This window comes from Corvus hawaiiensis, chromosome 1 (genome assembly GCF_020740725.1).
Source record: "Corvus hawaiiensis isolate bCorHaw1 chromosome 1, bCorHaw1.pri.cur, whole genome shotgun sequence".
Taxonomy (NCBI): domain Eukaryota; kingdom Metazoa; phylum Chordata; class Aves; order Passeriformes; family Corvidae; genus Corvus; species Corvus hawaiiensis.
Window position 1 is genome coordinate 50,740,119 of NC_063213.1, and position 144,179 is coordinate 50,884,297.

The following is a 144,179-nucleotide window of genomic DNA, read 5'->3' on the forward strand; positions in this document are numbered from 1 at the left end:
AATATCTGGAAACAATAACCATGCTTTCAGTGAAGCCTAACACTTTGAGATCTTGTGCAAAGTGCTACACATAGCAACAGACATGCAAGATAAAAACTGAAATTTTGTCTTTTGGAGGACTTTCTAATCTCTTTAGATAGGCAAAGAACCTATGTCTATTTCTGTAAACAGTGACTTCAATAATTAGAGACAGTTATTGGTGACTTTAGGAGAACAAAGCCTGCTATCCTACCTGAAAAGAAAAACTGTCTCAAGAGAACTGGTATTCCACTTCCTTCCTTACAGCTCTCGATGTTCATTTTATGGCTTGCCACCAATGAAGCAATAATCTATATATCTGGATAAAATTAGTGAAATACAAGCCTGCAAACACAAGATTCTGGTTAAAAGCCTGCACAACTGCTCAGAATGCTACAGATACCATGTTAGTTTCAAGAAGGGCTCTCAGATTTTTAACACTTTTAGTTTTATGTTGTCCTTTAGAGATCTTGCACTTCCACAGTGGGAAATATTGTGGATTTTTTTGTAATTTTGCTTTTACAATTTACTTTAACTTGAGTGCATGCATTTTCCTTTAAAACACACAATACTGAACCTTGCTGCTTGTCAGGAAAAGGCAAATTCATCTTATTTTGCCTGCATTAAAAATAAAATGCTTTAAGAGCTTAGAGATTACTTTGAAAATAGGATAATTTCTCAGTTAATTTATACCACATCTACAGAAGACTCAACTGCAATTTTAAATTAAGAAATCTTATTCTTTCACGAATTTTCCCACAACCTTCCAGAATGATTTCTACCACTCCCATAACTTAATGTTCTCTGACAACCCTATTACGAGTTTCAGTCATAGAAACAGATGATTTTTCCCCCAGCAGTCAAATTGTCAGGTGAATTTCACTACTGTAATTTGATTCTAATTTGTACATACCTTCTTTCTTCAATTAAAAAAAAAAAAAAAAAGAAAAAAACACCACTTTTCTTTTCAAACATATGATTGGCATATTTACTGCATAATTGCAAACTACAACTATGGTTTCAGATGTTATACCCCTGCACAGAAATGATGGATTAGCCTGCTCTTTACTTGCTTTGAGGTAAATGCTGCCTCTGTCCCTTTTTATCCAACCAAAAACTGTGCAAAATTTTTCTTCCAATATGTGTGAATTTACATTTTACCCACTTCCAGTGTTATATGCATGCTCCAATATGAGCATGCATATATATGCACAGCAACTGAAATACTAGATTGATTCAATACAAAATGTATAATGGAATGGAACAGAAGATAAATTATGTATTCACAAAATGTTGCGGCATTCACAAAGTGCTTCACTGCATGTTACTAACAAATGAATATTAAAACAATGTAACCCCCCAAATCCCAGTTTTCTTAACCCACGTTAAAACATAATATAAATGAATAAGAATGTTAAATATGCTCTTCCTTCCACATCCCTGCCTAAGAAAACAGAAAAAAACCAAGGAGAAATAGCAGTAACAAGTATAACCAACATCCCAAAAATCTGACTGGCTTCTGGAAAAACTAACAGGTGCTATCAACACCAGACAAGAATCTTTTGACTCCATAGGGACTATGGAAAGCATGAAACCTTCTGAAGCATTTGATGTTCAAGTGCAGCCAAAAGCAGCTTCAAAGTGCTTTTTGGCTGGATTGTAAAATCTCACCATAAGATACAACAGATTTGATGACACTGAAGTCTGCATCCATCAAAGTCCATCCATCAAATATAATTTATGCTGGATTGATCAAGTCTCATATCCCTAGCATAGTAAGGAACATGGACTTCAGAACAAGAACAGAACCAAATTGGCATATGCTCTTTCTTCCTTCACAGAATAACTTAATATTAATGAAGAAATGAAGTGGGGAAACACTAGCTGGACAAGAGAGAAGGTACTGGGCACAACAGATTGTGGGTGTAGGTGAAGACATGTAAAACCACAATGTCAAGAAGGAAGGGGGAAATAGTTCTGAAAGCTGTTTTGGTGTTTGGTAATGTCTTACTTACCTACCCCTCAGAACTCATGTACAGTGTGAGAAGCCATGGAACTAAACAGAACTTATTTTGTTCCTTATAGAAAGGCAAACAAGAGGTGTGGTCTTTATGAATGAAAACATGAAGATCTGAGACAGGAATTCAGAATATCTGTTACACTGAAAAAAATGAAAAAGTGGGAATGCTGCAGAATAAGGTGCCATGAATGCATTTGTATAGAACTGCTGCAAGAAAAGATTAGAATCCAAGATGACTGTGGATACTGGAGGTGCCTAGCTTGAGAAGAAAAATTTATTTTGGGCATCTAATAATAGTGAAGTGATGCTGACTCACAGTACAAACTTGTCAAGTCCCGAAAAGAGACAACACAAAAATACATGCCATCAGTCAGAAATCAGGTAGTGAAATACTTTCCAAGAAAAGAAAATAAAAGACCTGATGAAAAAGAACATAAACAGTTTAATATAGTTGCTGAGCCAATGGGTTTAAAAAAAAAATCCCACATGCTAAACTGTCCTGAAGACAATGAGACCAACACTTGCTGGGAGGAAGGCAGTTCAATTTCTAGCTAATTCCTTCTCTGGTGAAAAGTCTCAATTCCAAAAGTTTTTCAGCAATCTGTATAAGTCATACATTTTCCTCTTGTATACATGCCCCTTTTCAATACCCATAATATATTTGTTCCTTACAGAAGCTTTTGAGACATCATTATCTAGAAGGCTCACCTGTATGTTTGCATTCAAAATGTCTGACATTAGTCCCTCTCATGTTTCACTGCATGGTACAAGTTGATGTGATTTTTGCTCATTGCCAGAATTGTCAAGACACCTCTGCATGTAAAGTGCCTGTGGTTGTCCATGACTTTCCTACTACTGCAGGTATCAAGAATATCTGTGAAGTCTTGTCTTTGCTAGGAAGGATGACTTGACTCCTGTTGTATGACTCCTACTTATGATGCCTCTGCAAGCCTGTTATCATTTTACCCCAGTCCACAGCTGGCACTGACAAAGCAGCCCAGCTGGCACATAAACTTTCATGCTGCTCTTTTGATCAGACTTACTCCTCAGAAAGGTCTCTGTGTTTTTCTTAGACTGCTCTTAACACAGCTAAAAGAAACCTGAAAAGCTGTAAATAAGCTATCTTCTCAAAGACATAAAGAAATTGTGCAGACTCTAAAGAATTTGGTCATCTTAGGATAGCCTGCATATAAGACACTGAATTTTTCCTGAAATAATGTCAAAGAGGCATAGGCCAGGGCCCTGACTGCATCCACCTTCAAGCTTGGATGACTGAGTTAAAGCATCTAACTTGAAAAGTGCAAACTCAGCTCTTCCACTAGTAAGAGCTGTTATGAAAAAAGCTAGAAGCAACCCTCTTCTCAACCGTCCTTTCCTCGTTTTGCTTTGGGAGCTACTTTTAAGCAGTCTTTACTGTTGGTCCCCTATGTCTGCACCTGGTCTGATGCCTTCCTGACCTTGACTCGCACTCACTGGCTCACCTTCCTGGCTTGCCCGGAGACCTGCCACCTCACTGAGGTGATCACCAGACTGTGTCTCCCCTACCATTTAATGGGTATCAGCCCTGGGAATTTTCCGAACAACATGTCTCAGCCATCACTGCTTACAGTAACACCATGAGATGAGCTGGAACACCCCAGTTCCTGCCAGTGAATTGACTACTGCTATGTTTTACCTGTGGATGCTGGTTGATAGTGGCTGAACAAGAGCCAGGTGGCCAAGAAGGCCAATGGCATCCTGGCTTGTATCAGAAATAGTGCGGCCAGCAGGACCAGAAAACTGGTGGTTTTGCTGTACTTGGCACTGGTGAGGCCACACCTTGAGTGCTGTGTCCAGTTTTGGGCCCCTCACTTCAAAAAAGATATTGAGGTGCCTGAGCATGTCCAGAGAGAGGCAATGGGGCTAGGGAAGGGTCTGGAGCACAAGTCCTATGAGGAGCAGCTGAGGGAGCTGGGGTTGTGTAGCTTGGAGAAAATGAGGCCCAGGGGAGACCTTATTGCTCTCTACAACTCCCTGAAAAGAGGCTGCACTCAGGTGGGGCTCAGTCTCTTCTCCCAGGTAGCAAGGGACAGAACAAAAGGAAATAGCCTCAAGTTGCACCAGGGGAGGTTTATGTTGGATATTAGCAAAAATTTCTTCACTGAAAGGGCTGACACTGGGACAGGCTGCCCAGGGAAACAGTGGAGTCGCTATCCCTGGAAGTGTTTAAAACGTTGTGTGCATGCAGCACTTGGGAAATGTAGTTTAACAGTGATTACAGACACGCTGGGTTAACGATTGGACTCAATGACTTAAGAGGTCTTCCAACCTTAAGAATTCCAATATGATGCTATTCCAATCTCCCTCTCCTAGGATGAGCGGAAACAACCACCACGTTTCAGCAGGTGGCCCCAGACAGCCTCTCGGGCTCTCACGCAGAGGCAAGGCCCACGGTTCAGCCCGCTTTTCCCCCGGCGCCACACGCGCGGCGTTCATCTCCTCACTGGGCCAAGACCCCCCCGCCCCGTTCCGCGGCTCCTGGCGGGCCAGGCGGGACGCGCCTCCCCCGCCCCTCAGTGCGGCCCCGCCCCGCCCCCGGCATTTAAAGGGCCCGTGGCGGCGGTGCCCGGGCGGTGTCCCTGTGTGCCCGCTATGGCCGTGTCGTGCTGCCCCGGGCGCTCCCCGCTGCGGCCCGGTCGTTCCCGCGGGGCTGCTGGGGCTGGGGGAGCTTCTGCGGGGGCTTGCGTAGTGCGGGGGGGGGCGAGCGGTAGGGCCCGGTGCGCGCCGGGGGCGGGCGGGCGCTGGATTCTTTGGATCGCGGACGTCGTGGGCGAATAAAGCAGGCGGGCGGGCAGTTGTGCTGTTCCTGCCGCGGGGGGCGCGGAGCGGAGCCGCCGCCGGGCCCAGCGCAGATGGAGCTCGGCAGCCCCGGCGCCGCGCCCGGCGGAGTGTCGGTGTCGGCCGTGCTGCCGGCGGGTGGGAGCGGGGAGCGCCTGGGCGGTGCCACCCCCAAGCAGTTCTGCGCCGTGCAGGGGAGGCCGCTCGTCAGCTACGCGGTGCGGGCCATGGAGAGGTAACGAGCCCGGCGCCGCTCGGCTCCCGACCGCGCCCCGCGGGCTCCTGCCGGCCCTCGCCGTGCCCCGGAGAGTCCGCAGGCAGTCCCCGCTGGTCCTGGCACCCCCGGCGGGTCTAGTTTGCGTTGCGGTGTGTCTCCGTCCCTCCCCTCCCGGTCAGACCGGGCAGGGAACGAGGTGTGTCTAGGCCCCCTCACCTGGGAGGAAGTCCCGGGCGGGAGCTGGCACTTTCCCCACCCCAGCCTGGCTCCAGCGCCGCCATCCCGGGTGGCTCTCCGCCCTCCTTCCCCAGCCCTGCCCATGCTTCGAGGGTATGCCGCATTTCTTGGCTCCTGGAGATCATCTGTTCGAGGCCCCTCAGCCTCGAAGCTCGAGGGTTTGTGTAGCTACAGTGGCTGGTTTGGTGAGCTATGAGCCCACCGCAGCTGTTGGAGACAGTCATAGCATTATCCATCAGCCCTGAAAAGAGATCTCTACTGCCTCTGCCACTGGAGATGATCTTTATAATGTCCAAAGGCCTCGAAAAATGATCTACTCCTCATGATGGGATGAATGAATTCACTGGTGTACAGCACTGCATTATACTCCACTGTTGCCCATGGTAAAATACCTTGCATCAGCAGGAAGTTTAAAGCACGAATGTTTAAGTTATAGTTGGACTAGAAGCTGATGGCTTATGTAGAGTGAAGCTTCATTTGTAACTTTTCCATGTTTATGTTGTAGTGATACCACAAGGAGTAATGGGTACAAATTGAAAGATGGGAAATTTAGGTTAGATATTAGGAAGAAATTCTTTAGTGTGAGAATGGTGAGGCATTGGAACAGGTTTCCCAGGGAGTTGTGGATGCCCAAACCCCGGTAGAGTTCAAGGCCAGGCTGGATAGGGCCTTGAGCAACTGGGTCTAGTGGGAGGTGTCCCTGCCCATGGCAGGGGGGTTAGGGCTAAATGGTCTTTAGGGTACCTTCCAACCCTTAACATTCTATGATTCTATGTTGGAGCAAAGTATTAAAGTAATGGGATTTCTTAGCAGCCAGGCTTTTCCTTTTCATAAGGCTGTTGAGTTCTAGGCATGTGACTGACAGTTAATATATTATTGTCAAATGTTAACATAATGTAAGTCTTGTATCTAGTGTCACTTGAAACACCGCAGGTAGGAGCAGGGTGTCAAGGGGAATTCTGAATATGTTGCAGTAACTTGTAGGAAAACAAACCTTTAGTTTAGAGAGAATAAATGGGGAGGAGTGGAGATTGGTGAAAGAAATAAAATTGCCAGCATCTCCCAAAGTTCTTAACACATGGAAACTTGTACAACATCAAAATTGGGACTCTTTTTCCATTCCCACCCAGAGAGGCTTCCCTCAGGTCACTTGTTACTTTATGAAAGAAATACTGCTTGTTTTCTTTATTTAATTTTCAAGAGTAGCCAGTGGCAAAGCTAAGCATATCAGTAAGCAAAGAGTCCAATCCAAAGCTTGCCACAGCTGTAATTTCTGCCAAAATGTCATGGGAATCTACAGAGAAGAATTATATCCTCACTCAGTGTATTGGAGACCTGGAAAGGAGAACGGAGGGAGGTTTGGGAAGGAAATGTTATGCATCTAAAAAAAACCAAAACTCTATTTTTACTGCCAGTAAGCTCTGAGAAAATAGCCATACTTTGAGCAACAGTATTATACTTGTCCTAAAGCTGCAAAAAATTAGAAGGTTGATTTCTAGTTGTACAGTTTAACCAAGTTGATTGTGAAGGTAACAGCTTGATGCTTTTGCTTAGAAGTGCAATAACTGCTGCCAGTGCTCTGGCAGGCAGAGCTTCCTGCCACCTCTGCTGAGTTAGAGTGTTGACTGGTATAGATGTGTATGAGCAGCTGGGAACAGATGTACTCCAAAGCTTGGGATGGCTTTCATTTTCATCTCAACACTTTTACTTCTGGCACTGAAACTGCAAAGGATGTACCTTGTTCTTACTTTGTGCGAATGTAAGCGCAGAAATGTAAAATTGAGGAACTGCAGTTCATCCCATAATCTGCCCAGAAGTGGCAGATTTTGTGTTTAGCTTGATTCTATCTTCTCATGTCTGATGTAATTGAATGGGTGACCCATTAGTCTGTAATAACTTCAACTGAACTGAGTATCTCAGCTACTGCTGCTGTTTTTGAGCTTCCTTAAATCTGAAAAAAAGGTAGCAGTGTATAGACATGAAATACATGAACAGTTCAACGATGTGCAGCTGCTTTGCATGTGGTTTTTAAAGATCAGTAGAAAAAGATTTTTATGCTGTTCAGCTGCAAGTAGTGAGACTGAATATCAATGTGGAAAAATGGGCGGATGAGACAAGGGCAGACATGAACGAATAAGCAGTGCATCCTGTTGCATAGGATAACAGCATGTAGAACACTGGCCTGCCAATAATAATCACAGATGATACCCTGAGGAAGAGGAGGTGAGCAGAACTAGGGTAAGGAAAAATCATTGGTTTTAACTGCCAGTGCAGTGGCACTGATAGGAAGGTCAGGCCCTACCTTCGGACTAAAATTAAAGTGTGTTAGAAAACTTAAATGTCTCTTTTTCCCACTGGATTTGTTGCTGCTTTTGTTGAACTATGCAAGGCTTTTGCAACAAGTTCAACTGATTTAGAATGGCATTCCTTGTTTTTGCTTCTGTAGCAACTATCAGAATTCTTTCTTCATTTGATTTTTTTTTTTTTTTGGTGTGTGTGTATGTTTGTTTAGAATAGAACGTTTTCAGTTCCTTTTCTGAGACAGGGAGGAATCCTAGCTCTGTATGCACATGTGCATGCATATTTTACTAAAGCTATAGAGAGGAAAACAAACTAAGGTAAAGACTGATTTTTAAAATCATTGTGGAACAAATATGCTGTTGCTATTCTTGCTGTGCTCATATTTCACCAGTTGTTGAAAGTACAGTGAGTAGTTATAAAAGAGGAAAAGCAGAGTTAATATCTTCACTGGCAGAATTAAAATTTTTCGTAGAGGTTTCAGGCAGCTTTGTTTATTACTTTATTGTAGTATCTCAAAACAGGTGGGTGTCTCTTAAGTCCCCTGGGGAACCTCCCAAAGGAGCACCTCTTTGGAAGTGTCTTGCATAGTTTATTTGCCAAGTATTTTTCTCCATTGATGCATATTCACTGGCTCTATAGGTCACACAATTACAGTTTTGTTAAATGCCTCTACGCTGATAGTTCCTTTTGTTCCATTATCATAAGCTTATTTTTGAAATAGCTTATGAGCGAAAAATAGTTATAGCAAATTTATGGAGGTCTCTTTTTTATCATGTCTGACTCATAGGGAGCATTTTATTTCTGGAAAACATTGGATGGCTTCTGTATATGAGATCCTCCAAACTTTCTTAATATACCATAAAAGCTTCCTGCTTCCATTTTTGTACTGTAAGAGATATATTTGTATTAATATATTTTTTCATATGTCAATAAATTCATAACAAAGCTGTTATGGAGCAAAAAGAAGTTATGCTTGCATTCTGCAAATGCATTTTGTTCTTGATACTTCTTTTTCTCATTTGTTTTTTGATAAGGTTAGCAAAAGTAATATAATGATTTATCTTGCACCTGTGAAAGTTTCTGTGGCAGCGAAAGATCCCGTCTAACACTGCTAAAGCCATCTCAGCAGTAACTGCCTGGTTCTGGCCTTGTTTTGCTGGTCTCAGTAGATTATATTGAATAGTTTGTTGCAGGAGATGGAGTGTATTTAAGCCTTATGTCAGATTTCAGCACTGGTTTCTATGCGAGTAAACTGATAGAGGGTTAAACCTGGGTCACATTTGGACTTCAGCATGCCATTTAGGTGATACAGTTTCAAAGTGGGTTTATTTCATTTCCTCTGCAGTCTGTGTTTTCAAGTAATAGCTTAATCTGTTGCTGAGTTAATGAGCTCCTCTACTTTCAGTTCTAACTCAGCTAGTGTAAGTGTTTGTACTTTGTTTGAAATTTAATGGAACAGTACTATTTTCTACTAGGCAATAAATCTGTCTGTAGGTGATGACAAGAAGGATAGCTGCAGGAAACAAACATATAGTCCTTTTCTGCCTCACTGTTTGCTTTCTGCTAGTATTGGGGTCCTCCCAAGGCAGTTGTAAAGTGATTGTAACTGGACTTGTCATTTTGCTTCATTTGGTCAGACTTGATTCTCCACTTTGGAACCACAGCCTGTGGTGTATTGGAAGCACTAGAATTGTGTGTTGTTAAAGCACGTTGGGGTACAGCATGGTGATCTTTTTCATGTGTTGTGCTGATTCTTTCTGAAGCTTGATCCAATATTACAGTTATAAAATTGAAATTGTGTCTTTAAATTGTATTTGAGCAGGTCCTGAGTAGGTTATTATTTTAGTATGAAATCTTTCTAAACAAAAGGATATGACAAATTGAGGGAGAGAAATAAGATTCATTTACTGCCAGATTGAGTGTATGCTGATATCTTTCTAGTTCTTTAAAACATTTTGCGACATTTCCATAAGCAGATCTTCGGAAGAGCAAGCAACCTGTGTGGTGCACAGCTCTCATTTATTAAGATTTGTGGCATACTTTACTGGATTAGTACTTTCCATGAGTTTTAGTGGGACAAAACCTAAGCTGTTCTGTATGTAGTCAATCTAGAGGATATGCTTATGCTCTTACATGAATATGTTACATCCCTAAATCCCAGCTCTAATTACAGAATGTGGGTCCGGAATGAGTTTAAGGAGGACATACTCAAGTTTACAAATGTGTTTATGCAGACACAGGGTGGAGCTGTGACCGCATCCTGTCACTTTTTGGTGTATTGTACCACTGGAGGCCTTGAGCCATTCCACCCCTCTGTGTAGAGATTTGTCACAGGCTGGCCAGTACTTGTGTTATCTTCCCCTCTTCTCAGAAGATGCTGTGTACTACTACCCAGTTGCCTCATAAACTGTTTCATTTAACTCCAGAAAGGGCAATGTCAGTACTCTTCTTACACAGTCACAGTGACTGTGCAGACCGTCCAGTTTCTGGGTACTGTGTAAGGCTACAGTCTTTCTGGAAATAGAAGTGCAGAGCTCTTGTTCTCACTTAGTGTGAAATAGCTCTTCTTGAATTTTGCTTTGTTTAAATGACTGACTCTCAGTATTTAAAAGAAGAACTGAGATGAATCCAGTTAATTTGCCCTAGTTCCAAGCTAAAGTCATGCAGAAGTGCTACATTTTGTAGCTAAATGTATGCCAGAAATCATATGAGAGATTTTTAAACCTTTTGATGGACCTGTGGTGAGTGACAAGTTGAAATGAAACTTGAAATCACATGACTTCAGATTTTACATTTGAGCAGCTTCAATACTTAAAGAATGCTGAGAATATATTGGTTTGGCTGTATTTTCTGCCTTTGCTAATACTAAAATGAACATAAGGACAAGTATTTTTCTTTTGAAGAATGGTAATAGCACTTTATTTTAAATAGTTATTTTACAATTAGTTGAAATAGTTTTCCATGTATTACTAATTGCAACCCCCCCTCTCCATACATAAGGTGGAAGATGCTCTGTTGTTACACGTAGTTCTAAGGGACTGGTTCTAACACTGATACTTCGCTTTTGAAGTAAGGATAGTTCCCAGGCAATGCCTACTCATGTGTTATTGCAGAAATCAGTATCTTGAGCCTGTGTATTTCTGAACTGTGAATTTCTTACTCTGATTTTTCTAGCTGGAAATATTTAGTTCTTAGTACCTTAGTTCTGCTGGTGTCTGCAAAATTAGTTTCAGTAGTTTTGCTAGTTTTATTTGCGACAGTGTGTTGTACTTGTCTCTCTCCATAGTTGGATGTGTAAGCTACCCATGGGTAATTTTAACATAGTAATTTTTTTTTTAAAATCATTGCTCATCTGATGAGTTTCTTGTCTGACTTGCTAAAAAGCTCTTCTGCCATCTGTGGAGACAACAGAAAGGGAACACAGGTTTTTTTTTTTTTTTATGTTCTCTACATAGGCATTTAGAAAATAAGACACTACAATGGATTTGAATTACGGTATTTCTGTTGTTTTGAAGTACAGTATGCCACATATGACTAGAATTTGTATTCCTAGATACTTTGACAGAAGTATGATTTCAACCTAGCTTCAGTTGTGACTGGTTTTAATCTTGTGGTCTGTGGGTCATCCACTTCTTCCCACACAACCCCTCAGTTGTAGAGCTCGACTGATACCAACAGTAGAATCTTGGAGATCTCTAAAAATGTACTTTTGATATGATATTCTTAACTAGCACAGCTATGTTTTTACATTTTTCTAGCTTCCTAAAGCAGAAACCTTTGTGTTTATAAATACATGTATTTTTTTCAAACTACCAGTATAATGTTTCCTGTCAATATTAAAGTGTTACAGTTTTCATTCACTACCATTCTGTCAATTACTGCTCATGCCTGTCTTGATAGTGATCTTTTTTCAGACTTTTTCTTGATTGTCTTATTCCCTTGTACACTGTGTACTTCACTGGAACGTGGAGTATTCCAGGTCACAGGATTTACCAGTTTATTAGAAACTGATTAGCAAACTGTCACTGTTTGATTTAGAAGTTCTGCTTGAAGTTAGGAATGATGCTGGAGTAAGAAATGTTTTGAAGGCTTTTGAAGAGTTATCAGAATGTGCCCCTCTGCAAAGTGGTTGTTGGAAGGAAGTCCCTTCACAGAACTCCAGTGTTATTGGTATAAATCTGTTATAGCTCTCCCTTAAGGAGTGGAGTACAAAAACATGGATTTGAGTATATTGAGAGATGTTTTATTTAGTCACCTTGAATATTTGTTGTAATGAATTTCTTTGTTTCATATAGCTCCACTTTTATTTGGTCATTCATATCTACTTTCTCTGGTTTTGTACTGGTTTTTCTAGGATAAGTTGGATATCTGACGTTATTGTGGTGGTCTCTCCTGAAAATACTGAAACAATGAAGACTATCATTGAAAAATACGGCCACAAAAAAGTTACAGTAGTAAAAGGTGGAATAACTCGTCACCGGTCAATATTCAACGGACTGAAAGTATTTGCAGAGAATGAATTTTCCAGCCATTTGCTCCAGAAGCCAGAAGTAGTGATTATCCATGATGCTGTGAGGCCTTTTGTTGAAGAAGATATTGTTGCAAAAGTGGTTATGGCTGCTAAAGAACATGGGGTATGTACTATACAGCAATGCAACTCTGCAATGTGCTTTATACTGTACAGCATAAAATAATGTTTGATAAATAAGGTATTTTCTAGCAATTTTATTAATGTGTGATGGGTTTTTTCTAAGTAGAACAGATCCAGGTTCCCTATTATGCAGAGAAGTCAGGTGGGGGAGGTTGACATTTTTAAATGCCGCAGGTATTATTTTGCTACAGGGAATAATTATTGCCGTAGAGACTGTCAGTGAGAGATTGAATTAATCAGCAATTTGTTAGTTGAAAGGTAGATGATGTAATGATAGTTTACCTTTTTTTCCATGCAGAATTATCACCTAATGCTAGAGCAGTTCTGTTAGTGATTACTAATATAGCCAAAGAGTGTACTGCATTGGTTGACTTGTAAGCTTTGTGTTTTCGTCTCAAACTTATATGCAAATCCTGAATAAGCAGCAAGAAAACTGTCTCTGTATTAATGCTAAGTTGTTTTAGAACCTGTGAGCATTGCAAACTGCTGGTAAGTAGGAAGCCTCCAGCTGTAGGTTGGATATTCTTCTGTTTATCACTGCATCTGAGGACTGGGATTACTCATAGAAACTAAAAAGATTTCTGAGAAAGTAAGTGAAATATGAAGGAGAAGAGTTGATAGAAGTTGTGTTACGCAAGTAGAAGGGTAGGAGAGGCATGTACCAGCAACAGGAGGAACTGTTAGATAAACTGGCTAAGTCAGAGATGTAAGAAATCACAGCTAAGCCACAGGCTTGTTTGCAAAATTTGCTATTTTAATTTGTTCTTGAATTCTCCATTAATAAGATAGCATAATGCTTCCCTGCTTCAAGGACATGGCTTGAGGTAGAAGTCATTAGTGATAACAGATTGTTTGGGTACTAGAAAACTAGGAAAATGTACCACTGCTTGTCTTTTCCAGAAAATGCGGTGAAAGATAAGCTAATTGACAGGTGGTTCACAATTTTGACAGTGGAATAATGAGTCTGAAGAATGAACCGTGGTGTTTCCTTAGTGCTCCTACACTTTTTTTTGAAAGTTCATAGTGTGGGAGGGCAATGTATAGCTTTTTAAAATTTTTATTATGAAAATTGAATTATGTCAAGCCTCTCGGAACACTCTGTTGGAAATCTAAATATATTGAGCCTCTTCCTAGTAGGCCTGTAGTTTTGTAGATAGGCTCAGTAAGAAATGGCAATAAAATATAAACTCTGCACTATAGTTTTCAGTGATACAGAACATAAGTTTCCAGTCATTAAAACTTAAATTCTGTTTGAATTTTAACAAGGTTTTTGACCTTTCTCATATAAAATAGGATTCCAGAATTGATTCTTTGCCAAAGACTTTAAAATAAATCCTCTTTGTAAATCAGTTTTAAATGTGATTCTTTGAGAGTGGTAGAAGAATGGAGGTAATTGTACTGGTTTTGGGTTGAAATGAGAATAACTTTCCTGAATGTGTTTGTGTTGTCTTTGCATGTTAAGGTATATCATATCTCATTTGAATTTGTGTTTAACTTGTTCACTTTTTTCTTTAAAGTTTTGCGATTTTAATGCAATATTTTCTCCTGGTTTTCTTTTTAAAAGAAAGGTAAGGTGTTTTCAGTAAAAATGTAGGGGGAACCAAGGTAATCTCCATTGACCTTCTCACGTCCATGTACTCTAGTTCATCTGAACTTCTGACTGGTAAATATTTCCTTACCTAGATCACTGAAGTTTCATTTGATCTCAAAAAGGTGATTGTGTACATGTGTAATAGTCTTTTCCACTGTATAATGTTTGTCTGAAATGTGTGTGGTATTCCTTTGCTTTGTGGTGGCTTTCTGTGTTGGCTTAGATCCACTGAATTCAGTAAGGCTGGGCCTTCAGAGAGATGTGTGGTCTAAATCTCTGAGAGCTGGGTGCTATTGATGCTACCTGGCAAAGTAATGGAATTAAGGAACATGAGAAGAATTCCATTTTATATAACAAATTGGAAAACCACCTTCCCAGAGACAGGTGGCTGTCTCCACTTGAGAACTACAGAATTCTGAAAAACTGAATGGAAAGCTAGGACTTTTCTCAAAACTCGTATGCATGGTTTTGAATATCAGAAAAAAAATTGATCAAGAGCAGCTATCATGTTTAGTTCTTCCTATGGTCAAATTCTTTGCATATCTAAAAGGATGTCAGTTCTTCAATCTTTCAGTACAAAAAGTAATTACTTCCTCTTGCGTTATGTAGAAAGGTACAGAACCTGGCAGAAACATCATATTGAATGACTTGTGTTAATAGGGCTAATGCTGTATTGTTATATGTCTGCATACCATATAGATAACATAATTATGAGAGGCTTTAATGTTCTTTAAAATGGCAATTGATCAAGTAAGTTATTGCACTTCTAGCTGCCAATTGTCAGACAAATAAACTGCTTTATTACACTAACTAATCAGTTTGTTATTTGCCTGTGGGAATAAAAATGTGTACCTTAACCAGAGCTAATAAATTATGCCTTAAACCCCCTAAACAATTCTTTGATTATGTCAAAATATTACTTTGTAACCAATTAAATTCAGTTTATGTTTTTGCAGTAATTTTGCTCTTAAAATTATATGTTTCTAGAAACAAATTCTTTACAGCTAGTAAAAGCTGGGAAAAGTGGAAGCTTCAGAAGGCATCAGTCCAAAGCCTCTAGCAATATCTCATTGCCAACATTGCATTTTAAACAACATAACTAAAATGAAAAATACTTACATGAAAAAGAAATCAGGAAGGTGGGGGGGGGAACTTGTCAGTTCTTCTATTGAAAGTTTACAAAAAGAAGGCACATCCAAAGATTTTTTTCTCTAGTTGACATAAACTAGATTTGAAAGTACAGTCTGTTATGTTGAAAGGACTAAGTCGAAATGGCATTCTTAAAAGCTGGTTTCTGGAAGCTGTCTAACATCATTACTTTATTCTGAGCTTTAGCAAGGACCTGAACAAAGCTTACATGCCAAAAGAGCTGTACAGTGCTACTCAGTCTCATGGACTCCTACTCACAGAGGCAGTCAAAATAACACTCCCAGACAGAAAACACTGTGTGTTGTGCTCAGTCTGTTCCTCTCGTGCTGCCATTATGACTCTTACTGTAGCGGAAGACTGGAGCAGAAGACACAGATCCCTGTGGATCCTGTTCTTTCCCACTTATTTTGCTATCTATGGTTGCTGAGTTACATTAGCAAAACTTGGTGGGTGGCAAACCAAAAGCCACCTCTTTCTCTCCACTGATGGTAAAGGAAGACTTGGGTGGATAAATAGGAAGTTCTGGTGTGGTGTACTTGAATGGGAACAGAATGCTGGCATGGTTCTGCCCACTCTGACCTTTCTTTGCACTTTTTCTCTTGGAGCAATTATCTTTTTGTTTTATTATCTCCTCTGGTTTTGCCATGTATAGAATATTTTACACATGGTCTTTGTCTTCTTTGTTATATTCAAAGACTGATTTTAGCCAGCTGCAAAGGCTGCATCAGTGACAAGACTGTTTTTGATTAATATTTATACACTGGGTCATCTGAAGTTATCCTCTATGTTCTTAGAAGTTCTGCTTTCATTGTATGCTTGGGGCTTTGGGGAGCTCTCACTGTCCTGTCACACTCCTGTACAAAAACAGAATCAAGAACTGATGACGTATTACCATTACCATCTTGACGTGAATGGAATGAGTTTTGTACTTTAGGAGAATGACTAATGTCAATGTAAAAATAATTATTAATGAGTTGTAAGGTGTTATTTATCAATTTGAGAATAAAATAATATTTTAGACCTACATCCTCTTAGCCTACTAAGGCACATGGAGGACAGGGAGGGGATTAGCACCATTATGGCTTCACCAAGGGCAAGTCCTGCCCAACCAACCTAGAGGCCTTCTATGATGGAGTGACTACATCAGTGGAACAAGGAAGAGCTATGGATATTGCCTCTCTGGTCTTCCCTAAGGCCTTTGACACAGTCATCTAAAATATCCTTCTCTCTAAATTGCAGAGAGAAGCATTTTATGGGTGGACAGTTCAGATTGTTCAAATGAGGAATTGGTTGGATGACTGTGTCTAGAGGGTAATGGTTAACACCTCAGTGTTCAGGTGGAGATTGGTGACAAATGGTGTCCCTCAGGGGTTCATATTGGGACCAATACCCTTTAATACCTTCATCATTGACACAGACACATTGGGATCAGGTGCACCCTGAGCAAATACATAGATGATGCCAAGGTGAGTGGTGTGGTTGACATGCCAGAGGGGTGATGCTATGCAGAGGGACCTGGACAAGCTCAAGCAGTGGTCTGGTGGTGAGCATTGAGGTTCAGTATGGCCAAGTCCAAGCTCCTATGGCTCTACTGTGGTAATTTCTAGTATCAATAAAGGCTGGGGGATGAAAGGATTGAGAGGACACTTTGGAAAAGGACTTGGGTACTTGTGGATGAAAAGCTGGTCACGAGCTGACAGGTATGCACTTTTGGCCAGAAAGCCAGCTGTGTTCTGGTCCAGGAGAGGTGTGGTCAGCAGGTCCAGGGAGGTGTTTATGTCCCTCTACTCCACTTTTGTGAGAACCCACCTGAAGTACTGCATCCGGCACTGGCGCCCTCAGCACAAGAAAGATGTGACCTGTTGCAGCAGGTCCAGCAGAGGGCCGCAAAAATGATCAGATGGATTGAACATCTATGATGAAAGGCTGAGAGAGTTCGGGTGGATTAGCCGGGATAGGAGAGCTCTGGAGAGACCTTATTGTGGCCTCTCAGTAGTTGAAGGGCACTTATATGAAAGATGGGGACAAACGTTTTAGCAGGGTCTGTTGAAATAGGGCAAGTGGTAATGATTTTAAACTAAAAAACAGTAGATTCAGACTAGATAGAGGTAAATATTTTTTTACACTGGGGGTGGTGAAACTGAGGAAGAGTTCCCAAAGAGATGATGTGTGGGGTATGCCCCGTCACTGCCCTGGAGGCACTTCTGCTGAGATAAGGAAGATTGCTCAGTCTCCCAGCAGGACCCCCCGGGAAGGCAGCTACTCTTCAGTTATGAGGACAGACCCAGAATCCTCTGGGAGACCCTATGCAGATCCTTTGTAACCCATTGGCCTTTACCCTCTGACACCCACCCCCTGTATCCCTATAAAGCTAGCCCCCTGCCCCTGCGAGGGCAGAGCGATGCTCGTCCCTGGCCTCCCCTTCGCTGGAGTACAGACCAATAAAGCTGCCTTGTGCAGAACAGCTACACGAGCCTCTCATCTCTCCCTGGTCTGGCCTGGAGGCTGCTCTGCAGACCTGAGCTGGAATCACGAGTTAACAATCACTAAAGAGCTGACAGCTTCTGCATGGGCCCTCCTAGCCAGCAGCTGAGGGAAAGCACTGGGCCTTGGGAAGGCGATCCTCCACCGGACCATCTCTCTGGACTGGTCACAGCTTCCTCAGTCAGAACTACTGACCCCACACCAGCTGCCATAAAGATGGATGCCCCATCCCTTGAAACAGTCAAGGTCCAGTTGGACAGGGCTCTGAGCAACGTGATCTCACTCAGAGTTTAAGACATCTCTGCTCAGTGCAGCAGGGTTGGACTACGTGACCTTTAAAGGTCCCTTGCAACCCAAACTATTCTATGATTCTATGTTATTGTAAAGATCAGAAGCTCCTTAGTAGCCTGAATGTGTGAAGAAATGAAGTGTGGTTTTGCTGTTGTACAAAAAACAGTTATACAATGCATTTTTCCTTTTTAATGGATAACTGTCGAAAGCATAATGATGTTTCCATAGCTTATGGCATTTTTGGTCCCATGGAAATTAAAACCTTCTCAGCCAAGTTGCTAGCTGTTTTCTGTATTGAATGGAGAACTGATGCATTGTTGGTAAATACTTGTAGTCTAGTCCTAACAAGATGTAATGTTTGACAGTGGGAGGGCATTGGTAAAGGGAGAAACAGCTCTGTCATTTCCCATTCTCAATTTAAGTGATTTAGATGATTCACTGCATTTATTAGAAAGGATGCAACTCAGCCAACTGAAATACCTAAATCATGGACAGAAACCTGAAGTATAATTTCCTTTTTTTCTTTGCAGCATTTGTATGTTGTACTATCAGAACCAGCCTAGTACTAAAACAACTAGTATTTTTAAAAGCTTAATCCACCGCTTTTTAGCTTCTGAAAGTCTACATACATTAATTTTTACCTTCCTTTTTTTTTTTTAGATAGGGTTAGTTTATCCTGAAAATAAATTCTGAGCATAGTTTCCTGTATTTAAGTGGTTGTTAGTGTAATTTTTTGTTATGTTTATAAATATGCCTCCTTCAAATTTAGAGAAATGACATAGATGGTACTGCTGTTGGTTTGAGGCTCGTTAAAATCTATGTGCTTCATCTGAGAAAACAATATTATGTTTGGGAAATGAAGCAACCTTAACCAAAGATGTGCAAAAAAACTCCCTCAGATTTCTCCTTCCTGCAGCAGATCAAAGTTTTAAAGAATAGTTCCTTAAAATAAGGGAAATCTCATCTTGTCCAGCATCCATGAGAAGCTGAATAAAGACCTTGGATCATTCTAGCAACTCCTGCGTGGCAATATCTGGAAGAGGTTCTTAGCCATACTTCTGTGACTAAGCGTTAGGCATGTAAATTTTACCCCTTTTCACCAAATATTGCCCTGAAAAGAAAGATTATCTGAGTTTTCAAGCAGAAATGTTCCCAGCTGCATTTTGGCTGAGTTTGTGATCTGGGTGGTTGTGGCAAGGACAACACCAGCCCTGCAGGTTAGGTGAAGCTTCAGAAAGCCAAATTGGCCTGTCTCATATGCTGTAATAGTTTGCTGGACTGGTTCTGTGCTTATCCTCCTGTTTCCAAGAAGTAAGTGGGCTGTGGTACAGATAGAACTAGAACTGCCTTAAGGAGCCTTGGAGCATGTAGGAGAGAATTCATGAGGTATGAAATCCACACATACATGTATTAAAGCCACTATTTGAGCCAAACTGTCATGGTAAGGCGTAATGATCCATTTTACAAGGCCCTTGATAACAGAAGGTGTTAGATGAAGCCTGTATGAAGAGGTGACTTGAAATTTTGAATCTAATGGGCTGTGAGGGAAAAAAGCTCAGGTCCAAGGTTTCCTGCAAGGAGAGGCTCAAGCAGTTCTGAGAGAAGCAGCTGAGCAAGTTCATAAGGCAAAGGCATTTGATAAGCAAGTGCAGAGTTGCTTAGGGCACTGCCTGACCACAAACTCCAGTGCCTGTGGGTTTGGTTGCTCAGGACTGTATGTGTGGGAAAGAGTTATTAATTAAACATTGCAGTTTTGCATTTGGTTGATTAAATTGTGCAAGAGTCTTCCTACAACACGTTGAGATTTTTTTCTTCTTTATAAAATGATGCAAATCATGTGTTTAATGATATGCAGTGGATCAGTAGCCTTCACATCATGAGGTTGATTTTGTAATGATGCACGCTGTCTGGAGGTAAAATATTCTTCTTAAAGCATAAACTTCTTAAAAACAATTTTCACTCCTGTGGCAGTTATGTCAAGATTTCTGCTCCACTGAATACAAGTGCTAACTCATCCTTCTATTGATTTACTGTAATATGCAAAATCCTTTGTGGTAGAGTGCATGCTCACTGATAGCTTTTTGCAATGTAAATCAGTATGTGGGGTATGAAAGATGTCTTGCTGCCTGTAAGCTGTGCTTCGTTACTTGTTTATGCAAGGGGAGACTATGCAGTCAAAGTAAAATAAACAGTCTTGTTAATTTTAGTGGCAAAAATTATTGGTTTTGTGTTTCATTAATTTTAGAGCAAATGTTTTGTTTAAATTTTGCTACCTAGATTTGCAGTATAGGATGAGTTAGAACAAGAAAGTGCTGGTATCTCACCTTAGTGTCAGTTATTTTGAGTGACTGCCAAAAAGTAAAGCTGTAAGTATGCTTTAAAATGCTTCAAAAAGTATTGAAAACTGATGGTAGGATACTGGCCATGTGATTTGCTTTGCAATGTTTGAATTGCTTAGACTGAATTACACATCTTATAGAATCCATCGTAATTGTGTATAATGTACAGCTATTGCTGACAACTGAAAGGAATAAATAGGTCATAAGAAAGTCTTGAAGCTCTGCACCAGTGTGTGCTGCTCTTTACATGGGGGATGCCATGTGTGGTCTGCATCATATGCTTAATATGGATCTTCAGTAGCATTATACAGACTCTATATCACAAACTTTAAAATATTTTTTAAAAACTTATCTAGAGGAAAACAAAACCTTATTAAATGAGAGCATGTTGTTAAACATTAGCAGTTATTGCATCGTGACAAAAAATAGTTAAATAGGTTGACTAAGATAATAAGACCTTTTTTGGCTAATAATATGACAAAATTTATTTTATGTAATGTTCTGTACTATTGTATCTATGAAAAACACTGATGTCCTTCACCATTCTTGAATTCTCACAAGGAATGCACAGATAAAGAATGCAGTAGAAGAAATGCTATATAATTTGTATGACACATTAAATATGTATATATTGGTTTAATCCTAACTTTTGTAATTTTATGCTTTATTGTTTTAAAAATTTGTCATTAATTCATGATACGAGAACAATGTAAATGGCATTCTTACGACTTACTTTCAGTCTGCTTTTTTAAAAAAAATCCAATTTTATTATGAAATCAAATGTTCACATAAATGTTGTGTCATTGTTTGCAGTACCATTCTTTTCTTTTTCTTAGTGCTTATGTACTTGGCTTTGCTTCTTTTCCACTTATGCTATGTTTTTGAGCTAGTTTTCAGTGCTGTGTGTTGAAAAATTGCGGCCTGTGATACACCTAGTTCTGCTTCTTTCCTCTACTTTAAACATATATATGTATATTCAGTTATGTATTCCTATTGTTCTCTCTTTTTGAGGGGGATCTTTTCTATTTTCTCTGAGAAATCTTAGTTGTTCCACAGAATAACATTTAAAATTTAGCATGTGGTTGATAATACCAAAAAGTATTTAGTTCTACGCATCAGTAAATATTGTTAACTATGAAAGAATGGAAATTATGTAAAGTAAAAAAGAATATGTGCACTCTTAATTTTTGAGCAACAGTTTCTGTTATCTTCCTTAGTTTGCTCTAGCTGATTGGGGCTCTGACATGTATTGATGTACATGTGCTATCCCCAGTTACTCAGATAGTATGTTCTGATAAAAGTGACCTCATTAGAAGAAATGTTTTCTTTTTCTTAAACAGTGTCATAAATATACATTACATTTGTTTAAGGCATCCTATGTCTTTGAAGTCATTTCAATGTACAACACAGTGTCAGCTCATTAACATTGGATCAAAGTGTATATTAAATTTCTGATTAAACATCCCCTCTCTTTCAGCTAGGAATAAACACAATTATAACTTCTTCCTTCCTGGTGTTGGTTTAAGATTAACATGTGCCCAATTTTAGTGAGTTTGACTGTTGCTTCTAGCCAGCTGGGTAAACAGACTTTAAGGAAATTAGGTGAAGTTTAGCATACAAGCCTTTTTTTCATAGTGTTCAAAACTCCTTACATGTGTTCTAATTAACCTTCTTTTTGTTTAGCTGATGATTAGGTTTAATATCTGTGTAAGACTAGGCTTGTTTAACATTTCAACCAGTTCTGTCCTTGGGCAGTTAAAAGCTGCCAGTGCAAATGTGTGAAGATAGCTGAAATTGCACTGGCTGGTGATACTGCCTACATAAAAGAAATTTTAGTGCTCAGTAATGAGAATCAAACATGCTGTACCCATAAAGATTATGAATTTTGTTGGGGTTTTTTTCCCAACAAAATTCAAAATAAGATAATTTAAGAATTATTCTTTTTGTTAAAGAATATACAGACAGAAGATACCCTTGCAGAAAGAAGGTAGTCCTTTTTCGTCAGCCTTAATTTCTAATGGATACCCAGCCCAGGTTGCAGATTGTGCTTGTTTGTCAGTAGAAGGAATAGGTAGAAGGAATCCTGGTCCCACCACAGCACAGTCACATAAGTTATGTATCTGCTACATGGGTGAGTGTGGGTGTGGGTGTGAGTGTGGGTGAAAGTATGTGATGCCCTGGACTCAAATTTGTGTTTCTGCATGCTAATGACAGTACCTCTACCTTTATTGTGGTGCGCTGTTCTTTACTGAGTCATCTTGCTGGTCCTGTAGTCCTGACTGACTGCTTGCAGTATCTGGTCCTTCAAGAGAAGTGTACAGCTGGTTTGGGGGGTCTTTTGGACATGACATTTACAGAATGAGTTATGGGGGCAGACTGTGACAGGTTTGAGTTGAAACCATGCAACCAAGCTGCTGCCTTGCCATGCTATCCAGAAAGTAGGTGGGTTCTGGGTGCCGAATGAGGTTATGAACTCTGAGGACTATGTCCAGGCTTGTATTAGTTTAGTTTGGAAGCTTGGCTAGTTTGGGCTTGAACAAGTGTTCACACCTAAGTTTAGAAAACTTTGCTTGTGTAGTTGAATTGTTGTTTTCAACTGCTCTTCTGCACAGGAGTGGTGGCTTACGGTTTGTGTCATGACTTTGTTTCTGCCTCCCTCTTGTCCGTTGAAATAGAGTTGTTTTGCTAGGATTTCTGTAGATTGGAGGAGGAAATACTCTAAATCTTCCATCTCAGCACTGGAATCATAAAACTCATAGATCAAAACTTTTGGTTATAGAAAAAGAAAATGTATCCCTAGATAAGAGCTGGATACAAAATACAGAAAATGAAAAGCAAAAAAACAAAAACAAAAACAAAAACAAAAGAATCAAGAAGATAAGGTGAAGATAAGGTTAAGATATGGTATTTTAATGCTATACCTTAAATGTGCATTAGAAGTAATTCTCTAATTGCTTTATTTTACAAAAATGGTTATATGCCGTTGTTTTATTACATACAGTAGAAATTTAGAAGAACTTCCTCTTAAATATGTGAAATATTTAAATCTTATAATTAAATTTTTGAATTTTTCCTTTGAAGGTTCTGTTTGATAAATTTGAAATAGGAAATCTTTCAGTTGAGACTATTCTTCTAACTTAAATGGTAATTACTGAGTGTGGCTGAAGTATGTTGATTACTGTAGATACAATTAGTTTGAATGCAGATGTCTGAATAGAAATGCAAGTTTCTACCTGTTTCATGAATCAGAGATACTGTGTTTATTTCTGTATTTTTTTCATACTGTAGATGACTGTGAGTGCCCTTCCTGGAAAGTAGTTTGATCTGTGTAAAAGAATACTTTCCCTGTAGGAACATGTGGAAACAGTTTGATGGAATAAAATGAGAAGAAATTAATCATAGTTATTCTGAGCTGCTTCTGCTGGTTCACAGCCAGACCTAATTTAGACTGAAATCCTTATGAGATGGTAATGTTTGGAAACATATAAATAATCTTTCACCCAACAAAAACCATTCCAGGACATATTTGTAAACTGTTAGATACCTAGCATGTCTAGATTACCATTGATTGTTATTGTTATGTAGTTCACCAGTGTCCTAATGCAATCCTTGTCTTCATGGAAAAGCAAGATAAAATTGCTTGTATGTTTACCAAGTTCACAATTATAAAACTGACTTTAATGGAGTTCCAAGATGGATACAGTTGTCCTACTAAGTGTGACAAGCCCCACCATCTCCATCATACAGTTTCAAAGAAGTTAGCTGCTTTGAAATTATGAAAATGTATTTCTAATGTACTTCTATTTTCAGTGTATATATGCAAGCCAAGTTTATTTTTTCTAAGGCAGGGTGGCTAAATTATTTGTGAGCCTTGCTTCAGTTCTATTTTGCTTGTCAGAGGTGAAAACAACTCTGAATAAAGAATTAAAATTTATGAATACAAATATTGAGAAAACATGTAAAGGCTTAAGAGTAGGAACATTCTTTTAAGCTTAGCACTCATAGGCTTGCTTTTCTATGTCTCATATCAGGCCTATTCCTAAGTAATATTAAAACATCGAATTGTTAGTTGGGATGATTAAAATATAAAATAAAGAAAACATAAAATATACACTTTCTTAATGCTACTAGAGGGCTGGGAAGATAGCATAAGGAAAATGAATTTCAGGGGAGACAGAGGCTATGAATGGAGACAAAAAGTATTGTTGGTGTAATTAAAAAGTAGAAAAGAAGTCGTGTTAGAGAGGTGGAAGGCTTTGCCTGTTTATGACTAGACTCTCTACAGTTTTAGGCTGTCATTCCCACTCACTTGAAGTTGAGGGTTCCAGACTGGCTGTGTGAGTGGACTTTGTGGGTCTGCATTAGTACTTGGGGCTTACTGTGGACAAGGGCATGCCAAAGACAGTATACTTTTTTTAGTATGCCAGCCTGGAGGATCTGTGGTTGTCTGAGTTTGTTACCACACTGTTCTAAAACAAAAGGAATTGTAGTTCTGACATTTTTTGGAAGGATTTTGTGCCACTACAACTTTTTTTTCTTCCTAGTCCATGTCATTCAACTTGTTGAGCTTTGCAGCTATTTAGCATTGTTCTGTTTCAACTCTGGCTGCCCAAGAAGACCAAATCAGTGATGCAGTTGTGTCGGTTTTCATGCTCTTTTGGAGCTTTTGGGTCTTTGATAACTTGTTCTTGGTGTGTTGTGATGTAAGTGGGGTGTGTTTGTCCCAGGGGAATATTGCACTGTGCTTTGGATATCTGTAAGCTGGATAATTTGTTTCTTGTGATAAAAGCTCCATCTCACTACCTAATCCTTATGATAATTTTAATGGGTTCTGTTTGCATTTTATTACCTAATATTACCTTATTATAAATAAAATGAGGATTTAAAACATTTATGAATATTCAGTAACAGCAAGCTACACTGCATTATGTTAGCCAAGTTGTTATGCTGTGTGTCAGCTTCTGTGATCTAAAAATTCATATTTCATTTTGTAATAAAAAGTGTCATTAATACTTTTTGGATCCAACATTCGTTGAACTGACTATGTTGTCTGATCGTAAAGCACACCCTGGTTACGGATTCACTGGATACACACATCTAAACAATTTCTTGTTAGAATGGAAGTATGATAAACTGAGAACAATATGTTACTGTTTAGTGAAAAGGTGGGTTAGTACACCTTGTATCCATTGAAAATACCCTGTTATACTGACCTTCATCATGCACTTCATTCTCTACCTTTTTTTAATCACCATTGAATCTTTAATTCTTGAATGCATGTTGTGGTCTAGGCAGTTATGCAAAAAAGAGGAGCACAAAACTGAGAGCCTTTTTGCAAATGTTTTTGATTTGTGCAGTCTAAAATGGGTCATAAAAGACACCTGTTGTTTATAAAAGCATCTGGAAGCAGGTTCAGTTTCACCAGATCGATGCATGAGCTTACTTCTGAGTGACAGGAGTCTGTCACTTCCCCTGAAGTTGATAGAATTCTCTATTCTTAGGACATGTTAGCATTGTTTTAAGGAAGTAATAGATTAGGAGGATGTTTTTTCTTCCAATATGTTGTCTACAAAAGAAAACTAACCAGTTAGTGGTATTTGTTTCAATGTCTGTTAGGCTATAAAGGAATATTTTAAGAGCTTGTCCACTCATATTTGGATACTTTAACTAGTTTATTTTAAGAAGTATGCAAAAATGGGGGAAAGAAATGCATTTCCTGGACATGCCAAAGCTAGTGCTTGACTGTGTTTGAAGTAGAGTGGCTTGAAGGCTGTAAAGTGAACATTTAAAGAATTTCAGTTTAACTCTCTGTTAAGTATTCACATTCAAGAAGGGTGTATGATGCATTATCTATGATTTTGAAACCTCCTTGAGGTCTGACTCAAAATTATTAGAAATCGGAAGATAAGTACTCTGAGTAGAGAAATGTCAGTATAAGACCCAGGCACTTGCTTTAGACTCACAGGATTTGTATTTTGTGCTATGGTAATTCAAAGTACAAAAAAGATTTTTAGAACTAGAGTGACATTAGCAAGTACTTCTAATTTTAAATGAGGACACGTTTTCTTTGTTTTATTCATTTTTACGTTCATGTCTGAACCTTGCGTGAGAGCCGGGCCAAATACTTGTGCGTTCCTGACATAGAGAGCAAGTCAATGCCTCTCAAATTAGAACAAATTAAATTCAAGTACCTGAGACTCAGTATATACTCTCTTTTAGTAATATGGAAATAATTTTTTGTTACCAATTTATAACCACAAAAACCAACATGGAAATTCCTTGCAAAAATTAAAATGCTTTTTGTTGTAACTGAATAGATGTGGACTAGCTGAGTGATTGTGTTCTTCACTTACACCCCACAATTATCAGGGACAGAAGTCCCATTAACTACAGTACTGCCTTATTGTATTATTGTCCCTTCTATGCCCTAATATTTAAGTTTCTGAACTAAAAAATGTAGTCTGTAGCCCTGTCTTAAATTCCTAAATTTTCCATTCAGTTCATTGCAAGGCTGCTAGCTGGAATTCAGAAAGGCTTTGTGCTTTTCAGAGTTGGGGGGAGGCTTGTGCTAACCAGAAGGAAGTACTGCAGAATGAGCCATACATCTTAAAAGTGTGCCCCTCTTTGGCCTGCATATAAGACAAAACTCACAGCTCAATTCTTTTGATTTTACATGCCAAATATTATGCTTAGACCATGAATGAAGATACAATGAGCCAGTTTTGGAAGCAGAAGCACATGTGGTGAGGTCTGTGTGAGCCAGCGTGGGTTTGGCGGCTCCGTTGGCTTATACCAGCTCAGGGATGTTGCCAGCAGTACTGCAGATGCAAGGTTTCCTGTGTTTGGGATGCAGCTCTCTTGTGCCGTAAGAAAATAGTGTAGGGCCACAGGCCAGTATTTTCCCTTGCTTGGTCCCAATTTCACCCAGTCTGAAAGTGGCCTTAGGAACTAATGTAGTTCATGTGTCACTGAGGTGGTAAATGCAGTCCTGTGTTGGGTCACATCATCTGGTTGAGGGAGCCTGTGTGTGTTTGTGAGACAGAGAAAGGTCCTGTGGAAAGGTGAGCCAGTAGTGAGCAAAACAGACAATCAGTTTCTGTATCTTGTCTCAGGATTTTAAGTTATTAATACTCACTGCTGCACCTTAGCAAGTATGCTCGAGCTCAGCTTTTGGGGCTTTTGGACTGCAGCTCCTTATCATATGAAGGTTTTCTGAGCAGCTGAAATTTCTTGGCTTTACTAAGTACCAGAGCCCTCTGTTCTGCTTTCAGTCATGGACTGGGTTGTTCTGTTCTGTAATAAAAGCTGGGGGTTTCTTTTTAAATCAGATGACTGCTTATTACCCTGTTTCTACATACACAGAATTTCTCTCATTTGCATGATCAAAAGTCAAGCATAAATCTTATTCTTCGTATTAAATTTCATGTTTTCAATCAGTGTCAGGTATAGTTTGAGTGGACCTGCTGCAGAAAAAAATCTTCCTGTGCCCAACTTGTAATTTCTTATTGAAGTGGTGGGAAGAAAGAGGAAAATCGCAGCCTGCCACGCTGGACTCAGTTATGGGGTATTGTAAAAGAAAACTGTAGTTGTTTGAAAAATGCGCTTGTTAAATGTTAAGTGCCGTGAAGCTTTCAATTACTTGAGAAGTTAATTGCAGAGTTTAAAAAAATGTTGCATTTGGATTTAGTAGAAATTAGGTCTTTCTGAATTGTTCGGAAGAGCTAGGCCTCAGCAGAGCAGGAGTTGTGGTTCAGTATTGTCACAAAGATACCAATACAGATATTCATAATTTTTTATTGTGCAATTAACCAGATGGCAAGAAAACAATGTGTTTCAGAGTTCTTTTAAGAACATAATTCTGAGTATTCAATTTTATTTAGAATTGCAGTTTGGTTTTTTGTTCCTCAGAGTGCATGTTTCACTTGTGAGATTTGGTTACGCAAGTCACATTGTATTCTTCCAGCCGGTTTTATGCTGAAAATGTAACATGACAGGATTGTTAAAAACTGTAATAAAATATTGGATCAGCCTAAGGAATCCTCTTTTGCTAAATGGCTTTCTGGAATGGTAACTGTTCCAGAAAAAAAAATTCAAATATATAGCTAATTACAGAAAAAACTGTGGGTAGCATGCTGCTCTCTCTCTTTTCCCACGACCTTCTAATTTTATAATTTTGTGTGTGTGTGTGTATGACCAATTAAAATATGACGGCAGAGCAAAATAACATAGTCCAAATGCCCAGCAGCTGGGATATAGATGTAATAATGCATGTCCTTGAATCATAGGAAATAGAGAGGGGACAAATTGCAGATAATTTAGTCTCTCTACTTCTGCTATGCACAGCTTTTGCTCTAAGTATGTCCGTTAAATTTACACCTCCTTTAATACCCTGACATATTACTAAAATTATAGTGATGTTTAGTTTTCTCAGTTTGTCTTTTCTGTTACAGAAATAAAATTGATCCTGTCTAGGACAGAAAGGTGGCCTAGATGACCTCTTGTCGTTCTTTACAGACAGTTATTATGTGATTTCACAATTTTTACTGGTCTTTCTGTACCACATTTTGCCTTTAGATAATAGTGTTTTGCTCCATGTAGTTTTTATATAGGTATCTCTTCACATGTATTAGAAAGAAAAAGTGCTTTTCAGATTTTGAGAAAGTAGTTCAGATATATCTCTTGTCACATGAATCTTTTGTATCTTTTCACTTCCTTCACCCTGCCCTGGTTGCTCATGCATATCAGAACTCTTTGGGCATGAGAAATTGGTTCACATCTCTGTATTCATTCTGTAAAAGAATGAACTAAGTAGTTTACTAAACTGTAGTTTAGAGCTCATAAAGCGCTCAACACGCGGACTGCATTCCTCTTTGTTTAATTGTTTAGTAGTGTAAAAGGGGGAGAGAAGAGAACTTGTTCTTTCTCTTTCTGAGGTCAGAAATCTTCTAAGAATGGACAGGACTCGTATTAGGGCAGGATTTGCCAACAGAGATAAGTAATATCAATAACAGCAGTGCTGATATGTGATAAGGGACATATTTTTTTTTTGTGTGTCAAAATTCACTAAACCTCAGAAAATCTGTGACTTCAGTGAAAAGTGTCAGAATTCACCAGTGAGAATGATTTTCTAGGTATACTGATTTAAGATGTTGGATAATTCCACATGTTTTGAAGCAGCATCAATTATTCTTTTTTTATTATTCTTAAAAATTGATAATAAGCGGTATAATGTGAAGATGCTGTTCTCAGTGGTTAGCATTGATGAGAAGCATGCTTTTTGCCCTGTGACTTCATAGGCAGTGTTCTGCCATTACATTCTTCATATTGTATGAACCACTCTTGTCCCAATTTTTTTGAGCAACATCCAAAGCATGTGAGCATTTGATAAATTACTGATGTAGTGTGAGTAACTTTCTGGTATCAAAATGCCTAAATCCACATAGGAGAGTTCTGTTTCAGAAATGCCGCGGATCTTTAATACTATATATTGATGAAAAGATCAAAGGTATGTGTTTAATTGGTTTCAAATCTAAGCAAAACTAAAACTGAAATATAAGCATTTAAATATCTGTTCTGCAGCACAGTGGTGCTGGATATTGAGTACTTTCAGATGTATATGCTGTGTTCCCTCTTATTTCACTGGTAAATGTGATTACTTGGCATTTCGACTTGGTGAATTCAACACAGAGGAACAAGCTCAATTTTTTTAAACTTTTCTTGTAGCATGATTCTGATCAGTTTAGATCTGTTTAGATCAAGTTGAGATCTGTGAAAGCAATAGGTGTTGTGGATTGTCAAGGCTTCTCAGGTTTGTCTGCTGCTGTTTGCTATCACAACAGGCCTAGAACTGTCCTCACAGAAGCTGCCTACTATGTATACAGAAGAAAGTCTGAAGAATGAAAATCTCAGATCTGTGCATGTATTTGCAGTAGATATTTATGAAGGGCTTAAGATTCCTTTTTTTTTTTGGTAAAGTGTCCCTCAGTGTGTACTTATACAGTCTTCCATTGCTCCATTAATCTTGAAAGTCTCATACAGACTAAGTAGCATGACTTACGGATTTTAAGATACAGGAAAGATAAAGAAGGGAAAAAAATAATTTTCAAGCTTTTTTTGACTAAAGCTATGTGATATAAATTAATAACACTGAGGTTTCGTGTTGTGTTTTGTTTCACAGGCAGCAGGAGCAATCCGTCCTTTAGTTTCTACTGTTATTGCCTCTGCTGCTGATGGCTGCTTAGACCACTCACTGGAACGTGCCAGGTACAGAGCGAGTGAAATGCCTCAGGCTTTCTTGTTTGATACAATCTATGAAGCATACCAGCAGGTAAGACATTAAGACTTTCTAAGACCTTTTTTCCGTTTACTCCAATTAAAAAGAAAAAAAGGTAAATTTATTTCTCTTCTTTCAAGAACAGAGCTTCAGCATCTCTTTCCGATCACATCAAACCGTATGCATCTTCTGAGTCTTTTAACAAAATCCTTATCATTCTAATGTGTTCAAATTTATGTTTAGTTAACTGTCAAATACAAGAGGGGTTGATGGCTGGAAAGATGGGTTTTCTTTAATTTTTATTGTACATTAAATATATTACTTAAATGAGTGGGTTTATATGTTAAAAGTTAGGTGTCTATATAAAGTATGTATTGTTGACTGAGTATCAAAGGGTTTTGGATGCACAGTGTAATAATGACATTTTATAGTAATTTAGTGGGATACAGGCTGTTCTAAAATACTGAGATAATATAACTTGCTACATCTAGGTAAATGTTTTGTTTCTTTTTGCATGTGTATTATACATACTTTGATTAGTGGCTGAAAATAATGTTTACTTAGTCTCTGTTGTAATTCTTCATTTTTTCCTAATATATTGCTTCAACATTAACTTTATTCAAGAAAATTAAAGTTAGGGGTAGTGTGTTAAACCCTGACTCTTTTGCCTTTATTTGCCCTGAAGACTGCTTTCATTTGCCTCACCCTGCATTCACAATTTACTGGAAACATTCCAGCCTTTCGTCTCGACATTCTACTTCCTTTTCATTCATCACCTTGTGGAAATTGCCTGTCCTCCAGGTATCTTCCAGACTGACTGGAAGCAGAGTATTTCTTTTGTCACTTGGAAGGAATTATTTTTCATGTTAATGCTGGCAGTCATGCTTCCCATCAGTCTTTCAATTCTAAACAAGCCCAAGTTTCTGATACTCGCTTTCAGAGAGTACAAAGCTTAGAAGTCACTAACAACAGAAAAATGTGAGGACAGGCAATGAAGCTGTTACTTAATTGTTCAGTAATTGTTTTCCTTAGAAATGTTGGCACAAATTCCATGTCATACCCTTTATGCTTGATACTTGAAGCTATTAGATGCTGAAGATGAAGGACTATCTGAAATAAAGAGCTGCTTAAGTGATTGGACTGGCTTCAACCTTTTTGCTTCTGATAGGAAGCAGGAGGGTGTTCTTAGTATATGACACACAGCTGATACTTTGGAGATTCTACCTGGAATGTAGTGGGTATACTCATAAGAAATGCAGCCTCTGTGTGCATAAGAACACATCTCAAGAGACGACTGCTACTGTTGGTCATACAACTCTTTCTTGATGTGTCTATCTTTTGGCAAATTGCATGTTTATGTGCTGTTTCTTGAAACCACCTTCCCTCCCTGCCCCCCAAACAACCCAGTATTTTTTCTACCGTGTTTGCTCATGATTTGCAAATACAGTAGACCTGGCAGATACATTAAAAGCTCTTGCCCTAAATGCCTCACTCAAAAGACAACTATATTTGCAGTTCCTATGCTCCTCTGAATAGTTTTTTTCTCACATATGCATTCCATCAGTCTTCTTTTTTGTATCCCTGCTCTTTCAAGAACAAGCCACCAAAGTTGTTAGAAGCAACCAAGGCCATGGTTTCTTGTCCCCAGTTCCCTTTGCTTTGGCTAAATTCTGGTCATTTAAATGCTCTGTGCTTTGGCCCCTTGGGAAGTATAACACTTTGCTAAAATCTCTCAACTCATATTGTTTCCTAATTATTTATGTTTCAATGGTGTCTAGCTGTCCAAGTCAAGGATTAAGACCTTATTGTTCTGGGAACTGTACAAACAAATAAAAAAAGACAGATAATCGTTGTCCTGAAAGACCTAGTCAAGCTACTGTAGGACAGATTTTTGTAGGAATGGATGCAGCTTATGATGCTTCCTAAATATTAACATATCCGTGATCAATTCCCACAACCTGATGAAGGTAAGTATCATTGTACAGATGAAGAAAGAAGAGAAAATAATTTTGTTACTCATGTTGCAAGTCATTCACAAAGCTGGGAGTCAGCCGACTCCACATGGGATCATGATCCTATGCCTGTGTATTTTATACAGTTGTGACCTTTATGCAACAACAGTGTGGAGAAAAACAGCAGTCAAACATGCATTCCTTGGAAACAAACTGTCCATCTGAATTAGTGCTTCGAGTAACACAGGCTTTTCAGTTACACTGTGGGTAATGTGCAATACTGCTTTTAAACTCCATCTCTATTTAAATGCACCATCTGATGTGATAGGTTTAATGTGTTTACTTCCAGATGTGTTCGTGAATGTAAGATCTCTAAATATATTGACCGCAAACTTGCAAAATTCTGGGGTTTTCCTTGGGATTTTAGGTAAAAGGACATATAAATTTGTTAAGGGGATAAATGTTATGTTGCAGCACTACTCTTAGTTCTAGTATGTCCTAATTTGTGAGTTCTTATTTCCTGCACAATGTAATGAACCACGGTAAATATTAGTAATGGACAAGTTAAAAATTTTAAAATCAAAAATGCAAATCTCTAATAACTAGTAAAACCTCTGGAAAGGTTGTTAAAAAATGGTGGAATCCATGATTTACTTCAATTCTAAACTACCTGGGATAAAATCAGCCAGTTGAATTTTTTTATTATTATTTTTATTTTGTTATGTTAATAACAAATTCCTGATCTTTGAAAATGCATACTTCTTTTCTATTCTTACAAATCCCAAGGAAATTCGGGAAAGTTTAAGTGTTAATTGAAAATCCACCCTTTCCAAAGATAGCAAATAAGGGATAGACTTCTTAGACTAGACTTGTTCATTTTTGCTTAAGGTAGTTTCATGTTTCTGTTCCGCTTCTTAATTTAAATAGGAGCAAATGTGAAGTATGATCCTGCAAGCCTGGGAAGAGGTGGGTGGGGGAAAGATTTCACTTTCCAGAAGTCAAGTGTTCCCTGGAGCATACCTTTTAAAAGAATTAGAGTATCAGGAAGTCAGGTAGACTACCATTTTCCTTTAATCAGAGTAGGCTGAGACTGATTTCTGTAATACTTGTTTTTGACATACTGTGAAATGCACAAAGATCTCAAAGTTTTTTGTCTTTAACACAAAGCATCTTGTGTCATATCATGTGTTTGTACAAAGTAACACAACCACAATATATAAAGGCTGAAATACCCAAACTTAACAAAGCATTGAACACTTGAAATGTTTCTGCTAAAGCAAGAAAGGTAGCAGGAACATTTAAAAAGCTTTACCTTTCATGATCTGGAAGAGAAACAACCAAAAACTGAAGCAGAAGAGGAGTGGTAGGTAGAAGATTGTGACCAGGTTCTATGTTAAATAGTTGTCAGCACGAATCCGGGGAATTCTAGAGAGTTGCTCACCAATGCCACCAGTCCAGGGAAGCTGAGAACCTTGTGAAAGGAATAGCTACAAACAGCTGAAAAAAGAGCAGGACATGTTAGAATGCTATTCTTTAGGAATCCTTCATATGTGGGTGGCATGGCAAAGTCTGATCACTAATTCAAAATTGAGGGATAGCTTTACAAGAATCTTACTAAAAAAAAAAAAAAAAAGTGATACACTTTTGGGGTTTTTTTTCTGCTTGCTGATCATTTATACATTATCTTAAAATTTTCCTCAAGATGTGCTGTACCTGTGGAAATTTACTGCAAGAGTGACACACTTTTTTTTTTTTTTTGGGGGGGGGGGGGTGTTTGTATTGCATATATAGTCAGTTTAATCATCTGTTGATAGTAGAGTTTTTGCAGATTATAGAAGTTTATATTTAGCTAATCAGAACAATGGAGCTGAACTAAAAGAAAAAATAGAAATAGGAAGCAGCAATACTCATCGAAGGAGAATAAGCTTCAGCATGTTTAGAGACATTTCTCTGATTCATGTCTATAACCTTACAAATATCCGCACAGATCAGCTGATACTAGGATTCTTTCTAATCTGTGTAGAAAATATGTAGAGATTAGTACTTTTTGAGACTACACTAAATTAGTGCATCTGTTCATAGCCAACATTAACCACTCTTTGAATATTAGCCATTACAGCATCTGCCTGCATAGGAGAGAATGACTATATATAAACAGAGTAATGACAAGATACAAAACAATAGTGTGTCAGAGAGAATCATGCACATACTTTGATGCTGAATTCTGGGAGGCAGATGTTCTTCCACTCCCCCAAAAAATCATTACAAGACGTCCATAGTTTGGGTTGAGATAGGGAGAAGAGATAGTCTGCAAAGTGTCCAACCTGGTCATTAATAGAAGAAAAGGAAATCCTAGAACGGTTCTCCTCTAACAAACCCCTGCAAATGTTCAGGGAAGATTTTGCCAGAGTAAAAAAGGAAGTTGGCTATTGTTAGGGCCACTGTAAAAGTATTTGCTCAAAGTATTGTCTTTTCTGTATGTAAATAATAGGGAGTGTATTCCATGTGGATTTTGTAAACTTCTAAAGTACGTTTTGAAAGGGCACAACATTACTGGGATTCTTCTTCAAACATGTGAAGCATTTTAGTATCCTCTGTAGCAGGGAAGCGGAGTCAGCTGTAGCAGTTTAGCAATATTTTGGCATAAGTCAGGCAAAGTCCTTCGAGGCAAAATGTCTAGACTGATTTGGGGATTTTCCTGTGGCTTCGTTCTTTGTTAAAAACATCAATGTCTGTCAAATTATTATTGCCAGGAGCACCAAGCGATTAGATGAACAGTAGCAGACAAATTGTTTACTAAAACCTTGGTGACTTTGGAGGAAAGGGTCAGATTCAGAAAAAGGACTGAAGGGTCAAGATGTTAGTGAGATAAAATTTGGGCATTTAATTCTAGTGCTGGAATCCTGAAAAAAAACACTGCTCATCCCCTTGCCAAGACTAAAGATATCTGAATCTTCAAGGCACCTCAACCTTTATTTTTAACATTCACAAAACACGAAACTTTGTGTATGTCAAGGCATGTAAGTTGTCACCCAGTTTGACCAAAGTAATATTTTACTTCCTGTAAGAATTCACTTGGAGATAATTTTTTTTTGTCTGATTCTATTCCATCACGAATTAGTGATATGGGTCAGGGCTGTTCATTTTTGTAGTGTAAAAGCATCACCATTGTTTTAAACGTATGACAAAAAGTGTGTAAGATATGTAGGTTTTATCATGAGTTGTACTGGGTTGTTTCTTGGCCTCTGTCTTTTTAAGAAAAGCGTCAGAAATCTTCCATTAAGTGTATTGTGTTGTAAGGATGATCGTTTAACCTCATTCTTATTCAAATGGATTTTGCAGTTTCTGTATGCTCTATGTGTGTATATGGAGGTCCACTTCCTTTGCTACATCCCCCGCTCTGATCACCCACTTTACTTTTGTAGTTTATAGTTCTATGTTCAGGTCTTATAAATATATGCCATGTACATTGTTGTTGTATTTGTCCTAATTCTGCATTTGAGTTTGTGTCTATAGGCTTTCTTCCTTCTCATTAAAGGTATTCTGAAATACTGAATCAAGAAGTGATTTGTGAATTAGGCAAGAGCTGGCTAGACTGATAGTAATCTTGTAGTACGATTTGTACGAGGACAGTACTACAACCCAACGTTCTTCTTTGTATGGAGTCCTAAAGGCAGCATTCTTCCATCTGCCTATGAAATATAACTAGTAATTACAGTTTTAGTGTAACTACCTACTTGGTTGGTCCAAGTAGGCTGGATACTCAACTGAATATTTTTTTGATATTCCTACCCCTAATTTTAATTAGCTGTGTAGTACTAGTATGAAGATGGCAAATATCTGTGAATTTTTCAATGTACAATCTAAGCATATGAAATAATCTATCAGGAGGAAGCCTTTCTGATTTGTTCATGGGTCATTTGGATTTTAGATATGATTGTTTGACAAGGAAATCTGTGTAGCTCCTAAATGTTAAAAGAAAATCTATTTCTTCTTACATGAGAAGTTTTGTGTTATTAACAGCACCCCTTCATTGTTGTGGTCCATTTCAGCTTGGATTGTATGACTTTAGTCACATTTAAAAAAAAAAAAAATATTTGGAACTTTAGTAGAACCTGAGTTCTGTTCCATTTAATGCATGCTGAAAACTGATAATATTTTTCTTGTTTGGATGCAAAATTGCTACAGTGCTAATTTTTGAATAATGCAGTTTTGCAGGGGATTTTGTTCTGCATTCTGCATCTTTCTCCATTCACTGTCAGGCTGATGCACACAGACTATTGCTTAAATACAGGGTTGTCAACCTCACTTAAATGAATATCCTTATTTGTACAGTCTACAGGTTGTAGCTCTGAGATATCTTCCAAAGAGATCTCAGTTATTTCATCTGGCATCTTTTTACCCTCACAACTTTGCCCTGAGATTTAGAGGAATAAATAATTTTTTCCTATCCTTAAAGCCTACCCAGTTCTACAGAATACTTTTCAGGGTAAATATGCTAAAAGAAATTTTGTCAGTAATGCCTTCTTTTATTCAAAAACTGAAGCTAGTTTGGTGGTCTGGAGAAAACTGTGCTAGTTTAGATAGCTCTGTACTTGATTAGTTCTTTGGTGCAATGGTAGAGCCAGGATATTGTCTGAATCCCCACCTTGCCCTAATTAATTTCTGCCACAAGAATGTTTGGAGAGATTCTAATGCCTTGCACAAGAAAAAAAGTTTTTTTGCTAATGGGATAATTACTTCCATTTTGTCACTCCTCATCCTGTAGGATCTCAAAGAACTTTGCAAATTCACATATTAGCTCTTGGAACTGTTTGCTGCAGTGGTGCAAAGCTTCCACTCCGTGGGTGAAATTTAGCATCTCTATGGCTGTGAAAAGGTATTTTGTCAGATATAATTTGGAAGGCATATGTTAAGGAGACACAATGCAAATATTCAAGTTGGAAGTTAGATTGGATTATGAGAATATTGTTGTGTTACTTGATTTACCCTGGTAAGTGTCCTGTATCCATGAGAATCACCTGTTTGGCACAGGCTCAGAAAATGCTGAATACTGAGTGAGGATCTTGGTATCCCGCATATGGGAGACCACTCACCTAAATTGTCATCTGTTGCTTGTTCTGAGATAGCAACAAAGAAGACAAGGTAGTGAAGCTAGAGGTTTTAATCTCCTAGTTATTGACAATTTGGTGTATTGAAAGGCAAGGAAAAGGACCATTTATGATTTTGCATAATTCAAGAGGTGATTTTTCTGAAGTAAATTGTTCAAAAATATTTTAAATTTTAAAAATGCATTTTAGATTGGCCTGAATTTGGCTTACCTCTGCTTCCGACCTCGATTAAATTATCTGTTGGTTTCTTAATTTTGAACGTGATATATTTAGAAATCTCTTTATTGGGAGAATGTGAACAATTATTTCTTCAAATTTTCTTAGAATAACCTAAAAATCTGTATTTTTCTGCATTAGGGCAAGATTTTTCTTGTCTTTGTCTAGTCCAAATAATTCTTTCCCAAGTATTTTTCCAATTTGCAAGGTAATTTAAAAGGTGTAAACAATGAGCCTTAACACAGTGTTTTGAGTACTACTCTTGTCACATAGAATATTACTATTTTCTTATTTCTTCATGTTGTAACTGAAATATGGGTATTTTGTGTACTTGGAAGCAGCACGAGTACCAAAATATTCCAATGTATAATCAGGAAGTGTTCAGGGGTCTAACTGTCAGGAAATCATGGCATGTACAGAAAAGGCACTTGCAGTTACTGCACTGAAAGGTGTTGGGATATAGATACAAATCTGTGTGAAACCAGGCTTGGTTAATTCTGTTAGAGACTAAATTGCTGTATCTTTGTTCTCTTCACTACTACTGCATCTGGATGTATGTCATAGCAGTTTTGATAATTAACTACAGTAAAAATAACTTCAGAGATGAGATTATCTGGTTTTATGTTGATCTCAGTGTTTCCTAATTCACGTTTCCTCGATCTGTTTGCTGCTTCTGCTGTCTCTCATTTAGCTGTGGTATATTGATGTAGGCTGAGTGCTTGCTGCAAATCCACTGTTGGATTCAGCACTTTCTTGGTTTCCATGGTAATGAGCATGGCAAAAAAACCCCCTTATAAAATAGGATAAAAATAGACCAATTCAGGTGCAGTGAAAGCTTGTGTCTGCTTCTTTTCTTAATTCAGTTAAATGTTCCTGATGATGAATGTTCATGATGTCCTCTGGCACTTCAGCACTGGAAACTTCATTTGCAAGGATCTGGAAAAATCCTAAAGCTCTGCTATTGTTGATTAGTTACGCATTTTAAATGCAAGTGTTCTGATATTGTTACTGAATGGATTTACATGGGAGAATAAAATGGATATGCTGGTGGCAGTGGAAAAAGTGCTAAAGGTCACACAGTCAAGGGTTACAGAAGTGTGAATGCTGGCTCAGCACAGGCTTTAAAGGTACCTGTGTAAAGGAGCAAATCTGAAGATTTTCTTTTAGTTAATGCATAAAGAATATTAATTTGTGTCCTTATAAACTAAGGAATTATGAAAAGATAAGAAAGTGACAGTGCTGTATTGAACCTTTTTTTTTCATCTGTGCTGGTTCTGTTGTATGGTTACCAGTTCCCATATAAAGATCCAGTAAATTAGTGTTCAAAGTATTGTATTCAAAACTAGTGAGCATATGGACTCTTAGTAAATACCAGGGAGACAGAGGCTGCATAGCTGCTTTTTTCTCTAACCTCTTACTCTATGTTTACATATAAGGAACAACAATGTACCTTGCATTTTAGGAAGTAGTAGTATTTTTCAAAATGTTTTCAAACTAATTTGGAGGGAAGAGGAGGAAGATTTTGTGTAATGCTAAAATCTGTATCTCATTCCACTCATAGCATTTTATTCAAACTTTATTCATTCTTGGAAAACAAACAAAAAAACACCCACAAAAAAGTCTTCCCAAAGCTACCTATTAGAATGCCTTTGAATATTCAACACTACAAAAGGATTTTTAAGTAACATATTTCCTTCTGTGTCATTTAAAGAGCTAAACTATTATGTTTTCTTTCTTTTGTGGATATGTTTTGTGCCAGTATTTCCAGCTGTTTCCATCATTTCAAATCTGTGGTGTGAAACTAAAACTATGTCTATTGTTTCACAAAGCTGTGTGTGCATGTCAAGTTCAGTTAACTGTACACTGTCAAACTTATGTTAAAAAGGCTTTCAGTCATAAAGGGGCTTTAGAAAGAGTAAGAGTTTTAAACAGATTTTTGTATTGTAAATTGAATCTAGATGTACACTGAATTACATACAGAAGATTTAGGATGAGAGTGGTTGTATACCTGGGTGAGTATGAATTTTCTTCACAGATATTCTGGAATTTTTGTAGAATCAGAGAGTGTCCTGAGTTGGAAGGGACCATAAGGATCACTGAATCCAGCTCCTGGCCCTGTGCAGGATATTCCCAGTAGTCCCACCATGTGCTTGAGAGCATTGTCCAAATGCTTCTTGAACTCTGCCAGGCTTGGGGAGCCTGCTCCTTCCCTCTGGATGAAGAACTATTTCCTAGTATCCAACCTAAATCTCCCCTGACTCAGCTTCAGGCCATTCCCTTTGGTCCTGTCACTGGTCACCAAAGAGAAGAGATCGGTGTCTGCCCCTCCACTTCCTTGTGGAAGGAAGTTTTAACTGTGATGAGGTCTCCCCACTCCTCGTAGGCTTCCCCTCAAGGTCCTTCACCATCTTTGTTGCCCTCCTTTGGACACTCTCTAAGAGTTTAATGTCTTTTTTATATTGAGGTGCCCTAACACTGTACACAGGACTCATGGTGAGGCCGCCCCAGTGCAGAGCAGAGCAAGACACTTCCCTCCCTCAACTGGCTGGTGATACCGTGCCTGATGCAGGACGTTTTTTTATAGGAGCTCTCTGCTAATGCTTAATTTGCTAACTGAATTTCTTAGAGCAGTATAGAAGCTTTTGAATTCTGCTCTTTGAATATGGATTTAAAATTTCACATGTGAAACTGTTTAGCATGTAGATTGTATATAAACAGCTGGCATTGTACTACTACTTCATTTCATTGTTCTCCTCTGACATCAGTGTATCAGACTTGGAGAACAGTACACTCTGAATATATGTTTAGGTTGAAACAATTACAGATAATTAGAGTGGTAAATGTCATGATATACAAGTGTTAGTGAAATATGTTTTTAATTATTACTTTGCTTTGTGTCATATTTCATCCCTTGAAGCAAGCAATACCCTCAAGATGCCTTAGCCCATTTATGGAACTTCTCCACTCCCTACTAATTATCTGTGATTAATACTTTGCTAAAAAGTTGGAATTGCTTTGTTTTGTCTTAGTTGCATTCATTACCCATATATTAAAAAACGTAACAATTTTATTGCCGAGTAAATTCTTTCACAGCCAAATTTATTTCTGAAATTTTCTCTTCCATTCTGAAGCAAAAATAAAAATACATGGGTTTTTTTAATTTGTATGTTACTCACATTAGTGAAAAATAGTTCGTGTTCTACCAGAAAATTTTCCTTAAAAACAAAATGAAAAAGGAAACATTTTGGTAATAAATATTTGGAATTGACTAGGCCATTTCTGGTTTTACTGGCACTTTATCTCTGGATAGCTTTACTTGGAAGATCACTGCATTTTTATGTATTTCGGAGCTAGAGTTCCCTCTTCCTTTATCTTTTCTGTTGACCTTTTTTCTATCCTATTTATTTAAATTTCTGCTTAATTAAAAAATGTTCCAAAGTGGTTTTATTGAAACCCCCTTCTTTTTAAGTTACTCTATGTTCTTGTGTCCATTTTGTTTTGTAACTCAGCTAAAAGTCTGTAAAGAACAATAATATTTAAAGTACTTTTTAAAGTTGGCTGACAAATTAAATGATAGAAATTACTGATTTAAAGAATATAAAAGTCATGGCTATCTTTTTTCTAAGATGTCTGTGTGTATGAGTATTGCAATTCAGATGTGTAATGTTGATGAATTCCTTGAATTTCACTGATATGTTATAAAACAAGAATAGAACCAAAAAATTTTCTTCATCTGTTTTAATAAACTTCTTGAGGAACTTAATAAAAAGAAAGGCAGGTTGTGTTGCAGTACTCTCTTTTGGTTCTTTAACCCGCTTAATTTTTTACATGCTTGGCAATTTTGGTTTCTTGAGTCCTGGAGGGGCTGGAAATGCCTGAGCACAGTATCTTTGAAACATGGACCCAGGGTTAAATTTTACACAGTGGAAGTGTTCGTAAAGGAAAGCTTATGTATTGCAGAGCTAATTGTCATTCTTTAAGGACCTTACTGGCATCTTGTTTGCGGTTGATTGAGCTGATAGCAACCTAAGTGCATTAATAAGATGTTTCACAGAAGCTTTTACCAAAGACTCTTGAAGGAATCTTACAGATGTGGGATAAGAGAAAGGATTTACCAGAGTAGATTATTTGTTAGAAGATAAGAAACAAGGTCAAGTGCATGACCAGTTTTCATTGCAGTAAATCACCAGTGGAGTTTCTTGATGGTCTGTACTGTGCAGTTATTTTGTTCATAAATAATTTGGAACAGGAAGTGGAGGTACCCTTTTTTTTTCTGTGTAGTGGAGATGAGGGCTAACTGAGAAGGTTTGTAGAAGGATATTATGATAAAATTCATAGGTAAGTGTAGGTAAATGGAGGGCAAAAGCGTTGATCAAAGTTTTGAAGTAGTTTTCACACATGAAATGACTGAATAAATACTGATCTCTTTATCTGTGGAAAGATGTGAGAAGAGATGTGGTAGAGCATTTTGAAGGGTTGAGAAGGTGGTTTTTCTGTCAGAATAACAGAGCATGTGATGAAAAAAGTGATGAATGAGATACTCCCTACTGCAGTTGCTAAAAAAATACTGCTATTCAAAAAATAATTGGGTGAATTCAGGATTCCTGTAATTCACTGAGTACTGTTAAGGCAGTCGCTTCTGGTTCAGTGTGTCCCTCAGGGACTTTTTATTAAAGTGATTTCTGAAGCCAGAATAATAGCTTTATATGAGGCCAAGGGAGCATTCTGGGAAGGTAAGAACATATTATTGCCTTGTTCTTTCTTACTTACTGTTGACAAGTCACTCTGAAATAGAGACTGGGTACGGTGCTAGCCAGCCTCTGATCTTCTCAAATACCTCCTTTTTTTATGAAGATGCTATCTTAAGTTACCCTTCCTGTTTCTGTATGGACTGATAATTTAGCAATATGAAAATAGTAGAACTTTCTTATCTTAGTCAGGCTAATTCATCTTGAGCTAGTCCTGACTGATAAGCTCCCAGTTCCTGCTTTTCTACCTATGTTTTGGCTCAGGATATTCTGCTCCATACTCAGTTGTTCATTATTGAGATTCTTATAATCGCTATCAATAGGAAGCCAAACTGCTTGGGAAGGGTGTGTTGAGAGAATAATATCTTTTCTAGATGCCTAAAAGGTAGACAAACTTTTGTTTGTTGGGGTTTTTTTAATCTGTAAGGATCATGGAGCAGCATGAGACTGCTATTTTTTGTGCAGATAACTGGAGAAAAAGATAGAGGGAGTCACGTAAGGAATACAGAGGTTACTACCATCCCTTTTTTGATGCTGCAATAACCAAAACAGGCCCAGCATTTGAAGAGTCATGCTTCTACATCTATTGATTTGTTCCCATACTCTAAAGGTTTGTCACTGAAATGTTAGTGGTGTCTTCTGGTGAGGCCTCTCTTGACTACGTCAAGAATTTTTTTATACATGTAACTTCTCATTCGTTTAGTTAACAATGTAAAGGTTTATAAAGATCCTGAGGCTTAGCAGCACCTAACTGATTTCACCTGTGCTTATAAAGTGTTTGTTTACTTCTATAACATTTTGCTGAATAGCCACAATTTGGCATAAGCTTCTTGGAGCGGTTTTATTTCTGATCTATCCTAAACCTATGTGCCTAATACAGATGTATTACTGTGGATAGGACTGTTGAGATGTAAGGTTTAATTAATGAAAGAAAATGTGTTATTGCTTAGAAGTATCTAAGACTAATTGAGGATTTTTTTGGTTTTTAATTACTACAGTGTACTGACTATGACCTGGATTATGGAACTGAATGTTTGCATCTGGTTCTGAAATACTGTAAAACAAATGCCAAACTTGTTGAAGGAACAGCTGACCTCTGGAAGGTAAAGACAATAATAATATCTAGTTCTATATATATAATTTAAAATTAATAAAATTTGCATATTACCATAAAAATTCAGATGTGTTTTCAACTGTAATTTAGGCTTTTCTATTTCGTATTTCAGAATTGGTTTTGTCTGAGCTCTTTTTAGAGCTCACTATTGTAGAGCATCTTGGACAGTTTTTACTTGAGATAATCAATGAAGACAGTATTTTCCTGTAAATAGGAAAAACATCTAAGTACTTGAATAACCTAAGAATCTGTAAAACTATAACTCTGTAATCCCCCAAACTAAGAATGTTCTTTTATGGTATGCGCTTTCTTCTGCTATTTCCGTATCTTTTGTCTATTTTCCTCTACTTTTCCTATGAGGACATTGCTTTTTTTCTGATGCCAAATACCTGGCTATCAACAGTTTGATTTTTAGAGTAGTTCATTACATTCAGTAGCACTGTAATATTTAAGACGTTTTCAAATAATACTTTAAATTTTTTTAAACATCATTTACCTTGTCTGGTAATCTGGTAGGTTCCTGATGACTGACAAAGCATCTGTGTGTACAGGTGCCAAAGTATATGTCCCTTCTACTCCAAAGTATCACATTTCATTGTTTTGGATGGTGGGACATTATTCTTTCTTAGTGGCTGTTGTGTCAAGCAATTTTAAAGTATATTTTATTTTATTTTATTTTATTTTATTTTATTTTATTCATTACCACACTGAAAGATCTGGAAGCAGCTCAAATCACTGCATCTGTCTTTGACAGTAAATTTCCTCCAATGAGACATTATTTTTAAAAGTATAACCATAAATCTTACACAGAAAGGTAATTTCCTGAATCTGCAGTGCACATTTCCTGTGCAATTTAACAGGAAAATTTACTTGTGCATTGGTTCCATACAGAACTTCTTTTGATATCCTGTTGGGGACATGCAGTCTTTCTGAAACTGTATATGGTCTGTTTTCCTATTCAGTCTTCTAAGGGACAGATTATGTCATGCATATTTACATTACGTAATTTTTTGGATGGTTTCATTGTTTGCATTGCAAAGCATGATAGTTACATGAAGGGTAGCAAAATACACCAATAATGCTCATTTTTCTCATTATAATGTTCATCTGGTTCTTTGCTATCTGTAGATGCTACTGATGCCCAGCAGATAAATGTAGCTTAGAATGACAGAATAATTAAGTCTGAATGAAATAGATAGATGTCATCTGGTCCTACACCTTGCTGAAAGTGGGACCAGGTTAGTTAGATTAGGCAGTGCAGGGCCTTGTACAGCTAAGTTTTGAGTATCTCCAAGAATGGAGATTCTCCAAGAATGGAGATTTCACAGCCTCTCTGGGGAAGACAATTCTAATGAATATCACCCTGTATGGGGACTTTTTTCATATTATTTCATCAACATTTCCCTTACTGCATCTTGCACTGGGGAAGGAAGAAAGGCCAACAGAAAGCTCTGCAAGAAAAGTCCAGTTTATTCTTTTCTATGGCCATGAATTAACCCTTCCCTATCTTCCATCTTCTGTTCTTTGGGCTGAACAAGCCAAGTTCTCTCACACCATCTTAGCAGACCTCTACTGGCTTCCTTCTGTTCCTCTTTGTGTTATACTGGGGAGCCCAAAACTAAAAACAATACTCTGGTGTGTTCTCTAAAGTGCCGAATAATCCCTGTATTACCCATAATGAGATCTACTTCCTTACTGATACAGCCCAGTTTGATTCCTTTTCTCCACTGCTCCAGACTACTGACTCATGCTCAGCTTGTCCAGAAGGTCCTTCTCTGTAAAGCTGTTTTCTATATTTCAGCATCAGTATGGACTGCTGCTACCCAGGGTCGTTTGTCCCAGATGCAGGATGCTGTATTTATGTTTGTTATAGACCACAAAGTTTCTCTCAGCTGCTTTCTCCAGCCTTTCAGGATCCTTCTAAATTATTGTTGGACCCTTGAGTATATTGAATGAATACTTGTTCATTTGTTGTCATCTACTGGTTTTCTGAGGGTATTTCCCCTTTCTCAGGTTGTTAATAAAGATATTAGACAGTATTGTCCCCAGTATCAGGCCCTAAGGAGTAGTATTAGTAACCAGTCCCCAGTTTCATTGGGGCTTGAACTTGTGCTCATCTCTGTTTTAAAAGGGACTTGTTGAAGTGTCAGTGTCACCCCAACACTGTTTATGAAACAAAATCCTGATCCTATTAACTTTATAGTGTGTGGAACACATTGCAGTAGCACTGGACTTTAAAGAGGCCTATAAACATTTGGAAAACGATAATGTCAACAGGGAAGGGAAGGGAAGGGAAGGGAAGGGAAGGGAAGGGAAGGGAAGGGAAGGGAAGGGAAGGGAAGGGAAGTCCTCCCCCTGAGAAGGAAAGAGCAGCAGAGACATTGTGTGATAAACTGACTGCAACCCCCATTTCCCATCCCCATGTACCACTGGAAGGGAGGAGGTAGAGAAAATTTGGAGTAAAGTTGAGCCTGGGAAAAAGGGAGGGGTGGGGAAGATGTTTTAATATTTGGTTTTATTTCTCATTATCCTACTCTGATTTGATTGGTAATAAATTAAACTAAATTAAACTATTTTCTCTGAGTTGAGTCTGGTTTGTGTGATCTCTCTCTGCCCTTATCTTGACCCATGAGTCTTTTGTTATATTTTCTCTCCCCTATCCACTTGAAGAGGGGAATGACAGAGCAGCTTTGGTGGGCATCTGGTATCCATCCAAGGTCAACCCAGCACAGTCTCAGTGTTGACAGTGTTGTGTAGAGTGTGACAGTAGCAAGAGCACCCATTTATGTGCAGACACTGTGCTGCAGGCCATTTCAGAGCAGTGAATATTTTACATACAGTAAACACAAAGATGCTGGTGCCAGGTCATTAAAGTACCTTCTCACATCCTATGCCCTGTCTAATTTTGTAGCTAAAAGTCATTGGTGTTTCTGTGGCTTGTAAAGACGTTAAGAGTGAAAGGCATAAAAATGACGAGGTGTGTAAAATATTACATCGTTTCTGCAGGAAATACTGATTTCAGTTTGGAGCCTACAGAGCAATACAGCTCCGTCTTGAAGAGCACCCAGCGTTGGTCACTCTGTACCGAGGTGTTTGGCAGGTGATTTGGAGCAGTACCATTAAAGAACGGTCATGCTCAGTCTTTAGTTTGATGAAGTGCAGAAGACTGCCAGTTTTCTCAAGTGGTACTTGCTTACAAAATGATTAGGAACTATTGCTGTTACTAGTCAGCTCTCAGAAACACAATAATCTTTCATTAGCTGTCATAATACTGTAATTTGTAATATATTGTTATTTTTTTCTGCTAGGTTTTTAATGCTGAGCTAAATGAAATTTCATATGCCAAGAACTGATGTTCTCCCAATGGCTCCAGCCTTATTTTTCAACACAAGGCAAAAAGATATTCCATCCAGATAAATAATCTGAAATAAATAATCCTCGTTCAGTTGAGGTTTCAGAGGATGTGTAACAGAAGGACTGCAATCAATTAACAGTTTCTGACGTTCAAGTATTAAAAACCAGTTTCATCATATGTGGATCTTGAATCTTTGAAGAGCAGATCAGATATTTGTAAGAATTCAGTTTATGCATGAGGTGCACAACTGACATAACATTAAATGACTCAAAGTTGTGGGAAAATGTTGTATGTGTTTATATATAATCTTCTTGAATTAACACTAATTACTCTACCTGAGCACTTCTACATTAGGAAAAGTAACATTTCAAAGTCACTGTTGGAGCTAAAGCAGGAGATAGTTTACTTTCTGGGAACAAACTACAAAATTAAAATCATTCTTTGTAGTGAAAACAACCAAGTAATTCAAATTACTTCAGTATTATAAATATTCCTAAATTCTATTTTAAAGATAGTTATTGTATAATTATTTATAAGGTATTTGGGGTCAGGACAGCAAAAAAAGGAAACAGAAAGACTCTATCAACACCACATTTTCAGTTTCTCTGTGTTTGATACCTTGAAAGTAAAATTACCTTAAATATTCTGGGGCAATATGCTCTTAAAGTGTAAAATCAACTAACGGAATGTATTTGTTATACTCTGATATATGTGTGTGTATAATGTAGATAAAAAATTCAGTATAAGAACATTTTTTAAAATTTGAGGCAGATTTATAGACTTAATGTTGGCAGAGTGAAAAATCCACAACATTTCTAAAAAGCAACAGATTATTTTCTAATCCTACAAAACTATCCCATACAAAGGAGATCTGTATGATGTCTTAGCGTAAGAGACGAGAAAAACGTCATTAAACTGAAGTGCAGTACACTTGTGTATGTGTGTGGTCATAACTTTATTGTATTTGTTCAGTAAAGAGTTGTATTTTTGCATTTGATGTCCACTTTTGTAAGTCTGAACTGTTCCTCAAGCTGTTTGAAGAAGACTTTTAAACATTACATGGAAGTAATTTTGGGGAATAACTTTAAAAAGAACGTCTTCCTAGGTAGTGAAAACTTACAGTCTGACAATTAACAAAAAAGGGCACACAGGAAAACAAACTCATCTGATGATTTTTGGGGCTTTATTAAAGAAGTACAGTAGAGTATTTATTATACAGAAGAGACGTTTACCAAGTAAGACTGCTCTGTCTTTCCTATAAGCAGTTCATGTTTTCATGTTCTGTGACTGTGAGGTATTTGTGCTGAGTTTTAGTATTTGGCCTAGTGATATTCTGGATTGCAGCAATAACGTTCTTCAAGTCTTGGAGCACTGGATGTTCAAGAGGACAAAATGAAAATTAATATTGTCATGTGAAGAATGAGAATTTGAGTAATTTGGAGCCTGTGAGTTTGATATTGATCAACAAAACAAAAGGGTGCACTGCTACAGGAAAAACTTGGTTATTTAAAGAGTCAAGGGATTAATGTAATTAATGTGAACCAACATGGAATTTAATTATTTTGTGAAATTGGCTTCAAGACTTTATTACAAGTCTGTAATCTTGACTGATAAAGATAGTGCTGCTGGTAAAACATACAACTGGCAGAAGTTTGACTTGTTATTACATGACATCTTAATTAAAAATAAGATGACTGTAACTGTACTAGTTCTCATTAAATAGATGAAAAATTAGATAATTGATATATTTCAAAAGATAATTCTCACCTCGTCTCACCAGTTTCTGCAGAAGCTGTTATTGTCTCTAAGGTATTTAATAGTTGTCTGGTAAAGTTTGCAGACAAAGATTTAAGGATTTGTAAATAAAAATATAATTGATCAGAAGTAACGTATTTATAAGGATTGCTTAGCAAACAGTTTAAAGAAAAAAGTATGCTTTTCATTGCAGCCAAATATCAAGAACTGATTTTAGAAACAAATTAAGTATAGGTCTTATTTAATGGATTGTTCTTGGAAGGCAGTGACTTTGAATGTGGTGTAGGTATCACAGAGGGTAGCAAGTTTCCCAAGTATGTGGGCAAAATACCATATGTCAGCCATGGATAGAGAAACAAGAATATGAAATTGGAGAAGAGATGTTCTAGTATTGCAAGTGCATCTAGAATGCTATGGACAAATCTGGGCTCAAGCTCTGTGCAACTGTTATAAATAAGGAACATTCAGGGAATTGAATTTAGCATCTTACTCAAATTGAAAGAGGTGTAGAGAAACCCTCCCTCCTTGACTGGTAAGGGGTGGTCACATATGGTATCTGGAAGGATTTTCCTGTGAACTCTGCAATTTTCACAAAACTTATAGGAGCTTTTATCTGAAATTAGCTTATAAGATCAAAGATTATGAAAGAAATACATATGAAGCATGTGATATGGTCTTCAATGATTTATTTCTCTAGGAAACAAAGCATTTGCTGATGTCTGTCTAAGAATTTCAGGACAGATTTTTTAAAGGTTCATTCTTAATTTTTTATTCACCTGTGCTGTTTTCTTGAAGACTGCACTTACCATTTTTTTAGATCAGGCTGTTTAAAAATACTTTTGCACCTCAAAGAGACCTTAAATGTTAGAGTATGTGACACCATTTCTGACAGACCTTAGTCTTGTTTCTTGAAAGGTTTTGGGATTATAATCTGTTATACTTTACTGAAAATTCAATATAAATGCCCTCTAGAATCTGGTGAATAGCAAGAAACTTTGCAGCAAAATCACTCAATTGGTCACTCTATCCTTAAATCTAACTTCAAGACATTGACTCTTCCCAACAGTAAGTAGAAATGTGAAAGTCTGTTTGTAAACTGATACTCCTAAGATTTATCAGGATAGATTCATTCTCTGGCTGCTCCTCCTGCAGGACAAACTATAGGGAATTAAGTTAGTTTTAAATTTTAAAAGAATGTAATGCATTGGGGAAATCATGAGATGTTATTCATCTGTTTCTGAATATAATACAGAGCTTAATTTATGAGATTGGAAGGAAAGTGGTCACAAGAATCCTTATGTTGAAGTCAAATAATCATTTACTTGGAGACTAAGTATACCATTAATGGTATCCTGCTGTAAGATTTACTTTGCAGCACTAATGCTGTTGGAATCCTGTTCAGTAATTTCAAAAAGAAAGAAATATTTATTCAGGCTCTAGAGAAAAAAAAATCAGAAAATCCAATAAATATTATTTAGCATTACAGGAAGTTACAGTAAAAAGAAATACAAATATTTAAGAGTCATATCAGTTCAAGTCACTGCTTGTTAGTGTGAAGACAGTGCTAGCAAACACTGTTAATGTCTTGGATAGATCTGACTTTAATTTTCTGTTATTTTATTTGCAAAGTCTGTGATTGGGACTGTCAGCCACCATGAGTGTACAAAGACAGATATAAATGGTGTTTTTGCAAGTACCAAGTAAATATTCAGCATCTTATTGTTCATCTAACTTGATCTGATTAATGTCTTCAAGGAGAACTTGATGTTTATTAATTCTCTGAAAGCTCATGCACAGTCTACTTGTAGTCTCACTGACTCCCACTGGTTGATTGGACTCTTGTTAACAAAAAGAGTCTTGCACTACTGAAAAATTGCACCTACGTTAGTAAAAGCAACAACAAGGTTTCTCTCTGGCTGTCATTTTTATGATCCCAAGTCCTGTTGAAAACTAATCTATACTGCAATAAAATTAGCATAGAATTGATATGTAAAAAAATAGATGCATTATTATGTTTTTGTGATTTTTCAAAGCGTTGAAAATAGTTTTAGGTTTCAGATGAGTTCTAAGCAGATGTAAGTATTTGGGAAAGGGGTTTTCTCAAGTCTCCAGTACTTTCTGCAACCTCTGTTCTCATAAATTGCCAGTGATATTTTACCAAATTAAGAAATTGACAATATCACTTGTTTGTGGTATTTAAAATGTAAAGAATTGCCTTCAGGGCAATTGTGTTATTGGTTTTACATTCCTTCCTGCTGTGTCAAATCTAATGAGGCTTGTCTGTCCTTTAGGTGACCTACAAGCGGGATCTGTATGCAGCTGACTCGATCATTAAGGGTATGTGTTCGTCCTTGTGACTGTCAGTTTGCATATTCCTGATTATAATTAAGAATTTTGTGTGCAATAGTTTGAAATGTCTTTAAGAAAAGTTTTATGATGCATAAAATGTGCTTAGGCAAGTTGTTTTAGCTCGTTTACTGGAATCTTTGTATTACGCATATTTATTTACTTCTCTTAGAATACAGAACCTTATAAAAAGCTGTGTATATTACAGTCAAACAGAGATTAATTTTGAAGGACTTTATAAGGAATAAACAATCTATTTTTTTCTTTCATTTGCAGGTCAATTCTGAATATGTTCCATCTTTCTATTCTACGTTGTAGAGTGAAAATTAAATATTAACTCTTTAGCGCTTGTCACTGTTTCACATACAGTCAGTTGTTGCCTAAATTGATGTGGCAATTATGTGATATTGAGGTACTTCATTAATTTATAAATATCTTGTTGAACAGTTTGTTAATTTTTTTTTTTTCCAGTGGAAGTGGTTTCATAGCAGTTTAACTTAAAGACTGGATTTAGCCTTTATCTAGGTTGACTCACTCTAAAAACAATGTAGAAAGTAAGAATTCTCAAATACTGTATAATGACCACACTGATGGTTATTGTAAACTGACAGGCAGTGATTCAGGGGACTCTTGCCTGACTCCTTGTTCAGAACTGAGGGATAAAACCCCAGAAACTGATGAAGAGAAAGGGACTTCCTTTTGGATTAAAAATACCTTTCCAGAGAAAAGAATGAAGTTCCTATTTAAGAAAACCAGAGCAAAACCTGTGTTCTGTTGGGGCACGGTGAGTGAATGGCTAGTTGTCCACTCTGGTTATTATAGTGGGCAAATATTGCATATTAGATGCATTATTAGAATTACTTAACTGAATTTTTCAGGTACAAGTCAAGAAAATAGGGTTGGGAAGCCTGGAAATTTCTGGTTCTGACAGGCAATGGGCTCTCATATTCATAGATAGAAGCCTGGGATTTTTGAAAATCTTACTTTTTGTAGATGTTCCACACTCCTCGCTTTCAAGCTTAGGAATTCCAAACATATTGAAGAAAAGAGGGTGGCAGGGAGTAGTTGACATGAATTTACAAAGCAGTAATTATGCCTCACCAGCACAATAGCCTTCTTAGCATATGTAATGTTATCACATCTTTTTGTTTTCCTTAAAGCCAGTGCAATCTTTTTCAGCTGTTACTTATAGTAAAAAGCTTGTGTAGTTTAAAGTAAATATGAAGACCTTCATGGTGGTCAGTCAGGCTAATCCCTTTAATAATGTCTAATCTAATGTTCCTTTGCTGTGGCAACATGCAATATATCTACTTCAGTAACCGCAGCAGTCTTACTATGGTGGTTTCTATGAAAATCTGTACTTCAAGATTACTGAAGTTTAGATTTGCTTCTTGCTGCATTGTGCAAGTTCAGGAAGCAGAAGCTGTACGTGTTCTTTTCTCCTTATGCAAGCAGTATAATGAGTCCTCCATAGCAAATTAGGACACTGCATAACAGAATTATCTTACATATTATCTTTAATGGGATTTTGCATTGGCACTGTTAGTTGTCCAAGACAGCAGTTTGAGAGTTGTGCCTTATCTATTTTGTGCCCTTCAAAAGGCTTCAGATCTCAGATCTTCAGGTCGCTATAGCATGAATTATTTTGGTAGTGGACAGTTGAACCATGTGAATTAATATTAGGCACGTGCTCTATTCACAGTTCATTCCACACTTAAAGCATATTTAAGGGGAGAATATGTTTTTGTCCTTCGGAGCATCATCCTGATGTACCCCTGTATGGCATCATTTACTCTTATGGTTGTTAGTTTTACAGAATAAATCTTATTAGCTATGATCTGCTGTGTTGTGCTATACCTATAGGAAACCTTCAAGGATAGGTCACCTTAGAGAATGGCAACCATCCTATGAGCCAAGGCATGTTCAGTTAGGCCTTTCCTATATGCTGGGTAATTGACTATATGACAGTGTTTGCTTTTCTTGAGAGTTCAAAACCCACTACATGGTGCTATATCGTAGAATCATAGAATCATAGAACAGCCTGGGTTGGAATGGACCTTAAAGACCATCTGGTTCCAACCCCCTGGCCATCAGCAGGGGCACCTTTAACTAGATCGGGTGGCTCAGAGCCTCATCCAACCTGGCCTTGAACACTTCCAGGGACAGGGCATCCACAACTTCTCTGGGCAACCTGTTGCAGTGCCTCACCACCCTCACAGTAAAGAATTTCTTCCTAATATCTAGTCAGAGCCTACTCTCCATTTGAAGCCATTCCCACTTGCCGTATCACTACATGCTCTTGTAAGTGATGTGCTCTTGCTTATCACTTTTTGTGCCATGTAGAGTGCCTGAGGAGGAAGTCCTACATGGCTGTCAAGTTGAGTTGCAAGATGCCAGCTCTCCAAATGCCACTTTGCTGTTAAGGCCCTCTGGAGATGTCCCAGAAGCTGAATGTATGGGTTAGGAGGGTGCAGGGAGCCAAGGGCTCTGGCCTCACACTGGCTCCCCACTGCTGTTTCAGTCTTTACAGCTGATTTCTTTATTATTAAGTTACCCAATTTACTGTGCTGGACGCACATTTTCTCACTGGATGAATTCAGTAGTGATGAAGAAATTTTGAGTGTACACATTTGATTTTGTGACTACAATTCCAAATTTCATGTCATTTGCAGTTTATATTTATTAGTGATCAAAACATTTGGTTTTCTTCAGGAATTCAACAAATTTCAGCTTGCTAAACTTATCAGGTGGAAGTAAGAAAATCATGCATCCCTATATACATTTTTTTACCTTAGATATTTATACACATGCATATAATTCTTATTCAAGGCAAAGAAACATTTCACTGATGTAAAAAGACTAATGAGTTATTTTTTTGTTGAGACTGTTTTGTTAAAACATTTCTTTTTAGTTTCCTTACTTCCTCAAATCTCTTTCTATAACCATTTTGTAAAAAGCAAATTTAATGCTTTTCTTTAGTTACACAGGTATAGACTTGTAGAGCATGCAGACAAGGTGGCACACGCCTATTTTGAATAGTCTTGAAGTAAGAAAACATTGTCTTACAAAAAGGGTGACTCATCTAGAAATGTAGTTAAGATCAGGCTAATACAAAACATCCTAAAAAAATTCCATTAGGATTACTGCCCCCGAGGTAGATAATTTTGAACTCTAGTTCCAACATGTAAACTTTAAACGGTGCTTCTCAGAAGAGGTTTGTAACTTACAGTTTGACTCTCTCTCTCTCCTCCTCCTCCTCCTTGTTTTTCTTTTCTCAAGGGCCTTACTTTATAAATAACTTTTTCACAAGAGCATGCATTTGCAGATTGGATAACTTGCCCTCACATTTGGCTAAAGAAGTATCTGTTGATGTAGATAAAATGATGGTTTTTGCAAGTGCCGAGAAAAATATTGTAATGCCTTCAAACTGTTTATGACTGTTGGGAGCTACATATTATGACTTGTGTTCTGTGAAGAAACCACGTGACTTTTTATAAAAATAGAAATTGAGCAAAGGACAGAGAACTTATGTGAGGTAGGCTGCATTTTCATGGGCACACTCATGAACCAGTGGCTGTTCTCTGCTCTGAGCCAAAGAAATAGACTGGCAGGTGGGGAATACTCCTTGGAATAGCTACTGTCAAGTGAGAAGAACCCTATTTTCTTGCCTTCTACCACAAAATTTTCCTTTCTTTCCTGTGTACTAATATTGGTAGGGGGCAGTGTCAAGTTTGGTTTTTAGTTTTTTGTGGCTACAGAGACATGTGGGATGAGTAAACAAAAAAAAAAAGTTAGATATTTTTGGTTACCTATATTATTCAAATAAAAATTTCAACTCAATCTGTTGAGCATGAATGAACTAAATGCGTGGCAGTATTTATTTAATTTTTCGTATGTTTACAGTGGTAGCATCTCATAACAAAGATGTTTCTAAAGATGCCAGGGGAAACCATACTGAATTTCCAGACCAGTCAAGCCATTGCTATGTAGAAAGTGCAAATGGAATTCCAATAAACTAATTTACTACTTGGAATTCACTGCAAACTTCAAAAGTATTTTGATGAGATGTGCTTCCAAAATAGGAAGCAATAGGAATTGTAATAGCGTACTAAGAGTGGTGTGGTATGAGCATGTTTCCAAAAACAAGTGTATGTACACACATATATGTGCAATTAAGAGAAAAAAATTATGTCTGTAGGCTAAAACCTATTTGCGATTCAGATTCATTTTTTTTCTTACGGTATTAATTCCCTAGGATGTGATATTTATTATCTTTATTCAAACAAAGTATTATTTTAATTGCTGTTTATTTGTGGCATGCTCTTCAAGGTAAACTTCTAAGTCTTCCGTTAGAGTGCACTTAATACATCATCTAACTATGGTAGTTCCATAAACATGCACACATTTTAATTTATGATTGGGTACGATCCTAGGATAAAGACTGCGGCAGGTGTCGGTGAATAATAATGTCATCTAAACCTTCCGGGATATCAAAGGAGGGCATAGAAAGATTGAAAATCAAGTTTTCTGATGAAGGAAAAATGACATTTTATGGAATAAATTCTGAAATCTTGTGTCAAATTTAGGTTTAATGAAGAAAACTCCTGATTGAGAAATTTAATGTTTAAATTTGACAGTGTAAAGTTTTAACTATTTTTTATTTCATGCAAAAAATATGCTCTGAGTGCATGTTAAAAGTGATGGATGGGATCAAACGTGATGCATGTGAATGGGGAACACTACTCCATTATCAGGTACAGCTGGAATTGGGTGATGTGTGTTGGGGAGAGGAAATTTCCAGGGAAATAATAAGTTTAAATAAGTAGAGGAAGAGGAAGCCAAAGCAAGGTAGAGGGTTTGATATGTAATGTAATAGTGAGAAAACAACTGAAAAAAAGCATTGGGCAGATGAAAAGGAAGTTATGGCAGAAAGTAGTTAAGTAAAATAGAACTGTGGTTCATTGTGGGAGGACAGGAGGAAATGCAAAAACCCAACCAAGGGAAGTTCCAACTCAGTAAAAGGAATAATCTCGTTCACCCTTGACAGACAACCAAGCAGCAAACAGGTTGCCCAGAGAGATTGTATGCCAGAGCAGTAAGGGGCTGAGTGACCAGGCCTGACCTCATGGGTGATCCTGCTTTGAGAAGGAGTTTGAATGAGAGACTCCTGGAGTCCCTTCCAGCCTCAATTATCCAGCGGTCCAACGGAGAACAGAATGTTTTTAGCCAAGTATTAAAATTCTTGGTGACATGGCCGTGTCGTGCCTTTCCAGTATGACTGTTTCGTTCACCCAAACAGAATTCTGACAAGCAGGAATGAAATGCTGCACACAGCTTTACTGGCAGGCAGCAAAACTCATGGAATCCCTGGAGTTACGAGCCAGCACTCCAGATGTGCTCACTGAGTTCAGCATGACTATGCTGAGTGACAGAGCTCCATCATCTTAGCAGAGGTGGGACACGGGCAGTCTTGGGGAGGAAGGCGCCACTCAGTCTTCCTTCCCACAATGCAGCAAAGGTGCAGTCTAAATTAACACATGGATCTGTGACCACTTGAAATTGGATTTAAATGGAAGTTGAGTTTCAAACCTCAACTATAACAGAACTGTTGCTTTACTGTGATGATTATTTAAATGATGATTTCCCAGACTTCTTTTACTCATTTCCTTGATCATTTAAAAACATGCAGCATCTTTTCAATGTAGGTATTATCACTACTTTAATGTTCTCCTACTTTATTAACATACTTTCCCCTTATAACATTACATTCCTCCTCCAGATAAAAAATAGTTTTCCACACTTCATTGGATTTTCTCTCTTCTTTATTAAATTCAACCTGAAAGTCTTAGTTGCTTTTTTGTAATTGCCTCTCCTTTCTCATGTATATTACAGGAAATTAGAGATCTAAGAGGGCTGGAGAGAGGAGTGAGATGGGTTTGTATAGCTGCAGCCTTTGAGCAGCCTTTTCTGAGAGTAGTTCTGACACTTACTGTTGATTACAGACTTCTTTTTAAAAACAACTGTTTGAGCTTAAGTTATGGTGCGTTTTTGGACTCCACAGCCTTCTTCCACATGTGGATTTTTGTAATAGCTCCAATCTTCATTAAGTTACTTAGTTCAATAGAGTCTGAGTTCTTGAAATCTGATATGTTAGTCTGGTTTACTGTGTATGTCTATCTTGTATCTGCACTTTGTGTACAGTACTAAATTCAAGTGGCTCTTGATCTGATTTCAATCTACCCACTGGTTTCTTTCTGCTGATAAGAAATTAATTCAATATGGTTTCCCATTTTTCAGACTGTAAAGTTATTCTGTATTAAGTAGAAGCCAACTGTGATGCATGTTCAGTATACTTTTTTGCCCAGTTAATCTATGGGAAGATAATTTCTCCCACACTTGTGGTATCCTGTGATTTCCAGTCCTGTGAGAACTGGTCATGCATTTTTTTCATTTGCACTTCCATCTGGTTGTGATGGTTTATATTTATAAGCAGATGTTTATTGTTCTCTCTCTTTCTTCCTCCCTCCCCATTCTTGCTAACTTAATACAAAGTCAGTTGCTATTTTTGTTGTCACATTATAAATATTGGACGTAATAAATATCCATGATTCAAAAAATCATTCTAATTATCTTTTGGGATTCTCAGTGGTTAATTCACTTTTCCTGCTCACAGAAAATTGCTTAAAAATCACAGGTCACTTTCCAATAATGTTGACTTTACAGCAGCTTTAAAATTAATTTTCAGGTCTTTATGTCTATTTTTGTAAAGAAGTCTATGTGTTTACAATAGAAAGTGAGATGTTTCTGCACTGCTGAAGTAATGCATCTGATTAAACTTATTGTGTGGTATGTAATTATAGAAATAACTTCCCACATGCAACAAATACATATGTTTATATCCAGACTTGTTTGAAGACCAGTTAGCCCATATTTTTATAATTTTTCTTGTCTTTCACTCCTAATTTATTTTGTGGTGGTGTTTGGTATATTTCTGTCCCTGGAGTTCATATGCTTTAAACATAATTAGACTTTACTTTTATGAAATTTCTAGTTGCTTATGGAATGACTCCCCCCAAAACATTGGAAATCTTATGTTTTCTTCTGTGTGTTAATTCAGCATCTAAAGGATAAAGTCCTGAATTAGATTTGAGAGTTTCAGACTTGAATTTTGGTTTGTTATCTTAAAGAAAGGAAAATGTTCACCGAATCTAAAACCTGTAGTCAATAACAAGAGAAATCACTAATTTTCTGAAATACTGGCTTTGTGGAACAGATCAGGAAATAACTTGAAACTATTGTTCTTGATAGCAACAAAATACTGTATTTTGCGCCCCCCCGCTCCCAGTAAAACATTTAGGAAGTTGCCCATGCCAGGATCTTTGTCACTAACTTTGCAACTTCTTTGCTGTTGGGGTGAACAGTTACATCTTCTGTCTCCTTAAACAGTATCATCAATAAATTTTTGGGCTGTTTTTTAGTATGTGTTGTTGGGAATAGGATTTATGTTATATCCTGGGTTTTTTTGCTTTTTTCCCCCTTAATTTACTCAATATTACTGACGCTGCATTTAGTGATCTGTTGAAATGATAAGAGAGATGAAATTTTCAGAAAGTTTTCTTGATTGTCATCTAGTGTCAATATGGACCCGAACAAATACATTTTAGTAGATTTAAATGGGCTTTGGGGACAGGCCTTACGTAATGATATCATGTTGTACAAAATCATATCAAATATAATTTGAATTTTGAGATGTATGTCATATAAATTACGTAGTTACATTAACTGTACCTTGTAGCCGTTAAATTTACAGCTGTTGAAAAAGTTCTGTCAAGAAATAACAATATGTGGATTGAAGGTAATGTTTAGCAGATTAGTAATTTGGATTAATTTATTTTTGCATGAAATACTAAGGTTTTTTTCTTGATCACAGACAACCTATCACAACAAGTTTGTGTTATCACCAATGTGAAGGAAACTCTTGCACAAGTAGGTTTTCTCCTTCCTGAATCTCTGAAAAGCCAAATAAAAGTAAGTACAACTCTATGGCTCTCAACTGTACGATTAATTTAATGTTTCTGGTTGCCACTGCTCCTAAGAAATGGTCTAAATAATGTGAAAACAAAAAAGTGAGACTTCCTGTGTCACTGTAGTATTTATTACAAGGGATTAATAACAGGTGTGGAAGTTACCAAGAAGGAAGCATCTTTTGCCCAGTTGTGCTGTACAGAGGGATCTTACAGATCCACATAAAATGTCCATATTGGATTAGAGGAGAAATTGAATCCAGACAAAAGAGAGGCCATTTTCTTTAGATTTTATGAATTCAGTAAGACCAAATTGTTACAAGTATGTTACAGAGGAAATGCTTTTGTTACTTTGAAGGCTGACTTGGCATTTGAACCAATTAAAGAGTACGTTGTTTTCCTGCAGAGCTGTGAATGCAAAATCAAATTAATCATCCTTTTTGTAGAGTGATAGGGGTACATTTCCCTCACAGTGAATGCTCATTGAAGCCTTTGCTTTAGGATATGGATGGAATGTTCTACTGGCATTTAACAATCTTTTTCATTATTCTTTCTAATAGAGCTATCATATTTCCATTTTCCCAGAGGCGATTAACATTTGATAATTGCTTAAATTTAGACTGGTGTTGGGATGATTCTTAATTATATCTTATGTGATGATATCACATGTTCCTGTTACCCTGAGAAACAGACAGGGAATAGCTGTTCAAAAATACAGGTTTTCTGATTTGCATATTGTTACTTCTGCAATGGTTTTATTCATGTCTGTTGATCTTCTGCATGGTGTGTTAATTATTAGAAGGATATGTTTCTCTACCAACCTCTATGGCTGTTTTATATCTGGAAATGTCATTTGACATTGTACTTACAGTTTTTGTTTGGAAAGAATTGTATTTAGTATGGAATCATGCTTTATATCTATTCAGTGTCTACATCTAAAAGTGAAAAAAATTAGCAGAGTTGAATAAGATCTTTTCTTGTCTGAATATCTGTATGATGGGACAGAAGTATGTTTCCATTTCACTGACACCAGATCCATTGCTAGTTCTCGTTTTTATCTCTGTGTAAACTATTCTGCTCTTAGTAGGAAGACATCACTTACCCTATACTTTTAAACAATAAAATCTCTGAGTTAATTTTTAAGCTTACCAATATACAGAACTCTTAACCTTAGAAACAATATATGCACAAGCCTGTGTGTTCTCAAATGAAGCACAGCACCTTGTGTGAGAAAGACTTGATTTTGTGCAAAATAATTATTTTAAGCAATATAGATGTGCCACACTGAAAGCTGGGCCTTTTCAAAGGGATAATTGGAAGGTAATTAATCTAAATAGGAGACCAACTGGGAATCATTCAGTAGAGCACATATTATCTGGGTCCAGTATTTTAACATTTTAGATACTTTTGATACTCCAGTTCTCAGTAGCAGCCGTGTTTATTTCTGAGGTATTTGTTAACTTCTACATATATCCTTAAAGTTAATTAAAAAGAAATTTTTTAGAAGGATTTCTGAGAGAAGCTCTAATAACATGATAATGCCAATAACAGGGGAAAAAAAGACCTAAGAATTGAACTAATAAGATAAAGAAAATGAAAAGAAAAGCTTTTCTAAAAATTTTTTAAGGCTACATTGTTGCTTGTGAAGTACTTTAACAGTACTTTAATCAGTGTTACTTTAAACAGTATGACTAATGAATGGATGCTTTGTTAAGGATATCATACTGTTAAAGACATAACTTGAGTCTTTCCTTAAATTTGTTATTTAGCCCTTTCTTTTGAAGCAAACAAACCTAAATGGGAGCTGAAGGTGTTTTCTTCTGTCACTGGAAATCGTGTACTCCTGTTTCTTTAGTGACAAAGTGCTGCTGTCACATGAAATGGAATCAGCTGGATGAAGTTGTGTGTCATTTTTGTGACAGGATAATTATCCATGAGCTGCATATAAAAATATTTGGTTGTTTTCAAATAGAAAAAGAACTATCATTTCACTAGTAGAAACTCACCAGTTTCTTAATGATTGCATAGTCCACCTGCTGCATTGGTGTTAATTGTGATTTTAAATTCTGATATAATTTAAATAACTTTTACAGGTTCCAAGTATCCTGGTATTAATCTTTGATTTTATGAAAGTTGATGTTGAATAAAGTTGAAAATTCAGTGCAGGGCATCTGGTAATTAAAAAAGCATTAAAGAATATCAGTTGTTACAAGGACCAGAAGTAATAAAGCAAATCCATATACTCCTTTTTATTTAAACACTGAACTATTATGCGACAATCAGTTTTTACCAAGGTGGTATTTTTAGGTAATTTTTGCTCTCTTGCATAGCTGATAACATTGATTAATATTAATTTTAAAAAAAGTAATATTGAATAGGATATAAAATGGCAACTAGAATAAGAATTAATTTTAGTTAATTGATGATTTATTGAAACTTCTTCTTAGGCAGCTGTGCTTACTTTTCCAACAGAGAATTTAGATTTCATTTTTGCTGGATAATATAGTAGTTAAAAAATGCTAGTGTGGTACTTAATAAAATTGTTTAAGTTAAATCAAAATTTCTGATACACCAAAGGAATTTTTAAATGTTCAGCAATGCTTAAGCATCATGTATGGTAATATCTCAAAGGAAAAAGTAAAAGTAGGCCTTCTGCCTTGGGTCATGTTCCAAATACCTTCAGAAAAGATGCTGGCTTGCAGTATGCTTGTGTTCATCGAAGTATGTGCAAGGTTGAGAAGATACCAGGGATTTCTGATTTTACATCTTCAGAGGTTCAATCCAGGTGAGCCCTGGATTATTGCATTTGCCAAGTATTTTGAAGTAATTCATACCTTCTGTGACTTTTTTTTAATCATAAAAGATTAAATGTCAGCTATTTGTGGTTATGCTATCAAATTTTGAGCCCAAAATGTTTCTAAAATCTTTAGAGCAAAAATATCAACTCTTTGGTTTCAAACCACCTTCCTTTGCAAACAAGTTAGCTCCTGATTATGACAAAAATTAACAAATACAGCTTTACATAACACTGCAAAGCCTTTTAAAACGTTGTATTTGGAACTTCTGTTGGATTGTGGATTAAGTGGCATTTTAAGGGAACACAGCAGTGTATTGCTTCTGTTCTATGATACTTAATATGTGTTTTGGGCAGAAATAAAGCTCAGTTGTATAGTGAAACAGTGGGATTTGCTGATTTAATGGAAGCAACATGAAGATTTTTTTTCTCCTGAATTTCAAGATTTTGTTATTTTTTTATAATCTGCTCTTAGGGAACAGATTCACCCTCTGTTACCTGGTTTACTGTTTTACTTAAGGCAATCCTGAAGCTGATAATGCAGTAGAATCTACTTTTTATTTTATCTGGGATAAGATAGTTACTTAGCTTGTGTAAAAGGCTGCAAAATAAGTATGTCTGTACTTAAGAAAGTATTTTAAAATATTCATTGAGGAAATTATTTCAAGGAGAAACTCTAGTCAAGTCCTGTACTCTTGCTCTGGGCAGAACCTTGGAACATCACTGCACCTGGTCTTTCATGCACACTTATTTTATTTAATTTTTAACTTCATGAAGACAAAATGTATATATTTGAGTATTATAGAGGTTTTCTCAGAATTAGACATCTAAAATAATTAGATCATTTTATGGACAGTGTTTTCATCTCTGGAAACAGTTGAACATCCTAACCCCAGCAGCAGCACTCGTGCCTGATGCTTCTAGAGCTGTTTCTGGAATGGCTTCCCTAAGCAGTATACTTCAGCATATGTTGGGCTCCATGCTTCACTGTTGAGTGCCCCAAAATTCTGAGCAATTTTCAGTTTTTGTAGTGGAAATAATAATTGCCAATTTAAAATAATTTGAATGAACAAATTCTGCCACAGTGGGGGAAGCTTTAGCAGATAGTTAAGGCTGAAATAAAATTTTTGACTTTTTTTTTTGTCTAATCAGGTTGAAGCTATTTCACAATCTCTAAGCAAAAATGATAGCCATCTACAAAACATCATTTCAGGACAGTGCTACAATTTTGTTTGTGTAAATGTAAGTAGTAAGGATGCATGCTTTTTAATTTGCACTTAAACTTATTAGTAGTGGTAAATAATTAAATATTTGAGTAATAAGTTGTTATTTTTGTCCTCATATGCTGTGTCCATTCTGATATTTGCTGTTTCTGATGTGCACTAAACTAGACCTTTGAGATACTGGTCTGTTCATTCTCCTCTGGTTCCACTCTTCTGTTGTTGTGTTGTTAACCAGCCATGAATGCTTAAACCATAGGGATAAAACTGGAAGTAGTTCAAAATTTCCTTTCATAGATGTTGTATTGAAGTGTATATTGTATTTTAAGGAGAGGCCTGTCATACATGTGGTCATCTAACTGTGCATTCATTGCTACCATGGTGTAAGGTAATGTTTCCCATTCGGGACATGTGCGTGCCATGTGATCTGTATCTGGGTCCTTGTATGGGAACAGGTTGGTTTTAGATGAACCATATCTGAGACCAATCTTAATCTTGTTTTTTTGTTTATATATGTATATGTATATAAAGGGTAATCTCGTTCTTTTTCAAACATCTATAACTTTGCCAGACAATACCATTGCAAGTATATTAAAAACAAACAACTAACCAACCAAACCCCCCCAAAACCAGAAAAGTGAGATATATTCTTTTTTGGTAAATAACAGAACTTTGAATTCCATTTTTATGAAATAATTGTTGTTTTCAGTAATTCTAAACATTTATTTTAATTTAGGATAAAAGGTGTGCCATTCAAGAAATCCAGGAACTAGTGGATATGTTGGAAAAATCAAATATTCCTCTCTTATATCCAGTTGTCCTTATTTCGGTAGGTAACTCCTGTAAGTTACTGTAGAAAGAATCTCATTAAATATTTTAAAATAACATTTAATACAAATATAAGTAATATTTAATATAAATATTTTTAAAGTTAGACTAGGTTTAAACTGCTGCTAGCTCGGAATAAAATTTTAAGTTCAGACTGCAAATTGGTCTCTGAAAAAACTCATTTGCATTTCAACAAATGTACTGCATCCTGTCAGGAAACAAAGTGACACTAGCAAATGACAGTTAGTGATATATTTCTGTGAAAGGCTCATTGTGGCTGGCTGGTTGTACTGAACTGTTAGCTCCTGCCTTGGTGTTGTGCTCTGTTTCTGCTGGGGATGCTGTGAAGCATGTGCTGTGCTTGAATGCTCAGTTGAAACAGAATTAGGTGGCTTTATTTTTTTATGGCATGTGTGATCCTGAAGGCTGCACTGGTTTTGATACAGGCCAGGATGCTGTTGGCCTTCTTGGCCCCCTGGGCACAGCTCACTCGTGTTCAGCCAGTGTCAGCCAGCACCCCCAGGTCCTTCTCCATGGGTCACCTTTCCAGCCACTCTGCCCCAGCCTGTGGTGCTGGGTGCGGTTGTTGTGACCCAAATGTGGGACCTGGCACTTTGCCCTCTTGAACCTTATACCCTTGGCCTTAACCCATGTATCCAGCCTGTCCTGATCCTTCTGTAGAGCCAAACCTATCAACCTGCTGTATCCTTACTTATTGTATGCTGTTCTCTTGGAGTGAGTTACTGTGATTCTATGAACATCAATATTTAGCACTTTTTTTCTAGACCACCTTTTTTCCTTGACCCTGTTTCTGAGGAACTTCAGGGTAAAACTTTAATTTTACTGAATTATCAAAGATAAATTATTTCTGCATTTCATAATCAGAGCAATTATATGTCTCCAATTCTGTTGGTCATTTACAAGGCCACTGGATGTTCAAAATGCCCTTTTCTGGACTGAAAATGTTTTCATTAGTCCTTTATCAAGAATATAAAAAACTATTTCTGTCTGTGTTGAATCTTGAGGGTGTGAAGATAAAGTTGAAATTGTTAATCAACTAGCTAATGCTAAGGTGTCAAAAGCACGCTTATTTTGTGCCCAGTTGGTAGCACTTTCTAGTCTGGACTTCAAATTAAATACTTTTTTAAATGTGATGCTAGGAATGTGAAAACTTTGGTTTAATAGTTGTAGCTGTAAATATTCTGGTCTTAATATCTCCTAAGAAATAGGTATGAATGTAAATAATTCTTACACAATCTCCCCATGAAACTTGAGTTTTGCCCCTGAGATACTAGACCTTGAAGTCTTTGTAGAACCCACAACCATTTTTAATGAAACTGTACTTGCTTGAACAGCCTGCAGCATGCACAAATTATTTAGGTGGACACCTTTTAAAATAGCCTTAGGAGAAAATGATACATTTAATCCCTTTACTATATTCCAGATCCATCAGTTGTTTCTGACAACTACTTGACATTTCCCAGAACTAGACAGTGGAAAAAAGTCTCATAACTAGGTGGAAACAGTTGCTAATATTTGAAAAATTGATAGAAATATATTTGTTAAAAGTATATTGCCTAATTGCACTTGGGCGTCTGGTGCTACACTTTCATTTGATGGAAGTACCACACTATGTGTTAGAAATACCAGAATGGAAAAAAAGCAGATCTGGAAGGTATGTTTTCAGTGACTAAAGAATTAGCTTAACAAATCATTGTCCCATATTAATCACTGGGAAGTATTGAAGCCCTTTAGACTTCTGATCTCTAAAACTCATTACAGATGGTATCGGGGACAGAAATTTCCTTCAGCAGTCTTTAATTAAGTTCAGTGTTGGGTGTCCTCTTCACTAAGGCTCATGAGTGGGATTTTCCTCAACTTTATTCTTTCCTATATGTTTTTTTAACATATTACCTGAATGAATTGTTCATGAACAGTGCTGTAATACACTTTCTTTCAATGTAGAAGAACATATTAATATTTCTTGGACAAATGTGAATCAGAATTTTAAGCAGTATGATGACATTTAAATGCATAGGTCTTAGGTACCAGCTGTAAGGGAGACATTGTGTTTTTCTACTCTCAAAAGTAAAACTCTTTCTGGTAGTGAAGAATTCAAAGGATAAATGGGGAGAGCAACTAACTGCTTCCATTCTAAACTCATAACTAGGAACAGTCTAATGTAATTGGATTTGGGTAATTGAAAAGTTCTTGTCTATTCTTTGATTTCATGACAAAAATAATTTTTTCATAATAATCTGATAATTAAGAAAAAAAAGGGTTTTTTTCCTTCCAATAGTCATCTTCTTTAGTTGTAAAAATGACAGGTGTTATTATTGTGCCAGATGCTCTGTTTAAGCAGCCCAGGGAGCATTGTTGCAATAAAAGGATGAGGTTGCAGTGGGCATAATGACTTCTGTCCAGAATCTCACCTGTCAGTTGCCACAGATTCAAAGTCTGTCCATTATCCTGGTTCCTGACTGGATTGTTTTGTGGCATCTGTAAGCTGAAGCACCAATTGGACTACTGTATCTGGACAAAAGGGAAGATTAATATTACAGAAGAAATAGGAAGCACAGAGGTAAACTTCAGTTATTTGTTTGCATCAAGCCAGTATCCTCTCCAGTTATGCTATAACCAGACAAATTGTGTTCTTATTCTGACGTTACTTTTTTGAGCAATACATTTTCATGTTTGTAGATGGTATGAATGGATCTGATTTTTATGTTGTTGCTTTGCTTAGGGTTAGAAAGAAAGGAATGCTAGTACTTCAGCTCCATTGTTACAATTATTTGCATTTTAGTACCAAAGTAAGTTTGAGAAAAATCTGTTTTTAAAGCTGTCAAAGAGGTTAATGGTAAGGAGGAGTTAGGTTAAGTTCTTTCAAATTAATAGGTTTTGTAATTTCTTGTAAATAGCTGTAAATGAGTAGTCCTTAGCCTTGTTTTGGGTAGAAAATAACAAAATAATGAGTATGTGTGAAAATTAATCTCTGCTGGCGTAGTAGAAGACAATAACTTTGCTTCTGGTGAGTATGCATTTAGACAATAAACAGCTTTTTTAAGAAGTGTTGCAAGGGAAAATGCATGAGGACCTATTTTCTGTCAGTATAAATGGAACATAAAGTACAAAGAGAACTTGAAATAATTTGCCTAAGCACTGGTCTCTGGGGAGATCTCTATATCCCTACCTCTGTGTAGTGGTCACAGGTAAATTTTATGTGATGGAATCATTCAGCCAGGTGAATGTTTTTTCTCTCTTCTAGGGGTAAAGGTACTTCTACTACTAATAGATACTGAAACTTTATATGTAAAAATCATCATCCTTACTTTGATTTCTACAGATAATAGAAGCTTTGTAAGATAAATTGATTAAAATGTGGAACATGTAAGCCTTGGGAAAGGGTTGAGCTCTAGCTGATGTGTCCCTGGAAATACCAGTTACAGAATCACAGAATATTCTGAGTTGGAAGGGACCCACAAGGATCATTGAGTCCAACTCATGGCCCTGCACAAGATACCCAGGAGAGAATTCATAGAATCATAGAATGTGCCAGGTTGGAAGGGACCCATCAGAATCATCAAGTCCCACTCCTGGCCCTCCACAGGACACCTCAAGAATCACACCATGTGCCTGAGAGTGTTGTCCAAATGCTTCTTGAACTCAGTTCAGGTCCTGTAAGACCTGCCATGTTTCTGCAGCATCCCTGATGGAAATGAGGCTTGCCTTTCCCTGCCCAAGAGCTCAGGACAGTCATATCCCTACCTTTTGAGGTAGTTTCTTCTTTTTAAACTTCAAGTGTTACCTTGAAATTAATCCCATTTAGGTAACTAATATGCTATACTGAAAGGATAGTAAATTTCCAATTAAACTTCAAAGAATTCAGTTCTGTCTTGAAAACCTTCAAGATGCAGCCTTAAGAAAGACACATGTATTCTACAGTCCTCTGGTAGTAAAAAAACCCAAACAAAACAAAACAAAACAACCTTGTGAAAGTTAGTCTAGAGCTTATAAAAGAATGTTGTTTGTTTTCTAATTTAATTGAATATTTTTAAGATGGATGACATGTTCTGGCATATTGGTTTCTTTGTGCTTCGAAAAGAAATGGTTTTCATATCACTAAATGTATAAGTAAGTAGTGGAATTAAATAGTAATAGAAGCTATCTAAGAAAAGTCTTAAACCACTACAGTTAGTCTGTATTTTTGTGTGTGCTTAACACATAAAAATGAGATACTAAAAACCATCAGTCTAAAATGCTTCACTGTGGAAAAAGTGGATTTTGTTTTTTCCTCATTTGTTCTTTTGCAGCTGCACTTAGATATTTCAGAAAATAATTCTTTCAGCATTGGGATGGAAGACCTAACTATGATCAAGAAATTTGCAAGAGAAACTAAAAAGAAAAACATTTTGGTTTATGGTCTCCTTATCCAATGTAAGGTATGTAATTATCTTTCTGTGTGCAAATTATCTTCTTTTGCAATTTATATGATTAATGATAGAATCTTCATTTAAAACAAAATCAAAGGGAAATATATATGACATGAAAAGGATTTTTTTGCGAAGATTCTTGCCTGTTCTTGTTCAAAATTCAGACAAGCCTGTAGTTATAGACAAAAATGTAAGGTTTTTGATTAGAGAGGAATAAATGGTAAACATTTTTTAGAAATGCATTAAAACATCAGGACCCTTTTTGCTTTTCTGCTTGGGAACTTGCTTTTTTCAGCATTAAAAAAAGAGAAAAATAGTGAAAGTACATTCAGTCAGTGGTTCTGCAGTATTTTATGTCCCTCATCAAAACAGAGTTTGGTACTCAGGTGACAGGAAGGGCATAGCATATAGGTGTTGAAACAGTGTCTGTAATAGCAGCAAATTGCCTCAGCTGGAGGCAAAAAGATTTAGTACTCCAACATCCTTTGTACTCACAAAAGCTATTTAAAAATAAACCATTTTGCCTGGGAAACATGTTCTGTCAACCAGAAGAGTGGGCTGCCTTGCCTCCAGTGCAGATATAGTTTTGCAGCTTCTTAACTCAGTCAACAGTGAAGGAAGAAGGAAGTTAGGTATTCAATGGAAATTTTAATAAAGAAAAATAAATGCAATCTTAGCTGGGTTTTTTTTAGGTTGAATTATGTGTTTGGGTTTATATATAATTGATTAAATGTGGCTTTAGTTTTATATCTTTTTCCGGTATACCAAGCACTTGATTTTTCCCATCAAATTCTATTGCTTTATTAAGAGCTGGGAGTATCAATACCTATCAGTTTATGCTTTTATAGACTTTTAATGCCAACACAATATGAATATTGCTATTATATGGCATTAGTTTGTCACTTGTTTGTAAAACAGTGAAGGGGATACAACTGTTCAGTTTTCTTTCTGGTGCTATCAAACACCATTTTTTTTCAGGGTGAATTCTGACCTCCTTTGGTAAAAATAATTTGAATAACTATTGAAACATAGCTCTGTCACCTTATCATGGTAAAAAGTAACTCTTCAAATATTGCTTTAGTTTAACTGCAGTTTTTGCCTTTTAGACTTCATTGTGTTTATATGATTTTATATGCAAGTGAATCAAATAGATATATGTGGATATGTTAGTAAAGCTAACTGGAAGAAAACAAAATCTTTTACAATCTTTAGTGGATTTTGATGGGCATGGCACCAAGACATTTTAATATTAACAGGCATGTATAAGAGCAGTATGAGATCTGAGTGGGAATTCTTGGTCTGTGATGATAAGAGAATTGCACCAGACTGCTGCCTCCATTTTTTGAAAATAAAAAGCTAGAATCATTACGTCATAGAGAGTTATCACTTACTAGCATGGAAAAAGTCTTAAACAGAGTAAAACACTTTGCAAAGTTAACTATTTCTAGCTGTCTTGTTTTAAAATGGATTTAAAACGTGTTGCTGCTCACAAAGACAAGGATATAGTCTTGAGTTCCTGCTTGTCAGTATTTGATAGATAACAAAAGAATAGGTTCTACAGATAGTTTGTGTATATGTGATATATGTATCAAGTTTACTTTTGGCTGCAGATCTATATAGAACGTAATTGTTTCTAGGTGAAGACCTATGGAAAGCCTCGACGTACGAATCCAGAAATTACGTAACACAAAATTTATTGTTGGTCTGGGTGGGTCTGAGAGACTGTGAACAAAAGCAATTTGTTACATGTAAAGACATCTTTAAAACAGTCTCTTTTTGTTTAATCTTAAGTCCAAAGCATGATTTGAGAGTCACCCAGGTATTTTACTTCTAGTACAAGCCGTTAATAGGTGAACCTGTAGGTGACTGCCATGCTTGAGGATGGAATTTCATATAGGCATGATGGGGAGTCCAGAAGTAGAAACACAAAAAACACCTGTACTAGTGCAGGATAGCCTATTGTTGCAATAACTTCTGTCACTATGCTTTCTAGAAGTCCCAGAAAGCTATAGTTTATTTCAGGAAAAGAGTGATGACAGGTTACTTCATGGAGCTTTCCTCTAGCTGACAGGTTTATATCATCACTATCAAACATACACGGTTGATAGATGCACATTTAGGAATTTAAAAAAAAAAGGGAATTTATTGAGACACATGGCCATGGTACAATTCAGATGAAATTATATTATGTTTAGAAGGGTTATATATTGTGTGTGAGGATATGTTGATATAAAAGAATATGGGGGTAGCCTTTCAGATTTTCCATTAGAAAAGCAAATTTGTTGAAATAAATATTTTTTGAAAATATAACTTTTTTTTTTTTATATATTCTGGAAGTGGAAATTAAATGCTTTTGGAACCAAGGAGTTCAGTTTTGATGGTATTGGAGGAGCTGTGAAGCCCTAAGGAAGAAGTATGAATCTTTATTTTAATTTCTTAAATGCAGTGTTTGTTTAGTATTTAGAAAAAGATATCAAGTATTTTTATGACTATCCGATACACCAAGAAGCTAATCAGGAGAATTAAAGGAAAAGGCTTTAATGTGCTGTATATGTGACCTGTTTTTACCTTTCATTTGCTCAAAACAAGTGCATGTTCACAGCTGGTACACAAATAGTTATTTCTCTTGTAAACATCATGCATAGAATACCACATTACCGATACTGATGTATAGATTGGATCCACTTCATAAAACCTCCTGTTTGCATCCTGAAAATACTGTTAATTTAAATCTCACTTATGAAATAATTTTTTTTCTTTTCTAAAACAGTTCTGCAATATTAGAAATGGTTTATGTGTTCAAAGTACAAAGGGGAAAAGAGTATTCAGTATGCAGAGTCTGAACTTATGGAATTAGTTTTTGAGGATTTTTCAGATAATTTGAAGGAAATAGCTGATAAGCAAGGTGAATTAAAAATAGGGAGAAAGGTCCATTTTTTAATAGAAGATATTACTGGCATGTGTTGATGAAAAGGTTAGTAAAATTCCAACTCTTTAATTTAGTGAGAAGTTCCCCTTGAAAATAGCAATGACTGGCATGGTATTATTATATATTAAAATAAGACTCTTTATTTTAATAATAGTCTAGTGGGATGTAGTGGAAAAAGCAAATTCAGGATATTAGGAGGAAAACCTATAAAAAGAAGCCAAATTATTCTTAAATAAACAAAGTTTTACTTAAAAGGAGTCTTAAGAACTCCTAAAAACCCAAAGAATATGAAAGGTAATGTCAAATCATTGCATCCATGCAGGGCTAGAAATATATTAAAAGTACTGATTTATATCATTGGAGCCACAAGATTTGAGAGGACACCTCAGCTGCATGTTGTTCTATATTCTGAGCAATGGAGTAATACTGAAAATGGGCCTTGATCTCACACACACACGTTATTATCTTTAAACATATTCTAGGTAGTGAATGGCCTTATGCTTGGATATGACAGTAATGTTTAAAAAACCCCCCATTTTCTCTATTTACTGCTCTTCTCCCTTTAAAAATAATAATAATAATAATAATAATAATAATTTCTTATGACTGAATTGCAAAAAATAATCAGCACACATAAAAAGAGAATATAAGCAACATTTCCTAGCATGGGAGTTCAAATTCAACAGCTTGTAAAAGTTACAGGAATAAAATCTTGGTCTGTAGGTTTCAGTAATAACTTCCTTACTCTTCACAGGGAATAAAAAGGAACAGTAATCATCCAAAATAAAGCACATTTAGATGAACACAGGAAGCCACAGAAAGCTTTAAAATAAGAAAGTAACACTAGTATATCTTGGTTATAGAACTGTATTAATTTAAAATACTTCAGAGAAGCAGTGACAGAATGTTGTGTCAGAGCAGCAAATATGTGCTAAGGCTTGCCAAGGCTAAGGTGAGCCTAAGTACTTTAGCCTCTGAAACTTCTATTTGGTTAAGATAAAGGAACTATTCACTGACAGCCAGAAAAATCACAGTACGTACACTAAAAAGAGACAAATGATGCAATAGAATAATTGTTATGAAGCTGTTTGAAACTAAAAGGAACCTGAACTGTGGGTGATTTCTTATGCAAACATACTGGACACTTATTGTAGCCTTAAAGAGTTTTTGAAGACAAGAGGCCCATCTGCAGTGTGGTTGATCACTCAAGAAATACTTAGTGTACTAGAAGTGTTTTATGTCTGACTTGGTAAACCCCAAAGGTAAACATTTATGATTTCTTTTTCATCAAAGATCCCTTAAAATAGTATTATGGGTAAACATGAAGGCAGTGTTTCTCAAAAGAGGGAACACACCCCTCAATGGGGTAATCCACAAAGTAGAAGGTGGTTTGGCAACCAGTTGTGAGATAATGAGCCTAGGGGCCAAATGAAGTAAAATCACAAAATAAAACTTTGGAAACTCATTAAAAATGAAAAGGTTCTGCCCTACATGACCCCTGCATGCTTCTTAATTCACTTAATAATCAGCATAGAATTGGTCAAATGGTTGCAATCTGATTAAAATGATTGGGATGCTGCCTGGAAATCTCACCTTTCTCAAGATAACATATTTTTATTTCAGCTGCAGTGACATAATAGATTGTCATGAATCTGGAAACGTACATTTATTTGTAGAAATCCTTAAGGTCAAGTAATTACTGTTTAGTATTTTCAAGAGGCAGAAGTTGAACTTTTAAATATCATGATACTATGGACTATTCACTCTTTCAAGGAAAATGATTCAAATTGTGTGATGAACCAGAGTGATCTGGTTTCCACTGAGTTTGGGACAAAGAGGGAAACCAAATCTGTTTGAAACTTTCTATATGGATAGCCTCATAGAAATCAGAATCTGTGGGTTTCTTAATACAAACTCATAGCCAGTCATTCACCAGAAAAACCAGAGACTGGTATTTATGGAGGCTGGACACATTTTTATCCTTAATTATTAGTACTATCTGCAATCAGCCATGAATGCATATTTTGCAATAAGTAGAACTGACATGATGAAAAAGATTTACAAACATGGATTTGTAAAATAAAACTACGAATAACTACAGGAACTGCAAATAGTACAGTTTTAAAACACAGATTTAGTCACACTGTTTGTAACAACTGCCTGTTAGCATAAGATATTTCTATAACTTTTACATATTAGTAACAAATCTGTTTGAAAGTCCTCCTAAGATTTCTGTCAATTAAACATTTATATTACTTAACTACAGAAAATCAGTTTTAAATTTAGTGTTTGAAAGACAGAAATCTGAGTACTTCCAAAGAAATACATTGGTGTGTGAGTGGTTTTTTTAAGCCATATAATATATACAGAAATGATAAACAAGCCTGGTGGCTTTGTATTTTGAACTGAAATCTAGTTGATCAAACTAGCCTTTCGCGTCTGTTTTGTACCATTCAGAGGATGTCAAGAAATTAAAAAAGAGCATGTCTCTGGCACAGTAGTCAATTAAGAAATGTATTCGTTCAAATATTACCAAAATGTTTCTTAAGCTTTGAGCTTTGAGTCAGGAAGGGTCATAAACACAGAACTTTGCAGCCTCACTTTTGCTTGCAATGCTCTTGTGCATCACATTGTGGGAAGCACGGCTGCTTGGCTGTGCTGCTGCTCATTTTAGTAGATATCCTGAAGCTTGATACTGGGTAATATTGATCAACAAATTGGGATTGCTGTTCTTCTATTTCAGAGTTTTAGTGTGTCTGCCTGGAATGCATGCATACATGCTCTTTTTATTTTCTCGCTCATTTTCTCTTGCCACCTTTCTCTGTTCTCATTTCCCCTCAAGTCTTCTGCCTCTTCTAGCCAAAACAGGTAAAATACCAGAGGATTTTCTACAGATTTGCCACTCTTCTAAAAGCAGTCAAATGAAGCATTTCCACAAACTAATTTCTCAGTGCAGTGCCAAATTCCTGGTCTGAGGAAGATGGGCTTTTAAGAAGAATAATTGGTAACCTTTTGGGCTTTCATTAAATAACTGTGTAGGTTTTTATCAGAGAAAGGTCAGAAAGTTGCTCAATTTGTCTCTGCTATTACAAGTTCTAGGAGTTTAACGAGCTGCACAGAAAACAATGAGGTTAATATTTTATGCCTTTTACACATGACCTTTTTAGACTTGTTTCAGCTATTGAACTTATAATTGGAGAAACCAGAGTTCTTCCATCAACTTGTCAGCCAAAATGATTAAGGCATGTAGACATGTCTTAAAAGTCGTGACTTCATAAAATGGCCTTTAAATATCCTTCCTTTTATACCTCAGTTCAGCCATTCTGACAGTGTTAGTCAATAAAGGTTGCTAGTTGTTTCTTTTGTGGATATTTTAATTGTATAAAACATATTACTCTAAAATAGCTTCGTAGTATGGACTGGAATTTTGGGGAGCAAGTGGATTTAAGGTGAAATACCAAACTTTCTAGTGGAAAGGAAAATATGTGATATACAATATGGCAACTTAGAAAAGTATGTTGGTATTAATTATTCTGGATGCTTTATTTTCATAGGAAATAAACATTGAATTGGAACCATTTGCAAAAACAAATGCTATGAGGATCAAATCTGAGTTTTATCTTCAAATCTGATAGTATGAGTTATTCTGATTTTTATTTCTTATTAAAGCTTTGATGTTGACCTGCTATCTCTTAATGGAAACATAAACATTTAAGATGAAAGGATTTTGACACAAAATTTTGTTTGCAAACAAATGGCTTTTAACTTATTTTTCCATTGCTAGCTTGCCTGACAGAAACCTCTGAAGTTCCCTGCATCTGTTTAAGGATAGTTGCACTTTTTAGTTTTTAGTGCTGCAATTCTCCACTTAAAGCAATGTTTGTGCTCCTTTTACTGTCTAAGCTGGGCATCAAAAATTAGTCTTCTCACTTGGCTTCCATGCTGTCCCCCAGAGGCATCATTTAGCAGGTAACTAAAATACCTATAGTGCAGAATACATCTGACTTTTCTGGCTTAGATCTGATTACATAAAACAATAATAACAAAGAAGATTACTAAAGTTGTTCTGTTTGCTTAAGAGGCATTTTGAAAATGTTAGCAGCTTGCTGTTGTGTTAGTTTTCTAATGAGCTTCTGTATTTTCAATGCACTTTTTCAATTAAAAACATGGCTGAAATTTTTCAGATAACTTTTTCCAGTTTCGATGCAAAGTTTGGTTTTATAGTGAAAATATGCAAAGTTTGTAGCAAATTTTCATCACTGTGTTGGACCAGGAAAACTTAGGAAGTTCTTCAGCCATTTAAACAGAAAAGGAAAATCCCTTCGAGCTGTACATTGTAGTGACTGTAACCATTCTATGGCTTTTGCTGCAGTCCTTGTGGTGTGGTAATTCTTAAAATTTGTGCAGCAGAGGCACTGACTATCAACTCTATATTGGGAGTATTAATTTCCTCTTTTATCCTCTCCTGCTATATACCAGCAGAAGTCAAGTAATGCAGCCTTAGGCTAACTTTGGGGGATTTCTTTAGAAGGGCTGGAAGAGCTGTGGTTGGGGTTTTAGTATTTGAGATACTAAGCCCCAGATCTTATTTGTTGCTTATGTCTGATTGTTCAGTGAAAGTCATCCATTATGGATCATACCCAGTGCTTAAGTATATAAAAATAATATGTGATACTACACTTCATGGCAAAGGCTCTATAAGGTCAAGAATGAAAAATGCCCCTTATTCTCCAGCCTGTGCACTGCCATCAGATACCAGTGACACCCTGTATATCCTAGTAGCTCCTTTGTGCACTTGAACCTCTTTCAGATTTGTCACCCATCTCCTCTGGAAGTATCTGTCCTGATACATCCCAGGTGTGGGTTTCTCTGCCATGGGATTTATTATGCTGCAGTATGTCGCCATCAAAGGTGGCCATAAAGGACCAGAACAGTTTATCTACGTCATTGTCTTGTGTCCAACAGTAGCTGTAAGGAAATGCCTAGGAGAGAATCAGATCAGGGCAAGCTATATATAGCACGCCTAAATTTTCTCCTTATACTCAGTAATTGCTAACTTAAGTATTTCCTGAGCCAGAGAGGTTGTCTGTAGAAGTATTAGCCCTGATGGGTTTCTGTTCCTTGCTCTTGTCTTCTGAGATCTGTGTAAACTTTTAGCGTCCACTGTGTCCCCTAATGAACAACTATATAGACTGAAAAACAAAGAGGTGGTTAAGTGGTGTCCTAAGCACAGGGGCTTGCTTCTGGTCTGCTGAGTTCTCATCATTTAAAATTTGAAGTACAGGTGAATTGGTTTACATTCACTTGCATTCAACTTCATTTATAATTTTATTGTCTAGTTACTCATTTTATAATGATCTTCCTGCATTCAAAGCCAGTCAGCCGCTGCCCTAATGAGCTTCATATCATAAGCAAACTCATATTATTACTTACTGTTTTTTCCAATTTGTTTATGAATATGTTGAACAACATAGATACTATAACAAATCCCACCTGAACTATGTGGATTCTGTTCTGAGGACTAAGCATTTACTCCTACCCACTCTACTTTGTCTTTTGAGCAAGGCTTTATTCCTGGCAGGTCTTCTGTCTTATGTCCTGGAACCTTAGTTTTCTTAAAAACCTTTGGGGAGGAATTTTGTTGGATGTCTTGGAAATCCCAGTAAATTCAATCAACTGTCCCCCATTCCTTTGAAGAAATACAGTAAGAATGCACATTCAAGCTTAAAAACAAATACATGTTGACTTTATCATCGTCTTAACTTGATCTCTGCAATTAATCTTAAGTATTTATTTAATTCTTAAATTATAATTTGTTAAATTGTCTGGCACAGAGTTACGGCTTTCTATTCTGTAGTTCACTGTATCTTTTCAGAATTTTTTTGTTTTAAATTGGAAATTATTACCACACTGTTGTGCCTACTAAGGCCATTTTTAAACTAGAGATGATGCACACCACTAGGAATGTGTTGCTTCTCTTCATTAATGACAAGACCAGAACAATCACAGTGCATTCTGCTGCTGGCTTGTGGTTGCTGAGGGCTATTTATTTTTTAACATTCAAAGATAACAGGAGCAAATCTCATGGCATCTTCATCTCACTAATGTTAAGTTTCTAAACATTTCAGCTGACTTTCATCTAAATATGTTTTGAAACATCTGAGTATGAAAATATGTTCATATCTCAAGATGCAGAGTGTTTGAAGTTAGATTAAACTGTTTCTCTTAAAACATGGAAATGCATGGATTGAGGCTTAACACAAGTCAGAGAAAGATCATAGAAAAACTGCACTGGGTAGTGATTTTCATCTGAATTTTGTTGTGAAGTATTTCCTGGAAGTTATTTTCCAGTCGAATACTTGGATTGAATAAAAGTGGAAAATGTCACCATTATAGATTTTCCAGCATTTTCAGTCTGAACTCATTAAATTTGATTTTAAGACATTCTTTGAGGAGTTGCTTTCCTAAGCCAATTTTTATTCATCCTCCTAACTAATATTTTAACCATATTCCAAGCCTTACAGTGTACTTTCTCACGAGGTCAGAGGTCATAGCTTCTACTGAGCATCAGGGCCCATTACTTCGCAATGTACTTACATAAATCTGCTTGATTTATAACTGTTTTGATCTTTGAAGTTTTTACCAAGCAGAATATTTTAAAAACTGAGATTGTTTACATTTGAGTTTTATTCAACCTGTGTGGTACTGGCAGCAGCACGAATGCACATTTTTGGCAGAGCCTCTGCCTTCAACTTTTTCCTTGACTCAGTCTTTCCATTTTTATGCAGCTATGAGCTCAAGTGTCTTTCACTTGTGTATTTAATTCCAGTGTTCTGTGCTTAAATTTAGCAGACCAGGTGTTGAATTTTGTAGGAAATGTTTAGCAAATGATACGAAAGATGAGGATGATGTGTGATTTCTACTTAAACAACAGCAGTATAATGAAGTATGCTGTGTAAGCCTGACTGCACACCAACTTTTATGGTCACTTGCTCCCAGAACTGTGCAATTTTAGATGCCTCTCCCTGTCCTGTGAGGTCTTTCATTATTCAAAATGAGGTAAAATGCCTTCAGAACTTTCCTTCAAATAGGTCAGATATCATTTCCATAGTTCAGCTTTTTATTTTTGTCCTCAAAATGTGCTCTATGCTTGCCATGTTCAAGGCACAAAGATTCTTCCATGGAATTATGGTATAAGTATGTTTATGAGCTCATGGAGTTCATAAACCAAAATGGTTGGTGGTATCAAAAGGGACAGCATGTGCCTCTTCCTCTGAAGTAGCGAGTGAACTTCCTCTCTCTTTTGACTCTGCTTTTGGAAGTGGAGGGGGTGTTAGTTCCTTCTGTAAAAGTTAAATTTCTTCTTTCAAGGACTTGAAAGGGTCAGGGTGAAGCTCCATTTCTTGTGCAGACTCCTGTTCATGTGCAGCTTTTCCTCATTTTGTAGATAATAAATTTCAATTAGGACATTTTCCCTCCTCTGCGAGATGTATATGAATATAGCAACATAGCTTTTGGAGATTTAAGTCCTTGTTATATTTACCATGGGAAAACTGGGTGAAATATGATGCAGTTACCCAGACTAGAGATAAAACATCCTGAATTCTGCTTCTTAAAAGTAACTGAGAAGTCTGACATTCCATATTAAAACTGAAGCAAAGGTATTCATGTTTCAGAATTTGCATTTATTTCATGGATTTTTAAAAATCATCCATACAATGCTGCAGATGCTTGTGTTAGTCAGGACTGTAACTTTTATTTTTCTTCCTGATTAATAATTAACACACTGATATGAAAATGGCCTAAAAATAATTACATTTCTGCAAAGAGACTGAAATATTGAGGATCTGCAGTTAACATTGCTGATTTTGATTTTTCAGAACCTGTTCAACACTGGTTGGTGTGAAAGGGCTAGTTACCCAAAAATTTGTATGGAAAAGGTTTCCAGTGAAAAGTTTTTATTCAGAGTATTCTCAAATTATGCAAGCAGAGATGATGAGTTTGTTATCGACAAAATGTTTTATGTTGAGAACATTCCTTAAGCATTGTGTTATCCATCAGGAAAGAAAGAAAAGTAATATTATTAGACTCCTTTTAGGGGATTGGAGCCTAAACAGGGAGATACTTTAGGATAGGAAAGGATTTTGTGATGTATTTGTGACATATTTGTCTTCAAACTGCTTGCCCATTTTGTTATGCTGTACTGCATGTGCATCTTTAGGAGGAACTTATTGTATCAGCCAATATTTTATCGCATGAACATTTTCAGGAACACAAAGGGAGGTAAGGCAGAGTATTAATGTTCAATATATGATGTAGTAAATTCGTATATGGGTGTTTGGTCCTGTAGGAGAATGGGATGTAAATGAAACTCTAAACAGAGCATGGTTCTAGGTCAGTCATCATGGGAGACCCATGTAAGGCTGTGGGTCAGTTTCAGATCCCACCCTTCATCTCTGGCCAGGCAGGTTTGTTCTGACAGAAACCATGGCTTCAATTGTATGCATAAGAGTAGATGATCAGTTATAATTACTCTGATACTGTGATGGGTGTGCAGTTTAAGAGCTCTCTACTTTGAATGAGCAAAGTTGAAGGTTCAGTGAGACTAACTGTGCTTTAACTAGTAGATATGCTCAGAGAGCTGCAGTCTGTGACTGATACCTGCTTGTACCGAGAATAAACCTTCAGCAGGTTTAAAACTGACATTTCTGCAACATGTCCTAACTGCTTAATTGGTTAGAGTTTACTGGTGAAAACCTACTTCTGAACAACAATTTCTGCTCGGTATTAGATGTGTGCTAAATTTAAAGCAGAATTTTGTCAGTGCCTTAGGTATTGACTCAGGTTTTACAGGTAATTTACTCTGATGTGTCTTGCAATAGTGTAGCTCAAGAGTAAATTCAAGCCCATTCCCATAAAGTCATAACAAATCCTTGTTTAAAAGTTATGCTGAAACTGACAGTACTGCTTCTGTGCCCTCTACACTCTTCTTATGAAAATAATTTAAACTAGGATTTCTCTAGAAGAAATAGCATGGAGAGCTAATTTTTTATGGAATTATATGTTTTCTGCATGTGCTGTTTCTAAATCTTTTGGAGGGGAGAAGAGTCTGCTTTGTTTTTGAACTTCAAAATGTTTTGGGGTGATTTACTGCACTCTGAAGTTCCATTAAGCATGTTTGTTTGTATGTCAAAATTCCACTTACTAAAGTTTACTCCAAACCCAATTTTAAGTAGTTAGCTGTTACTAAATAAGAGCTAACCATGCATTTACATCCAGTTGATGTAAGATTTTCCTGATTAGCTTACTAGTGACTCTTACTGGCATGTTCAGATTTTACTTAGATTTTGCAATAAATAGAAATTTTGGACAAGGTAACAGCTAACTGTAGGTGCAGCCTCTTAGCTTTTCAACATTCTACTAAAGCTTAGGTGACTTTTTGCCGTTTGTTTAGTTTTTTTCCCCTGATGATAGAGAAAAATGCATTTTACTGCCTAGAATCAGCCAACAAATGTTAATTATGATCTTTCTAGGGCTTATTGAATAACTGGCCTAGTGAACTCAGATGATTTCCTCATTTTCCTTAATTCCTTAACTGACTGATCAAAGTTTTGCTACAAGGTACCTTGCCACCCCGCTTTTCAGGCATAAATTGGAAAAACCTGTCTTTCTATGCTAAACAATTCAATCTCTTTGCTGAAATAGTAGAGTGAGAGTGGGGATGAAATTTAGTGGTGTAAGAAAATAGCTGCTGAAAGTTTTCATAGACAGGTTGTGTGTCAGACACAGCAATAGCAAAGATAAGTTGTTAGTTCTGTCAGCTGTACTACTGCATTTGTTGTAAACAGGGTTTGCATTTCTAGTGGAAGGGCCAGCGTGGTTTCATGTGCCAGCAACTCCTTGTAGCCATGTCTGTAAGCACTTGAAACTGATGTTTCTAAAAGAGGTGGGTTTGAATGTTCAGTGCTGAACAAAACCACTGGCTAATAGTGTTTCTTTTTCTTCATACATAGAAAAATAGGAATTAAGTGACAGAAAAAATGATCATTCAGCTCCTTCATTCTACATGCAAGATTATTCTTTTAAGCAAACGTTGTCTTTGCCTTCCTTTTGTATTGGTTTTAGTGACTTTATCCGTCTTGCCTACTTGATAAAGCTCATCTGAAACATGCATTTGTGCTGTATACCCATCTATTTCAGCTTTTCACTGCTTGGCAAACATTGTTATGTAATTAACTCCGTATATTTTTCCTCTTCCAATTTTTTCTGGTATAAATTAGGCCATTCTCCCCTTCTATTCGGCAAGGGCATATTTTGTACTAATTGATATTACAGCATTAAGAGAAACTCCTTAGAGACTCACTGGCTCTGTGCCTAATTACCACCTACATATTCTTGGTTAAGTGGGACATGAGCAACATCTTTTTGAACACAGAGACATATAGAAATGTTCAGGGTTATTATTGAAAGGCAACTGCCCAAATAATAGTAACATCTTTTTTTGTAAGTCAGGATCTTTCTTCATGTTGTCTTTTGAAAATAATGTTCACTCTTGCCTCAAATCAAAGATCACCACAAACTAAAGTGCTACAACAGGGCAGAGCTAAGATAGGTTTTTCTTTACAGAAAAAGAGAGTGGGAAATTTATTCTAAAGAGTTTTTTCTTAAAAGCTGTGAAGCGCTGTTGAAACCATCAAGGGTTGGTTTTGTTTTGGTTTTTTTTCCCAAGATTCTGTATCAATATTCCATTTTGCTAGAAGCAGTACAGCTGTGTTTAAGAGAGTATTTGCCAGTATAATTAAGGATATGAAGGATCAGATTCACTTGGGATGGGAACACTGGTCAGAGGGCCTTGGAGTGCTAATTTATAGCATAAGCTTGCACCAAATTGTGCCAAAATGGAAATCATACTCAGTGTCCACCCTAAAACATCTCTAAATAATTTGAGGCAGCATCAGTTTAATATGAAATGGAGTGTTTGCACATGGTTCTTGACATTGTTCCCATACTGAAGTAGAGCAACAAGTTTAATTTTTATCCTAGGGCAAGTGCTTTGCAGAAAAAGCTGTCTGTATCCTGATAATGTAGCAATGGTGTCTCCTTGCTGATGTTTTTCAGCCAAAGAACACAGGCATTCAAGTGTACAGGCAAAAGTGATGTTATTGCAGAGAAGCCCTAGTAACTTTAACAGTTTTTAACTGAAGGGGTGTTTTTTAGATTAAATAAAAAAAGTTTTTTACACAGGGTGGTGAAACACTGGCACGGGTTGCCCAGAACCCAGAATCATTCACAGTCAGGTTGGACAGGGCTCTGAGCAATCTGATCTAGTTGAAGATGTCCTGACTCATTGCAGGGGGGTTGGATTAGATGGCCTTTAGAGGTGCCTCCCACTCAAACCATGCTGTGGTCCTATGATTGTGTACTTTGGTATTGGGCTTAGCTAGTACACTCTAATGGTACTGGTCCGATGGCTCTTTTTGTTCCTATGATTTTATCATTGGTAGCAGCATGGTTGTTATTTCTACAAGCTTTAGTAAGCACCGTAAATTGATATCCTTACAAGTTGTGTTTACTCTAAATTCATGTTATCTGTAGGATTTGACTTGATTTGGTAATCAAGGTAAGTACAAGGTGAATGTAAAACTGAATGAAAGCTTTCCACTTAAAAATAGGATGCTTTTTTTGGATAACATTAAGAAAAACTCTCTTGGCTATGCATAGAGGTGGTTCTCCAATTAAGAAAGGAATGTTCTTATTTGTATGGTTTTCTTAGCAGATAAAGTGGATTTACTCAATGCAGTGTGTTTTGAGCTATGTGACTCATTCACTTACCAAATACTCGTGGCCTGTCCTAACACTGTGCTTTGCAAAAAGTGAACAATAGCTTGGTTTTATATGCATTAGGCATACTTTCTTATGGATCTGATGAACTCTTCCTTCTATGCAGCCACTATAAAGTGTCTGAGCTTCTGTCCATTCACAGGGATCCTTGATAGAGTTCCTGCTAGGGAAGACTCTGCCCAGGCTGAGCAATGAGCTAAGGTGGGATTGGAAGCTACAGTAAATGAATTAAATTTAATTTTAAATTCTTCTTTCCCACTTTTCCTTGATGAGGAAGATAATGGTAGGGAGAGTCAACATAATATTAGGAATATTTTTTACTCTTTTCTTGTGAGACAATTCTTTCAGGCACATGATGTAATTTTGGGGGTTGTCCTGTGAGTTGGACTCGGTGAACCTTGTGGGTCCCTTCCAACTCAGGATATTGTATGATTTGATGATTAATCCAAATTTAGCCAAGTGATTCAGCTCTATAAACATCTCTCTCTTGTACACACACAGTTGATGCTAGTGAAAGCTACAGCCCTGAAATTTGCCGACATTCCTCTGTATTCATCATGGATTGTTGTTCCTGGGTTTCAGCTTTCTTTATGCTGTACTTTCCAAAAAGACTTTGAACAGATCCCACATAGGCTCTGGCATTTTTTCCCCATTTTTTCCCAGGGAACACACTGCAGCTCATTGCTCCCATTTGGCCTTTTAGTTGAAAGGGGGTTTTCATGTGTTCATAATCCCCCTCAGCTTGGGCACCTGGTGTCAAGAAGAGAGAATAAGGGGTAAAGAGACATTTTAGTGGGAGGGGGAGAAGAAAGGCAAGACAGGAGGGAACATTGCAGGACAGAGAAATAAAAAAGACTGGGAGCAGGGCAGCAGCAATGAACTTGGCTTTTTATGGCATGAGTGGAGTAGACGGTGGAGTCCATGATAATTTTACCAGTCTTGGTAGTTTGCCACACTTGTTAGTGCTGTTCTCAATGGGTCGTGGGGCAAAAAGTGAATAATCATATGCTATTAAAATGCTTTATGCAAAAATATCCTGAAATAGTCTGCACAGAAACTCCTTAATTATTTGATTTCTGACATTTGAGTTAACCTTTGTATTTTAAAATTGAAAATTGATACAGAGAACAGTTTATTTCCTCTCTATTTTCTCAAAAAGTTGTCTAATGTAAAATTAATTATAAGCTGGCTCAATTAAATGTAGACCACGGCCCACAACTTTTCCACTGAGAACAGGAAAAGCATTGCAATAACCACATCATCTCTGAATGAGGGAAGGCTCTTCTGTTCCTACTGACAGCATCTGGAAACTCTATCAATAAGTACTTCATAAATATAGATGAAAATACCACTCACGTTTTTAATCTTTCTAGAAGATCTAAAGCATTTAAATTAAAATTTGCAGTTCAGATGATGTATCCCCACTTGGCAACTGTAAAATAGGTCTTCTTTTTAATATTCACTCTGGGGATATAGTGAGCAAAATAAGATTAAAGATATGATATTAAAATAAGATAAGATGTTTCTGAGGGTTGTGCTTTGTAGGCATGTTTGGAAATATTTGCTCTAATCTACTGAGACAATGTTTTACTACATATGAAAGATATCTTGAAGACGTGATTTAGGACAATGAGCATGCATTTTACATAAACATGTTTTATCCAGTAAAGACTGAGTATTGTCTTGAATTGATGAGTCTATTATCATGGCAATAATATAGATCATAGTAAAAAGATAATACAGGAAGAGAAAGCCAGAAGGATTAATCACTGCAGTCCAGAGGTGAGTTATTTTATATACCAATGAAGTTTTACAATGCAGACTGGATTTTTAACTGACTGAGTATAAAAAAGTGTTGATTTGCAATCCCTGCAGCATAAATTGTACATTTCTTCATCAGTCAGTAATACTTTTATTACTATAATTATAGTCAGAGGCAGTAGGAATTTAGGCATCTTTATCCAGATGATAATTATATATTTATTACTCAAGTTTCTAATATTTATTTTGAAACAAGACATTCCTAAACATCCTCATCTGTGCAGGAACACTAAAGGCCTACCAGGAGCTATAAATGCACCCTATATTGAAACACGGTGCTCTTAACAGTGTCTGTTCGTCATGGTGTAGAGAAGGCTAAAGTGGGAGCAACTACAAAAGTGCTCTTGTTTGCTCAATCTGTCAGATATAAATAAAAGTACCAGTGATGCAGATTATGTTCTGTATGAAAGATTAGTCCATTGCTAGAGATTATCAGCATCTTTCAGTAGAGAAGAAACTAGCATGCAATGTTTTTAGTATAAGCAAAGAGGAAGAGTGAGCTATAGTAAAATTCAAGTAGCAGAAAGGAGTTGTAAAAGTCAGAAAATAAGTGTTCTCTGCAAAATTCCTGTGAAATTGGCCTACCATGATCCTTAATTTCTCCACTCTGGAATTGACATCAGTATGAAGTTAGCAAATACTTAGTGGCTTCAGCTGAAGCATTTTAGCTGGACTGCCCTCGTTGAAAACATCATGCAATGATGAATAGCAGTTTTTGGAAATGAAGTGCAGTTAACTCGTAAATCTCCCCACAGACACACTCTTTCAGACGTATAGTAGCCGCGGGCCAGTATCTGCAGAGGAGTGGAATGCGTACGGATTCACAGCTTCACAAGTTTTTAGTGCAATTCCACATTTTCCTCCCCACAAAATTTTACGTCTTTTAAGTCTATTGTGTCTTAGAGTGTTTGAACTGTTCATGCTATTAGTTTTTTCTTTCCACACCTTGTGATAGGTGAATAGCTTTCTGCGTGGATCTTCATACATACTATTGCAATTATTAATGCTTTCATTGTAAGTGAACATTATTTATGAGATACTTGTAGAGTGATTTATTGCTTTTCAAGTATCAACAAGCTATCAGGTTTAGAAAGAATCATGTTTATATTCATTTCTCTGCATCTGTGATTGATGACATGACCACTGATGCTATGCTCAGTGTAGGGGAACACATTTTAGGGAATGCTGTGTCTGGCCAGATCCGGAGATACAGATCTTAGTCTCTTTGTCATCTTTTGTAAGAAGATGTGGGAGGAATGAACATACAGGGTCAGATTTGAGAGAAAGAAAAAGTGGTGAGGAATTCTCCATCATAAGCTTGGAACAGAGGAAAGATTCTACCTCACTCTGAGCTTTTAGGCTGAATAGTGGGGGTTTGGTTTCTTTTTTGTTTTGTTTTGCCTTTTTTTTTTACCTTGTAAGATTTTGATTGATTTCATTCCTTCGTTATTTCAGAATTTTGGTGCTTAAGAAAAATACTTATTTTAAAGTATATTCTCTTAGTGGCATGCAAATTAATTATGCAGTATTTCAGAATTTATTTTGATACCTCATTCTAGTAATTATATATGTATATAAACAATGTGAGGTTTGGTTAATTATATTCAAGGGAGCTGAATTTAAAGTAGGCTGGGTAGAAGCCTGGAACCTGGGAGTCCTAGGAGGGTGGAGGGTTTGTCTGCTTGTCTGGTTGTAAGAAGCAGGGTATAGTTAGTGTTATGGTCCATGTTGGCATAGTAATGGTACTTCAGTTTTTCAATATCTGGATAGCTCAGGAGCAAGAGTTTGCACAGGAAAGCTGGGGAGATTTCCTCCAGTTTTATGCTTCTATTTACAAAAATGGAATTCATAACAGCTACTCAGTTATGAAAATGATTGTGCCAGACTACTCATCATATTTCCCTGCATATGCATGTTAAAAAGCTTTTCTCAATGACTGATGAAGATGTTCAGTGGAGACCCAATTATCATCTGAGAAAATAAAGGAAGATGCTGAAGCAAAAATAATTTCAGTGTCAATTAACTGAGTTCTGCCGTGATGCTGGTATATCTTATTGAAAAAAAACCCCGCTGTTCTTGCAGGTTGGTTGCTAATACTATAAAAATTAACATTAGCAAAGTAAAACTTTCACTTTGAAAGACAGTGGAAAGTTTATTATTAATGATGATAACATTTTAAAGCAAGATTATAAAAGTGACGTTAAGCAACAGCAAGGCTATTTATTCCTTTGAAATTGCAAAGTAAAATTTTACCCCCAAAATAAATGTACAGATTTGCTAATTCTTGCATGAATAAGAAACTTCTCCCATAAGAGTTGTAGATATTTTCTGGACATTTTTACTGTAAAATTCTAGTTTTATACTGTGATTCACCAGAACAGGGTTTGGAGGAGCTTTTTAGTTATTCATTGCTGCTTTAGGCTGTCAAATTAGAAATGTTTTCAGGCTGCTTCAATACTTGAGCAGAATAGAAGCAAGAGCCCCAGGTGGATCTTCCCAAAATAATCCTCTGGTATTGGTGTTGTAGTACCTTAGCACAGCTGACAAATGTTAAGTATGTTAATGGTGTTTTGCCTTTTTTTTTTGTTTGTTTGTTTTTTTGTTAAGTAGCAGCACTAGATAACAAAGGGAATCTCTGTGGAATCATACTATATTGTATTGCTCCATGTGGAATATACTGCTGAAATGGTCTGCTCATACCATCACAGACTAATAAAGCTCATAGTCTTTGCCATTGACATCACTGTCACTGGTCACTGTCCCTCTAGTGCCAGTTCCATTGGAGTTTTCATGAGTAATGTGAGCATCTTTAGGTTCAAGACTTGATCATATCATACTGCTTTATGTGAGGAAAAGATGTTCTCTGTAGAGTTATGTGTACACTATTAGAAAAGTATGGTTTGAAAAACGCTCCCAGCAGTCTTGTTATACCTTTGCCTACTGTAACTGAACAAAATTGTAGGCACCTGAAATTTATTATGAGCATGGTGAAATCACAATGCCGACTCATAGCAGAGGGCTTTGACTGTAAACCTCTACATCCTGAAGTTCTGCATATGCTGTATGCTTCATCCCATGTCTCAGGAAGATGCAGTCCCATCCAGAGACTCTGGCACCTCCACCTGGTACCAGACTAGAGTCAAAGCAGCAGTGGTGCTAGAGGCTCCTAGAAAACATTCTCTCCTCAGACTCAAGTGGCCGCATGAAGTCAGTTCATGTGGGGTATTCTGACGGAGTAACTAGTATGGATGAAAGAGTAGGAGAGGGAGGATCAGAATGAACAGGGAGCTTCTGATGGCTTTATGTTGGCACTTACGTGTAAGGAAAGGCAGGAAGACTCAAAGCAGAAACAAAGACTGTGGATGCTAGCAAGGGCTAGCAGAGGAATTTTCCTGTGAAACTTTTCTTTCTCATGAGAGAGCAGTTAGAGAAATCTGAAAGCTTCTCTGTGAAAGCTTTCGTTCTCATGTGAACTGAATGAACAACACTTTGAGAGAATGTAAACCATTTCTGCACCTGCAAGTTGTTGTGAGAACTGTGAAAAGTATTTTCCTTCTCTAAGAATAATATTTGGAAATGGGTGTCTTACTGCTCAACCTATCACCTTGAGAGGTGGTGGGTCAACAGGCCAATCATGTAATTTCTCTGTTGTAAACCATGCTATAAAGGTTATGGGTGATTAAACGAGGTCGCTTCGGCCATATCATCTGACCTGGACTTATGTCATGATTTTCGCTGTTCTCTGGGGGATAACAGAGACAAAAGATGAACAGAAAGGGCTGACTCCATATATGAGGTTTATAAAGGAGATACGTGTCACTGCCTCTGCCACCTGGTGTTACCATGTGTGACAGAAAAAAGGATGGTGAAGGATGATAAAGTGCTTTGTCAAGTATCCACCTGATATATCTGCTCTTTGGAAACCAAAGATTTGTGGGATAGCTATCCTTGGAATTGCTGCAGTGAAAACACTTGATCTAGGCCTCAGATTTGAACTAGACTGAAGTAAAATCTGCAAAATGTTTATTGTGTAATTGCAGCAACTGCATTGTTGCATTGATCTGCTCTTACTGTACTGCTCTACTTAGTGAAGATACCTGAATTTAGGAAACCCCAGGAGATAATCTTTTCCTGGATTCTTTGGGTTAAAACACTAACCTGGGCTTCAGTTTTCTGTCCCTTCTGCACTGGAAAGCAGCAGCAACTCTGCTTTCCATACAACAGCTGCTCACCTTTCTTCCTTGACAGGCAATCTTCCCTGTTCCTTTCATCTTTCTGGTACAGGAAATTCTCTTTTCCTTTCACCTGTAGCTGCAGCATCCTTTTTATAATCAAATAGTCACTTTCCCTTACGTCCTTCAGGAACAGAATTACCTGTTACTTTTATTATTTGCTCTAAATTATCTTTGTTTCCCTTACCTTCCCACCCTGTCCAGAAATTTCCACTCAGCTTGTGTGTTTCTGGCTACTGGTATGGAGCAGAAGTGGTCTGGAATGGATGTTTTGCTCAAGTCAAACCTAAAAAGCCTGGATGCTGCTAGTGTAGAGGCTGTGCTTTGGAGGAGACACCTTGCAGCCCAGTGAGACTCCCATCTGACTGACCTTTTGCCCTTGGTGCCCCTCACACAAGTAGTCTGTCTGCCTTGAGAGCATCTGGTGCTTAAACAGATGTTCTGTGACTCCTCCAAGGGATCCTGTGCCAGATGGCAGGATCCACAAAATGGATCCCTGTCACTCTCACTCAATGTTATTGGACTTGAACACAAATACGATCTAAATGAAAACAGAATTAAACACTTTAGCTAAGATACACTATGCAATTTATTCTTTTACTAATTGGATGAACTCTTTGAATCAAGATTTTTATAATGTAAGTAATAACTGCCAACTCTTATTTTTATTGCTTTTTATTGCCTCAGGCGAATATATTATTTTGATATTTAAATAATTGGCAACAGAAAGTTGACAGTTACTAGAAAAATTACAACCGTGAATCACCAAGTCAGACAATAGCTTTTTTTTTTTTAAGCAAGGCTGGGGGTTATAAAAGACTTCCAGATGTTATTTTGTTCATATCCCTCATCAAAAGAAAATATTCTGAGCAGGCTGGCCTGAACAGGTAGTATTTCTCAAATATTGATAATTAGAAATTCTTCCTGACATATCCCAAAGTTCACTAAGCACTCTCCCTTGAGTATGTGTGGTAATCTGAATCATTCTGCAGTCTACCCAGGAGCAGCAGGATCCTAAGTGGAGCTGGTGGCTCCATTTTAGTGCTATTGATATGCTTTTACAGTGAGATGAGCAGCCTACACAGACCAGAGTTGCCTCGTGGATATTCAGGATTGTGCTTGGTACTGTAGTTATGAGGAAGACAATGCAGATAGTGAAGGTACTGTGTGCCTAAAATTGAGTGCAAACTGTGATGGGAAATGCTTCATGAAGTTCAATTATAATTTAAAAAAATTATGTAGATAAGGATCTTGTCTTGGTAGAAACAGGCTTCCATCATCTGCTTTTTTCATGACAATTTACTTTGATAGACTGAAGATGAAAAGAGTGTGGAAACAATAAGCATTGTTATTGCTCAGTAGTATGTTGGTCATTAACTAGAGAATGTTTTAAAATTGGAAGTGATGGGAGTGCAGTTACCAAAAAAGCATTTTATCACAGTGTGCAGGGACATTTAAAGCCAGCTGGTATTAACATAGCAACTTTGTACAGTTTTACACAGTCTGCTTACACAGACAGCTCTAATGCTCAGTTTTACACAGTTGGCTCTAATGCTCAGAGTTCAGAATGTGTTTTTCTTTTAAGTGTAAACATCTATCTCACAACGTATACAAGGCAGCTGGTGACTTGCTGGTTGGATGAACAATTGTAAGGCTTGTCTGAGAATAATCACAGAATCATTCAGGTCAGAAAAGACCTCCAAGGACATTGAATCCAACTGGTAACCCAAAACCACCTTGTCAACTAGACCATGGCACCAGCACTTTCCTGAAGACCTCCAGGGATGGTGACTCTGCCGCATCCCTGGGCAGCACGTTCCAATGCCTGAGAACCCTTCCTGTGAAGAAATTCTTCCTGATGTCCACCCTGAACCTCCCTTGGCATAGCCTGAGGCTCTTGTCCTGTCACTGGTTGCCTGGGAGAAGAAGCCAACCCCCAACCCGGGTACAGCCTCCTCTCAGGTAGTTTTAGGGAGTGATAAGGCCCCCCCCTGAGCCTCCTTTTCTTCAGGTTAAACATCCCCATCTGCCTCAGCTGCTCCTCAGAGGACTTGTGCTCCAGACCTCTCACCAGCTTCATTCTCTGGACATGCTTCAGCACTACAATGTCTTTCTTGTAGTGAGAGGCCCAGAACTGAGCACAGGATTTGAGGTGTGGCCTCACCAGTGCCAAGTACAGGGGGATGAACACTGCCCTGGTCCTGCTGGCCACACTATTGCTCGTACAGGCCAGTATCAGTAATAACCTAGTAACAACCAGGTAACATGTTTTGTCAGGTATTTGCTAAACATCTTCTACATAAATGCCATTTAAACTTTTTTGCTGTTAAAACAAAGTTTTGCTGAAAACTCAGGATGGTGGGGACTGAACTCCATGAATGAAGCTGTAACAGAAGTGTATCCATATCTACATTAACTTTATCATCGAACCCGAACACTTGCATGTGCTGTGATTTTGATAGCACTGCTCAGAATTTCAAAACACATCAAGTCATAGCACTAAACTTGAGGCTTTGGTCTTGATCCCATTCTTGCAGCAGTACATGATCAACTGAAAACTGTGTTATAATACTGGTTTTAAATTGAGCCACACCAAGATTTACTTTTGGAATATTAAGTTAGTGCTGCAATGTGCATATACCTTACAAAATATTACCATGCCCTGGGTAAGCACACTACTCCACTATTTCAGAAAGCTAAAACTTTAACATCTTTTTGTGGTGTTATAGAATGAAATTACTGAGGACTGTTCAGCAACATACAGTATCTCTGCCCATATTCTTGTTTGCACTGTAAATGCCACATTTTTGAAGCACACACACTCCAACTTAAGCAAGCAGGACTGTGTTTTATATGACATGGAAGAGTAAACACCTCTATGCAAAATAACATTCTAAAAACTATAAGAGAAGTCTGTTAAGAGGTCTGTTAAGAGAGCAGTGAGGATATATGTGTGCAGTGATTTCACTGGTGCACTGAGATGGGTTATGTAGCTGAGAACGGTGCTGCTTAGAAAGTATGATAATGAAGTACATTGTGCTTTTGTATTGGTGTTTTGCCCTCAGTTTTGCTTCATATTCTGGTAAATGCTGACAGTTATACCTGCAGGTTGATGCCTGTTACAGCACTGTCAGGATTGTTTTTCAGGTTGGATGTCTTGAGATCTGACCAAGGATCTTAAACTGAGGAGTAGGAAAGAACTGCATAGCCAGTGGAAGCAAGGACAGATAACCTTGGCAGTGTACAGGGATACAGTTTGGATGTGTAAGGATAGGATCAGGAAAGCTAAGGCACATATGGAACTGGACTTGACAAGGGATATGAAAAATACTTCCTGAGAAATGTTCCAAACTTTGAAGTATAGGGAAACAAGGTATGGCATAGAAGAGTGGAGTTTCTTCCCTCCAGTGTGTTTGTCTGCAATTTGAAAACTTGACTTCAGGCAACTTGGAAGTGCTCTGTTGAATAAAGATTGGTAGCAGGGGTTGAGCAGATTGAACTAGAAAATATTTCTTCAATTAACAATTGTCTTTGCCTAACTGAATGGGTGTGATAGGTATGGCTTGGGAATAGACTCAATGAACTCATGCAGTTACAGATAAAGCAGCTGACAGTTTTAGAGCTCTTTTGTTCATTTGTTAAAATGAACTTTTAAGTGAACTGGCAGTATCTGTGAGTTACATAGAGTATGTGTCATTTATCTGTTGCTTCACTGTATACCTTCCATGAATTAAGCAACAGTATCTGGCAGGCATGTTTCATTTTTCTGATATGCTCTGTCTTTCATTTATTAAATCTAGGCATTTAGCAAATGCAAATGAGATTAATGTTATGTTGACCCTCACTGAAACTTATGGAACTTCTCATCTTGATTATGCTCAATTAGGTGTTAGGACTCTTAAATGTTTAATTGGCTTACTTTATCTTGGGGGATTGGTGTAATAAACACTGCAAATGGAGACTTCTAATGTGCAGAGCCACTCCTTTTACTGACCACAAGGAAGAATGGAAACTTTTTCCAGTTTAAACAATTTTAATTTGTTTTATCTCCATCCTGTTATTGGTATATTTCAAATTCTACTGCATTCTTACTGAATATAAATATTTAATTCTGTGTTTTCAGTTACAAAATTTTCTACATACAGACAGTTTATGAAAGTTGGAAAAATAACACAACAGAATGTAGTTGTAAAAATACATTTCCTCTAAGAATTCTCATTTTTTTAATATAAACTAAACCGCTGTATATTTGAACTTAATGCTTTGCATTGTAGAACCTTCTTTGCTATACTGAACTACCTTTGGAATCAAGTAGTCTGGCATTTGAATTTCCTTATGTTTGCATAATATACAAGGTTCTGAACAAATTAATTAAATTGAAGACAGAAAATCACAGGTTTTTAAGAAAATATCTGTTACTTAACCTGTAGAACTTTTACACAGACACTCAGTAAATGGGAAATTGGAAATAAACCTGCAAGAGAAAGGCAGGCAGAAAATACAAGCCTGTTTTAATGAGGAGCTATAGCAACTGCTCTGAAGTACAATTTAAACAAACTCCAACCTCTTCTTAGGTATTATTTGTAGCAATTTAAATCTATCAAGTTCTATTGTAATTTTCTCTTCATGAGTGACAACTAATGCAGGCACAGAATTACATATATTTTTATGATGAAAAAACATTTTTTGCAATATACAGCTTTTATTTTCAGTGACTATTCAAGTAGTAATTTCATAAGTTACCTTTTATCACAACAGACAAAGTGCAGCGTTTATGAAAAATAAGAATCTGTGCAACTTAGTTTGGTGTTTTGCTGCTTATATGTGTATATCAGGTTATATGTGCCTTTAGAAAATATTTTTTTTAAGTGCCCCTCTTCCACACAAGAATTTTTCTCTGCTATATGAGGTTTTCTAACAAATACAAAATTCTCTATGAAATATTAAAAAGAGAAAATGATTTCTTTTGATATTGTGGATTATTTGATTATTACATCCAGGTATGATATCTAAATAAGTTGTGGGTGTCAGGCTCCTGATCTGAATCACTTTATAAGAAAGGAGAAGTTCTCTTATATCTTTAAAGGGGCATGACGGGAAAAAGCTTCCTGATTTAGCCATCCACTTTACTGCAGGTAATGTTAGAGTGGAGTAAGTCAGACAACTTAGTATACAGAGTTTGAGTAGATTTTAGGTTTAGCCATTCCATGTTTAGCAGTTTGTCTCTTCTAAAAGCAGAGTATATCAGGATCATAGTGTCAAACACATGAACTATGTGAATCACAGGTGTCCTTGGATTTGGAAAATTGTACTTCTGGATTCATGCACCTTTTTCTGTCCAAGATCTGTTGAAAACCGTGAAGTTTTTCTGTGAATCTGTGTCTAAGTCTGGTATATTTTTGGATTCTGTCATCTAATGTAGCCGTGAATTTTAGTAACTATGTTAAGAGCTGTTCTCCCATTGCCTGGTTTTGTAATTCTGACTTTCTTGTGGATTGTGTCAATCTGGTTGTCTGATTTTGAAGAAAGCTTTTGGTGCTACATTGCTCCTTCATCCCTATCAGCACTCAGAACTGCTTATGTTGTACAGAAGGATATTTAAAAAAACCTTTCTTTTAAAGCATTTTCCGTATATGTCAGATCAAATTATTACATAGATTTGTTAGGGATTATTTATGAGTTGTATCAACTCAGTGTTAATCCTTTAACTGTCCAGTTGTTCGCCTTCTCTCCTAAATACTATTGCAAACTATTCTGTTCTTCGGCATGGAATAAAAATTAAGAAAAGAATTCTTATGAAATAAAGGTGATCTGTATTCCAAAGTTGACTTTATTCTTACTATAAATCAATTGATCTATTAACCTGTTTTATGAATAATCACATGCACGTTATATTATCCTTATTGGTAAATTCTGCTGTCATTCAGTCACTGTTAATACATGTATCCCAGAAGGCTCTAGTTCACTGTTACTTTCAGAACCTTTCACATTAAGTAAAATATGAAAGAGTACCTCTGACCTGTATACAAGCCAGATTTCTCACTTTTTTTATGTTGCCTTTAGAATCCAATTCTTACTTTTACTTTTATTTATGTAATTGTATTCTATAGTTTGCTCATTTAAGCTTCACAATAGTGTTCTACCTTCTGGTTTTTGTTCTTTACTTTTCATGTGATGTCTGAAGCCACAGTTGAAAAGCAGAATTTGCCAAGGAGAGAAAACAATAGACAGGTAGCAGAAGTGGTGAACAAAATGCACTTTAGATGAACACATTATTCATGCTGATTTCTCCTTCTGATGGCTGGTTTCTGATTCTGATTTGAAGATGTAGTTGAAATTTTTTATAGTAGAAACAAAGGTATGCATTTTACATGTTTTATCAAGACTATTTTAAAATACTTTGGAGGTACAGATACTTGTCAATAATGCTTTGTTTTAAAACCAATAAGATTTAGAATCCTAGATTAAGTACACTGTGGATATACTTGTGACAAATGAGCAATTCATATCAGACATATTCACAGCCTTCCAAGAAAGCTGCTGTTCTTGGGATGCCACCAGAAGCTTGCAATGCACTGGCCAGAAGCCATTCTCAGTTATTGCACCTGAAGTACACAATGTGTGATGTCAGAAAGTACGTATCTACCCACTGTAAGGCTAAGTGAGTTTGTTATTGCCAACAGCCTCTGCTGGGTGGGACTTGGTTTCATCCAGTGAAATAGATGAAACCAGGTCTTGATGATCTGTTGATGTTGAATCTTGGATGTGTGTCTCTACATAAGGTGGGACTGGCAACCTGGGCAGTAGCTAACTAATCCGTTCTGGTGATTTGTGATGCTTTTTGTGTTTTTGCAGTTCTTTAAGAGAAGGAACTGATTCAAAAATAAACTTTAGAAGATTCCACAAGTAACAAACGTTAAATGCAATTGCAAGTGACACAGCAGTTTGAATTACCTGACTGAAATACATGGATTCATAGACTGTCATTTTTAATGAATGCATGCAACTAACCTTCTTGAATTTTGACTGTTTGGTCATGAATGAGCACTATTCTGTAAATCTGAACTTCAAAAAATCTAATTTTCAGGTTCTAAGTCATCAAATCAGATCATACTAGTGATTAAACATTGTAAACAGTGGGTGCTGGCAGAATCTCACAATCATGCAATAGTTCTCTTTGTAATGCCGCTTATGAGACTTTTCTAGTTCTTTTAATCTGAACTGTATTTCTCTTTGCCTAACACTTTAAGAAATTGAAAATTAACTGATAGCAATTGCTGTTATAAACAGCTTCAGGCTATTTGATAAAATTAATGTCCTGGAGCTGGTGTGCAATGACATCATTCACAAATCAGTCTATTGCTCGTTTTCCTTATTTTGAAGTTTATTTTCCGTTTTATATCAGTAATATAATCCAGGCATTTTAGTCCAAAACAGTACTTCTTGGGTGGTAAAACTCAATAGGTATTTAGTCTCATGCCTTATAAATCTACTAGAGACAAATTATAATTGTCTTGAAATACAATGCTTGTCATAACTCATTACAGTTTATGTATTATCTATTGTGTAAATACAGTATTGGGTCCTTTAAGCACATACTAAAGTCAAAGCAGAATATAACATCACAGTGGCCAACACAAGGACCCAGAGAATTGTCTAGGGTCCATGGCAGCTTTCTCAGAACATTATCAGTTAAGCACAATAGAGGATTGTTTCTACTGCCTGCTTTGGCTTTAGAGCTCCTGGTATTTACTGACAGCAGAATATGTTTGGTTGCCACATATTGAGTATTAGAAAAGAAAACGTTTCACTGAAAGAGTGGTCAGGCATTGGATAAGTTGCCCAGGGAGATGGTGGAATCAGTGTCTCTGGAAGTGTTCAAGAGATGTCTGGATGTGGCACTTGGGAGATACGGCTTAGGGGTGATTATGGTGGTGCTGGGTTGCTGGTTGGACTTGCTGGTCTTGAAGGTCTCTTCCAGCCTTGATGATTCTGTGATTTATTTACTTAATATGATGGTGGTTGCAGAAACAAGGATTCATATACAATGCTTTTAAAATATATTACTTCCCTAAATGCATCCTTATGACATGGAATGAATTTAGAAAAGTTTTGGGAAAGATGATTTTTTGCATAATTACCGTTTATTTTATAAATAGCTCTGAATGTGAAAATATGTTTTTTCTGATATTTAAGTTGATGTTTAAAGATTTCCTGATTAATCATTTTAAATGTCATTACAAAATTATATTGCCCCTAACCGATGTTTATTACCATTTTATACAATGGCATTTTTTGTTTTTGATTCTGTTTGAACAAATTAAGTCTAGTGTATACTCACAAGGCTTTGAGATTGGTCATAAAGAAATACACAAAAATTAAAATTGACACTTCAAATTTCCATTCTAGTCATAGAATCCTATAAAACTATATTGGAAAAATTGAAAAATTTTAAAGGAAAAATAAGTCAGATAATGTACTCTCAGTAGGAATAATATTCTTGGCATATATATTGCAAGTATAAAAGATGTCAATAGTGAATTTGGACTTTATGGCTCTCTCTATAGAAGCGAGACCTGTGTCGTGAAAGTGTAGATTTTGGAACTCGTTGCTTATATTTTCCAGGATATTGGTAAGAGAGCAAAGCTTTGAAAAAAAAAATTCAAAAATTTCGGGGAAGTGGAAGACAGGAGGTTTTTTTCTACTACATGTTTTCCATAATATTGTCTAGTTTATATACTGTACAAATATGTCCTGCACCATTAATGTTATAAGAAGAGTAAAATCTCTGGGGCATGAACACAAGAATATTTTTTCAGATGAGGGTTAGGCTAAACAATTCAGGAAATCCTTTCTGCTAGTATCTGATCTGGTTATAGGAAAGGGTTTGCAGAAACCAGTGGGAAATAATCAAAAAGCGGTAACTGAGAAAGGATTTTTATGTCTTATCTTTGGGCTGGAACAAGTCCACAGACAATCTCAAGCACAAGACAGACTCTTCTCCTAATGGACCGTGAAGGCAATGTATAGCTGTTAGATTTGCTTGACTAGGAGAATGGAATCTCATTTTGAGCATATAAAAGGGTATTAAGCAGCAAAAGTTAATGCAAAAGTTCTTACCAGGTAAGCTTCAAGTAAATAATGGAAAGATAATCTCAGTAGTTATTGTGAAGGGGACATCGTGACTGAGGACAACTGGGAGTGTCAAGAGACGAGGCTGTGTCATATCTGTACTGCTGCAGACATAATTCTGCTGACTGAATAGGCAGCAGATTTATGGAAGCAGAACATGCAGGGTAAAAGCTGAGGCCAAGAGCAGGCACAAGGGAATACAGTTTGCTGAAGACAAAAGAGATATTGAATGAAGAGAGGAATTAGTGGAAATTGAGTCAGAGATTACTTCTTTTGTCCGGAGGAAACTTTTAAAGCATATCCATGAAAAGCCAAACCACACATTCATCTAATCGATACAGGCTGAAGAGATGAACAATGTGAAATCAGTGCCCATGTAAAAAGATACATGCACTTCTAAATGCAGCTGTGAACTTGGAAGCAAATACTGAAGCTGGAAGGAAAAAAAAAAAGTGAGTCAAAGTCAGAGAAAGAGTAAAAGTTGTGCTTTCTAGTTGAAACTAACATGTAAGTTATTTGAACAGAAGAACTGGTTTTTAGTTCTGGATAAGGCTTAAACAGAGCTATATTCCTTTCCTTTTTTACCAAACAAATCTATGACATAATAGCTCTGTAGGGTCTCATAACTGAGCTCACATGGTGAGTGCTGGGATTCATATCTGTGCCATCCAGTGTTCCCACCTGACTAACTGACCATTTCATGAGTATTCTTTCCTTGGTAGCTCTGGATACCAAGACCAGGACTCCACAAAATTAAGCTACTACATTTCCCTTAAACATAAATGTTGTTATTATAATACAGTTTCTAGAAAAAAAAAAATTGACTTTTTAAAATCAATTTAAAATTCCTAGGCAGTATTACGTCCAGGATCTGTACTGGTTGGATGCTGTCAAATTGTTGCTATGAGAGTGGAAGCCACTTAGTGTTTTGCTTGCTTTCATTTTTGACTGTTATATTCAGAGAATAATCCAACAATTTTGTTAAATTCTCTAGACTATTCTTCAGTTTGTTTTAAATGTTGTTCAAAATTAGCATATTTTAAAAAAACTTTAGACATTTTGCAAGTGAGTTATACAAGTATCATGATTATCATGATTCTTGCATCACTTCTAAATATTGACAACAGTAATATAGATGGATGTTCAATTTTTATAGGGAAAGGTGAGAGCCAAAGCCATTTCACATGCAGGCTGTCTACAAGACAGTCTACAATGTCACTTTTTCTACCTTACTATTTTGGAAAAATGGCAATCCATTTTCTTCTGAAAAATACTAGTGCCATCCATCACCGTGAAAATAACATTGGTCACTTGTTCAGCCCGTGGATTTCAATTAGCTTTGGATGACTCAAATTTTAAAGTGAGGACTGAGTGATGTGACAAACTCTTACATATCATGTTTAATCATGCCCTTGGAAATGGCCATAAATGGTTTCTTAATCAAATGCCTATTACAGAAGGTACTAGGGAGAACCAAACTTACCTGTGCAGCCAGTCACAGACATATTTTAAGTTGCAAGTAGGCACGAGATGGTTTTAGGATTTTTTAAAGGGAACTTTGGTAACAATTTAGTTGAAAGTGTTAAAGGCTGTAAAACATAGTCTCTTCTGTTATGCAACTCAAGATGCATAACAGAATATTCTGTTATACCTGAGGAATAGTCTTAACACTGAATGCTAGTCTCAAAAAACCAGATGTGTTCATAGCTAACAAAATATTTCATATGCCTTATTTTTAATAAAATATCTTAATTATAGAGTAAAATTAATCCATCTGCTAAAGCAGATCTCATTCTTTTTTTATTCTTTTTTTATTCTATTTCTTTCTGTTTCTTTTTAAAGCTTTAAAATAGCCTTTAGTCTAAGAGCACCATTTTTTTTTTATTTTACAAGAGTTTTATCACTTGGATATATTTTCATTTTGAGTGCCTTTGTTTGTATATAGACAGGCTATTGTGTTACATGATTTGGGCAGATACTTGTTGGCAGAAAGAGAGAGAAGCCTGTCTTGGCAAACCCTGATTTTTAGGTAAGAGAACATCTGTGAGCTCTATCTTTGTGGTGTAGCTGGACCCTCATAGCCTAAGAGAAAACTAGTATCTAAAAGCAATCACATCTGTCCTCTTACAACTATAAGGATTATACATTTTGAGTTTAAGGATAAGGATTTACTGGTGAACCCTGAGGAATGCTATTAGCTGCTTTATCTGTTTGCCATGGTTTTGCTACAAGGCAAGTTAGTGCTCTTGTCTGCCCTCCTACCACTGGGCTTTACTCAAAGTGATTTTTTGGAAACTGGTTATTTACCCTCCAGCTATGCCATAGTTTAATCAGTAGCTAGTGGTAGGAGAGATTCCTCCATTTGATTTAACAGTGGAGGGATGATTAGGTGAGGGGTCAGACTCAGAACAGCCATCACAGCAGGAGCATTAAGGTTGGAAAAGACCTCCAAGATCAAGCCCAACCTTTGACGGAATATCACTGTGCCCACTAAATCATATTGCAGAGTGCCATGTCTACTCATTTTTTGAACACTTCCAGGGATGCTGACTCTACCACTTCCCTGGATAGCCTGTTCTAACTCTTAACCATTGTGTCAGTGAAAAAAGTTTTCTTAATATTCAACCTGAACCTCCCCTAATGCAACTTGAGGCCATTTCCTCTTTGTCCTGTACCTAGTTGTCTGGGAGAAGAGTCCAACCCCTACCTGGCTACAACCTCCTCTCAGGGAGTTGTAGAGACCAAATAGCCTTACTCCCATCCACACTTCCATGGGAAGATACGGTGCTTGCCATTCCTCTTGGCTACTCAGTGAAAACAGAGCACTTTGCCACACGGTTTCCTAGTGTGTTTTTATACTTTCCTGCCCCACCTGTTGGATTAGGTGCAGACTGTTCACTGCTGCTTTCTGAACCTCTGGTCACACCAGATTTTAATTCCTCTAGGATTAATTATTCAAAATTCATATGCTCCCACCATTGCTTAGCTGAAAACTTTAAGAAGGACAGATACATTGACTTTAGACTATGGACTAAGGATGGCAAAGAAATAAAGAATAGAGAAATTGAGAGTTTGGATCAACATTTTCAGAAATTATTATTATTATTTCCTTGTACCTACTGAGTAGGCATTCATTCAGTTCATGTCCAAGAGTGCTGTTCAGATAAACTGTCCAGTCTTAAAGGGAGTAGGTAAACATTGTGCAGGCAAAATACCTGAAGGGAAAAAATAGAGTGCACATGCACTTTCTCCATTTGCAGAAGTTTTGAGTGTGTTTGAGCATACCTGTGCTTAGAGGTACTTTGCTCATTGAATTATTCAGGCTTGCAAGAAGTTTAAGTTCCTTTTCTACTTATTACATTCACTGTGTGAAGACTGCTTTGGAGCTGGGAACAAGTTTGTGTTTTGTGCAAAAGAATGTTGAGAAAAATCAGAATTACTGTGAAATTGATGTGTTAAAACCTAATATTGGTGTGAGAGACAAAGGGAATAAATCTTATTACTAAATTCTGTTGTAACTTGTTTTACCCCTGCTGACTCCTCTCCTTTTACTCTCCAAGGAGAGATGTCACCTCATGTCCTTGTAACCTTTTGTCTCATTTCTGGATGCTTTTTCATCAGTCTGTGTTGGGGTTTTTTTGTTGTTGGGGTTTTTTGTTTGGTTTTTTTTTTTGGTTTGGTTTGAGTTCTTTCGTTAAATGTAAACTAGCTTGGTCCTACATAAAAGTCTTGAATTGCAAGGAATTTATATTTTTGCATTCCAGTAGGCTGTAGAGCCTCAGTTGTAGACAGGAAAAGACGGAGATGGACATAAACTATGCCTTACTATCACAGAGATGCGGTCTGAGTGATAAGATGAAAGCCGTAGGATGGACATTCAGATGTGATTCAAGGATGTTTTCAAACTTCAGTGTGTAACTTACACATGAAGTTTTTATGATTTATTCAGCAATCAGTCCCTCCTCACAGAATGATGAGATGATGCAGCTTGAGAGCCACTTTGCATGCAACTAGCTAGATTCAATTAAGAGTATCAAATTAGGGAAATCTGTGATATCAGATGACTAACAATGAGCTTCTGGACAGCCACTCCCTCTCACTGTGTCTCACTGCCCAAAACAGTGACATTTGAATCACTTTAAAGCTGCTTTTGAAATTTTGAGAGAACAGTTTAAAACCAGTTACATATTAGATCTCCTGTAGCAAAATACAGTTTAAAGTTGAAATTCAGTCTCTGCAACTGCAAAATAACCAGGCTTGTAGTACTGTCATTACTTTGGTTTGTATTTCTGTAATCAGGATTGGAATGTGGCCTTTACCCCACTGAACTGATTTTATCATCCTAAAACTTTGGAAGCCACAAGGCTGGATGTGCACAATAGCCCAGCACATGTCTATGCATACTTTGTCCCTCAGTATCTCTTGGGTTTTGTTTTCTTCTTTCCCCAAAGGAGAATTTTTTATTTTGTTTTTTGGAAGGCCATACAGTTGTTCCTCGGAACCATCTCAAATAAATTATCTGTATTCAAAAGGAATGTTTCCAATCAATTAGTTACTGCAGCCGTGTGCTTGTATTTCAGATTATTCACGGTCTGTAGGAGTTGTATAATGAAGATTTTAATGACTGAATGTTGGCATGTGTCCATTTAAATGAATGGACACATACCTCTTCTTATTTTGGAGATCTGGATGTCTATTATACTTAATATTACATATGAAGTTAGCACATAGAGAAGGGAAAAAAATGTGCTTTAGACTTGAAAAAAGGAAAAAAATGCTCACATTTCCTCTGCATTTATTTTTAGCATCCCCCAGGAGATTCAAATGCATCACTCATTCTTTCCAAAAACCTTACCATTTTGTTACAGTCGCTAATTTAAAGTTGCCCAATCTTTTTATAAAACACTGGTAGTCACAATCACAAATTGTATGTCACAAAGTATATGAAACTGCTGCAGCACATTTGTATGCAAAATTCTGTAACCTGGGATAGCTAAAGCATTTCATGTCTTGTACTTATTAGCAGCTTAGATGTTTGTGAACTACTGTGTTCATTTCTTTTCTTGAGAAGTGACACAACCAATCTAATGTCAAATTACATCTGTCAATGTAATATGGTATAGAAAAAAAACCCTCTAATATTGAAATCTACTGTGTTAAATATACCACAGATATGTATTTTTTGCTTGTGGTACAAGTTTACTGAAGAAGTGCTGTATTGTTTTCTCTGTCCTCATTGGGTAGTTTTTGTAATTTTTTTGTTATTTATTTTTTTCTTTCATAATACAATTACACTGATGACCCCAGATCTCACTGGGTAGAAATGTCCTATGTGCTTCTTTGAAGATATTTTTTAAAGTTATTTATTTCACCTGCAGTATATGATGTAGTTTACCTATCGGACAGAGCCTCTGACATTGATACAATCTTACCAGATGTTTAGAAGTGGTGTATTTTTTATATTTTCAGGGTTGAGATAGTTGTGTACCTAAACTTTTAACTCTGTGTTTTTTCCTTTTCCCCCTTCTGATCTGCTCCCCCATCACTTCTCTCTGTCTTCTCTGCATACTCATTTTTGTCTTCCTTCTTATTGCCAGCTAGGGCTAAAACACCAGTCATCAAGTGAAACAGCGTTTGAAAGTGCTGCATTTCTCTGTTTATAATTGGAGAAAACCAGCTAAACTGTGCTGAACTGCTTTTGTGCTGCTACTAGCTAGCCCCACGTGTCAAATGCAGTCATACAGATCCGTAGCTGCTCTGTCTTTGCTTGGTGCCTGGAGAACTGCAGCAGTCTGTAAATGATTTGCATGATTGGGGCGTTATGTTTTGTAGGAGGCCAACACCTCTTAACCCATTTTTTCTGCGTCTGTGTGTGTGGTGGGTCTGCTCTGTATTCCTGGCTAGCTGCAAAACTTAATGCTGCAGCCTATCAAAGTATTCATAGACTCTCACAGTGGAACAGACAGCAGAGAATCCACCACACAAACACACTGAGGGAAATGCTGTCATAACTTCTTCACAAGGGGAAGCACAGGGGCAGGCACTGATCTCTTCTCTCTGGTGACCAGTGACAGGACCCAAGGAAATGGCCTGAAGCTGTGTCGGGGGAGCTTTAAGTTGGGTATCAGGAAAAAGGTTCTTCACCCAGAGGGTGGTTGGGCACTTGGAACAGGCTCCTCAGGGAAGTGGTCATAGCACCAAGCCTGGCAGAGCTCAAGTGTTTGGAAAATGTTCTCAGGCACATGGGGTTATTTTTGGGGCTGTTCTGTGCAGGCCTAGGAGTTGGGACTTCAATGATCTCCTTGGGGCCCTTCCAACTCGGGATAGTCTGTGATTCTGTGATTCTATATGCTGCTGCTATGTGGAAGGCTTAAATCCCACTTCCACTTGAATTTATTAGTGCTATCAGATTGATCCACAACTTTCTGAAAACAGAGGAATGACTTGCTACAGCTTCAGTCGACTTCAGACAAATCTTAGATTTTCAGCAGGTCGCAGAGTGCAGGTTGTCAGAGCAGAAAGCAAGGTTTCTGTGCCTCAGGAGCATTTCAGTTTTCCTGTATTGATGACAAGAATAATTTTTTCCTTCCCCTTAAAAACTCTTATGGTCTTTTTTACAAGGTTACCAGAGTGATACCTCATAGAGCCTCTAGGTAGCACAGTAACATATATTAACATGAATACATTTCATACTGCAGAATTATTTGGTAACATACTGTATTAAGAGACCACCTCAAACACATAATATAGTTTTGCAGGTGACCACATCTGTTAAATGGCCTATTTCTGCCAGTACTTTTGTACCAGTCCCATACAGGTGGCAGAACTGGCTGCTAGCTCAAGCATTAGGTAGCTTTTGGAGCAACTTAGAGGGCAAGATGGTTGACAGGCATTAGGATGTCACTGCTGGCACACTCACTCTTGCCAAGAGCTTCAATCAGATAGTGGTAAGTGCTGAATGAAAACCCTTGCGTAAGCTGCAGTGATTGAATGTGCTGAAAGTGTTCTTCATAACAAACTCTTCAGAGAATTTTTTTGGTCCAAGAATTTTTATTGATCATTCGGCATGATCATGCTAACAGTGTTTTTTACAGGGGGAAAAAAAGATTTGGAGAACTGAAGAAGGGAACTGAACCCTGGTCACCTACATGCTGTAGAACATGTAGATAATAGAGCTGTTTTAAACCTGCTGATTTAGGGTGAATCTGTCTATTCTTATCATACTAGAGAACAGAATCCTATTTGAGTTTTTGTTTGTTTGTTCGTTTGTGCTGTTTTGTTGGACTTTTTTTAACAAAAGAGTGACATTTACCTTTGGGTTTAAATCTGTGAATCTGTGCTGATTTGAACAAATTTGGAGGAAAATATCCTCTGATAGAAGGCAGGTTACAACGATCCCTCCCCCACCAGGTTCGGGAAAAAAAATAATTTTCCTCGGAGGAAAGTGAAAGAGATAAAAAAACTATTTATTTAACAAACAGACAGCAAAAGGATAACAATGCTAAATAATAAAACCTCTCACTGTGGAAAGAAACCTGGGAAGATTTCAGAGTCCTTCTGTAGGAGTAGTGTCTCTCCTCCTCCTCGGAGCTGGGTCATGAGCCCACCTCCGGGACCTTGGTGGAAAATTCTCCCGATGTGTTCTGATGTTGAAACAGTCCAGAAGAGAAGAAGGGAAAAACCAAAGTCCCAGGAAAACAAAGTTCAACTCTTTGTCTCCCTCCAGAGAAAAGGAGCTGAAAGCTGGCTGAAAAGCAAGAAGGGTGCTTCCTCTGCTCTTGCTACTGCAGAAAGAGAGGAGTGTATCTGTATCTTTGAACAACTGCTTTGAAAAGTTCGCTCAGTTTTTTCTCTCTCCCCCCTCTCGGGCTCACTTTTAAGGCACAGAAAGGCACAAAATTAATTTCTGGGCATAGAGCAGTGAAAAGGGATACAACATCATAAAGTCACCCCAAGACAGAATCTTACATGAAAAGATAAAAGCAAAAGCACTAGAGACTTAATCCTCACAGTCTCCAGAAGATTTAAAATATTTGTTTCTTCTCAGTGTATTCACACAGTCATTTTAAATGTTGATGGCTCTCCATTTTCTTTGTATAAACTATAAGAAGCATGGCTGATCAAAAGTACGAGAGAGGGTTACAGTACAGTTTCATGTATTTATACACAATTTATCCAGGTTTGGGTTGTATGTTGGCATGAATGTATGACCATTTAACTGCAGGGAATTAACTCACATCTATCAGAATTCACTAATTAATTGGTCTGCTAAACTACATTAGCACTGTGACAGCGTGGTTCTTCCAGTGCCACATCACCTTTTTTTAATCCTTGTTGCATCCTCAGTATATAGATTTCAAAATTATATTTTGAGGAGTATCCACTAATGAAAAATTGATTGCATTTTCTTAGTTCAGAAAGGAAGGCTATGTGTACAGAGGTTCAATTGTGAACCTGCTCAAGTAATTTTGAGCCCAGCTACCTATCTGAACTCAAGTGCTACCTTAATTACTTATGTATTACTTGAAAGGAAACCTAAAAATATTCAGAGAAATACTTTTCTTATCTTTTAGAATGATCTGCATAGCTAGCTTCTTATTGAGATAAATTGTTGCATTGATATTATGTATGAGATGACACTTACCAATAGATCCTTTGGCACATGGATTAAAAAATGTGATGTGGAAGAATTTTAAGAAGTAAGGAGACTTCAGATTAATTTGTACTATTACTGAAATGGAGGTTGCTTTAATATGTTGATGCATGCCAGTACATACCTTGAGGGGGAAAAAATGCTTCTTTGTGAACCTACTGATGAATTCCTCATGGTGTGATTAAACACGAAACCATGTTAGATCATTGATTTCTGCTAGTGGAAGAACCTCAGTCCATCTTCAGAACAACTGTTTGAGTTAAAAGTATTAATTGAAGAAGAAAATTTCAAGTATTGAGGTTTTTGAGGCTAGGTTCTCCACTCAGTTTCTCTGAGTGCAAATTAAAACACTCAGTATATGATGTTAGGTGCATTTTGGAGAGACCTGGTATAGCCTTTGTATAAATTGCAGCATTCAGTGGAGTTTTAAATTACCAGCAGCTCCTCTGGTACTGCTGATATAGTCTTTTGCAAGATGCTTGCCAGAACAGAGACTGTTTCAGCACTTTTCTCTTCTTCCCCGTCTCCTGGTGTACCTGGTGTGCACCAATATCCACCCTGTGAAAAGGAGCAGTGGGCATGAGTTCATTCTGCTGGCTCCAGCCTTTTTCCATAAGGTGGCAGGAATGTGCAGTACAGCACAATTAATGTCTTCTAGTGTGGTTCATCTCTCTCTCCTCTGTTTTGGTGGGAAAGGTGTCCACAGAGTAGTTAATCTTTATTTTTTTATTGACTGTGCTTATGTGGTAGCAACATGGGATTTGTGCCTCAGTGTGGGGGGCACGCTTTGATTGTGGTTCTATGTATTCTTGATGCATCTGGTAGGGAGAGAAAGGCTCAAGTGTCACTTCCCAGTGGTACTAGGCTGTATCCATAGTGGTAAGTAAAACAGGCCAGGGGTGGTTCTCTTGTCCTAGGGCTAAAAGGCACAGCATGCCTCATCTACATATGGCTATGTTCTTGCTTCCCAAAAGAGGGTGGCCACATTCAGCCTGTCCCTTGAGAGCATTCCTTAGCCTGTGCTGTCCCCTGAACCATGCCCAGCCATTGTCTGGAAACATGTTAGCTGTCAGGAGCCAAAACTGTGCCAGGGAGCAGGCTTACAATGGAACAGCAAGGGCAGGAGCATGCCGGCATGCCAGCGCATGCTCCAGCCCTCTTTCTGTTCCTGATACAAACATAACCATGTTAATACTGATATTGCCTAAGTTTAGCAGTGTCTCTAAATCCCGTTTTCAGGCTTTCTGTCAGCCATTTAATCAGGACTGTACAATTCTGTTACTTTTAAAAATCTTTATTAAATGTAATGTCAAGTAATATTACAGCTTGACAGAGTGCAAATAAGGGAACACAGCAGTTTTATTCTTTCGGCACTACAAGACAGAGGTAACACGTGCAGAGGCTTTCTTTTTTTGACCTAAAAAGGGTAGGTGTGTTTTTCAAGCTACTCTTAAACTGAACTAGTACATATGTAAATTGAAATGCATTTATGTGAAGTTCCAGTTGGGGAAAAAAATAAATCCTAAACAGATTGAAGCAAGGAAATGAATTGTAAGGGAAATGTCAGTAAATATTCAGATATCCTCACAGTTTCTTAAATAAATGCACATTTGTAAAATATCAGATTGCATATTCCAAATACAACTTTAACTCTGTCCCTATAGCCATTCCCAGTCTAAGTCTGCAGACCAGAGAACCCCTACAGTCACAACTCTACATCAAATAAATTCTGAGTATGAGTTACAGGCATCACACAATATGGTTATGTTGGAGTATTTTTACTATTTAATAACAGACAAAGTGGATATTTTATTTTGGAATCAAAGTGCTGTTATGTGGATTTATGGCTTATAGCGTTGGCAGTGTTTCCGAGTACTTTCTTTTCCAAAGTACATAAATATAAAGTGGTAAAAGTTTTGGTTTTATCTTATAAATGTAGTTAATAATCTGTTCAAACAATAAAAAATTCTATTTATTAATGGCCAAGAAATGTTTGGGGGGATTGGTTTTTCTTTTTACAGGAGAATCATTTAAATCAACTGGATGAAATTAATAGACAGTGAATATCACAATGGTTTGGGGGGAGTTCGTGGCACACCAGTTGATCATGTGGAACTTCCAGTTATTAATCCATTAAAGTCATTACTGCCTCCAAGTCTTCTTTAAAGGTCACAGTCTTTTTAAAGGATTTTTTTAATGAGGAAAAGAACTATTCCTGTTTGATCCGTCCAGTGTGTGCAGGGCTGTGCACCCACTGACTGTCATGCCAAAGGATGTTCTGTGCTTGGAATTTGCAGCACTGAGCAGCAACGTGCGAGAGCTCCTGTGGGCTGCAGGAGGATTTGTATTGATCCTCCTGTTCTGACATCCGGGGTTTTAGTGCGGTTACAATATAGGCAAACACATCAGGCAATTAAACATGTGAAGACATGGTTCTGCTTGATTATTTGACTTCCTGCAACTAATAATGAGATTTTTGAAAGATTTAGTGCTATGCCATTGAATATAAAAGAAGTTTGGAGGCCTGTATGTGCAATGGAGTTAGGTGTGGTAGATTAAGTTTGTCCTGGCATCCTTATTGAAGCTTCCCTGTAGGCACTATCAGCTGTAATCAGCATTGTTGCCAGAAATAACATTGCAATGTCAAAACCATGGGTGTTTTAAGGGTATAGCGAGGGGACTTGAAGTGTTCACTTGTTTGTTTGACTTTAAATTAATAAAGACTCACAAGATATTTTTCCTTTCCTGGGTTATTGTTGAATTCTGTCATTTTATTTCTTTTTAATATTCTTTACAAAAACTGCTGATGTTCAAATTACATTGAAAATATCTGCTTACAGGCAGACTAATCGCCTAAAATGAAATAAAGTCCTAGCAGGATTTGGAAGAGAGAAAGAATACCTAAGATATAATGTAGTGGTCACATCAGTCAGTGTTATGCCTATGCTGTGAACAATGTGTTACCTTTCAGTTGCTAAAATTTCTTTTTCTGGTTTGTTATTTTTTGGGGGGGAGGGGGTTGTGATAGTGAATAGAAATTATCAACAGGAGTTTTAAATTATGCACAGGCAATGACCATCAGATACTACAATAATGATTTGTATCACAAGAGTGAGTTTTGATTCTCAGAAAGATACAAATTGAAATTCCTGGAGGAGTGCAGCTCATCGTGTTATTTACTACCTCCTTCCAGTAAGACTGTGCCTCTGAGGGTAAAGCAAGTTAAAGTCAGCACATACTTGACCTCTGAGGCACTGATTTCTCCTGTGCTCAGAGGCTGTCTCCTGGGCCCAGGTGCTGGGCACCCTTCAGTGAATCGGTGACCCTGAGATCAGAATGGGATAATGTTACTGGGAAGGAGGATCAGCATAAATCTAAAATTAGTAACCCCTATGATAAATACTTTAAAAGATTGCCTTATTGAAATCCTCAGTGTATACTTCATGAGGTAGTTAAACCATCAACTGTAATTGTACTTAGAATAAGAATATATTTTCTATTGCATTTGTTATCCTAAAAGATGATGTATATTGCCTTAAAGAAAAACACTACTGGTTATTTCCAAAAGACAGACTTACAGTGACCAGTCCTACACAGGTGCCAGTAGGTTTCCTGAAGAGTTATAATGGTAATATTAATAATCGGATTATTAGAAGTGAAGTAACTGTAAATCTTGCAGTTCTAATTTGTGCTGCTTACTTACTATGTTTCTGGTTTTGAACCAATTTCAGTTCAGCAGTCAGTTTCAATGGGTTTTAGACCACTTCTGCGTGCAGGTTTCTGTACAAATTACTCTGCCACATTGCCTGCCTTACAAATATTACTCATAATTCTTTGCATGTCTTTCCTATAGAACATGGAAATTAGCACTAAAGCCTTAGGTTTAGCTTTAGAAAAGGCTTTTTTCAGTCTAAAGAAATCTTATGGTGTCACTTTCAATCTCTCCTGTGAAAGTTAAATTTCTTTCTCTTACTTCCTTTTATGTTCAAAAACTTGAATAATTTATTACTGCAAAGGAATGTGTACCGACAGTAACCAACAGAGGATGTGGAAAGATTTATTGGGAGAAACATTAAGAGCATTCCTGGCCAGGTGTATTTTATTTCTTTTTGTGAAATTGAAAAAAAAATACTGTACAGCTCCAGCCAACTTCGGATGTGGCTGGAAGCCCATTTGGAAGAGAGTATCTGTAATTGTGAAGTGCTTCTTGAGATAAACTGAACAAAAAGTGACGAAGGGCACAAGGAGATTTGGCATTTCTGAATAGCCAGAAATGTGTTGCTTGATTTTGAAAGCAACTGCAGTGTTTGCCATCTGAGTGAGTGTGTGAATGACTTCCGCTCTCCTTGTACTTTATCCAGCAGTTTATACCCATGGGAAATGAGGGAGTGAATGCCCTGCTGAACCAGAGCAGTGGATTCTGAGTTTGCACCCTTGGTCCATGACAAAAGGTCCTGAAGGAGCAGGACCTCGGTAGACTTCCACACTCCTTGCTTGACTGATAGAAGGTATCACTCAGTGAACAGCAGGACACATGTTATGTACATTTTTATTCTACCACATTTTTTTAGAACTCTAATAAATAATTTTACTGCATATTGGAGTATATAACATGAATTTGTGAGGAGTGTAATCTTTTCCAAGGTTACAAATTGTAATTTACTTAGTTGATGATATTTAGGACAAAATTCTAGTCAAATACAAAAATAATTTTTTCAGGGATGATAAAAAAATCCATTATAAACTAGCTATTTGTAATTTGATCCAATTACCTCTCTGGCATGTTTAATTTCATTTACATAAGTGGCAAAGCTAATAAGAGCATTATCATAGAATCATGCAATAGTTTGGTTTGGAAGGGTCCTTTAAAGATTAGTTGCCTACTCCAACAACCCTGCAGTAAGCAGGGACATCTTCAACCAGATCAGGTTGCTCAGTGCCCGGTCCAACCTGACCTTGAATGTTTCAAGGGATGTGGCATCTACGACCTCTCTGAAAAACCTGCTCTTTTGTTTTACCTGCCCATCATAAAAACTTTATTTTCTATATCTAGTCGGAATTGACTCTATTTTAGTTTAAACCGTACCCCTTGTCCTGTCACTACTGACCTTACTAAAAGGTCTGACCCCATCTTTCTTGTAGGTCCTCTTTAAGTGCTGAAAGGCTGCAGTAAGGTCACCCCAGGGCATTCCCTTCTTCAAGCAGAACAAACCCAACCCTTTCAGCCCTTCTTCATAGGAGAGGTGCTCCAGCCCTCATAATTTTTTGTGGCTCTCCTCTGGACCTGTTTCTATATTGAGAATGTGCCAGGGACACCTTTTCCCTTTCAGTTTTTCCTTCAACTGCAACTTCTTAGTCTCCAGCTCCCCTCTGTGCTAGCTGAGTAGGTAGGTCCCTTCAGCAGTTGCCTTATTTATCAAAAAGCAAGTTTTGATATTGTATTTTTGTATAAGTTGTGGAAACAGTTTCTTCTTTGTCCATTAGTCCAAGTTTCTTAAGTGTTCTCTACAAATTCTTTCTTCATGTAGCATCTTAAAAAAAGGAGTAAAAAGATGTGGAATCAAACTGCTCCATCCTCCTACCCCATGCAGGAAGCTCTATCTATATCCCATTTTATATGGATGTGAATCTCATGTTATGGGACCCTCATGATGAGTTTCCTTGATCTGTCCAATAATCTGTTCCGTTGTATACTAGTCCTTACCTATTGCTTCCATCATGGAATAAATGAATGGATAAAACCTATTGTTTTATCCATCATGGCTATGGAGAACAGCTCTTGATTTCTCTTTGTAGATTCTCCCCACCCTAGAGTTTTGTAGACCTTTCTTTTTCTCCATTGCATCCCAGAAATTGTTCTCTCCTATTTCTCTCTCCTGGGATGTCTCCATGCCTGACTACACCTATTGCTATTTTCCCAGTGCGCAAATGGAAATCTTACTGGTAGCAAGAGGCCAGCCTTTTGTAGTCCATACAATTAAAAAAACTTGGTAATTAGACAAAAGGCTCTTTCAAATGTGAGCTGAAGTGCTCAATTAGAAGCACAGAATCAATGTCTCATTTTATTGCTGTTTCCTGTGTTGGTTTCTATACTTGCCTATCAAAACCAGACTACTTTTTGAAGTTATTCGATACAAAAATCAGCCTAAACCATTGAAATCCCAGTGCTTAAATTCCCTTGTGAGTTTTAGTAGTTGGTAGACTACAGATGGGATTCAGTAGGTGCTTAAAGTTGCAGGTCTTTAACAATGCTACTTGATTAAATCCTGTATTTTGTTCCGTTTTCAACCCCAGAATTTCTGCTGCCTTTTAGATTTTAAAATTCATTTAGGAAGCCAGTGACAGAATCAAGTTTTTTGGTGGTCTCTGAGTACATACCATTCTAGCAGTTTTGCATCAAGGAGATTGGAGAAAATGGTTACTACTATGAAATTATGGTTTCTTAAAATAAAAGTTTTAGAAGTTCTTCTTCTAATAAAGAGCTTTGTTTCTTCAACAATCATGTGGTAATTTGGCATACTTGAAAATTGATTTTAAATATTTACTTTTTCCACTCTTGTAAATATATTGTTTTCCCTACTCCCTCTTTTTTTTTTTCTTTTCATTCCAGGACCCTTTGCTGCTTCAAGAGACAGTAAATTCTGCTGCTGCTCTTATCATGGCATTAATAAAGGACAGAAACCCGGAGCTGATTGGCCAGCTGTTGGTAGCATAAGACCATAAATCATGGCTTTTGGAAATGTTAGTTTTTCATCATCTGTTCACCAAAGGTCTTAAGCCATTTTATTCTTTCTTGAAAACTCTGGATTTATGCCATTTATTATTAAGATCCTTTAACAGCATATTTTTGATATTTAAAATACAAGTATAATGTTATGTATAAAATGTAAAAGGAAATACAAATAATTCTGAGATACACTGGGTATATACTATGAGGAATGATACTGAAATATTTTTTAAGGTACTCATCATTTAAAAAGGTGCACAGAGGACACCAAAGCATTCATGCAGAATTTAACCGTGTGTGTGTTGTACTCTGGGACTGCATGAATTAATTTTTATTTCTGATAAATTAATCCTAAAGCACAGCTCATCTACTTTATGTGAAATTATTTAAAAATTGCTGCTGTAATACTTATTAGTGAATATCGAGTTCATTACAGAGTGTAGCTTTCCTGGCATCAAGAGAAATGTATATTGCAGGAAGAGTTGGAAAGGTCAGGTACCTGTTCTCTGTGGAATGAAGGTAACTTCAAATCAAAGAAAAGATATGCATGGATACGACAAGGTGCTACCACCCCAGTTTTCCAGATGCAGTATACTCTGGCTGTAGCCTTCTTGGTGCTACACTTCTTCCAGTGCCCCTGTGCCATCATTCAGAGCTCCTGTAGCTCCACTGAAATAGGAAGAGTCTGTTAATTCATGTATCAGAATACGATTCTCATCTCTTGTTGGTTAGCAGATGTATGTAGTAAGTAGTAGTAAGGAGGCCAAGCATTATGAATTCGAAGATACACGACATTGATAGTGAGGTGCGGACAGTTGGGACAGGAAGATGAAATGGTGAATGATTAGTATGTGGAGTATCACTAAGAGCAATACAAGCAGAATCCCTGAAAACCTATGCCTTTCCCTATGCATCAGACCCAGGAATTCCATCTCTCCTGCAATTTGTGAAGGGGCTAGGTTAATGACTTACATACTTGCTATGGCTGGAATAAGGTCTTGGAGAAGTATCCCCACCAGAAGTATCCAGCGAATCCCTGATTCAGCCTGTCACTGTCAGTTCAGCAAGTTTCCCTCTAAAAACAGCATTCCTCCCCTTACTCCCACTATGTTCCACCCTCTGGTGCTCACACAAAACTTAGGATAACAACCTCTATGCTTGGTCCCTTTCCTCCTTCCCTTCACATGACTATTTATATCTCTGGTTTAAATTGCTTTTAGAAGTTGGTCTTGGTCCCAAACTTCCTTCATTGCAGAATAAAATAAAGAGTTGTTAGCTGGCAGTTCTATATCCAAAGCAGACATTTTCTTCCACACACAAGTCATGCAAAGATAACTAACAAAGTTCTTGTGCATCATCTGCTTTCTTCTTTGCTTCTTTCTTCTCTCTACTTTGATTAATAATTTGTCCTTTTCTGACATTGTACAACATCAGCATTCATATTAGCTCTGTGTATGGCTACACAATAGGCATATTTTATTAATACATATATTCATGTCTGTTCATATGCAGAGTACGCAAATAAGTGAAGAACTAAAGAATTTATTACTGCTATTCATAATTTAACAGGACAGCTCTCACAAATAAGTTTTCTGAATGTGCTTTTACATTAATAAATTTGATGAAGGAATTTGTCCCATAGGCTTTTAGAAGACATGATGAAAGATGTCTCTTTGACTTTATTTTGTTTTTCTTGTTTGCTTGAAGACTAAAATGCAATCTGTGGTGTGTTTTCCCCAAATAATAAGAAGGTGAATTTCGAAAATCCTTCATGTTTTCTATCCACTCTAATTTGTACATTGTGATACTGCATTAAAATTGATTTGTGCATGACATCATTTGCTTAAACAGAGCTTTTATTTTTTAGGGTTGTTTTACTTAACTCATTCTCCTAAGAGGATTTCAATCCTATTAAAAATGATACTGCAATGAACTGCTGTAATAAAAAGAAAAATTATTGTTGTTTATGGATTTATTTTGAAAAGAGAACAGACAATGCACAACAAAAAATAAGTTTTGGGTCATCCAATATACTTAGTACTAATCCTAAATGGAAGATAATAAGCTTTATTAATGTACTGTTAATCATTGCATTATGGCTTTTTAATCTTTAGCAATCTTTTAAAATACTCGACAAACACTGAAAAATCCATTTTGCTGGAAGCAAATACACCAACAACAGAACTACTAAAACAGATCACAAAATACTAAAACTGCAGTTAAAAAAAAGAAAGAAAGAAACTGGACAGTGATTAATGCTATTGTGTATCCAAACCAAATTAAAATGGTTTTTTGGGTGATTGTTAGTACTTACAATGGGAATAAAGATATAAAATGAAATTAAGAAACTGGCTGATTGTTTTTTGTCTGTGCATAGCTTCTCACAAATAGCAGTATACATGAGAAACTTGGCAGCCTTTTGTACACACATGCTGTTTTGAATTTAACTAGTGAATCAGTCACCACCCATATTGCTTTGAACATTTGGACAGAGATAACAGAAAGTAAATAAAAGCTCAGACTCTGCCAGCCTTGCGTACCTTACTCCTCAAGCATTCTAATTAGTATTCCTTGGGTAGACTGTTCCTCAGAAAAGCGAATGCAGAATGTGGCCCTAGAAATACTTTTCATAACTGCAAAGTTGAATGAATTAGAATTGTATACTGAAACTAACCCACTTCATGCAAAATCTGGAATCTGTATTACTTTGTCTTCAATCAGTTAGGTAGAAGATTTTCTAGTTAGTCTTTTTTTCTTCAGCTTTTCAGATGACCTAGCTGGAAAAAAAAAATGGCTCGATGGTCCTCCAAAGAAGAAAGAAATGAAAAGGATAGAAGGTAGTGGCATTATAAACAAAAAACCCCAACACCCCAAAACTATACCAAAAAGCAAAGAGAGAGGAAGTGAGATGTTACCTATTGTAATCAGTGGCATAGGAGAGTCAACTTTAGTTGAGCTCACCTTGATAATTAATGTAGGCTGCAGAACAAAGATTTTCTGGTTGCCATGGAGCTTTTGGTGTAATCAAATCTGTGTTTCTATGTGACACCAAAGTCTCATCATCTCCACAGTGCTGTTCTAGGTGCCATCCAAAGAAAGACTTCCAAAGACATGTACAGTTTCCAATTAGTGCTTGGCAATTTCTGAGGATACAGCAACTTTTCCTGTCTCTCCACCAGAGAAGGGTCATACTTTGGTTGCTCTGTTCTCCCTGCCTCAGACACTTGCCACTTCTCACTGCTTTTTGTTTGGCTTTTATTTCTGAAGAAGAGGACATTCACTCTGAGACATGCAAAGCTTTTTTATTTTGTATCTCCTTCCTCTTCATCCATAACTTTGATCTGAAAAATTCTAGTTCATATCACCAAGCATTTACCAATGTGCAGACAATCCCTTTATTTTTGTTGAGGAAGGTTTGGGGGTTCAGGAATAGGCTCATGTTAACAGTGTTCCTGTAGGCCAGAGTCTGGGAGAAGATTATTCCTGCCCAACTCAATCAATCCAATCTTTTGCACCTGATTTTGAATAATTTGTAAAGGCACACAGTTCAATGACCAATGCCCTCCTCTGGGTGCCTGCAATGAGATACCAAAGGCGAAGTGTGAAAGTGGGTTCAAATTTTTGTGCCCCAATGCCTGCACTTTCAACTTCAGATGGGTAATTTTTAATGACATCTGTCTCCCTCAGCCCATTCCCCAGCCCAGTTGTTTACCAGAATTCAGTTTATCTTGTGCTTCTGGCAAGCACCAAGGAAAAGAAGCAGTCACTGACACTGCGTTTTTTCCCAGTGTAGGTTGATTTTGATTGACAGGTCTGTAAAGCACTTGTTAAATATACATTTTCTTGCATTATTTCTTCCAGGAACACTCAATCAGTTTAGAGATCTAAAAACCACAATTTCAGTACCTGTGCTGAGGAAACAGTCCCAACTGTGAAAATACATTTTGTGATAGAATAAAGTCACTTGTCTTGCATACACCAACCTGGGGAGCAAAGTGGCATTTCTTGATATATTTATTCCAAGGTTAATTTTAATATGCTTTCAATCTTCAGATTGAAATGGATCTTGTCCTTCATCCTGCGCCTATTCCTGTCTCAGAAACTAAAATTATAATTCGGTGAAAATGCCACAATGCTGAATTATAACACAGTTACAAAGAAACATGAGAGAGTAAGAGACTTGGAGAAGAAAAAAGTGTTTGTGAATTTAAATAGCGTAGAGAAGCAAGGAGGCAAGAGAGAATATACCAGAGCTCCACCAGATGGCAAACCCTTGATGGAGACCCCTAGAACAGCACGATAGGCTAGGGGCTGCAGGCAGGAACGCTTTCCAGGTTCAGTAGCACTTCAGATGGCAGCTCAGCAAGGCATGTTTCTATTCAGCAGCCATTTTAGATAATTGTCTCCCTTGGTTAGTTGTTTGTTGTTACTTCTGCATCTCTTTCATTACTCTGCCTCCTTCCTTTTGTTTTTGTGCCTCAGACTGGACGTTTCCAATTTCATATTTCATTTCAGCCATTCCTGTTTTCTCCTGTGCTCTTTTCCCGTCCTTTCCCCTACTTCTGTTGCTTATTCTTTCCCTCCGTATTTGTCACTCTTTTTCCATTCCTCCCTGCCCACCATCGTCGAAGGAGACGATCCCCCCCCCTCCCTTCCCTTGCAATCCAGGCCGTGGTCTGGCATCAGAAGCCCTTCCTCGCTCCTGGATCGAGAACTGAGGCATTTGGGTTTTGGCACCTCCGCACCGCTCACAGCTGGGACCGAAAACAGATGTCACTTCCGCTGCCAGCTGCCGGCAGATGAGCAGCAGCTGCCCGGAGGGACAGACCTCCTGCATGGCAGCTGCTGGGCTGACACTGAATGCCGCCTATTAGCTGGAGTCAAGCTGTAAGCAGAGCCATCCCACTGAGGGGGAATAATCTGCCCCAAGGTCAGACCCCTCTTCCCCTGCTTCAGTAGCCAAACTTGGGTTCATAAAGTCAGCACCTAGTCAAGGAGCCAGATTTGCAAATCTATCAGAATGGCAGCAACAACAAAAAGTGAAAGAAAAAAAAGCCAAATCCAGGTATGGCTTGCAGTCCTGGTGACTGGAAAAAGTATGTTTTCACTTAGTAACCAGTGGCTTTGCCAAGAGTTGCTCAGAGACAGAAAGCAAGGAACCCCACGATGCTGTGTGAAGCAGTTCCTTTCCACAGCAGAGACATGGCCTCACTGAAGCCCCCCTGAAGTCAATGGGACTGAAATTTCCTTGCAGTGCGCTCAAGAATGCATGGCATCTCTTCCCTCTGCCATCTTCAGCTAACCCACACATAACTGTGCTGGTTATGCTGGGGGCTTATTAATATTATTATAATTACTGTCATCATTATTTTTATTGTGCTGCAGTCCTGTGTGTGTATTTATGCTGTGCTCAACTCCCTTGCCATTTGGTAGGGAACATTATGGCCTTGATTAATGCCCACTATGTTTGGAATTTAGTTGTGATTCCAGCTTAAGCACCCACAGGCCTGTGGTACGTGGGGTTATAGGGGCGCTTGTGAAGGGCGGTTCAGAATTTAAAATCTCTCTTTGAATACTCACTCTGAATCCAGTGACAGCACAATAAGCCTAAAAGGATGATTTTGTGCAGAACTAGAAAAAGACTTGGCCTCTTGTGGACACTGTACTTTGTCCCTCTCTCCTGTATGCTAGCATTTAGGGTTGTGCTGCTGTGTAGAAATTCAGACAAAGAAGCTGAAAAACTGTTACCTGTCTGGAAACGAATCCTGCAAGAAGTGGCTAGCTCTCACCAGAGTCACCAGGTGGGATGACTTTGGGGCAGGAGGTACTTTGTGATTCCTGCTGCAAAGGGATGTGCTGGAGGCACATAGGGCTGCAGCAATAAAATCACAGATTTGCCTAAGCTGTGAGTCACCCGTGGGGCACTGTTTTCTTAACTTTGCAGTTTCAGGTCCTGCCTATGTTGAGGGTGAGATGAGTATTTGCTATTCTAACATTGTTGTGCCCCTTCTGCAGACAAGGGCGTATATACATGGGTGAAGTGCATGGGTGAAGTCAGAGCTGGATGTGACTCCTCTCTTTGGCTGTCATGTGCAGGCTTTGTGAGCAGCAAAGTGAGCCCAGTTGTGTGTTGTGACACGCAGACCTCTCTGAAAATGATACATCTGAAAATGCTCAGAGGTGAACTGCATTCCAGACTGGTAGGTCAGGATAAGAAAAGGAAGGAAGGAAACGAGGTGTCTCTCACCCCTTCTGGGAGTGGCTGCTTACAGCAGATCAAAGAAGTACTTTTATGAAGGGTATTTCAAGAAAAGCTGCAAAATGCTTTGAGTGCACAGCAGAAAACACACATCACTTCTCCTTGGTTATTTGTTTTTTTTATTAATCTTTAAAGCAACTGTCTTCACTGAATTTGGTCTTGAATCCTGCTTCTGATTGTGCACCTTTGTGTAGGCAGCTCCACAGACTGGGAATGTGCAGGATTTGTCCAAAGCTTTGCTGCACCATGGTTACTTATGGTTACTTACAGTGTAAGAACATTCATTACAGCGGCAGCAATGCACCCTCTGCTGGTGTCCATCAATATTTTATCCAAAATCTTCCCCAAGTTAACTATCAACAAACACTGCTGATGGCAGAGGAAGGGCCAATATTTTTCTCTCCATCTTCTCTGATTCCCAGCAGTAATAACCTAAGGTGTTGAGATGGGCTGAAAGAACTCTGGGCATGGTGTTGGCTCTGCAGCTGTGGGCCCCACATCTGCCCTAATGACTACAAAGTGCAAAACAAAGATGCAACTGCTTTCAAGAGGAGGCTGGAAAACACCCTCAGCATGTGGGCTAATGGAAAAATGGGGATTCATGCTAATCAGGTCGTGTGGGTGGAGGATGGCAAAGCATTTGTTATTGTCTGGGACAGGTCCTGCCAACATATATCTGCCTCAGGCTGGATTCTTGGTAGTGTTTTTTGCAGACCTCTTTCATTCTGCTCAAAACACACACTGAGTAACATTCATTTCAGATTTCTGGAAAATCCTAAATTACAGCCGAAATAGGCAAGTTCTGGACAATTCTGTGTTCAAATTATGAATATTCAAGTGGTTTTTTGAGTGTTATTTTGTACTTTAGTGAAAATCTCAGGTATTTTTCTTTATTTTTTAAAAAAATTTTATGAATCTTAAGCCAAATTTGATAAAACCTTAGAAGCATCAGAAAAAACCTAGAAAATATTAGCTGTACTGCACTGTGATAGATGTGATGCATGACTCAAGTGAGCATCAATGAATGCCTGGGAATAATGGCAATAAATGGGAAACACGTAAGCCCATCCTACATTACCAATCCTGCATGCAAATTAAATAAAAACCTGGTCTGAGTATGAAGTAAAATGGGAAAGAAAATCTCCTTAAGAAGAGACACCCACTAGATTCAGGGAGGGTAATAGAAGGATTTCTAGTCCATGATTATCATAAAGAAATATCCTTTAGAATGAATCTAATCATTTATGTTCCTTATTAGGTTTGTATTTTTCCACAAGAAAGCATTCAGATGGATCCTCAGAGGATCTTTTGGGACAAAAATGTGATATTATAGATACTCAATGTGGAAAAATTCAAACTTGTAGAAAATTATGTCGTGGGTATTCATGCCTTGGAAGTAAAACATTCTGCTCTTCAGTAGCTCTTTCATGCCCTCTGCAGTTAAAACTCTGTTTTGTGTCTGTGCAGTCAAAGTGTGTTTTTCCCAGGTGCAGAATGCAGTACCTAGGGCTGATGAAAACGGTAAAACAGTAAATACTATTGGAAATTTTTGGGGGGTGCCTGTAGGCTAGGTTGTGGTTTTTATTATACACTCACATTTAATAAGCATTACAGTAATGCAGGTGATCCTGTGCTTTCACAGTGGTACCTCTTACATGGCAAGAGCTGAGAGCACAGAAGTAAACAGAGGTGCCCTCTTGTATGAGATCTTTGCTGGTTTCACTACATGCAGGCATCCATCTCCACTCAGGTCTGGAGTTTCATGCATATTTGCTGTCAGGTAGAAGTTATGTACAGATGACTGTATAAACAACTTTAAAGCAAACCTGAATCTCATCATTGCATGTAACTTTTTTTAGCATTGCTTTCAGAGAGTGCTGATCATATTTATGCATAGAATCATCTGAAGTGATTAATCCTACCCAAAACAGTTATAAAAGCAGGTGAGAAAAAGTGTCTTATTTCAATTGACTGTACCTTGATTACATTCAACTAATTTCAAAGACATGTCTAACTTTCAGATGTAAAATTGCAAAATAGTGCACCATAGCCCTTCTAGTTGCATTTGAAGAGAAATGTGCAAGAGTGCATAAAAATTTCATTGGATGAAAGAAGAAATGGTCAGTTTCTACAGTGCCAAAGGTCAGTCCTGAAGTGTCAAGAACAGGACTCAGGGAGGAAAGAACAAGTATGATATACTTAAGTGAAAGAATTAATAGCAATAACAATTGCAGTAATAATAATAATAATAATAATGATAAAAGGAATTAAAAGACGCAAAAGTCAGAAGTTCTGAGAAGTTGATCTGCTGTTTAAAACATCAAAGATATCTCATTTTTCATACTAATGACATTTTTGAGGGTGACTGCTGGTTACTGATTCTGGCATGGGCTTCCACTATGCACTAGAACCAGTCCAAGTAGGTATGTTTTATATATATAATGGAAACAAGAATAACTCCTGCAAGCTTTTTGGGCTATGGCTCTCACTGTCACTGGTGTGTTCATTAGTAGAAACAAAACTTGAACTCGCACACTTGTCTTACAAAAGTATTTCTGAAGAAACCAGAAATTGCTGTACACTGAATACATTACTTTGGGTTTCTGATCTTCACTGAGACATTAATGTGCCAACCACTTTTAAAACAGTAGCTGTTCTCCAAGGAACTCCATAGCCTAAATTAACCATCCAAGGAATGAGGCTGGACACAGATGCTGTAAGGAGGCTGGGGAAGGCCAAGAACCCAGGCACTGCTTGAGGGAACATGAACTTCCAGAATGGTGAGGCCAGGGCGAGATCACAGAGACCCCTTAGGCTGCCAGTGTGTCTTGCTGCCCTCTTTTCTCCCCATAAAAGAACGGAGTGAGTATGGTGCACATGGTCCCATGTTTCAATAAAGACCAACGAATCTGGTTTCCTGGATGCTAGTCCTGCTCAGGGAAAATGAGAGCTGGCAGGTTGGTAAACTTCACTATGCTTCAGCCTCCCCCTCTATGCAGTATGACTAATGGCTACTTCACAGCAGCATTTCTTACAGTGAATGTATTCATATTTATGAAGTTTTTTGTAAATTGAAAACTATAAAGGCTTGAAGGTGCAGTCTTGTAAAATTTATTACTGCTGAGATGATACCAAAGTGCCGAAAACAACTCTGTGTATTAGGGATCCCTTGATTAACCAGTTGAATCATGGAAATCTTGTTTTTGCCTGCATTCATTTTTCAGTGGCTCTGGAGATAATAGGTGGCATTACTCATGTACCTGAAACATAGGCAAGGACCTTGGACCACAGAATTTATCAGCATATTAAAATTACTGAGCCATGTTTCTCATTTGACTCATTTGATGTTGTGCAGTAGATTTACGAATGCTCATCCCTGTTTATGCTGTTTATCAGCAGCATGAATTGAGCTGAAATCCTTCTTGGACAGACCCACAGACACTGATGACTGTGCTGTTAAGAGCTGTGGTTTTTTTGAAAGCGTTTAATAGAGGACACTGGACTTCCAACTTGTGGGTGCAGGGCTAGGGGAGCAGGGCTGGTCCTCGTGTGCGTAACCCTGCCAGCCCAGGCTGTGCCACTGCAAACAGAGATGGGCTGGCTGGGGGACAGGCAGCTCTTTGGCATTCATTTCCAGGCAGAGCCTTCTTATCGATCCCTGCAGAGACTTTGCTGCAGGTGCATTGCACCCTCAGCCCAATCCAGACACTGGCTCAGCCCCTTCCCTGCCTAACAGGCCTGGCTGGGACAGTGGCTGAGCTCAGGACCCTGCTTCACCAAGGGACCATCAGTGGGAAACATCCCCACATCCCTCTTCACTGCTGCCTGCTCTCTGCCTGGGGCTGAGACTGGTAGGATGAGGAGGAGAAAACCCTTGGGAATATTCCACCTGAATGAATTTTTGGAAAGAAAGCACATTGTCTACAAAGTTGAAGTGATCTCTGGAACAAAATTGGAATAAGTCAGGGACGAGAGCCTGAGCTGCTCTCCTCTGAAGCCAGCGTGGCAATGCAGAAATGCCAGGCCATGGCTTTGGTGAATTGATTGAAGCCCACATGTTTTAAACCAGCTAAAACCCTATCTTGCAGCTGTCCTCTGCCAAGTGCCTGAGGGATAACCATCTTCTTCTTCTGAGGCACTGAAGCAAGCTACAGGCACAGGGAGAAAGTCAGACATCTCTGGAGTCTTTCTGAAAGATGTTCAGCCAGGAAGATTACTCCACAGGCAAGACATGGCGTTAAACAGCAGAATATTCTTCCCATGGGGCAATACACTATTATAGGGAATTGCAGTTTAATACAAAAAAAAACCCCAAACAAAGCAAAGCACTTGAAACAAGCTGCATTTGGATGCTGAACTGTTTTACTTTGATTGAAAATACTCAAAAAGATGTTCCAAAGTTTCCCTTTTCTCTCACTACTCATATCAAGAAAAAAATGAAAATGCCCTTTTCTGGCTTTGATATAGGCTGAAGATACTCAAATGTCAGACTTCATGGAGTGACAAAAAAATCATCTGTGCCCCTCAGTTCTTGCTGCAGAGCAGTGATGGGAGAGACGATGGAGAGGTGTGCTTGAGGCAGCGGTGCAGGAGGAGAGGGCTGTACCAGAAAGGGAGGGGTGGAGAAAACAGCATCTCTGGAAGCACCTGAGAGCCACAAAGAAATGGGCTGAAACCCTAAAATACTGAGCAAGAGGAGAGAAAGTAAATGCTGATGAGGTTAAGATTGCTGCTGCGATAAACGTACAGTGTTACACCTTAACATCCTTTTCAGCGGGATGCTCCTGCTCAAGGCGGCAGTGAGTGGTGGGTAAGTGCCGGGGACCGGGAGCAAACACGCCCGAAGCAGGCAGGAGCGGCGGGCTCGCCCTGCAGGGGGAGTCGAACACCAGGAATGGGGAGCGGGCGGGCGCCGGCAGCAGCGGCGGCTCCCGGGGCTCCCGCGGGCGCTCCGAGCCCGGCGCGCTGAGCCCGCCTGCCGTCGGTAACACACAGCTCTGCACCTCCTGAACCCCTCAGCAGCTTAGCCCTATTAGCTGTGATTTATGTGCTGTATGTGATAAAGGTTGGTCGATGGGTTTAGCTAATGCAAAGTATTTTATGATATTATGAGGAGGATGTGCATGTGCGGGGAAGAGGGAGGCCTGCTGGCATGTACCAAGGTTCAGGTTGTGGACTTCCAGCTAAGGAACAGCCTAAAATCTCTGCCCTCTGATGAAGTCAGTCAGTCACAGGCCCACGGGTACCTCCATCAAACTTAAACTGTATTAAAACTTAAAAAAAGAAAGTATATTGTTAGCAAATTCTACATAAAATTTTTTAAAATTATGTTTGTGATAATTCATTATCTTGAAAATAAGTTCATACAATCACATATTAATGGCTGCGGATAGAATCAGCAAAGGCTGAAGATAAATATCTGTTCAATACCAAAGTGCTTGCTCTCCAGTTCTCACTTGCCCTCTTTCTTTAGGATAGTGTGTGCAGAAGGTGTGGGCTCTTCCCAAGTGGGTCCAGAGCAGTGTTGTGAATGACAGTCTAGAGCCAAGGGAGCTGCACCTGGTATATAGTTTGGGGAAACAATTACCAGCTCCTCAACAACTGCCAGAGCCAAGCAGGGCTTGAGGCAGCTGCAATAGCTGCCTGTGATCTCTGTCTGGCAGACACTGAAAGTACGCGCACATGCACAAAGTCACGTTCAGAATTGCACCTGCACACATATTAATTTATAGGTCCAGTGTTTCAGCCAGGGCCAGTCAGTGCTATTCTCAGTTGTCATCAATCTCTTTATTCTTTTGCACTGTTTGTTGCATCCACTTATTTTAAGCACTAGTGCTAGAGGTGCGGTCAATAAGTGCCTCACCCCAGCTCAGAAAAGATTCAGCTACAAGTTGGTTGGACTCCTTTGCTCAATGTCAAAGTTGTCTAAAGACCACTTACATGTAAGATCCTTGAATATCCTATAGATACTGAATCTTTTTACATACTTTATCCAACTTAAGTGCTGACTGTTATCAGTGTAATATACTTAGACAATATTCTGGCTGTATCAGCTTGCTGTATGTTTGATTGTTCATACAGTATTAAATACAAGTGTTCATAAATGACAGATTCCCTTTCTCGATCTATTTGTGAACACATCACACTTTTCAGACAGATTTTTTTCAGATTTCACATATTTTACCCTGTCAGGTCTTTCCAATTAGTCTGACCTATTTGAGACAGACGTCAAAGTTTTGCACTAGTTACTGTTAGCATTAGCTTAAACAAGTACACGATAAAAATTCATTTTCAGTGGCTTATATGTAACATTTTGCATGGAAGATGACCAAGTACTTTATAAACATTCATTGAAGGTGACAGCAAGCAATGTGTAATAGCCAGGGAGAGCTGTTCCCATTTTGCTGACAGACACAATTTCTTAGTCTTGATTTACCCACAGCCTTGACAGCGAGATAGTGAAATTACACTTCTTGACAGCAGCACAGCATCAAGAAGTGCTGCTATCTCTGCCCCCACCTTTCCTTACAATGTGACCCCTCTCCATAATAGCTCATTGGCTATTTCTACAGAAGACTGTGACAATCCAGCTGTTTTAAAGGATTTAGCTAGGTGCTGCATTAAAAACTAACATGAATAATTTTGGTTCACAGGTACTCCAACTAAAATCCGTAGTGTCCCCATTAAAGATCAGAAGCTTACTCCAGACAGAACTGTAAAGCAGCATATGGTTTAACCATCTCTTTGTGTATGCTATTCATAGAAAGAGAAAACAGCTGCTGAAATTGCAACTCTTCCTCGTACTTTCAGCCACGGACAGTCCAGTGAAGCTCCCCTGAAGTCGGCAGTTTTGTCCACCTGGAATCAAGTAAACAAATTGTTCATGAAGTGCTGCTGGTCTCCATGCTAATACAAGGGCATACTGAAAGCAACTGAGGGATCTCATCTGTCTGTGTGGAAGGCTGAAAAGGGTATAATTTAATGTAATGGTTGCATAAATAAGTGGAAGCAGGAAAAAGACATGCCTAGATATCCCCCCCCAGTAACCCAGTGGTCCAACCATACTTTGCAAAGTGTTGCTTCTGGAGATTGTAAACAATATTCTCCAAACAAATCAGCTTCCTATTTATAGGAATTATTTGTTTTGTTCTGGGCTTGCACTTATAAGCACTGTCTTTTGCAAGTCTTACTATCTCACTTGCAACACAGGCCTGGCATGACTGTGTTGATTTGATTCTTGTATTAGCCTGGCTTCTGTTACTTGTGATTCCTCTGCAATATTCCTTTTCATGGTATAGAAGGAAAAGGAGCAGATACCAACAAACAGCTTGTTGCACAACCCTGAAAAGCCTTGGGAGAGTCCTCATGGGGAGGTAACTTAGAAGGACATTGATGCAATGAATAACTATGGGTTTTCTCCTCAGGAAAAAAAGTTCAATGCATTCCTTATAAATATACAAAATTTTTTGAGAGAAGTATTGATTTCTGCACCAGCTTCTCTTCTTTGGAACAGTCCAAACTCCTTGAATATTGGCCAATTTCTCAGGTCCTAAAAGATAACAAGAGCAGAAGTTTTGACAAATTGTCCAAGGTACTTTATCAGATTTCTCCTGAGGAATGGAGACCAAGAAACTATATAGCTCAGTAGTTGCCGGTAAAAACATTTGCACTCTTATCTTCTGAAGTGGAACAGGATTTAAGTCACAGGTACAACCTATGGTAATCTCCAAGTAAGTTACTATAAGGACAGGGAAATTCTTAAGAGAAAGGCTTGTGTGTTGTTTTGGTTGTCTTGCCACACTGTAGAGATTTCTACCCTTTAGCAATCTGTGCACAGTTCAGGGGTAGAAACCAGAGTAGCTTCAGGGAGGGACAGAACTGGGAGCCCACTGCCAGCACTTACCACTGCCCACACTTCTCAAAGTGGTTAAGGCCTTCTGGCAGCTCCTGGTCAGACTCCTTTCCAGGCTGCATCTCAGCCTCAGTTGCATATCCTTCTGGACAAACTCCCTTCTGCTACACCAGCTGCAAAGTTTCTCTTCCTTTCGTAGGCAGCTATTGTCAGCCTCAAATCCATCATCTCCAGCCCCATACTATCATGAGCTTCAGGTGTGCTTTTCCAGTGGAAGGCCTCTTTTCTGTCCCAGATTACTTTTTTCTGGTCTTCTCTGAACTGAAAAATCTCATTGAGCCCAGTTTCCACAGGAGACCAGAAATCTCCTGTGTATATCCCTCTTCTGTTTCCAAGAACAATACTACCTGCACCCTTAATTTTTTTCCTCTCCTGCTCTATAATATCAGAGACAAAGCTTTTCTTCTCATTTTTTATACTATCCTCTTCCACCTGGTACAGCCACTAACTTACCAACTGCACATGGAAAGCGCCCTCAAGTTCATGGTACTCAAATTCTATGCTGCTCTGTTGTCAACAGAAGTCTGTTCTGATGTTAAGTAAGCTTAAGAGATCAACAGGTGCTGTTATAATTCAGAAATATTCAGTTTTAGAGCCAAATCCTCATAAAAAAATATATGCTCTAAGGTTGCCTGTATTATATATATATCATATGCACTTACATCTATCTATAAATAAAATCTATAATCTGTATATAAAAAGTGTATGCATGCAAATATATGCATACATATATTTGTTTGCATTTTAATGTCCATAGGCCTAGGAGAAACACATGTAAACAATATGCAGTTTGGGGAACAAGAATAGAACCTGTCAATATTCAAGATGTTAATGTTTAAAACCAGACTGCAGGTAAGTAATAAAAGAAGCGCCTTCATCAGATGTGTTCACAAATATAATGACAACCTAAGTCTGATTAAGCCAGATGTCAAACATGAAAGAGCAGGCAGGAAGCTTCAGGGGGCTGAGAACAACATGAAGAGACGGATCTGAAAGGCCATGAAGAGCAAACTATGTTGAAAATGAGATGGTTAAACCTGAGTGACACTGAGTAAACTCCAGTTTCTTACTTGAAAGATTTGTGGGTGGACCAACACAAAATGTTTACTCTCAAGACTTGGCAGACTGTTATCTTTCACCTAAGAACAACTTGCTGAGGCATTTAAAAACAGTACTGAACACTGAGCAGACAAAGTTGGCAAACATTTTTCCCCAGTAGTAGTTATTTTTTTCTCTCACTAGTCCCTAATGCTGTCATAATGTTTACAAAATGAAGAGGTGTGTGGTGTGGTATGGCACAGTAGTGTATTATGGAGTCTTTTTTTAAGCTTTATGAGATCTAGAAAACCATATGCCAGGTACAGTGGCAGACAGCTGCATGGCTCTGAAGAGCTCTGCTCTGTACCACCATGTGTGCTAAAATAGCCTATTTATCATACACAACACTATGTCTTCCTCTGTAGTTCCATCCATACATTTATGTAACCCTGTAAAATGAAAAGGCTAGGCTCAAATTCAATATTCTTGTCCAGACAAACTTTGGTTTTCAGTTCTACTGTCTTACAATGAGGAAAAGTCATTCAGGACAAAGTGCCTTGCTCAGCTGATAAAGTTTCACAGAAGGAATCCTTTCTGTTTAAACTAACTCTGTATTTCTCATGTACACTTCCAGATGATTCTTTGCCCCTGACTTCCCCCCCCAGGTTTGGCTAGTAGGAGGTACTGCAGACCCCTGCTAGCACAGGTGGTGTGACCCCAGACTCCTGTGCCAGGAACCACAGTGCTGCCATGCAGTGCTGTGGCAACTACAAGGAAAATGCACTCCTGGGAGATTTTAGCTTAAGAGGAACAGAGAAGAAGGCTGAGCACCAATGGGGACACAGAAAGGCAGGAAGAAAACAAGAAAATACTGAAAACCTCTAAGTGAACTTACAGAAACTTCAGAATGGGCTAATTTCAAATGGTGGGCTCTGTAATCTAGCTGATTCACCTCCTCGGTAGTTATTATGCTGTCACTATGATTTAGATAATGAGTGAATACCTTTTTTCAGCATTTGTCTTAATGGTCATGTCCCATTTCATTAGCTATTTACTAAACCCTCTTTTTGTACATAATAATTGATCAAGATAGGATCTGCATTTGAAACAATTGGAGAGCCCTTTATGTTAGTTAAATAGTGTCATTTTGCAAGTATGATTTTCTCAGATGCATCCTGCCATATTTTCAATCTAATCTGAGGTCTGGTTGAAAACATTTAATCCTCCTCCCCAGCTATCTCCAACAGCCAAACTGGACAACCTTCATCTGGTTTTAGGAGCTCAGCTTCTTCACATACCACTAATAAATCCTAGTGATTAATTAATAAAAGCTCCACTCACTGCTTTCTTTTATACCTTATGTCTATTCCACTAATTTATATCAGAAATTGTCTAATGGAATGATCTATCACAGACTACTAATTGAAGAAAGCTGGTTCATTGAACACCAAAGGCCTTGCATTTCTCAGAACCTGAGCAGCAGAAAGTCAAGGTGGAAAACCACTGGTTTCACAGGTTTGTGAATCAGAGCTTACTCCCAGCTGGTTGGAAGCCCTTCAAGTCCTGGCCCTTGGTTCTACTCTTTGTCCCCAGTGTCTGGGGCAAAGAGCCTGAAAGTGTTTGGCTCTGACGAAGCCTTCCATGGGACTGGAAGGTGCTTGGTTCAGGAATTCCTGCCAGGAATCCTGTAGGTTATTGCAAGGAAGCACAGAAAGTATCAGTTAAACATGAGATTTTCCCTGGAATACCTGGTCTGAGACCTGATGAGCCAGCACAGCTATTAGTGAAAATGATGTTTTTCCTAGTTTTATAGTTGTTAAAATAATGGCTTGAGCCAAAGGAGAAATTTCTTTAAGGTACACCCCCTCTGCAATTGTTTCTAATGCAATTTTTTATAATGTCTGACTCAAGAGAAATTTGAAAAATAATAATTCATTCGTATTTGAGCTGAATCCAAGTTCTTGAAAAGTCTTGCAAAGGCAGAATCCTGGATTTTGGCCATTTCTTTCTGGGTGGTAAGCAATAATCAAATTAATGATTTCAAATTAGTTGAAAATCATCTTGAACCAAAACCAGCACAATTACAAGCAGATGGATAAACAAGATAAACAATAGGAACTCACAATTTAACCAGCAGCTAGTTATTTTAAAACACCTCTGGTAAAGGAAAAACAAACTGAAACATTTTTAGGGTGTATTTAATGGGGCAGTGTGATTACATTAGCTAGAGGCTGTGAGATGCATGCTATCAGTGACACTACTGAAGGGACTCAGTTGTCCAACAGCTTCCAGGACAATCACAGAAACAAAACCCTGTCCAGTGGTAACTGCAGAGGGGAGCCTTGAAAATAAATTTGGAGTTTTATGATTTGTGGTTTTTTACAAAGAAAATTGTCTCTGACACAAAAAAATCCAAACCCACAACCCTATCTCAAGAAGTGGTAGATTCTGCCTCTCCTTAAAATAATGTCTCACTGGTGAGAGTTGTCCAGGCCTACGGATGGGCAGCTGAGACATTCCCAGAGTGTTCCCAGGAGCCAAGGCCAATGAATAGAGGGCAGCCAGCTCTGCTCTAGTAAACACTCTTATCCTTAAAAACCATGTGTCTGCTTACAAATTGTCTTTTGGGAATGGTTCTGGAAATCCCCTGCTTCTGATTTGTGCCTGGGAGTGGTTTGAACAGTAGTTGGCAGCAGCCTTGAGGCTGCTAAGGACGCCTAACTCTTTAACACCATAGATGACCATAATTCAATGCTCAGGACTGTTCCCAGGCCCTGTTTATTTCACCAGGATACATGTAGACTGAGAAGAAAATTAACATGAAATATTTGGTTTGTTGAGGCTAGAATTGTCATGTCTTACAGGACATCTTTTACGGAGATGGATCGAACTAATGTGATGCTATTGCCTCCTGCTGAACTAACTACTAAACTCACAGAAGTATCCTTTCAGTAGCACTGATATTACTTCAGAAAATCAACTTGTACTCAGGGGATACTCCAGCACTTTGCAGTTGTAATCTTAATTTTGCCAGCATCAGAAAGGAACCAAATTAATCTGCAGCAGACTATAATGTGACCTATCAACCATATGAGTTGGGTTTCATTGGTGATAATGCCCAAACTGGGAAGCATCTGTTAATTTCTTCTCTTACTTTGTACATCTGTTATCAGTCCCTCCGTGTGATTTGGAAGCTGGATTTCCTTGCACACATACCAGAATGCTCACTTCAATCTCCTTCATGCAGTTTACTATGAAGCCCTTGATTAATGTGCTAAGGGCCAAACCTGAAGAGAGCCCAGACTGCTGCTGGTTTCTACCACCTGAAAACAGAGCTTTTAGACAACACAGAGAAATTCAAAGCCTACAATACCTATTTTAAAGATTATCTGTCAGTGTCAGCAACGGGAAGTACATTCACCTCCACAGCCCTCGTCTGTAATTTTGTCTGGGTGGGTGAAAGGGAATGAGAGTACAATAGTTTCACCTCTTCTAGTTCTTAATGATCCTGCCTTTCCCCAGTCAACCCACGCAGAGACATTTACAGCCATCAAACATACGGACTGCCAGACCTAGGTGTGTTGGACTGCTCCTCCAGGGATCTTAGCCAGATGGAATTTTAGGAGAGGACACAGTTCATTTCAGAGCAATCCAAACGAGCAGCTTTCTTTTCTTTATTACACCATTGCATTTGGCAGCAATCCACCAGAGGCAGATTCTCTGCTCTCTAAGGAATGATCTGCCCACTCTGTCCATTTAACAGGACGTTCAGCTCAGAAAATCCAGTTGCTGATCACACATGTGGAGCAGATGTGCGAGCATGCGTAGCAAAATAAAAAATAAAAAATCCCAGCAGTGTACTGGGAGAAATGTAGCGTAACTACTGAAAAACAGTGACACAAAGGCTCTGATTCTGAAACAGTGGTTATTGTTGTTGTAAGGAGGATTTTTCTTATTACTCTTTCTTAGGGAGGAAAAAAAAGCGTAATAAATCCTTTATTATTTTTCTCTTTGGAGGTCAGGGAGGATTATTCATGTTATACTAATGTGGCTTCTTTGTTCAATTTCACAGACTTCTTACAAAGATAGGATTCTGACTATTTTGACCAGACTATCTTGGGGCCCTACCTCTCAGGAACTGAGTGCTGGAAAACTTCCACTGGAAAAAAAACCACAGCCTTTTAAAAGAGAGGATATCAGAAGTATACATCTTTTATCCATGCCCCACACACTTGCATGTAAAGGGAGAGCACCAGCTGTTTTTCTCATGGTGAATAAGGGTTACTTGGGGAAATCTGACTTCCTGTTTTTACATGGACAGCTACATTGTTGCATAGCCAGTTAATTTTGGTTAGGTCAATAGAGCAAGTTTAATTATTGGAACCTACCTTATTCACTCAAGCTTCACACTGTACGGAAGAAAGAGGGAATGCTAGGAACTCCAAACTGTGCACAGAAGCTGAAAAGCTCATCTTAATTGCATGGCCCCTGGTCAAGCATATAAAACCTTTATTTTTTTATCTTTTTTAGTTTTGGGGGGGGGGGCAGTAGGGAAGATGGGATTTGCTGAATAGTGCAATATGTACTGCAGAAAAAAATTCTATGTTAGTTAAAAAGATACTGAATAAAAATCTTATAGGGATTTATATTTTTATATATCTATATATAAGTGGGTGTATATAAGCATTTACATATATATATATATATATATATATATAAACCCAAACCAACAAAACTCCACAAACTCCCAAATTAACACATTTAAAACACTGAGAGCAGCATAACTACTCCTACAGACGTGGTGGGAAAATGGTCCATTTTGTCTACAGCAGCAAAACTCAAAACAACAAAAACTTGTGCAGTGTCAAATACAGAGAGCAATCCCCTTCAGTTACAGGGGGTACTATGAAAATACATCTCTCAAGTTGTGGCTCTCATAACCAGGACCACTGGTGATGGTGGAATGAAATAGCAACTAATGCTAGGTACAATCCCCTAAGAAACCAGGGGTATTTCTGTCACTCTATGATGTTCATTTCTAATTTACTTTAACTGGCATGCTTAGGGTTTTTTTTATTTAGTTCAGTCACTGGCTAAGCCTCTTCCTCCATTTCATACGGTGTTACAAGCTATGGTGGATTTCTAAATCTTGGTCTTGGTTAATGCATCAAAGGACATATGGGCTGATTTCCTTCAGTTTCTCATAATATACATGTAGCCAGCTGCATGTTATTACATAACTTTAGACTTAAAGCAACCAGATCATTCTAGATACCATGATCTATTTCTGTGTTTTTGATACAGTAATATTATGGTGGGAGAAAATCAGCAGTGCTGTTACAAAGAAAGTTTGGGGTTTTTTTAAAATTCATATCCTTGTTCTTAATAAACATCCCAAAGAAAAATATTCAACAGCAGCAGGCAGTAATAAAGAGGCAAAAAATGGCAAAACCACAGTACTGAGGAAACCTATGTGAAAACACTGGTTGTGTCTTCCTGGTTACAGAAAACAAATAGAACTGTTCAAAGTGCTTGCCAATAAGGGCCTGCCAAATAAAATATTGTTTTATGAAGTCAGGAAAAAACTAATTTTAAAGGTTATTGTAGGTTATTTGTGGTCACGTCTTGTGTTCATAAAACATGATGTCATCTTGAACCCTTCACTATTTTTATTTCAGCCCTATAGGTCTTTGTCTGAGACACTATCTCAGCAATTGTAGACATTTAAAGGTTATTGGAAAATACTTACGAGAGTCTGTTCTACAAATTTAATAGGAATAAAATAAATTAGACACAAACCATCAGAATGCAAGAACCCATCACCGCTGCTGTATTTTAGGGGAGTTTATTTACCTAATCCAGTAATTTGGAATGATGAGATCTCACCAGTTGCATTAAATTTGAAATGAGAAATTTGGAAAAATATTTACCCTGGTTATGTTTGTTTCAAATTAGATTAACACCACAAAACTGTACATCACAGCATCTGATTCTCTGCCTTGTCCCTGGAACACTGGGGGAATGATTATGAAGGCCACTAGGATAAACATTGTGTCACCTTCTGCTTTTTCGGTGCAAAGAGTTTATTCACCTCAATGAGTGAGTCATCCCACAAGCCAATCTAATGTATCTAGATGAACTGCACACTGACAGAGAGGACAGAAGTTAACGAGATGGTCATAAGGAGTTAAAGACTTTTCTTGGCCACCATTAAAGCTTTTGCCTCATTTCTTTCTCTCTGTTCTATCTGACATTCACTGACCCGTCATAATGCCAGATGGAGTACATGAGATTTTAGGGTTTTTTCAGAATCAGGGCTTCCTATAAATGGTTTCTTCCATTTGAAGCTACCTAATTAACAGCTGACTCAGGCTTGAACACTTCCTTGAATGTTGTGGCCACTCTGGGGATTTCTTCTTTTTAGCCACTGACAGCCCCTTTTCTGGTGCTCTCACTGCTAAAGCAGTTTGTCAGAGCAAAGAAATGCTTATGATATTTTCCCTTGTGCCCCTCTAGGGTTGTGTGCCTACTAATTTTTTCATTAGGATAAGAATATCCCTCTAGTTCTCCTCTTTGTTCCATTTAGGCTTTGTTTTATGGTCATGGGAAGTGACTTGATGTGAACTAAGTCTTAAAATACGAGATTTTATGGTAGTAGATGAATTTGTCTTCATTTTCTTTCTGAAGCCCCTGACCTCATACTATCCCAGTGATGGTGGAAGCACCCTGTTCATGGAAGAAGCTGTGTGCTGGGACCTGGCCTGACAGGAGGAGTTTCTTATGGCTTGGTTCGTTGTGGGGATGCGAGGAGATTCATGGTGGGTGCTATGATGTTCTCATAGGATACCAGAGCATTTCTCGTGGTGCAACTTCTGGCTTTATTACTCTCACTCCTTTTCTCAAAATATGCCTGTCTCTAAATCTAAAGGCAGCTCTGCATGGATCTCCGTGGCAGTGAGGGGTGACAGTCTGTGTCACCTGCCAAAGAGCACAGGACTGCTTCTCACATGGGAGAAAGAAGTAAAAGCAGTTTTAGTCCATTTCAGCCCTGTCTCTACCCCAGGCTGCTGCAAACACTGAGGCAGTCTTCAGATTTTTTGTGGAATTTATGTAGCCCAGAGGCCTGGGCCAGTGCTCTGCTGGTGACAGTGTTGCTCAAGGTCCCTGAAATGCATGTGGTTTGGCTCTGTGGCCCCATCTCCAGTGGAGGGCCTATTTCATGCCTGGGGTAGCCAGGGACTTTTAGGGGGACAGCTAAAAGCCTTCCTTATGGTTGCAAAAGGAAATCCTCCTTCAGTTGCATCTGAAATTTCCAGAGGCTCTTTTCACTACACGAGCCTTTCTCCTGCATAAAAGAACTGCAGTCACAGGACAAATCTCACCCAATATATCTTACCTGTAAATGGCACTTTTTCTCACAGGTCAGTTTCTAACACTCTGTTGATGTTTGTTTTTCTGTTATGTTGCCAGTTGGAATTGCTGATGCTATTTCCATGCTGTACTATCACACTTGTGGAATGAATCTCAAGACCACAGTTTTTATTGATGGCTTATCTTTTGTATTTTCTGGTCAAACTTCTTACTCTACCTACAGTTGAGTCAGACTTCGATTCCTACTATCAGTTTCAATCCCCCCAGGTGTCTCCTACCACCCAGCTTGTAAATACTTTTCTTTCTACTAAGTACTGTGGAATTCATGCTTAGGAAACCAAGAAAATCTTTAAGACAATTTGGGCTGAACTTAAAGATTCTTCTGTTCCTGTGGTTAATCAATAATATTCAAGTGCAAAAGAGGAAAACAAACTTAGGCAGATGTTGTTAACATTTGTTGTGGAACAAATGCTGCTTTCTGGTGGTAAAAATGCTTAATTTGCTTGCTTTCCTCAATAGCTAAATTCAAAATAAGGCAAAAATGTGACATATTGAGTCACTATATTTGTGCATTTCTTAAAAGAAACTTGAAGAATCTCTATTACCATTTGGCTTCATTGGCTGAACTTTCTGATCTCTATCTAGTAACATTCCAGCCAGCCAGTCTCTCATATTAAAAGTACAAGTTCTAAAGCACTGAACAATCATGTAACTCAATCCTGGATTCAACCAGCTTCTATCTTCCTCCTTAAGCTATCTCCTACATTTACAGAAGGACCCATGGGGTTTTCCTGTGGGTTTTTTGATTAGAGTTCCCTCACATGGTTTTTTTTTTATGTGTGTGTCTGCTCACAAGCTAAATGGAATGATCTGTTCTGTTTTTAAAATGGGGGAAAAATAAGCAGTAGGAAGTATTGGAGACAGTTGTGCCACATGGATAAGGTAGGGATAGGATGGGATGGGATGGGGAGGAAAATAATCCAGCTGCCTAATCATTTCTCTGTAATGTGACTGAAACCATGTATTGTATAATACTAGAGCAAAAGGGGGCCATAGCCCCTGCATTTTCATATGCACTCATGCCATAGCTAATAAAAATAAATCATACAGTGTTTACCATAGGAAATCGCCAATTGCCACCCCGGTGTGCCACAGAAGATTTGCTCTTGATGATGTATTCCCGTAAAGGATACAAGTAAGAAACTAACACTGCAGAGTTCAAACAAAAAGCCTAGCCTTGATGACAAAACTAATTCAGCCATTTCTGAGATAAATTATAAGAACTCCTCTTCCGTATTTCTAACTCTTTACTTTTCTGGGGCAGTTCCCTGCAGGGGCTCCTCAAGATGTAGGAACTGTATAGCAGATATTAGCTGATGGGAAATCTAGCAGTATTTTCCACCTCTCTTTGGAGAAAGGCCCCACTTTGATCCTACCAAGGGCTGGCCTCCCTGACTGCCCCTATGGGACTTTTTGCAGATGAGGGCTGTTATCAAATTCACCGAGATGGGCCCACTGCTGTGGATGCTAGCAAGGGCTAGCAGAGGAATTTTCCTGTGAAACTTTTCTTTCTCATAAGAAAGCAGGTAGAGAAATCCAGCTTCTCACAGCTTCTCTGTGAAAGCTTTCATTCTCATGAAAACTGGATGGACAACAATTTGAGAGAATGCAAACCATTTCTACACCTGCAGCTTGTTGTGAGAACAGAGGAATTTTTTTCAGTCTTGTGAGAATAATATTTGGAAATGGGTGTCTTACTGCTCAACCTATCACCTTGAGAGGTGGTGGGTCAACAGGCCAATCATGTAATTTCTCTTTTGTGAACCATGCTATAAAGGTTATGGGTGATTAAACGAGGTCACTTCGGCCATATCATCTGACCTGGACTTATGTCGTGATTTTCGCTGTTCCCTGTGAGCAACAGCGACACACCGCTGGCCAAGGCTGAGCAATGCAGTGAGAGTGGGGATAACAGGTATTTCAGGGATAACAGATTTCACAGAATCACATAGTGGGTAAGGTAGGAAGACACCACCCCTAGAGCATGTTGCTCAGGTTTGTGTCCAGATGGATTTTGAATATCTCCAGAGAAGGAGACTCCATAACCTCTTGTGGCAACCTTGTCCTGTGCTCGGTCACCCACACAGTAAGGAATTCCTCACGTTCAGGTGTAATGTCCTGTGCATCAGTTTCTGCCCATTGCATCTTGTCCAGCTGCTTGGCACCACCAAGAAGAGCCTGGATCCATCATCTTGGCACCTTCCCCTGAGATATTTATTGACATTGATAAGATCCCCTCTCAGTCTTCTCTTCTCCAGGCTAAACTGGCCCAGCTCCCTCAGCCTTTCATCATAAGAGAAATGCTCCAGTCCCCTAAATATTTAAGGATGGGGAAAAAATATGCAAAACAGCCACCAGAGAGAGGAGTGAAATATGTGAGAAACAACCCTGCAGATCTCAACGTGTGAGAGAAACAACCCTGCAGACCTCGAGGTCAGTGAAGAAGGAGAGGGAAGAGATGCTGCAGATGCCAGGGCAGACATTTCCCTGAAGTCTGTGATGAGGCAGGCTGTTCCTCTGCAGCACGTGGAGGTCCATGGTGGAGGAGACATCCACATGCAGCCTATGGAGAATGCCACACTGGAGCAGGTAGGTGCGAAAGGGACACTGTGATCCTGTGGGAAGCCTCAGCTGCAGCAGGCTCCTGGCATGATCTGTGAATGCATAGAAAGAGGATTCCATACTGGAGCAAGTGTGCTGGCAGGTCTTGTGACCCCATGGGGACCCACACTGGAGCAGTCTGTTCCTGAAGTGCTGCACCAGTGGAAAGGACCCACACTGGAGCAGTTTGTAAAGAACTGCAGCCCGTGGGAAGGAGTCATGTTGGAGAAGTCCATGGAGGACTGTCTCCTGTTAGAGGGGCCCCATGCTAGAGCAGGGGAAGAGTGTGACGAGTTCTTCCCCTGAAGAGGAGGAAGTGGAAGAGGCAATGTGTGATGAACTGACCACAGCCACCATTCTCTGTCCCCCTGCATTCCTGGCAGAAGGTAGAGGAAATCAGGAGAGAAGAAAAACCTGGGAAGACAGGGTGGGAGAAGGATGTTTTAAGATTTGGTTGTGTTTCTCATTATCCTACTCTGATTTGATTGTTAATAAATTAACCATGTTTCCCTGAGTTGAGCCTGTAACAATAATTTACCAAATCCCTTTGGTCTGTAACAGTAATTGGTGAGTGACGTCTCTCTGTCCTTATCGTGACCCACAAGCCTTTTGTTAATTTCCTCTCACCTGTTCAGGTGAGGAGGGGGAGTGATAGAGCAGCTTTGGTGGGCACCTGGCATCCAGCCAGGGTCAACCCATTAACTCATACACTGTATAATGGAGTTTATTCCCCACCTCACAGAATGCTGTGGAGAAATTATTTCTACATTTCACATGGGGATATTCAGGAGCAAGGAACAAATTAATGTCCCAAAACACTGTTTACAAACATAGATTTGCCGGTTCTGTTCTACTGTACAGTGCAAGCACTTTCTGCACCCATTGTGGTCTACTGTACAACCTAATTCTGGCCTTTTCCAAAGGTCAAAGCTGACCTTTGTGGTCAGCTGAGGGGGCAGGCTCCAACTGCGAAGCTGAAATTTTATTGCAAGAGGCACCTGCTGCATGATTTTAAAAATGTTGTATGGTATAGATGCTGAACCTTGAATGGATACTCAGAGGGTTAGGAAGGAGAATTCCCCCAGAGCTCTCAAATTTCAGGTGGATTCCCATACCTGCCTGTCAAGGCTGACAGGAACTCAAACTGGAGAAACTACACAGCATGAGATTTTTATTCCAGAACTGCACAAGCAAACTGTGTAGTGGTTTCAGCTTCCTGCATACTCAGTAAGAAATTTGTATCAAAACCAGACAGCGTTAATGTTGAAGGATATGACTGAATATTTTTTGAGAAAACTCAATATTTCTGCAAGTAAATTGTAGCAAGTGAAGCCCCAAAAGCACACTACCCTAGTCAGAAGGGCAGCATCAAAAGGAGAAGATGCCAGCAGAACCCTGACAACAACTTCCTCTGACTGAGTTGAACTAATTTTCCATCGATCCTATTCTGAAGGGCAGTCTTGAAGAGCATCTTTTCCGGAAAAACAGAACCCCCTGCCAGGCTGGTGGTAGGACAAAGGGAGATGAAGACACAAGAGAAAGTTCTGCTCCCATCTCAAGTCAGTGGGACAAAGACAGTGAGGGTCATAAAACTGGGGTGTTGTGACAAAATGCGTGGAACTTGCTCTGCATCAGAGCTTAACTGAGTCTCCCAAGAAGGACTGCCCTGAAGTTCACACGCACTGGTGCAGTTACAGTCTTCTACTAGAGGCATAATTTCATCAGGAAAGACAAGAATACTTTAGCTACTCTGCATTTGGTGCATAAGGGTCTGAAGGAGAGAAGCTCTCTCACTGTGGTCCTGTTGCCATCCCAGGAGATAAATGAAGAGGCTCATCATGGGATTGGTCACAGTGGTGAGACAAGGATGTACCTTCACTGTGCGAAGTGACTCTACACAGCAGCACAAATGCATGAATCTCTGTGTTCAAGGAAGGTGTTTTGTCCAAGTCTGCTATAAACAGCTATTTCACAATGATGTAGTGAGGTCTGATGTGTACAGGTTGCTCCGAAGACAGAAATCCTATTGATGAGTGCTGTTATTGTTGATAAGTAATAGATTAAAAATTAGGCATTATTTATTACGAAATCCTTCTCAAGTACTCAGAAAGGGACAAAGGCACACAAAAGTCATTAATTAATTTAGTTTCAGTAGCACAAAGATGAATTTAACTCGAGATATCTATCTATCTATATATCTATCTGTGCAGGTGTCTGTATTTGTTAGATCAAAGACATCCTTAAAATATTCAGCAATGAATGCTATTTCCATTATTTGATTAAATCACTGATTATTATACAGATGTAAATATAATTGCATTTCTATGTGGTTATTGTATATTGAAAATTTGTTGTTACCCAATTTTCATCCTTCACTGGGATTTGCGTGTGTAGCAATGAATAAGAATACTTGATGATTCAGGGATTGATAATGGGATATTTAATCATTTTGTCTCTTCATCACCATTCTAATGAACATCTACCAAAATGCCTTATTTGTAAATACTATTCAGGGACTGTGTGATGAAATCAGCCGTGTTCCTGGTATTAATCTCAAATACAAGTCATAAAGTGTGGCAGGAGCAGAATATTTGTGTGTCATAAATGTCATGGCACAGTGGAATTCATCAAAAGATGCTCCTGATTTTATAGATAATCTTTCTTGGTGTATTTAAGAATTGTTCCACTTCTCCTCTGTTTGAGAATTGTTCCACTACTGTAATGTTACAACTCTTGGCACAATTTAAGATTGCCATAGGCTTTTGCCCAAGTCAGGTTGGAGCTGGGTCAGAGTTGGGTGGGAGTGTTGATGTGCTGGAGGGCAGGAAGGCTCTGCAGAGGCATCTGGACAGGCTGGATCAATGGGCCAAGACCAATGGCATGAGGGTCAACAAGGCCAGTGCTGGGTCCTGCACTTTGGTCACAACAGCCCCAGGCAGTGCTACAGACTGGGGCAGAGTGGCTGGAAAGCTGCCCAGTGGAGAAGGACCTGTAAGTACTGGTTGACAGCAGCTGAACATGAGCCAGCTGTGCCAAGGTGGCCAAGAAGGCCAATGGCATCCCCTGGCCTGCATCAGGAATAGTGTGTCCAGCAGAGCTAGGGAAGTGATTCTCTCTCTATACTGGGTCCTGAGGAGGTCACATCAGGGGAGGTTTAGGTTGGACATTAGGAAGAATTTCTTCACAGAAAGGGTGATTAAGGTTTGAAATGGACTGCCCGGGGAGGTGGTGGAGTGAGTCACTGTCCTGGGGATGTTTAAGGAAAGACTGGATGCGGCACTTAGTGTCACGGTCTATTGGACATGGTGGTGTCTAGACTTTGGTTGGACTCAATGATCTTGGAGGTCTTTTACAACCCAATTGATTCCGAGATCCTGTCTCAGTAACAGGTCTTAGCAAGCAATGCATTCAATTTACGTTCTGCTTATTGCATATTTGTAGCCCAACACAGTCTGCTCTAAGAGGACTTGTTTGAAGATATACGCATATATTCATATATGTGTGTATGTGTCATTAGCACTATTGTTCTGAAAGTAAGGGTGTGAATCCGAATCCCCTAGCAAGTAACATCCTGTACAAGTGGCTTTGTACAACTTCTGCAGCTCCTTTGCTTCTCTTCAAGTTGACAGAGAATCGTGACACAAAGTAGGCAAATGAGCATTGCCATATTTGTAATGCAAGAAATACTTAGGGATTTGTAAGATTTAAGTTGATATCTAGTGGTAAGAATCACATTTTTAAGTCGTCCAAAGTAAATCTAGTTTGTTCTATTTATTATACAGCTGAATACTTACCCTGTGGACAGATGTTCAATTTGCAGACAGCTGTGTTAGTTTAAGATGTTACAATCCCCAGCTGTTTGCAGCCAGCATGTTACTGAAGGCCCCTGCCCATACAGTTCTGCACAGCTTTGCTTGGATTTCTGAGACTAGCTAGGGCAAGGTCATTTAGGTTAGTTCAAACCATCTGCAGTGGCCATTGCTGTTAAGATGTGCTGAAGGCCATGAACTATTACTCCTATGGTGTCTTCATTGTAGGGGAGAAGCAATTTCACACAGGTGAGCCCCAAGCGTTCTGGGAGCATCTTTGCTGGGCAGACCAAATCCTTACTGAAAGGCATCTGTCCTTAGTCTCCTACACATAATCAGTTACATATAGATCATGAACAATCACCTCCTTCGTGGATCTTCAGTGGGATGAGGTCTTTGGTATGTAGGAAGCAATTCAGGTACCTAAAAAAAGGTATATCTGATATACATACGCCTATAATTATCTAATGCCATTTTGCCTTTCTTTTTGTGTTGTAGTGTGGATGTCTTTGATATCTTAGGGTTAAGCTGGCAGCAAACATCTATTTTTCATAATCTCATTTTCCCCCTTGGTGTTGAAGAGCTCTCACTGACCAAGGAAATTGTTTTGGAGAGCTAATAAAAATTTTTATACAGCACAGTCTGAATCCAGTGAGCTAAAAATTCAGGGATTACTTTAGTGATGTTTAAATAATTTGAAATTCTGAATTCTTTGTGAGGAAGATCCTTAAAAGAGAGTATTATGGAAAAATGTCTCTATAGACATAATAAAATATTGCATTAGTCAGAGGAAGTAAAAACAGTCTTTCTTGGTTAGAGTCCTGGAGATCTGTTTCTCATAATGTGATATTTAGGAGCAGCTATGAAATGTCAATATTAATGCTTGTATCATTCTAATTTTACAGACAAAATGAAAAAAACCCCACACCACAAAACTTGAATTTTTTTCTCATTATCTCATATTTGACTGAGAAAGTTATGTGCCTGATAGCAGTGTGAAACAGACATGTATAGTCCCAAAAAAAGATTCTTGAGATTTTCATATAAAAGCAAATGGCCCCTAAATTACTGGTCTACACTTCTCAGATATGGGATTGGGTCAGTTCTTTTGTGCAAAACCCTTTGCTTCTGGACAGAGCACTTTACTCTCTGGTTTGTACCTGTAATAGTGGAATCCTTTAGTTGCACTGGAGTGTGCATCAAAAAGTTGATGAAAGAAGAGGTGTAGATATTACATATTTACTGTCCACTGCTTTCTCTGTGCAAGTTTTCTCTACCTGAAGGTATTTCAGAAAGTTGAGGGATTGTCTTTACAATTTCAAGCAAACAACTGAGTTTTAACTAAGTGATTCCACATGCTGGTTGAGAAAGACCCTTTATATTCGCCCTTCAGTGCACTAAACCTACAAATCATGTTTGTAAGAACTTTTCTTTCTGTTTTTGACCTATCACTTTAAATTCAATGTATCTATTTTAGCTGCAATTTAAAACAAATTGTCCCACAGTCTGATGA

General features: G+C 38.0%; 1 protein-coding gene across 3 annotated transcripts; it reads left to right on the plus strand.

Moving 5' to 3' along the window:
• Window positions 1-4,877: 4,877 nt before the first annotated feature.
• CRPPA (CDP-L-ribitol pyrophosphorylase A) lies at window positions 4,878-115,836 on the plus strand. Of its 3 annotated transcripts, none has more exons than XM_048304301.1 (10): window positions 4,879-5,090; window positions 11,965-12,244; window positions 30,293-30,442; window positions 43,414-43,518; window positions 50,931-50,976; window positions 58,916-59,013; window positions 62,956-63,045; window positions 63,760-63,852; window positions 68,162-68,290; window positions 113,500-115,836. In XM_048304301.1, the coding sequence occupies exons 1-10, from the start codon at window positions 4,930-4,932 to the stop codon at window positions 113,602-113,604; spliced, it is 1,257 nt and encodes a 418-aa protein (XP_048160258.1). In that variant the 5' UTR covers window positions 4,879-4,929; the 3' UTR covers window positions 113,605-115,836. The 3 variants fall into 3 exon arrangements, with proteins under 3 accessions (XP_048160267.1, XP_048160258.1, XP_048160276.1); XM_048304319.1 differs by lacking the exon at window positions 4,879-5,090 and adding an exon at window positions 5,174-5,692; XM_048304310.1 differs by lacking the exon at window positions 62,956-63,045 and having other exon boundaries at window positions 4,878-5,090.
• Window positions 115,837-144,179: the final 28,343 nt, after the last annotated feature.

Bases quoted from the DNA above. Each gene is read 5' to 3' on its own strand.
- CRPPA (XM_048304301.1), top strand. From the start codon at position 4,930: ATGGAGCTCGGCAGCCCCGGCGCCGCGCCCGGCGGAGTGTCGGTGTCG. The intron at 12,245-30,292 runs GTATGTACTATA...TTTGTTTCACAG, and splicing joins TGGCTGCTAAAGAACATGGG to GCAGCAGGAGCAATCCGTCC. The intron at 63,046-63,759 runs GTAAGTAGTAAG...ATTTTAATTTAG, and splicing joins ACAATTTTGTTTGTGTAAAT to GATAAAAGGTGTGCCATTCA.